Consider the following 144,179-nt stretch of genomic DNA (forward strand, 5'->3'; position numbering starts at 1 on the left):
ACAAACACGCCCTGTGGCGCGTTTTAAGTTGGGGAATTAAGTCCCCACCATGCCCCGTTTTACACCTCCCTACAATGCAACTCTGTGGCACTTACTGGATATACCTGGTGAGTTAGTTGGCTCCCAGGGACCTTCAGGATTCAAGGGGACGTTAACCCCCAACTTAAAACGGCCACAGGGCGTGTTTGCACACATGTCACCTCAGACTCCCCACTCTCTTCACCAGTGTAGAAACGCGCCCCGTGGCACGTTTTAAGAGGTAGTTTTAATCCCCCTGCCATATTATGTACTAGGGGTTTACAGAGGAGGTCATGCTAATCACAGGGGTACCTCAACGCATAGTGTTCCCTAGTGTATTTAGGTGTTTTCACTGTACTCTGAGTGCCTCTTAGCATACCACTGGCTCTAGGCTTGGTTAGTCAGAGTCAGTTACCACTAGTACCTGTTTGAAAAAGTTGTGACCACAGGATGATTTTGTAACAAGGCCTCTTTCTGCTCCTCTGCTGGTTCTTTATTCCCATGTCTTGCTTCTTCCTGAACTTTTCTAAGTCTTTGAGGACTTCTGTCGCTTCTTCTGCATTTCTTTTGCTTCTTTATGTGTGTTTTTTTCTTCTTTCTTCACATGTCCTACCTCTGTAGGCATAGTTAGAAATTAGCACTTAAAAAACCTTAGAAATTCACTGAAAAACCATAGGTTTCAGGAGCTTTATAGTTAGTTGGACATTTTCACACATAAGAAACCTTAGAAATGAGTGGATGTGTTGTGTAGATCTTGAAATTACTGAATAGGTGTGTTGTAACTGGTAATGGTATGTCCATTGTTTTGAAAATGTTAGTTTCTATTTTCATGGGAGAATTTCTAGGGTTTTGTATGAGTGAAATGTCCAACTAACAATAACGCCCCTGAAACCTATGTTTTTTTCTGTGAATTTCCAATGTTGTTTAAATGCTAATTTCTAACTATAACGTACCTGAAACCTAGGGTTTTTTTCAGTGAATATATATATATATATATATATATATATATATATATATATATATATATATATATATATATATATATCCAATTTTCCCATCCTCCAAAGATACCGGGACACTTTCGCTGCGGTGCATCACAGGGTCAGAGGTCTCCCTGTTCCTTATTATCCATAGACACAAAACGTAACCAAGTCACGTCGATGCACTCCAATCCGAGATCAATTACTACAGTAAATCAAATGTGGTCCACTCTTTAATCCAGGTTATTATCTCAGTAGAGCCAAACTTGTCATGATTCATGTTACATGTACCTTTATACTGAGAAACACCTATACAAATAGGCATCCTCAATGTGATTTTATCCATTCCATCTTAGTTCTGGACAAAAGTATGCTTTTTAGTAAAACAAATGTAGAAGAAAAATGTCAGAGCACAAACTATATAAGCAACTGACTAGATTAATGTTTATTAATTAAATGGGTATAGCAGAAATCAAGCATACATGTTTGTTTGTTCAAGTGAATAGATGGGCATGCAAGCACTCAGATCCTTAATGCTTTCCAATCACTTTTCACAGGAACATGCCTCCTCCTCGGGGTATCCATAGACCTCCACCTCACAGGGTGTAAGGAAGTCCACTCTGCCTCGGGTGTAGAGGTTCACATACCGGCCGACCATCCCATTGCACTGAAATGTCTGTGTACCACCAGAAGGGATTGACGAAATAGTTGCACACCTATAGTAATAAAAATAAGAATATGAAAATATTAATAATCATACAATGGTTTTTCCTACACTACACTCTTCAATATATAGAACATGGAAGAACTTAGTGTCTTGTCATAATTCCCAGGCTCCACTTTCTACTGCCACACAGTGGAGCTGCATATTTTGGAGTACAGTGCAGTGGTGTAAAGTTGGCTTTAGTTTGGTAGAGTGGAGTACACTCAAGTAGGGTAGTGTACAGTGGAATAAAGTGTCATAGAGAGTGGTGTGTCGCATGAGTTTGATGCTTTGTTCGGTTTCATCAGATGCCTAATAGGCAGGATCACCCACCACTACAAATATCAAACCATGTGCTCCATCATACTGCACCACAGGCATGTAGGAGTCCACCTTCGGCCCAAATTACGCTAAACTGCAAAAAGTAGAGGAAGCAGAAATCATCAACCTTGTCGAAGGCCACACACTATGGGTTTCCCCTGCTGTCCTCTAAAGTAAGCTTTAACTACCCCACAGATTGCATATACTCGCATCTAAATACAGCAATTGAGAAGGAAATCTATGTAATAGAAACAGTGGATGAACTAGAAGCTGAAGTCATAAGTGCTTGGGTAGTTTTGTTAGCTCGAGCTGAACTCAATATATCACCAACTTTCCCCACACACATCTTACAGGTACATTACGCCGTCCTCCACTTACATGTAACAAAGGAAGAATAAAGGGATACATTTTATTTTGGAATTCTGAGTACGGCAGTGGTATTTCAGGACTTTATGTTTCGATACAGGGAGATTAAAACACATCACTTTCATTCTGTTGAAATGCCATTGGCTCCCCTTCCCAGCCCACACATCTTCTAAATCAGCTACGTCCCTTTACAAATCCATCGAAACCAGCACTCCTGCTTATCTTGCAGACAAGCTCACAGTTTCTTGTAGTTCTCAGCACACCCACAGTGAGGATTCCATCAGACTACAGACCAATAAGCATAAAAAAGAAGGAACCAGGCAGCAGGCCTTTTTCATCTATCCACCCAGTCTAGAATAACATCCCCATATCATAATGCCCAAATGCAGCACCAATTTAGGAAAGTGCTGAAGACTTACTTCTTTAAAGTACACTACACCACAATGCATTAACCATCTACAATACAGTTTCCTCTCCTCTTACTCGCTGACTTTAACCTTAAACCATGTAGAGCACCCTGCTGCCTTTAGGCTAGGTTTGCACTATTAAAATAACATATACATACATAATGGAATTGGAAATAGTGCCTCAATATATTAATAAACATACCACTCTTTCAAGGATTGGAACTAATGACCTGCAGATAACACACTGCTCTCTGTAATAGAGGTAGACACATTGATCCCATGCTTGCCTCGCTCACTTTTTGTTGTGTCTCAGCCATACCTGTCTGCTAGTTTTCTAAATATATCATTCCCAGTGTCTACCATACAATTTATATAGAGGAATGTGGGTCAACACCTTGTTTCTGAATGGATTGGTTTCTTGTCCTTCTCACTTTCATTCTCCTTATTCAATGGCATTACTCTGTATTCTTGTGTGTACTGTCCCTCAGCATTTCTCTTGTACTATGTTTCTAACTAGTATTTTTATTTGTTTCTGCACTCCATTGTACTGCATCTCCTTGCTTTCCTCCCTGTCACTAACTTATGTACATATTTTTCATTTAATGAGGGCCCAGCTAGTGCAGATTCCTTGGCGGCTCAGGTCTCTACTACTTCTCAGCAGCCACATTTTTTGGGGAAATTCACCGTTCAGGGATAGCTATCTTTCTGTATCAGTAACTAAAAATGAAGTTAAAATTCAATGCCTAGATGTCTGTTGTGCATGTAGGCATGCGATGTGTAATATTCTGTGTATGTTAGATGTATTTTATGCTCATGATATTGCATTACTTTCTATGTGTTTTCCCTGTGTTCTGTTACTATGGTTCCTGTAGAATGCTGTTATGTTCACTGAGTGCATTCCATGTTGGGAGCACTCTGGTTTTGACCATGACACTACAGGATCGTTGTTTCTTATCTGCTTGAACATTAAAGAACTTCTTGATCTACAAGCCTGACTCCCTTGGATTTCTACATAATTTTACTGGCGACGATGCGTGCTCTACATCTGTGATCTCCTTGGGACCCGCTGTTCTGCCTGCCATTAAGAATTCTGGAGAGTCTCATCCGATCTACTGATCCTGTTCCTGTTCTGAGCTTCAACCCATTCGACATCCCTAACACCAGACTTAATTCCGAAGTTAGAAGACAGAAGACTGAAGAATCACAACTTCATACCATCTCTGTCTCAACCTGAACTTCGTCAAAACTGTGAGGTTTCTATGTCTGTGTGTTCCTGCGAAGGGCGACGTCTTTTTGGGTCTATTTCATTATTTTATTTATTTCGAAGCTCTTTCTCCGTTTTTTTTTCTTTACTGTGACTATTGAGGTCTCTCCGTTCACATTGGCCGTTAACTGGTTTATTTTCAACAACAACACAGAGGCCGCTCGAGCCTTACCTCTCGTGCTCCAGCTTCTCTGTTCCGTCATTTTCGTTCTTTCAGCAGCGCCGCAGCAGCGCCGCATCAGCGCGTTTCACCAGCGTCACTACAGCGTGTCTCTTCACCACGTCTGTCTCGTCATCACGCTGTGGATTATTGTTTGCGCATTCCGGATTGGTCCCTCTTGCTTTGGTTTGTGACGTTCTCAACTCCTAGCAACCAGTCTCTGCGGACCCTATCAACCTGTCTCCGCAGTGCGCACTGTCCAAGTCGTGCATCGCTGATGCACACAGCTTATTTACCGAACAGCCACCGCTTTCACACACAGTTCAAGCTGTGTATCGCTGATACACACAGCTCACCTACAAATCCACGCTGCATATCCACAATTCACGCTGCGCTTCGCTGATGCGCACAGCTCTCACCTGTCAAGCAGAGATATCCCTATCGATCTGCAAAAAGTTTGTTTGTAGTGAAGTTATTGCTAGTTTGCACTGTTTTTTTTTCCTCTCTTTTAGCAAGACTATTTCTAGACATTTTTTTTACAAGTGTGAATCTTTTCTAACGCCACGTTGTTTTCACTATTCACATTAGCTACTACCATTACTTGTTGGCTATAGTACTATACATTATCTTACATCTTCAACATTTGATCATATCTTATTTGTGTAATTTTTTTTTTGGTATAATTTCAGTATATCTCAGTTATGTCTACTCTGCAATCTGTTAATCCTCCTCCAGCCTTCTTAGAAACCCCTGGTGAACCTCCTATTAGATGGGAAGTTTGGCATGATGCCTTTGAGAATTACTTAGGAGCTATTGGTGCATCTAGATTTCGCCCTGAACGAAAAAAATGCCTTCTTCTACACTCTCTGGGTTTTGAAGGCAGGTCCGTCTTCAAACATCTCCCAGAGTTACCTGTTATCGAGGGTGCTGTGTCTGATGATTACTCTGATACTGTTCAAAAACTTAAGTCTCGTTTTGACAAACAACCTAACCTAATGGTTCGCAGGCACACTTTCTTTAAGAGAAAACAAACTGATTCTGAAGATATTGACACTTATATCTCGATCTTGCGAAGATTAGCCTCTGATTGTAAGTTTGAAAACTTTAATGACCAGCTTATCAGAGACCAATTTGTTTGTCATTGTAAGGATAAGAATATCAGACAAAAGCTATTAGCTATGAGTGATCCTTCCTTAGACGACACTATCAAGTTAGCTAAGAGTGTTGAGACGTCTATGGTTTCCCTCAAAGAACTTGAAGATAAAGTAATTGAACCCATAAATGCCTTAAGTCTAAACTCGTCCTCCAGACTTGTTAAGAGAAGACCTATCTCCAATTTTCCCAAAGGAAAGGTTTCCAATAAATCAGAGTCTTCGTCCTTCTCTCACATGTGCATTAGGTGCGGCAATCCCTCACATCAAAAAGGTTCTTCTTGTCCTGCTACTAGTGTAGTTTGCAATTACTGTAAAAAGGTTGGACACTTTGCAAAGGTTTGCTTAAAATTGAAAAACAAAAAGGTTTTCAACAAACCTGTAGTTGGTGTTGTTGACTCTGATTCTTCCTCAGAATCTGAAATAACTATTGGTGTTGTTACTGATTGCTCAGAAGAAACCATCATTGAAGGTGATCCTGATTCTTGTGTCGATCCTATCATTGATGTTGCTGTTGGTAACAAAATGTTGAAACTTCTTGTAGACTCCGGTGCTAAAATCACCATGATTGATAAAGATTTGTTTGATGTCACGTGGAATAATTCACAACCTCTTCTTCCTCCAGACCGTGCTCCGGTGTCATACGAAGGAAAGAAAATTAGTCTTCTTGGTTTTTTTGAAGACATTTTGTGTTTTCAGGGGAGGAAGATTAGAGGGAAAATTTATGTCGCAATTAAAGGGCTCAACATTTTGGGCTGGTTTCACCAAGGCCTCTTCGGTATGACACTTAAGCCTAGTGCTAAGGAACAAGTTTTTATCGCTACCTGTACTGACTATTTACAAATGTTCAAATGCAAATTTCCTTCTGTTTTCAGTTCAAAGTTGGGTAAGATAAAAGGTTTTAAACACAAGATCATTGTTAAAGAGGGCTCAACACCTGTTAAGCACAAACTTCGGGGTGTCCCTTTCAGCGTCAGAGACGACTTGAAAAAAGAACTTGAAATGCTGTGTGAGAATGGTGTGATTGAACCTGCAGAGTCCTCTCTGTGGCTTTCGCCTTTGGTCGTAGCTCGCAAAAGGGATGGCAAGCTTAGGGTCTGTGTTGACCTTCGCTCTGTCAACAAAGTTATTTGGGTTGATTCTCATCCCCTTCCCCGCATCAATGACCTGTTTGCTGCTACCAAAGGTGCTAAGTTCTTCACCAAGCTGGACTTAGCCAGTGCTTACCACCAGGTTGAGCTGCATCCCGACTCCCGTCATCTCACGGCCTTCATCTCTCCATTGGGCACCTTTCAGTATCGACGCATGCCTTTCGGCTTAGCCTCAGCTGCGTCGGTTTTTCAGCGAGTGATGAGCAATATCTTGGAGGGTGTTAAAGGAGTGACAGTTTTTCAAGATGATGTATTGATCTTTGGCAAGGATGTTTCTTCTCACGATTCTGTTCTTGATAATGTTTTGAGTTTGTTCCAAGATCATGGCGTTGTTCTGAAATTGGAAAAGTGTAAGTTTATGTGTACCGAAGTTGAATATCTGGGTCACATTTTGACACAAGATGGTATAAAACCTAGACCTGGGCTCTTGGATGCGATTGCTAAGGCTCCGATTCCGTCTGACAAGACTGGTGTAAAGTCTCTTCTTGGTATTTGTGAATACTATGCCAGGTTCATTCCCCACTATGCGACCATTGTACGTCCTATCAGCAATCTTCTGAAAAAAGGGGTTAAGTTTGTTTGGTGTGACGAATGTGTTAAAGCTTTTGAAGAAGTCAAACTATCGTTGACTTCTGATTCTGTCCTTAAGCCATTCGACCCTGCCTTGTCGTGTTGTCTGACTGTTGACGCTAGTCGTGTTGGCCTTGGTGCCACTTTAACACAAAATGAGTGTGGGATTGAAAGAACTATCAGCTTTGCTTCCAGAGTTTTAAGGCCTGCTGAAGTTCAATACTCCGTAATAGAAAAGGAGCTTTTAGCTTGTACTTGGGCTATTGAAAAATTCAGGCCGTTCATTTGGGGTAGGCGTTTCCTGCTTCAAACGGATCACAAACCTTTAGTTAACATTTTGGGTGGGGGTGTTACCAAGTGTTGCACACCCAGGATTTTGAGGATGGTAACTAGGCTTCTACAGTATAATTTTGATGTTGTGTATATTGCGGGTGGGAAAAACGTGAGAGCAGATTTTTTATCCCGTTTTCCACCTCCCGTTTGTGATGATGATGTTGATATCTCCTTCTCCAACCTTATTGAAGAAGACTGCGATGATTGTTTGGTTGCTTGTGTAGACATCCCTGAATTACATGTTTGCTCAGAAGCAGAGTGGAGGAAGGTCTTTGAAGAAGATAGTGTTCTTCAGGATGTGTGCAATTTGGTCAAGATGGGTTGGCTGCGTGAGAAAGTCTTGTCTCCCTCTATTCAACCCTTCTCTAAGGTGGAACATGAAATTTCCATTGAGGATGGCATCCTACTGCGTAATGACAAAATTATTCCTCCTTTTGCATTTAGGAAAGACATCATTGAGAAAGCCCACGAAGGTCATTTGGGTTGCTCTCTCACTAAGCGTAGGATTCGTGACGTGTTCTGGTGGCCTGCTATGGATTCTGACATCGATCATTTTGTTGCTGACTGTTGCATATGTAGGTCCTCAGATAAGTGTCTCAAAACCTGGGTTCCTCCCCTTATGCCTGTTGAGTGTCCTGATCGTCCCTGGGCCAAACTCGGGATCGATCTAATGGGACCCTATTCTGTCTTGAGTGGGAGTTCCAAATTTATTTTAGTCCTAGTTGACTATGCTTCCAAGTGGCCGGAGTTTAAATTGATAAAGGATGCTGATTCTAAGACTGTCATAGAATTCTTATGTGATGTTTGGAGTAGGGAAGGTTTTCCTGAAGAGTTGGTGTCGGACAATGGTAAGCAGTTTGTGAGTCATGAATTTGAGGATTTTCTTTCCAAATCAGGTGTTAGGCATGTTAAGAGTTCCCTTTATCATCCTCAAGGGAATGGTCTCGTTGAGAGGATGAACAGAGTTGTGGGGGACTGTGTAAAGTGGGCTAGGAGTGGGAATGTTGAAGTCGGTAAGGCTTTGAAAAGCATGATTTGGTTTTATAGGACTACTCCTCATTCCTCCACCAAGGTTTCTCCTTTCGAGTTAATGAGAGGTCGCAAGCCTAACACATCGTTCTGTCCTGGGTGGATGTCTAAGTGGATGAAGTCTACCTCTGATGTCTCGAGTCTTATGTCCATTGTTAAGGATAATGTGTTACTCGCCCAGTCCAAACAAAAGGAAAACTTTGATGTTAAGAAGGGTGCGAAAGAGAGTGTTCTAGAGGTTGGGGACTGTGTGAGAATCAGAAAGTCTGTACATGTACACAAAGGAGAAACCAAGTTTGGTCCTCCTGTGAAAGTCGTTAAGATTGTGGGCAATGCTGTACAAGTTGAGGGAGGTTTCTGGTGGAACTTAAACAAAGTTGCTAAGGTTATCTGTGACTCTTCTGCCGTGACTAAAAGAATTCCTACCTCGTCTCTCTCTGGAAAATCTTCCATCAATCTTCCTACCTCCAAGATTCCCTCCTCTGAAGTTGGTGTTAGGAAGAGTTCTCGCACTGTTATTAGACCTTTGAGGTTTAGAATTTAATATTTATTCAGAGAGTAATCTTATTTCTGTTTCCTTTCTTTTCCCTTTGTATTGTTTTCTTTCATTTCTTTTTGTTGAGAAAGGGAGGTGATGTAATATTCTGTGTATGTTAGATGTATTTTATGCTCATGATATTGCATTACTTTCTATGTGTTTTCCCTGTGTTCTGTTACTATGGTTCCTGTAGAATGCTGTTATGTTCACTGAGTGCATTCCATGTTGGGAGCACTCTGGTTTTGACCATGACACTACAGGATCGTTGTTTCTTATCTGCTTGAACATTAAAGAACTTCTTGATCTACAAGCCTGACTCCCTTGGATTTCTACACGATGCATGCACTGAGACTGCTTCCCTAATCACACACTAGCACACAAGTCCACATTGCAGTCAAACAGTATGAGTGTTAAAAATTCAACTGCAACCAGGGATCCTAGGCTGAAGGGAAATGGGCTATGATACATGGGATTCTGTAATCTCTGTATATAAACCTGTCTCTAATTTTCTTACATACTTCAGATATTGCACATCACGGTAAAGTTCCTTGACAATATGGAGGAAGGAGGTCAACGGCTGAGTTTCTTTATAAGGTTATGAAACTCCCAGGTGGCAGGCAACATCCTCATCATGTTCGGTACAGGTGACTTTATTCTTAATAATACATAGCGACATATTTGCCTTCCCATAAACCATTCAAATCCTTTGTGCATAGCTCTTTTATTTGAAAGAGAGAGCAAGTTTGCAAACCTGAAGAATACAATCTCCATTGCAAAATTAAAAACATCAAAAAAACGTGTTAGATATTTACTGCAAAATTATAATAAAAATAGTTTAATGCAAGTCAGCTGTTTAAAAGAAGGTGCAGTAGCTTGGAATGAGTACAAATATGGATAAAGATCCTAACTTTTCTGTTATTACCTAAGTTATGCAAAAAATAAACATGCTGGCATAAATGTATCCGTTCAGCTTGTCACTGTACAGAACAGCAGCAGTTTTTTTTTATTAATTCTTCAAACAGCTGCTTTTATTATGCTCTATGTTCTGACCTGCCTTTCACAACAGCTACTGGCACTGGCAGAAGGTATAATAACGTTACAACTCAACTGTAACAAGGTACTGAGGTGAAGCACTGACATTGTGGCGAGGCACTGTCATCTCCTCAATCTATACAGAGAATTACTGTCCTATCACCCTATTGCACAATGAAGCTAAATATTTTGCAACACTTGTTTTTCGAGACTTGACTGCATGGGCAGAAGCAAAACAGGTAATTCCAACAACTCAAACTGGTTTTAGAAGAGGTTCTGGCGTGTTCCCAAATATTTTGGCGATGTCAATTCTATTTGACCAAATGAAAATGCAGCATTGTATGACTTATCTCTGGTTTGTTGACTTTAAGGCGGCTTTTGACTGTGTAAATTGAGCAAAGCCCTGTGGAGGTAGCTTAAGGCCTAGAACATCGTGTCTTACCGGCTTAGAATCAAAGAGTTTTGTGATTGGGTGTGGCTCAAAGTTGGAAATGGCTCACTTCCATTAAGAAATCTCTATACACATCATGGATTAAAGCAGGGGTGTTTGCCGGCGCCATATCTCTTCAATCTCTTTGTGACTGACCTCTCTCCAGCCTTCGATGCAACTAATAAGCACGCCACTTGCCAGGGTCTGCAAAAGCTGATAAACACCTTGCAACTGCACGTGACACAAAATAATTTAGTCATGTTATGCTATAGATATTTCTAAAGCTCACAAATACATAGAGGTATCCAGGTGCTGCCATTGATAGAGGGTTTGAAGCTCAACTAGTTGTTAAAAATCCAAGTTTTTAGAACCTTTCTGAAAGACAGAAGATCAGGCATGGATTTGAGGTTCAGAGGGAGGGTGTTCAACAGTATAGAAGCAGACCACAAACCTTTCCCCATTAGGAGCGATTGAAGTTAGGGATAACAATGTTTTTGGCAGCCTTGGAGCATAGAAGCATGTTGGGATAATACCACTTGACACTATCTTTGAGATATTTCAGGCCTATAACATGCAGTGATTTGTAAGTGATACACAAAGCTATGAAGTTGATTCTTTGTTTAATAGGTAGCCAGGGAAGCTTCGGCAATGCAGGTTTAGCTAATTGAAATTAGAAACCTTTGTTGTGTTGTTCCTAGAAATCCCCAGGACCTGCATGTTTTAGATGACCTAAACTGAGGGCTTGGTGTCCAAACTGCTTTAAGACAACCCCTCAGTATACGTCGGCTGTTAGACCAGCTAGCTCTACAGTGCCACTACATACCCCCCCTGTATTCTACAGTGGTTGTAGGTAGTTACTGGCAACCGTTGAACATGACACACTGATTCCTTAGGGATCGTGGAAAACAGTACAGTTTTTTGTAGCTCAGTCACTCTTGCTTGCTTAATCTCAGAAAATACACAGGATGGCGGTTAGGACGTTTCAATAAGTATTTATTGGTCCAGCGTCAGTCTTGTGTAAAATATATCTGCTGCAACAATCTGGAGACAAAAGCATATAAAAGAAATCGCAAATACTAATATAGTAAACAGTAGATACATTTCTACCATAGTGCTAAGAAGATGAACATATATAGTTCAGACAGTAGCACTTGCATACTCCTATAGTGCGTGCCCTACATAATTTGCCAAACGTACCTAGCCTATATATGTCGGTGTGGCATGTATATGTGTGTGTATATACATATAAGTTCTTTTAAGTGTTTTATGAGATATATGAAATATGTTTTTCTAATGGAATTTCCCTTTTTATATTCCCCCTTTTTTTTCTCTTCCCTTATTTTTAGAAAAACAAATATACTGTGAAGCACTTGCGCTTTCGATAGTTTTGTACTGTATTTAAGTATTCAAGATTGTTGTAAAAAACAAATCATTTCTTGTTTACTAAAGCACTGGCACTTTATTTAGATGATATGATCATGAGAAATATGGTTTACATTGTGGGAATATTCTCTTCCTCTAATTTGCAGGGGGGAATAAGGGTTTTATATACTTTAGTGGTCACTCCAGGGTTTCTTCTAGAATCAATATGTATTGAAAACAATCATAAATGTTTTGAAAACAATCATCATTTTTTGTAAACAATGCGATCATGCACAGCAGGCCTTTTGGTCATGGATGAAAAAAGTGTTGACCCTTTTACAGAATAATGATGCAGTGCCTGAGGACATGTTTATGTACATCAGGTACAGGGATTATGATAAAATACTAAGGGGGATATTTACTACATTTTTTCACTGTGTTTGCATCACAAAAGTGACGCAAAATGACGCAAAATCTTTTTTTTGCAATTTACTTTCTGGCAAAATAACATAAAAATAATGCGAAGCAGCACATTATGCTGCTTCGCATTACTTTGCGCCATGGGGGCATACCAGGGGTGGTGCATGGGCGTTCCCATGCAACCACCCGAGGTTTTTCACGCTAAACCCAATTTACTATAAACAGTAGATTGGGTTTCGCATGAGAATACTGCACCCTTTGCAACTAGGCACAAGGAAGGAGAAATGCTTTCATTTCTCCTTCCTTTTCCGACTTTGCATGCGCGCTGCACTGTGCAGCACGTATACAAAGTAAGAAAAGATTTCTCTTGTGTCTAGCATAGTTTTTTGTATAGGAGGGGTAACCTTCCAGTACAAAACCTATGCTAGACTCATGCACACACCCTAGCGCTGCGGCACTAAGGTGTGTGCATGGCGCACAGCAGCTGTAGTCAGTGCCGGCACAAGGGAAAGGGGAGGAGATAGCCTTATCTTTGAAGATATGAATATGGTGCTCTCCTGCTCCCTCCCTGTCATGCAACTCAGTGCAGCTTCGCGGGGGCTGCTCTGCGTTGCATGCTTTCTTTGTAAATCTCCCCCTAAGAGCCTGGTGTCAGAGACAGGAGCAAACTACTAGGTAAAAGGTCCCCTATTCATAACTGCCATTGTCGTGTAATTGGGACAATGTATGTAAAAAGGGGCATACATGACAGGACTAGCCTAAAGGACATGACACCTTGCCACTGCATTTTGAAGGGAGTGGTGCTTGTTTGCAAACTGCAGTTGCATATTCAAATAGCGCCCATTGCAATAGTCAAATTGTTACAATACTAGAGTTGCCACAGCAGGTTTTAGCAGGACCAGTAGAATATAATAAAAGATTTTCTTCTATGTCTTTAGTCTGTAGAAAGAGAAAGAGATAGTGGCCTTCACTTGATCCCCAAAGGCGAGCTGTCCATTACAACCCCTAGGCTTTAACTTTCCTGGCCAGTATTGGGAGATTTCCATGTTCTTGAATCCACCAAGATGGTTACCAAAAGGAGACCTCCTTGTTGAATAGTAGGACCTTCATCTTCCCAGTTGTTAACTCCCAGCAGTTTTTATCCTTCCAATCACTCACTGCTAACATACAGTTATGGAATCTATTACTGGTGTTGTCATCATTACTTGAAAGGGAAACTACAATCTGGGTGCCATCCGCATAGGATGTAAGTGAGAAGCCAAATGATGATCAAGCTGGCCAGTGATCATACATATAAGTTACACAGTGTCGGTCTTACTAAAGACCCTGAGTGTCTCCGCAAGCCAGGGGAGTGGGTTCTGATTCAAACCTATTTTTGCTCTTTCTCCCTGAGGAAGTATCTCAGAAGGCCAGTGCAGCTGTCAACCAACAATCCATAGTTGACCATATCTAATGCAGCTGAAGGTCTCATAGGATGAGACGTGCTCTTTCACCTTTATCAAGAGTAGCCCTGATTTCCTCACTGACCACTATCAGCTCCGTTTCCAAACCCAATTGGAGAAGGATTTAGGAGCTCATGGTTCTGAATAAAGCTGGTTCAAGGCTTAGATTTTTTTAACAAAGGAAGGATTGATGCTTTTTTCCATTGTTTAGGAAAATAGCCAGATTTTATCATTTTATTAAAATTTTCATAAGATGGTTAGCGATGATATCAACGGCCATCTGAACAATGTAAACAGGATAAGGATCAATGAGGGAGCCGGATTTAGTGGATTTGATCGGCTCTATTACCTGTTCTTTATTAAGAGCAGTAAATTCTGTAAACATGTTTTTTTCTGTATTATGGGAAGCAGGCCTACTTTCCTCTGAAGTGGGTTTAGAATTACAGGAACACCTGTTAGAAATCTGTTCAACTTGGCTTTTAGCCAACGAGTTGCAAAAAGATTGACTACTTTATGTTGTGTTATTATAGGGATCAGTGGGCAGTTTCTTAACTGTCTGAAACTTTTATTTCACTGACTTTTTGGCTATTTCAATTTCCTAGGTAAAGTACAGGACTGTTCTTCCACTAAGAGGATCTTATAATATGCGACACACTGTTTGTATTTGTCTTTCTCTGCCTTATGATAGCTTTTCCTCTAATTCCGTTTTTTCCGGCATACTTGTTTCTGTCTTCTCAGCTGTCCTAAAGCTACGGCGCTGAAGGCTTACTTCATCAGTGATTAACTGGTTTAACAGGTGTCATTGCAAGAGAAGTACAATGAAGCCAGTTAGAGCATTTGGAGGATGATTGATCTAAATCTTCAATCCAATGGGGCTGTGTGGAACCTGAGCGCATATTAGCATGAGGTGCAGCGAAAGCGGAGGATCCACGTGTGTCAGTGGTGGTGCGCTGCCGTAGGGAGATTACAGCGCTACCGTGAGGCGGCAGTGTGACAAGAACATCTCCTCTGAACATCGGAAGGGCTGCGGGACGTTCATCAGTGGAAAGTGACTGCAGTGCTGGGCCTGGCGGGGTTTCAGCGGCGGCAGCAAGGGCTTCGCAGTGGCTACGGAACGACTTGGAGGAAACTCACGATCCTGAAGGAACTGTGGACAGGACTGTGACTGGAATTAATGGCGGAAAGCGGTAGGGCCTTGCTGCGATAAGGATTACCACTGCATTGAAACATCCCGAGGTCCTTCTGTAGAGGCACATATGGTGATTTTGACGGCAGCGGGAGAAAGAGAGCTCATACTTCCCCACTGCGCTGTCTCCTGTCAGTCCAAGGCGCACAGTAAAGGTTTGCCATACTTTCATTTACAGGGAAAGACTTTCAGTTATAAAATCAAATAGGAATATTTCACCACTGTATAAGCTAATGATCCTAGTCTGACAGGGCCCCAACGCTTAGATAAAACTGTTGTACTGTGCTAGAAAAGTCGCTATACAATATTCTTGGTGGGCAACCTAGGTTGTGACACTTTCAGGTTTAGAGGTTGGCTGGTTGGGGATCTGCGGGGTGTTGGGTCATCATATGTTTGCACGCAAGGTATAGCTAGGCAGATATGCAAAACGTGACGCCCCACCTTTCTTCTTAGCTAACCCTGAGGAACCTGCTATGAAATGGAATAAATGGAAGAAAGTCTTCCTCAATTACGCAAATGTATGTGGGCCAAATTTAGGTCTAGAAAGGAAAATAGCCTTGTTGGCGTACTACATAGGGGCAGAAGGCGAAGAAGTGTTAGACCATCTCCCGGATCTGGGTGCGCAGGAGGCAAGGGGTTTGAATGAATTTTAAGTTAGTCTGAAAAAAATTTGACTTGCACTACCTCCCCAAGACTAGCACCATTATGGAACAATACCACTTTGGCAAGAGAGGTCAGAAGGTAGGGGAATCTATTGAAGATTTTGTTTCAGAGTTAAGGAAATTAGCTGCCTGCCACGTGCAAGTTTGGTGGCGCGTCTGAAGAAAGGATCAGGGACCAGTTTGTATTGACATGTAGGACAGAGCGTGTGCGGGAGGAATTATGGCTGAAAGATGATCCTCCGCTAAGGGAGGTACTGATCATAGCCAAGCAGGTTGAACACATGATGCTGTGTGTGAATGAGATAAAACAAGACAGCGAGAATAAGGTCGTTGAGAATTAAGTCAAAGTGAGTTAAGTGGTGACAGAAAGCGAAGAAGTGTTAGCAGTTAAAGAACAGAAGAAGGTGCAGAGAGAACAAACAGAGAGCAAAGGGGGGTGGAACTTTAAAGGTAACTGTTATAGATGCGGCAAGCAAGGACACATGGCGAATAACAGGAATTGCCCCGCACTGAAATATACTTGCAGTAAGTGTGGTAAGAAGGGTCAATTCAGACAGTACTGCAGGAGTGGTCAAGGCTACAAGAAGCAGGGAAAAGAAAGTGCTACAAGTGTGTGTGGTGAGATTGTTTTACAAGTGCAGGACGGACAAGTTAGCTATCCGAAAGACAGCATAACAATTGAAGAGACTGGTTTAGAAGCGCTGTTCGATTCATGTTCTAAAATCACTATCATCAATGCTAAGGAATTTGAAGGGGTGAAAAAAGGTAAACTAAAGTTGAACAAAATCGATATCAGGCCAGGGGGTTATGGGAATCGTCCCATCAATATGAAGGGCTACTTTTGGGGCACGGTGGGGTACAAAGACAGTTTAACAGTCTCCAAGATATATGTATCACTAGTAGGGGATAACATACTAGGTTGACAAGCACAAAAGGATCTGGGAGTGTACCTCAACCCTAACAAAACCCCACAAATCTTAGTGCAGGAAATAGAGGTACAGTCTGGTAACATTGAAGAAGAATTTAAGGAGGTGTTCAGCGGGGAACTTGGGTGCCTTAAGAATTATTCACATAAAATAAAGTTGAAGGAGCATGCTGGCCAGTGGTGGCGAAGGTGAGAAACCTACCTATATCCATACAAGAAGCAGTCAGAGCGGAGCTTGAGAAACTGTGCAACCTAAAGGTGATTGAACCGGTGGAAGCAACGGAGTGGCTGGCGCCGATCGTCGCAGCCAGGAAAAAGGATAACTCAGTCCGTTTGTGCATAGACCTCAGGGCACTGAATAAAGAGGCCGTGGTAGACAAGTTTCCGCTACCCAACATCTCCCAAATGATGAGCAGATTGGAAGGAGCACAAGTGTTCTCGACGTTGGATTTAACCTCTGCCTACTTTCAGACCAGACTTCACGAGGATTCCCAAGAGCTTACGGCGTTTGTGACACCCATGGGGGCCTACAAATTCAAGAGGATGCTGTTCCGCCTAGTTTCAGCTGCATCGATTTTCCAAAGACTGATGAGTAACATTCTCAGTGGCGTCCCTGGTGTGTTGTGTTACCAAGATGACGTGCTCATATTTGGTGAAGACAACAGACAACACGACTACAGGTTAAGACAAGTGCTGGCGAGGTTCAGGGAACAGGGCTTAACGGTGAAGAGAGAAAAATGCAGGATTAGGTGTGAGGAGCTTGATTTGTTGGGACACAAGATAACGTTGAGAGGCATTCAGCCTAAAGCGGAGCTCCAGGACACCATAATCGGTTTGGCCCCACCAAAAAACAAGGAAGAACTCAAATCATTCATGGGCATGCTGGAGTTCTACAGCAGGTTTGTGCAGAATTTTGCAAGCAGGACGTACGCCATACACCAACTACTGAAAAGAGACGTGAAGTTCATGTGGAATGAAGAATGCCAGAAGGAGTTCGATGAGGTGAAGAAAGCCCTAGCAGGAGTCCCTAGCCTAAAACCGTTTATACCAAATAGGAAAACGGTTATAAGGACTGATGCGAGCTCTAAGGGACTAGGAGCGGTCCCGACCCAGATGGGCGTGGGCAGAGAGGAGACAATAGCCTTCGCATCGAGATCTCTCAAGAAGTCTGAGGTGAGCTACTCAGTGATTGAGAAGGAGGCCTTAGCTGTGCACTGGGCTGTGAACAAATTCCGGGACTTCCTCTGAGGTGCAAAGTTCAATCTGAGAACGTATCACAAACCCCTGGTAGAGGTCTTCAACAAAAAAGGACTGGACGCCATCTCAAGTAGAATCAGACGCTGGGTGGTTAACCTTCAGGAGTATACATTTGATGTTGAATTTGTTCCTGGGGCGAAGAATTTGGCTGCTGACTGCCTCTCGCGCCTGGTGGGCAAAATGGGGGAAGAACAAGTAGATGGAGACAATGACGAAGATCAGGATGAGACACTGGCAGAAAAGGTATGCGCGATCACCCAAGGAGCTGTAGGTGAGGTAAATTGGAAAGAAGCTCTAAGAAACGATGACCTGTTGATGAAGGTGATTGAGAAGGTAAAGGGTAACTGGAATCACCAAGACCAACAGAATGACGCCCTACGACCGTTCTGGATGGTCAGGAACGAACTATTCATCTCCGATGAGTGTCTGTTCTGTGGCACAAGGCTGATCTCTCCCAGCGTGTTAAGGGAATATCTTATCGATCTTGCCCACGATGGACACTTGGGTATCACCAAAACCAAGCAGAGAATGCGGCAAGACTACTGGTGGCCAAACATGGACAGCATGATTGAGAGAAAAGTCAGGGACTGTACACCGTGCACCACGAGTGACAAAGTCCTGAAACAATGCACACCTCCCATGCAATGCAGACCACCACCGGTGGGGCCTTGGGAAGAAGTGGCATTGGACATAATAGGGCAGCTCGCAGGTGAACTTTACACGCCCTACATCCTTGTGCTCGTGGACCTGTATTCCAAGTGGCCAGAGGTGAAGATAGTGTCTGAAATAACCACAAAAGTGGTCATTGAGTTCCTGCAAGAACTGTTTCTCTGGGAAGGTCTACCAAGTAGTCTCCTGACGGACAATGGTACAGCTTTGCTCGAAAGAGATGGGGGAATTCCTTGAGAACAATGGGATTATGCACAAACGTTGTGCACTATACCACCCCGAGACCAACGGAATGATAGAAAGAGTCAATAAAATGCTCAAAGAAGGCATCCAACAGGCAAGAACCAATGGTCTGAACTGGAAAGAGGGGATGAGAAAACGTCTAGAGGCGTATCGCCTAAATCCTCACCAAACAACGGGGATCACCCCCTTCGAACTACTCAGAGCTAGGAAGCCTAACACGAAGCTATCACCAGGTTGGATGGGGTGGCAGAAGGGGTGGACAGGGCACACTAAAGAAACTCAAGGGCTGGATAAGCAGCACAAAGCCATGATAGAGAGGAAAGAAAGGTTTGACAGGCTACACTTGGTGAAAGAGGTTGGGTTCAAGGTAGGGGACACAGTAAGAATCAGAGCACCTACAGGCAGAGCGCATTGGTCTGAATTCACTAAACCAATGAAGATTGTAAAACTGTTCAAAAATGCGGTAAAGATCCAGGAGGGTAAGATATGGAATCTAGGAAGGGTGGCTAAATGCCACCTCCCTCCCGAAGTCATCGATGAAGTGGTCATGGGTGAGGTGCCGACCCCGGGGGGGAGGGAGCCTACCCACGAGGGTGTGTTGTGGAGAACCTCATGCCTCACGCAGAAGTAGTCGGAGGGTGGTGAGGCGCCCCAAACATCTGGATCAATATGTGACTATGTAATTGCTCAAAATGTTGGTGTTTTGTTTCCGATATTGCATGTGTTAAAGTTTGTAGGGTAGGGGGATGTGTGGTATCTTCCGATCTGCTGGGACTGCCACTGCGTGGGTCACCCCTGCCCTCTGCACCACCTTGGAACGTGCTGCAGTGACATCACTTAGAATGTCACTGTAGAGAGCGTTCCAGGGCGAGCGCCGGGAGACTCTTGACGGGGCGTTTGAGGCGAGCCAGCTGTGGCTGGGGTCGATATCTGTTAAGCTATCTCATTGAATAAACCAACTTGTTTATCCTTCACCCGTGACTCAGCTTCGGTCATTTCTACACTATCCTACTACCCAAGTGGAATAACCGGCATGGCAGCATACCGGTAAAAGAGGCTGTCGTCTGTGTGATTCAAGCAAGGATGATGTTCCCCACCGTACATGCATTGTCCTGAAATGGCCACTGACAGGAGTGGTCTTCTCAAAAGCACACTGAAAAACAAAGCTTACTTTATTATTAACCCGCATAGCCTCACTCTAAGCTGTTTTATAATGATGTGGTGTCTTGCCCTATTTACATGTACATTTGCTCGATGTTCCCTTACTTTTGGTTTGCTTTGGGCAGTACTATGTTCCAGCCGATGTATACAGAGACATCTTACACTGTACTACTATTTTGTATTGTTTTAAACTGATTCTACCAACTTGAATGTTTTGCACATATTTATTGCGAGGGCTTTTATTAACTCATGTAAAAAATAAAATATACTTAATTTACTTTAATAAGTTATTACAGTTGGGCTCTAATAAAAAAAAATGTTATAGGCGGGTGATTCTGGGCAAATCACTTAATCTCCCCTTGCTTAACAAAATGAAAGTGTCCTCATGTAACGCAACTGGTGCTTTTAGGAAGCGCCCTGATACCGGGTCAAGTTCGCCCGATATAAAACAGTTAAGTTTTGATGTCACAATGAATGATGCCAGAAACTAAGGAGAAAGGCAGGTCAGGTCGTGGAGCATAATTCAAGCAACCACTTAAAGATTGAAAACAAAACATTGATTTTCTCTTTTCTGATCTGTATTTCTATGTGTACAGTGACAGGCATCAAGGAAATAGTGATGCCAACATGTATCTTAATTGTACTCTAAATACTATTATGGAATTTTGCTGCATGTTTCAACACATTACAATCACTTGTAACTAGGCCTAACCAGAAGCTAGACATTCCCAGGCCTCCTGCATCTGCTAGGGGGCAGGACTAAGGGGCTTTTGGGCTGACAGACAGAGACAATAATTCATAAAAAACATTGGCAAAGCCAAACTATGAGCAATCTGTGTCAGTCAGATAGCGCCCAGCAGAAGAGTTTGTGGACGTGACGAGAAGCACGGAGGCGACTAGGCTCCAGAGGGTGCAGAACGCTGCTGCACGGGCCATTGTCGGCCTCCCAAGACGATGTTCGGTTTCTCCTGTCTTGGCCTCTTTGCACTGGCTTCCGGTCAGACAGAGAATCAAATTTAAGGCTCTCTGTCTGACATTCAAGATTTTAAAACTGTCTTCTTCCCCGGCCTTGACAGGCCTTATCTCTTTTTATGTCCCTACACGATCTCTTAGATCAGAAGCCCAGTTTTTGGCGAACAAGCCTAGGTTTAGGCTCAGCAGGATGGGAGGCCGTTCCTTCCACGTGATGGCGGCGGATTTATGGAATTCTCTCCCTGTTCAAATCCGCGCCCTTAACAGCCTAACCCTCTTCAGACGGGCCATTAAAACTTACCTATTTACCTCTGTCAGTTAAATATCCCCCTGTTCAGCTTTGATCTGTTATGTTGCTGCATATGATCTGGCGCCAGGACGCCCCTTCGCTGGGGCAGCTGTTGCGCCTAATAAATGTTATTAACATAACATAACATAACAACACCTCCTGCAAAAACAATACATATAATAATTAGGAAATAAAGCAATCAGGTCCAGTGTGTATTTGCACTACATTAAGAAGTGTTTACATATGCAAAATCCCATGGACAACCCTGCCAGCCAATGCCAAAAGCTAGCTAAATGATAGTTGCCAATGACAAAAGGGACTCTCCTTTCTGTATATTTGTGGGTGCATGTATATGTTGTGTTTATATTGAGTGGTTAGTGCTGCATGGTGAATTGTGTGATGAGTGAAAGTAAGAGACCCAAAAAGGACATACATTTATCCTGGACCTCTTTTGGGATGAAAAGTAATGAAGGCTTAAACTGGAATTGACTTGAAATACAAAAAAGGGCTCAACCAGAGGTGGTTTAGGGGAAGCAAGGGTTGAAAAAAACCTTCTGACATAATTTCCGCTATAAAAAAGAAGAAATGAGGTTCTCATGGTGTGTGTCATTTTCTAAAATCAGGTTTAAATAAAAATGCCAGAATACATAAACTTATCTTACCAAAGCCTGTGAAATAGATTTACCTTTATGCATAACTGAAGTACCTTTTGAGTGATGATAATATCTTAAGGAAATATTGTCGTTTACCTTGGATTAGTGTTCCCATTGTTCGCTAGAGAGTTGCCAATGAGAAGTTCAACACCATTCATCCTTTCTGGGGCAGTTTCTGTGTTAGTGATGGTTATATACTGAATCCTGTGTGGTGTCAGCAAGTCAACCCTCCACCAGGGAGACATTTCACTATTTGTGTGGGCGCAGGATCCAGAAAAGACATCAGGATTTAGGTTTCCGTCAATGGCATTGATTGCATGTCCAAGGTAACCGGTTGCTGCGTGTGATCCCGCAAGGAGGCTCGACATTGCGGCACGGCCACGAAGAGCGACATTTTCAACTGAATTAAAAAAAAGACATTATCATCAGCACCATCACTCATCATCAATTTGAATTTTAAAGCTTCCATCATGTTAAGCATGTATTGGCTTACACTATGGAGTGTGGGTATAAAGATTCATTACATTGAAACATAACTGGTTTAAACCCAGGACAATCCATACCTGGGGCCCGAATTACAAAGGCAGATTTAATTTACTGATGTAAATTTCAAATCAAACTTTGCTAGATGTCATGTTCGAAAAATGCAATAACTAATGCAGAAATTGTGCTATGAAGGCCTTCACAAGTTTGGGGAAAAGGAAATTGTAGACGTTTTTGGATATAGAAAGAACTTTCTGGGCATTTGCCTACCAGTATCATGTTATTTCCCATCCTGGAATGCATGTGCATTTTAGTTAACAAAGGGATGGCATGAGTGGAGTTTTAACCTGGGGCCTGGAAGTGAACACAATGGCCCCAGTTCACAAAGGTAAACTGAGAGGAAAGTTGAACTTTACGGCTTTCGGTATTGACAATGAGCATTTACCACTCATAAATGCCCCTTGTGAATGTTAACAGTTGTAAAGTTTGACTTTCGGTATTCATAAAGGACATTTACGAGTAGTAGATGCTCTTTGTGAACATCAAAAGTTGTACAATTTGACTTTGGGTGCTGCGCTGCAGTGTGCCTTTTTTGAAAATATGACTCTGGCTTGGCTTACACACATTTTTTGGGGATGCTTGTTACATCTGTGAATATTCTCTTTGAAATGCATCCTAACGTGTGACTGATATATTTATTTGTTTAGATATTTACAAAAGACACCCCTTGCCTCGTTTCTGTCACTTCGGAGTATGTGATAGATGGGTGAAGGGGTACATAGATTGAAAGGGCGGAGTCTAGACTGATGAAGAGATAACATCTTTTAGTCATCTACTCTACTCCTTGTTGAGATCACTTGAATGCAAGCTTGAGTGTGTAATTTGTTGAAAGTTTTCTTTACTGTATGGAGCTAGATTCAGTTTGTAGGGAGTTGCCACACCTCTCGATGCTGGGAAGACACGCTGCATCCCCCCTCGGAGCCCAGCCGAGGGGTTACATAAAGGGGCAGGGACCTCTTCAAGGTGGTATGCAGACAGAACATCGAATTTGAAATGTCGACTTACACAAATATCGAGTTGGAAATATATTGACACAGAAATATCGACAGCAACACTATCGTAGTCAAGAATATTGACTTTAAGGTTAGAAATATAATTTTAAAAAATATCGAAGTCATTAATATCGTTTGCAAAAATAGTTGCTTAAAATATCGATTTTTTAATTAGTGTTAGTTCTTTGAGTATGTATTTTAAATTTATGTATATTTTTGTTTTTTAAAATGTGTTACATTTTTAGTAGTCATTCATTTTATTTTATTTATATTTTGTGATTTTTAGTTCTGTAGCGGGTTGTGGGTTCATAGAGGGATAGGGTGGGAAGTAATTTAATTATATGTATTTAAATGACATTATTTTTTTTAATTTAGTAATACTTATTTAATTTAGATGGTATTGTGCTAATTGGGGAAGTAATTTATTATCAATTAATAATGAATTGGTTGTTATTTATTATTAATTAATTGGTAGTTAATTATGTTAATGTTGTCATTTTCTTTTGGAGTGGGTGGTTGGTTTTATAGGGGAAGGGGGTGAAGTAATTTATTTTTAATTAGTTACTAAGTATTTGTTAATTAATTTTAATGACTTAATTGCCATTCAAATATGCCCCATTGTTAAGTAGTTGTTAATTGATATTAATTTAAAATTAATTATGGAAATTGTGTAATGTTTTTAGGAGTGGGTTGTGGTGTTTATTGGGGTAGAGGGTGGAAAGTACATTATGTTTAAATACTTAATAATTATTTGATCATTATTATTAATTCATCAATTGATAATTAATTAGGGTAATTGTTTATTTTTTGTGTATGGGTTTAGGTTTCATAGGGTTAACGTTTGGAAGTAAATTAATTTTATCTGTTTTATTTGTTTTTTAATTAATTATGTGAATTATAGAGGTACTTTAAAAACAAATTAGATGTGTGTTGTGAATTGAGTGGTGATAGGTAGGAAATAAAAATAGATTGCATTTATGTAATAATAAATTATTGTTGGGGTGGGCGATGTGGTGGCAAAGAAGATGCAGTAGTGGAATGGTGCAACGCGGGGGTTCATTATGTTCATGTTGTCTTGTTTTACATAACTATAATTATGATAATACATAAACTAAATGTCAATGAGAATGCTTTGCAATGTATAATATGGCATATGTGTCCTGTGTTAAGGAGTGCTGCTTTGTTCTTGACCTTTGACACAATAACATTTGTTTATAAAAAAACTAATTAAAATAGTTATCTGTTTGTAAATTATTTTTAAATGTAATATAATATTTCTGGTATTTGTTATATCTATTTAACATTATAGTATGTTTCTAACTTCTTTTGCGCTAACTGAAGTGGGAATAGGATTTTTTACCTCTCTGCTATCCAACACTTTCCTTATTGTTGCACTAACTGGAGTAAAAACTGTATTTTTTACCCCCACGTTATTCAACACTTTCGCTATTGTTGCATTAACTGGAGTGGGAATAGTATTTTTTACCCCTCCGCTATCCAACACTTTCCCTGTTGTTGCACTAATTGGAGTGCGAATAGTATTTTTTACCCCTCTACTATCCAACACTTTCCCTACTGCTGCACTCACTGGAGTTTGGAATAGTATTTTTTTTTCACCCCTCCACTATCCAACATTTTCCCTGCTGTTGCACCCACTGGACTGAGAATCGTAATTTTAACCCCTCCACTATCCAACACTTTCCTTACTGCTGCACTCACTGGAGTTTGGAATAATATTTTTTTTTCACCCCTCCACTATCCCTACTGTTGGACCGCCACCCCAGGGCTAGAATTATTTAACATTGCGGGGGGCACAGTGCCCCCCGCAGCCCTGGGGATTGCCACCCCCTGGGTCTTTCTGAAGTCAATGGCGGTGGGGTCATGGCCCCCAGCAGCCCCAGGGACTGCCACCCCGGGGTTCGATTTAATTTGGATTGCGTGCGTGGGGCACACTGCCTCCCGCAGCCCCAAGGACCGCCAACCCCCGGGGCTTTAAAAAAATATTTAGATTGGAGGGTCAGTGATGGATCCCTAGCCCCGGGAACGCATACTGGAGGTACCTGGTGGGCTAGTTGGCCCCCAGGGACCCACAGGATTCAGGAGGAATTAATTCTCTAACTTAAAACGCACCAAAGGGCGTGTTTGCATACATATCACCTCAGGCTACGCCCCTTTCCTTCACCACTGTGCAAACGCGCCCGTGGCACGTTTTAAGTTGGGGAATTAATTCTCTTTCAATACTGAGAGTGCCTGAGGGCCAAATAGCCCAACAGGTATCCCCAGTATGCGCCAGGGAGCAGCGTTGCAGACAGGTGTTACACCTCTCTGCAACTCAGTTCAGTGTCGCTTATTGGAGTTACCAAGTGGGCTAGTTTGACCCTAGGGGCCCTCAAGATTCAAGGGGACTTAATCTCCCAACTTAGAACGGCCACATGGTGCATTTACACAGTGGTGAAGGGAGGGGACGGGGCCTGAGGTGACATGTGCAAACACGCCCTGTGGCGCATTTTAAGTTGGGGAAATAATTCCCCTTCAATCGTGAGGAACCCTGTGGGCCAACTAGCCCATCAGATGCTTCCAGTAAGCTCCACTGCCCTGCATTGCAGAGAGGTGGTCTAAGCCGGGCCCCTCTGTACATCTCTCTGCTACTCAGGTCTGTGGTGCTTACTGGATGCACCTAGTGGGCCAGTTGGACCCCCAGGATTGAAGGAGAATTATTTCCCCAACTTAAAACGCGCCACAGGGTGTGTTTGCACAGTGGTGAAGGGAAGGGATGGTGTAAGAAAGTGGCGCTATATATACTGGACCGAAGTAAAATTAGCCGAACTATGAATTCCGATTTACTCATCTGTTATCAGGAGAGAACTCAGTGCTGCATCTTTGAGCCCAGTGCTGATCCTGAAAAGTAATTCTAACCGTTCTAACCAGTAAGTTGAACTTCCTTCCATAGGATATCATTGCCTGCTTTTTGCTGAAAAAGTATGTAAGTGTCGATTTTTGAAACTTACATATATTCCTCTAAACTAGGAATTCCGATTTACTCACCTGTTATCAGGAGAGACCTCAGTGCCGCATCTTTGAGCCCAGTACTGATCCTGAAAAGTAATTCTAACCGTACTTACCAGTTACTTGAATTTCCTTGCATAGGCTAACATTGGCTGGTTTCACTTGGAAATTCTTCTAAGTGTGGAGTTTTGGAACTTACAAATATTCCTCTAAAATCATCCGAAGTACGAATTCTGATTTACTCACCTGTTATCAGGAGAGACCTCAGTGCTGCATCTTTGAGCCCAGTTTCTAAGTGTCAACTTTTAAAATACAATAATACTCCTTAAAAATCACTACTGTAACCAAGTGAATTTGTAAGGTTTTTTAAATGCTAATTCCTAACTATGACATGTCTCAAACCTCTGTTTTTTTCAGTGAATATATATATATATATATGTATATATATATATATATATATATATATTTATATATATATGTATATATTTACATCTGATATGCGTATGCTTACTTTTTTTAATTACATTTATTTGTTATATTTGTTAAAATGTATATTAAATATAATTTCTTTTTTAAGTCAAATGTATTTTTTAATATTATTTTTAATATATGTATAAAAATCTATATTTTTTTCACTTACCGTTATAAATATAGGAAGTTGTTATTTTTCATTTCGATATTATAACTTGATAATTTTGTATGGGGATATTTTGGGGGTCGATATTCTATCAGTGAACTGCTCAAGGTTGCTGCCACAACAGTGGGCCACTGAGCTGTGCTTGCAAAGGGACCTGTGGCGCGCCACTGTGTTGGTGATAAGGATGGCTTTGAGGCCCACCGCTGTCGAGGCTGAATGGACCTCGGAGTGAAATTTTTACAGTTTGCACACAGTAAATTAATCAGGCATTGATTGCACAGTACACACTGGCAAGAGTATGTGGTGTAATGGCCAGAGCTTTAGACTTTTGAACTAGGAAACCAGGTTCGAGTTCCAACATTAGCAGCAGCATTCTGTGATTCTGGGCAAATCACTTAGGGGCATAATTACAAGTTTAGTGGTGCTGTACTGCCCTGAGTCAAAGGGAAAGGGCAAGAATGCACAGCAGTGGCGTAACAAAACCTGAGAGGGCCCCCTAGCAAAGTGCATGGAGGGGCCCCCTTTCAGACTTACTCATAGCTGCCACGGTTTCAAGCAATGAGGAAAGGGAAACATAAAAATGTCAGAAATGAATTAGATCGAGGAACTCTAAGATCTTAAAACTGGTGCAAACAATTGCAGTGGCAGACCCATAATTACAATGAAATTATGAAAATTACACATATTGCAATCTGAAACCTCGGCAGCTATGGGAAGACTGGCCTCTACCCTCACCTGGGAGAATGCCTGACCAAAAGTTTTTTTTTTAATATCTTTATTCAGTTTTTTCAACAGCAATTTTCACCCTTCTCCTACCCCCCCTACCGGTCAGACAAGTATGCATACATTTACATTGATTAGCGCATAACATTCGAAACCTTGTTATTCCTAGCTTCAGCTCAGACTAAGAATACATTTAACTACCGATTTGAGACTGGCAGCATTCTAATAGGGGAGTCTACATTTGTAATGCTCTTTTACGTCGACTTCTACCCTTCCATTTAAAAATAGCGATTTCAATATTTGAAATGGCAGGCAATCTGGCTAACCATTGTTGGAATGATGGAGCAGTAGCGTCCAGCCATGCTGAGGCGATACACAGCCTAAAGACAGCCATAGTTATGAAGATGAGTTCATGCCCCACTCTGGCATTGCTAGGATCTGTTAGCCCAAGAAGGATAACATCAATAGATAAAACTAGCGGGCTTTGCAAAACTGTGGATAAAAATCTCTCAATCTCTTGTTTGTTATTAATTCATCACAAGTAGAGAATATATAAGCAGAATCAGCACTATCGAGCCTGCATCTAGGACAGCACATACTCTTGCCACTTTCCTACTTGGCTATTTTATCCGGTCTATAATATAAAAAAAAGTTTTAAAAAATTGTGCTTGCAATTTGGTTGACAAGAGTATTGTTTGTGACATTAGATACGCATAATTAAACTCGTCATCTGACATTCCAGCTGTGTTCAAAACCACCTATACACAGCAAGCTACACCACAGAACCACCTATACACAGCAAGCTGCACTCTAGAAGCACTAAACACAGCAAGCTATACTCTAGAACCACTATACATAGCAAGCTGTACTCTAGAACCATCTATACACAGCACGCTACACCCTAGAATCACCTATTTACAGTAAGCTGCGCTCTAGAACCACAATACCCAGCAAGCTGCTCTCTAGAACCACATATAAACAGCAAGTTGCACTCTACACCCACCTTTACACAGCACGCTGCACTCTACACCCACCTATACACAGCAAGCTGCAGTATAGAACCACCTATACACAGCAAGCTGTACTCTAGCACCACTATACACAGCAAGCTGCACTCTAGAACCACTATACACAGCAAGCTGCACTCTACACCTACCTATACACAGAATGCTGCGCTCTACACCCACCTATGCACAGCAAGCTGCATTCTAGAACCAGTATACACATGAGGTTGTGCTCAAGAACCACCTATACCCAGCAAGCCTTGCTCTAGAACCACCATACACAGCAAGCTGCACTCTAGAACCACTATACACAGCAAGCTGCTTTCTAGAACCATTATACACAGCAAGCTGCAGTCTACACCTACCTATACACAGCAAGCTGCATTCTAGAACCAGTATACACAGGAGTTTGTGCTCAAGAACCACCTATACCCAGCAAGACCTGCTCTAGAACCATCATACACAGCAATATGCACTCTAAAACCACTATACACAGCAAGTTGCACTCTAGAATCACTATACACAGCAAGCTGCAGTCTACACCTACCTATACACAGCAAGCTGCACTCTACACCTTCCTATACACAGCAAGCTGCATTCTAGAACCACTATACACAGGAAGCTGCGCTCTAGACCCACCTATGACCACCAAGATATGCTCTAGAGCCACCTGTACACAGGAAGCTGCACGCTACACCCCCCTATACACAGCAAGCTGCGCTCTAGCACCACCTATACACAGCAAGCTGAACTCTAGAACCACTATACACAGCAAGTTGCACTCTAGAGCCATTATACACAGCAAGATGCTCTCTACACCTACCTATACACAGCAAGCTGCACTCTACACCCACCTATACACAGCAAGCTGCATTCTATAACCAGTATACACAGGAAGTTGTGCTCAAGAACCACCTATACCCTGCAAGCCTTGCTCTAGAACAGCCTATACCCAGCAAGCTGCACTCTAGAAAGACTAAATACAGCAAGCTGCACTCTATAACCACTATACACAGCAAGCTGCTGTCTACACCTACCTATATACAGCAAGCTGCATTCTAGAACAAGTACACACAGGAGGTTGTGCTCAAGAACCACTATGCACAGCAAGCCTTGCTCTAGAACTACTATACACAGCAAGCTGCAGTCTACACCCACCTATACACAGCAAGCTGCACTCTACACCTACCTATACACAACAAGCTGCATTCTAGAACCACTATACACAGTAAGCTGCGCTCTAGAACCACCTATGACCACCAAGATATGCTCTAGAGCCACCTATACACAGGAAGCTGCACTCTACACCCCCTATACACAGCAAGCTGTGCTCTAGCACCACCTATGCACAGCAAGCTGCACTCTAGAACCACTATACACAGTAAGCTGCACTCTACACCTACCTATACACAGCAAGCTGTGCTCTACACCCACCTATACACAGCAAGCTGCATTCTAGAATCAGTATACACAGGAGGTTGTGCTCAAAAACCACCTATACCCAGCAACTCTTGCTCTAGAACCACTTTACACAGCATGCTGCAGTCTACACCTACCTATACACAGCAAGCTGCATTCAAGAATCAGTATACACAGGAGCTTGTGCTCAAGAATCACCTACACCCAGCAAGCCTAGCTCTAGAACCACTATACACAGCAAGCCTTGCTCTATAACCACTATACACAGCAAGCTGCACTCTCGAACGACTATACACAGCAAGCTGCAGTCTACATCTACCTATACACAGCAAGCTGCGCTCTACACCCACCTATACACAGCAAGCTGTATTCTAGAACCACTGTACAGTGCAAGCTGCACTCTAGAACCACCTATGACCACCAAGATGTGATCTAGAACCACGTATGCACACCAAGATACGCTCTAGAGCCACCTATACACAGCAAGCTGACTGACTGATGGTATTTCTAAAGCGCACTATTGCCGAGGCGTCTTGGCTCTGTGTAAGATAACTGAGCAAGGGCTAGCCAATGTATCATTGTGGAAAAAGCCATGTCTTGATTTCCTTCCTGAAGAACCTCCGGTTGGAGATCTGTCTAAGCTGTGACGGGATTGAGTTCCATAACCTTGAGGCCAGATGGGAAAAACCCTTGCCTCCCCATCGTTGTCTTTAGAACTTAGAGACAGTGACCAGACCCTGCATAGCAGACTTCAAAAGGCACGTTGGATGATACCGAGTAAATAGATGTTGAAGGTCGGAGGCACCATCTCCGGACAGTACCTTGTGGACCAGGCATAGTGCTTTAAAGTCCATCCGCCGTTGCACTGGGAGCCGGTGTAACTGCCTAATTGAACGAGATGTGGGATGATACTTAGGCAGCTTAAGAAGCAGTCTCACTGCTACGTTTTGGACTGATTGCAGCTTCACCATTTGTGCAATGCCAGCTCCAAGATAGAGGGCATTGCCGTAGTCAATTCTGGAGAAGATAGTGGCAATTATGACAGTTTTCCTGAGGTAGAAAGGGATAAACGGCAAAATCTTTTTCAGCCCTTTAAGCGTGAAAAAGCATGCAGAGACCACTTGGTTAATCTGTGGCCTCCAGGACATGTCTTTATCGAACACTATACCAAGGTTTTTAACTTTGGCCACTGGGGCCGGACAGGCCCCTGCTGAGGTGGGCCACCAGAGCTGGTTCCAGATAGATGTTTTTTGGCCGAACTCAAGCACTTCAGTTTTTCCCGTATTTAGCTTTAAGAAATTCTGGTTCATCCACAGCATGACCTTCGACAAACAGAGGTAAACGTCGGCTGCCTTGGATTCCACAGAATAGGAGACTGACACGATCAGCTGAGTGTCATCTGCATATGACACCAGCTTAAAGCCTTGTTTTTTAATTAATTTCGCCGGGGGGGCCACATAGATATTAAACAAGGTGGGCGACAACGCAGTTCCCTGAGGTGCTCCTCCAGGGAGAGTGAATTTTTCTGATTGATAACCATTCCAGAAGATAACTTGTTCTCTATCAGACAAGAAGGAGGTCAGGAGATCAAGCGCTATGCCCTTTACACCCGAATCCCTGAGCCTTTGAATGAGAACCTCGTGGTTTACGGTGTCAAAGGCCGCAATTAGGTCCAACAGGACCAAGGTGACTCTACTTCCCTCGTCCATGCCCTTTCTTATCTCCTCTGCAGCCATTATTAGAGCTCCAGGTTCATGGCTTTCTCCAGTAATTTAGATGGCAAGGGCAGACAGGAGATAGGGCAATAGTTTTTTTCATCCGTGGGGTCTAGCTTTGTCTTTTTTAGTAGCGGCCGGATGCAGGCCATTTTCCATACTAGCGGAAAAACTCCTTAGATCAGGGCTAGATTCAAAACCGGCAATACTAGAGCACTCATCTCTGTAGGCGCCAGATGCAGTACATGGGGAGGGCATGGATCCATGGGTGAGCCAGACTTGGTTTTTAGGAGCAGATCTGCCACCGTTTTCTCATCAAGTAGAGAAAACAGAGATAGACTTCCCTGGGTGCTGCTTATAGCAGCTTGCCTATCTTGCATACTCTCTGTGTGGTTGGCTACAATTGCCAGGTCATTATAGACGAATTGTACCTTAACTTGAAAGTAGGAGGCTAACTTATCCGTAAAAGCTTGGTCTAGCATAAAGTTAGCGTCATGTGGGCAGTTAAGCAGGGTGTTAACTGTAGAAAACAATTCTCTGCCAGAATTCACAGCGTCCTGTATCTTCCCTGAGTAATAGATAGGTTTGGCTTGAATTATTAGAGTCTTGTAATCCTCAAGTGCCGCACAGTAAGTCTTCTTGTGGGCTACATCATAGTGTGCTCTCCAGGCACGCTCTTTCTGTCTACAATTGATTTTAGCCGTTTTTAATTCTGCTGAGTGCCAGTGTGAGGACACCCTTTTTTGCAGCAATTTAAATTATCTTTCTGGTGCTACTTTATTAGAAGTTCTATAAAGGCTGTCTTGCAGAGCCATGGCAGCCTGGTTTGCATCAGTCCAAGCCGTTAAACTATCCTCAAGAGCCCCAGTCAGGTCAGACCTTGTAACTGACTTCCAGGCGCTGTATTTCCTAAGGGGGGACCTAAGTCTCCTTCTGTGAGTGGTAGTACTAAGTGTAATGGAGAAATACACTGCACAGTGGTCAGACCATGCTTAGTGCAATGTTGGGATAGTTAGGGCAAATGCCATCAAGCTGCACTCTAGAACCACTATACACAGCAAGCTGCACTCTACACTAACCTATACACAGCAAGCTGCGCTCTACACCCACCTATACACCGCAAGCTGCATTCTAGAACTAGTATACACAGGAAGCTGTGCTCAAGAACCACCTATACCCAGCAAGCCTTGCTCTAGAACCATCTATACACAGCACCCTAGAACCACCTATTCACAGCAAGCTCTACCCTAGAACCTCTGCACACTGCAAGCTGCGCTCTAGAACCATCTATACACAGCAAGCTGCACTCTAGAACCACCTATACACAGCAAGCTAAACCCTAGCACCAACTATACGCAGCAAGCTGCACTCTAGAGCCACCTATAGGCAGCAAGCGGCATTCTAGAACCACTATATACAGCAAGCTGTGCTCTAGAACCACCTATACACAGCTAGCTGCACTCCAGAACCACTATACAACTCTCTTACGGATCCCCTACCTCCCCACGCCATAACAGCGCCCTTGCAGAGACCTCTGTGAATTTCATTAAACAAAGCTCTGTTACACTCAGTTTTTTGAGGAGGCAAAAAAAGCCACTTTTATTATACAAAAATGTGTTTCAGACACAATTCTTCATTAAAACACACTGCCTCAGACGTATACAGATGTAGAATGGATGCCCGTAGGAGTGGCGTAGGTTTCGTTTTTTTTCGGGGGTGGGTTGAGAGACACCTTGTCTTTTGAAATGAGCTTACTGAGCACTTTGCACTAAGATGACGAAATTATAGATGTTTCACCTATCACAGTGAACGCTCTACTGTTCTTTTGAATTTGGTGATCAAGAAATGAATTTGATTTTACGATCTGGAAATTAACTTCATCAATTTGAGTTATCAACTAACTTTTAACAATCTGGATACATTCCTGAGTACATTCCAGGATGCAGTACAGTTTACTATTGCCCTGAGGAAACCCTATTCAGGGTGAAACGCATTGGCTGTATCTACCCTGCATTACGCTTTTGTGGGTAAAGCATCCATTAAAGGATCTGATAAAACGTCATTGAAGAGTCCAGATAGATTTCTTTGCTTAGCATTTGTGCCTTTTAATACCCGTGTTGCCTCTCTGTGCTCTCTCTTTTGTAATATTTTGTAATATAGTGGTGTGGTTCATTGGCAGTGGACAGAGGAGGTGGGCAACAGTGACTTTGTGCATTCAAACATATCATACAGTCAGGTACTGTGGCATTAATTATCCCTTGCTGCCATTTTCCTTTCTCTCTAGAAGTGGTGCAAGGATCTTTAGCCCTCTAACATTTTGATATCGAAGCACTCCCTGAACTTCCCCCCCAGCATTGGTAAAGGTATTAGTCTGGTTTTCATTTGACAAACATTTTAAAGCCATGCCCAATGACATGGTATAATTTTTTGCCAAAATTCTGCAAACCGCAAGTCTTAAATCGCCTTACACAATACCTTTCAGCCTGCTCAGTCCTGGCCTATCAGGTTTCTGGGCCCTACACTCAACAGAAGCTTTGCCTTCTCTTCCCATCTTTACACAGATCATGCCCAAATACATTTCTCATTTTCAACTCCTTCTGCTCACCTCCAGGAACACATGTCTTGTGGCTGTTCCTGACTAGCTGCCTCTACAGTGCACCAGATCAAACTTTTATAAACTGAGCCGTAGGGCACCCTCAATGCACTTCTCACCCAACCCACCACTCTCTGCCAGAAATCTTGGCATCTTATTCACATGCACGTGGAACCTTCTCTCTCGCCCCTGCAGCAGCTGCCAAGACCCAAACACACCCAAGGTCCGACCATTCACGTGGTGCACAAAGCACTAATTTTTTCACTAGCACTGCACACACTGGAGTGTGTAATAGTGATCTGAGGGTCTTACACAATCCTCCTACATCAGTGTGCAAGGCCCCCAGGTCTGCTCCAAGACCTACAAAGAATCTCCCTAATTGACCACTTACTTTGTCAGCGCAGAGCCCCATTGCCGGTGAGGCCAGTTGCGATACTTTGATTGCACAGTCTCTGGCAACTCCATGGCCACAGTCCAGATCAGACACTTCTCTCCGACCGGCGTGCATGGCATTGCAGAACTGGCTGCACTAGACTCGCTGTAGGTGGCACCTGAGCTGAGGCAGTCATGCAGATGCACCACCACAGCCGAATCATAACTCCGGCCGGGACGAGTGTTGAGAGCTGCAGCGGCAGGCCAGTGTGCTGGCTGCACAACAACCGAAACTATGTCGCCGTCCGCTCACGGCGCCTATACTGATTAGGCAAATTAGATCATCGGGCAGGCTCATGATTCAAAGAATGCGCGTAAAACATTGTAGCTAGCCGGGAGCTGAGCCAGCCGCCCTAAGCCTGTCGGACGAGAAGAGACAGCAGCCAAGTTAAGAGTTTTGCAGTCAGTGGAGGTCACTCTGGAGCTCTCGGGCGATGGTACTGTGGTGAGGGCGCCCCCTGGAGCTCGGGGACCCCCGGCACTGCGGGGGCCTTTGTTACGCCCCAGATGCCCAGTATTTATCAAATGCAGACCACTTCTGTCCCTTCTGTTGGTACTGTTTTCACCAACGCAGGCACCTCCATTCACACAAAAAAACCCTGAAAGGCTTTTTCTTCTTTCTATGTGTGAGGAAAAATAAGGAGAAATATATTTCTCCTTGTTATGCTTCTCTTGGGGAGGCCTAATATTTTGGCGCTCTAGTCCTTGTGAATCTTGGCATGCCTCAAAACCAATGGGAGTTGCGTAGGAACACCCACTGAAAAGCCCATAGAATACATCCCTTGTGCATAGTAAGGCACCTCAGTGACTTGTGCTTTGTTGCGTTACTCCAGATTGTTGAAGCTATTCAAAGTCATGCAAAGTGCCTTCATAAATCTGACTTAGAGGCTTGCGTTGTGCAAGTACCACTTTGTGTAGTGCAAATGTGATGTAAGCCTCTCATAAATATGCCCCTTCATCTAACTGAATTTGAACTTGTGTAACGTGACTGGTGCTTATGTAAAGTAGGGCTGGGTGTAGTTTGCGAAGTACCACTTCGCAAAGCTACGCAAAGTGCACTTCTCACTATGCGAACTACGTGTAGCACCATGCGAACTGCGTAGTAGCCTGTTCGCACTGTGCAAGATGCCGTTTTCAATGATTGAACAGTGCAGACAAGCCACCGGCACTGTGCAATCATTGAAAACGGCATCTTGCACAGTGTGAGCTGTAGTTTTATGCCACTCGAGTAGATTTTTGCTCGAGCAGCAGCTTTCTCAACACGGACTGGTAGTTTCTCATCGCGATCGGACGCGCGCTTACGCGACCACTCGCAATGGAAAACCTGACCTCCCTGCGTTGAGACTCTCGCCTGGAGGTTTATTTTTCATCCTCGCGATCAGCAACTTGATGGTGCTGATCGCGAACGAGGAAAAAGTCCAGCCGGCATGTCATTTTGCTTGCTCGCGGTCACCAACTTGATGTTGAGGACCGCGAGTAAGCAAAAAATTACCGCTGCACAATGCTACATTATGCTACGCGTGTTTGCACTGTGCTACGTGCAGTTTGTGTAGTGCGAAGTAGCGCAAACTACACAAGCGTAGCATAGTGTTTCGCCCAGGCCTAATGTAAAGCTCTATGATGGCCCTGAGTTATGTTTGTACTATTGAAAACTGCAAAAAAATAAAAAAATAAAATACCCGTATTGACCTTCATTTCACTGACACAGGTCATCACCGAGGGTCCTGAAGCTATGCAGGACTGACATTGGTCACTACGTGGCCAGTGTTAACAGTAATCACAACTCAGAGAGGGCAAGATAGAAGCCGGAGGGTCCTCTGGTGGACCAACCCATCACCATAGGTTTTCAACAGTAAATACTTGTACGGCTACTCTAAAATAAATAAACTTCGTCCTCTAGGGCATACAAGGGTGCCACTTGCTTCGAACACCTGAAAGTCACACAGAAAGGGCATATCAAGGGCAGAAGCAAATAAGGAACAGTAAGGCTTAAAGGGGCCCAAAAAGGAAAGACCAAAAGGGCTAACTTATAATACCAAGGACACACATCCCTTTGACTAAGGGTCAGTGAAAAACATTGCTAGCACTGACTAGGGATAAAGGAGAAAATAAACTTTGCTATACTTTGCTAAAACCTTGTTCCCTGCTACATAGCAGCGTAAGGCAGTACCTCCAAAGACTGCACAACAAGGAGGAGCGATCTCACACACCTCCATGGTGGCATTACCACCCTTTAGTAAACTAGTCAATCCAGCGACTATGGCCCTATGATGGAAAACTTGGGTTGGCCGTTTCACCAACTATTTCCGAGTTACAAGAGTGACAAAACAGTAAAGAAATCCATGCTTTGGACTTTGTATGGGAGAACAAACTTTTAGAAAATCTGCCAGGGGCAGGAGCTGACCATGACTACGATGCTGCACTGACAGTTCTGAATGGGCACATTCACCCTCAGTTTAAGCTTGTTTACGAATGCTTCAAGCTGCGACAAGCTCATCGGTGGGAAGAAAAATGGGTGATGGGTTTTACACTATGCTAACAGAGTTGGTGAGCACATCCACAGATGATGACCAATAAAAAGAGGTTAGGGCACAGATCATTCAGGGAAGTCGCTCTTCAGTGATGTGGCCATGGATAGTGCGACAACCAGGCACCCGACTGGAAGACATATTCATCTTGCAAAAACCCCACAAATTGTCAAACAGCAGGACAGCATAGCACATTCAGGTCAACCTGGGTCAAGGTGGACAAGATTGAAGCCATACAAAAATTGCCATCTCTTCCCCAAGGTAGCAATGCTAAATCCATGGTTTGGACTTAAACAGCCTTGATAAGTGTCATACCCAAGGTAAAGCTTGTTCCAAGAGTGACAAAGTGAACTATTCTTCCAAGTTATGGCAGAAAGGCAAAAGAGGGTGAAAACATTGGGGGTACTCATACATCACTACAGCCTGAGGCAGTGCACATGGAGGTGAATCAGCAGGATGTATAGAGGTCCAGGTGACCTGACGAAACTGGTGCAGACGATGAAGTTGAAGAAGATGTCTTCAAGATCTTGTATGCCAGGCAAAGGAGGAATTGGAGGTGGCCTCCTCCTCTTTGTCCAGTAACTATTGCAAGCACCCATGTACCGGCCCTCACCGATATGGAGGCATAAGTCAATGTCATGCACTCTCAAATAATACCAAGTTCTGAAACCCAAGACGAACCCTCGCCACAACGCACACCAAAATCTTTGATTATGGTGGTCATCAACTGCTCCTGCTGGTATGAGTGAATGAGGAGACAGCCAAGAACCGTTCATTTTCATGTAATCAAGAAAGGCAAGAGAACAAATTTTGGTTGCCACCGGGACTGTTTTTTTCATGTGAAAGGTGCTTGATTATCAGGCAGACGAGATACTTACAGACTTTCCACAGTTATTTGAGGGACTTGTGTGCCTCAAAGTCCACATTGACCACACGAACCGGCCAACAGCCCTCAGATACTGCCAGGCGGTGTTCCATCTTCAGCTGCAAATAGGAAAGGAGCCTGAGAGGCTAGAAAAGTGGGGGTAATTGAAAAGGTGTCAGAAAATACCATATGGGTATCACTCATGGTCATTACCCTGAAGTCAAAACAATCCGACACCATCCATTTATGATATTAGGCTCCCCAAAAAATCTCCTAAGCAGAGACAGAGAGCAAGAGAGACATCTGATACCTACTTTAGATGACATCACGGTGGATTTGAACAAAGCACAGTGTTCTTCAAGTTATACCTAAACACAGGAAACCACCATGGAATGCTGGACCTGACCAGCAGTTATAATAACATTGGTGGAAGGTTTATTACCATATTCTCTATCCACCTGAGGTTGAGAAGATATCAACACATCAATTTCTGGATATCCTCATCCTCAGCTGCAAGGTATTCCAGAATGCCATCAGAGAGACACAAAGGGTGATGACAGTCTGATATAGTTAACCACGTAAGTGGTTCACTACCGCTGTCTGAAAGAAGCACTGACTAGGCTGGAGGAGCAGAGTCTCATACTCCATTAACAAAAATTCCCCTTCTTGAAGAGTCAGATTTACTTTTGTGCTTAAGTGCTTTCAAAGAACAGACTTTCTATTGACCCCTGGAATGACAGTTTCATACACAACGCTACCGAGTTTTCTGTGTACGGCAACATGATGTGGGCAGTTCAAGCCTAACCTTGCCACCATATCAGAATTCTTACGCATTCAGACAAAGGCAAACACCCATCTGAACTGGGTCAACCAACACATATGGTGGGTGTTCAGTTAGATAGAAGGTGCACTGCTCAAGGGAACAAAAATGGCATACTTTAACTCCGAGAACCATAAATAAACTTATCGTGGACCCTAGCCCAGTGGATTTTGGGGCTAAGTTGACACAAGAGTAATAGGGTGTGGATCCCTATCCCTTAGGCCAGCTGTGATGTGTCTGACTCAGAGATCCAGTGTGCACAAATAAAGCAGAAAGCTTTAGCCATCCAGACTATCTGTTCCCACTTCCACTGTTACCTTTGTGAGCAAGGGTTCCGGATGGGGACTGACCACAAGCCATAGATCCTAGTGATTGCAGCTACCTCTCTAGCCACACCACCATACTGAGAACGGTGGTAAGTCCAGCTGTAGGAGAATGACTTCACAGTAGTGTATATACCGTGGGTTGTTAACCCTGTGGTTTACCTGTCAAGATACTTCCAACTGGTGGATGATGGAGGGATCGGAAGAGACAAGGACAGCGGACTTTGTCAGATTAGTCACTCATAAGGCATGACTGAAAGGGATGACTGGGGTGAGATTCAAGCAGCATCTTGTGGGGACAGATGAACACAGAAGGCCATTAAAGCTATTTGACAAAACCAGGGCAAACATTTCCCGAATTACTCTAAGACATGAAGGCAGACAAACAGGCTGACAATAGCTCAGGTAGAGCTTAACACCACAGGTAAAGGCTGCTTCCTGCACTTGAGGCTTATAGTGGTGCGACTGCTGCTCTGGAAGCAGTTTGTTGAACTTCCGTAGTAAGCTCCCAAAGAAGTAGCCAAAACAAATATCCATGAACTATAAATGCCATAGGATATAACAGGATTTATATTTCAGCAGACAAGATATCGATCACCTTCAACAAAGATCTAAATCAGGCCATAAGTACTGATTAAGAGAAAAACGATGGTTCTGGGTGATGAATAACCCTGTGAAAGACATAACTTGCCCTTGTCATGTTAGACAAACCATTCTAAAAACCATGGATCAACTTTTTATGGACTTCAAAAAATTCCCAGATGTCTGAACGACCAATGGGCACTAAAAGTGCTCTGCCATTGACATAGTTGTGTCCATGGCATTTCCAAAGGTATTGCCTCTACTGGAAAATACGTTTGCAACATCTGGGCTGTTATCAGAGATTAAGACAGAGAATGGTCCTTGTATGTAGGGGACTAAGTTCAAGTATTATCTGGACCTCATGGGGATCAGACACAGAAAGGAATTGAGCAGTGGCTGCAATCTAACAGTAAGGTAGTGTTCTTAATGAGGACTTTGTATAAGGCTTTCTGCCTTGGCGTCAATGAAGGTGAGGACCTTTAGTACTGTTTACCCCATTTTTTGTGGGTCTGTAGAAAAACACCCATCTCACCACTCACTGCTAACCAATGATGTTAATGTTCAAGCAGCAACCTAAGGACTGCCCCAGACGAGACCTACTTTTTTCCCCAACCAGCTTTATTGCAAATATTTAAAAATACAAAAACAGGTCAGTACGGAATTGTTCAAAACGCTCTGGGACATCTTTGGTCGTCTTTAATTATATGACGTATTACACTTGAATAGCCAGAAATGCGATCACAATGAGTTTGCTGTGGCATACAAAAAGGCCTTTGATTACAAGTTGATGCAGGAAGACCGGCAAGGCTGGTATTTTCAAGGGTGTAGACCCTCCAAGAACCAACTTGTGGAAACTACCCAAACGTTAGAGCCCAATGAGACTTACTTGGCAACTGATACCTTGGTATTGATAGGGTACAGCAAAGGTGCAGGGCTCAAATGACTGTGACAGCAAAGCCATAAGGACCAAAGCTCACCAGCTTCAGATGAGCAATCACATCCTCATCAGAGACAAACCTTCTGGATTAAAGTTCCAAACACTCTTAGAGAGTAAACCATGGATCTTAAAGGAACTAAAAGGCATGATGATATGTGCATACCAGGAAAGAAAGTGGGTAGCACTGATGCAAGAATACAGAAGAGACAAAAGAAATTCTAGTAAATCCGGGATAGTCTATGAGTCCTCAAAGGCTATCAGGTGCCTTCCAGTTTTAGGATGTTTCTCCCCCAAGGAGGGGAAAGACCCTTGGGAAAGCCTGCATATATCAAGGTATCTGAGGGGAAGGAACCCCCACTAGAAAGAAGAATCTAAGCATGCTTAGAATTTAGAGGTATGACTTACGACACTCTCCCAACGAAAAGGCCTACAGGACTACTTTTGTGGTCTCTGGCAGAAAGATTGACATTGTTTCACTGTGGTTAATGCAGCCACTCCATTGGGAAGGCATGTAGGAAGCCACTAAGCCCCTACATGCTGGAGAGGCATGCAGTACTTACCCAGAGGCTGGGTGCGGCTACAGAGTTTAATACAGGGCGCCACTAAAGGCCACTTCCACAACAGTGGATCATTGAGTCATGTGGCTATTGCTGGGGCCATGAGGGGACCTGCGGCGTGCCACTTCCCCAGTTCTCAACTTCAGATTGAGAGCATACTAGGATCATGGTCCATTTACATCCATTGAACGTTTTTTTTGTCTGCAAGGTCGACAAAATCCATGCCACCTTCACAGACAATGCTGACCTCTTGATTAAACAGGTAGAAGTAAGAGATAATTATATAGTGAAATCCCATCTTACATGCTTTAAGGTACCTGAGAGGCAGGAACTATTAAACATTGCTAACAGCATACAGTCTGGCTCTCCCTGTGACGTGTGTCCCCCTGTACGCTGTAAAGGAGTCATGGAGAGCATGATCGATCAGATTACTCACATCGTCGCTCTGTCTCTCCAAGAAGGCCAGGTGCTCGATGCGTGGAAAACAGCCCAGGTGATCCCTTTAAAAGAAAAACCTAATGTCCATATCTCCCAACTCCAAAATCTTCGTCCCATCTCCCTTCTTCCCTTCTGTTCAAAAATCGTGGAAAAGGTGGTCAATGGGCAACTCATGAAATATTTGGAGGAGGAATCTCTCCTCCACCCCACTCAATCGAGATTTAGAGCCGGCTACTCCACGGAGTCAGCCGTTCTCTATTCTACTGAGTGCCTTAGACAGATGGTGGATGAAGGACAGAAAGCAGCGTTGGTTTTATTGGACCTTAGTGCAGCCGTTGACACCGTGCTGCACACAACGCTGCTGTCTCGTCTTGCAGATATGGGAGTGGAGGGATCGGCCCATGCCTGGATAAAATTCTTCCTGGCTAATAGGAGCTTTCAGATGCACTGTCCCCCCTTCATATCTTCCCCTAGGAAGTTGAGCCATGGGGTACCACAGGGCTCGAGTCTGAGCCCCACTTTGTTCAATATTTAGATGCAACCCCTGGCTCACATAGTGGAAGCGTTTGGGGTGGATATTGTCAGTTATGCTGATGACACCCAACTGATGTTCAAGCTTACGCCCGACCACAGAGAAGATGCCACTAATTTTTCCAACTGCTTGTCATCAGTGGCAACATGGATGAACAACAACTGTTTGCGCCTAAATGGCGATAAAACAGAACTGCTGGTGGTTGGGAAATCTCCCTCAGCATGGTCGCACATGTGGTGGCCCACTGAACTGGGCAATCTCCCCCTTCCCGCAGATTCTGTCAAGAATCTTGGAGTAATGCTGGACTCTGATCTCTCCTATAAATCTCACGTCAGTAAAGTGGCAGGCAAGTGCTTCGGCATACTGAAAATTCTTCAAAAGGTTCTAGATCTCCTCCCCATTGGCGCCAGAAAGACAACTGTCAATGCCCTAGTCACTCCCCACCTTGACTATGGAAATGCTCTGCTCTTAGGTTTGAGTAAAAAAGGCCTACACCAACTTCAGTGTGTCCAAAACGCTGCTGTGCGCCTAGTACTCAACCTACTTCGCAGAGCATCTGGGAAGACTGCCCTAGCAAAGCTTCACTGGCTCCCAGTCAAGGAACAAATTAAATTTAAAGCTCTCTGCTTCGCGCACCGCATTGCCCAGGGCAAAGGCCCAGGCTACCTTCAAAAACTCCTCACTGTTCACCGTCCCACCCGGAATCTGAGATCGACCGGAGCGATGCTGTTCAAACACCCTCGCATTACCAGAGCTAGGATGGGTGGCTGTTCTTTCGAGTATCTTGCCCCCAAACACTGGACTGGACTTCCGCTTGACCTCCGAATGGAACCCTCAGAAACAAGATTCCGTGGAAAACTTAAAACGCTTCTGTTTCCCCTTATCTAATGCTTTCGTTCCTCTCTGTCCCTGGCTTTTCCTCCCATCTTCTGCCTCTTGAGAATTAGCAGCATCTAGCGCGGGGACACACTGTTTTTGTGTAGCCAGGCGCTTTAAAAATGGCTTAATATTATTATTATTATTATTATTATTATTATTCTCCATGTTTCATTATTATTAACAATAACTGACTGATCCGATGAGGGGCAATGAATAAAGGTCCCTGTTAGGGGCATAGTGAGGTGCCGATTTTTGCAGTGCTGCCATTGACTGGGAGCCAAAATGTGGTCTAAGAGCAGGTGTGATATGATCTATATTGCATTATTTAAAGTGGAACATGGCAATCTGGGTTGTATGTGAATTTATAGAAACACGATTTCATAGAATACCATTACTGAGAAACCATTTCACCTAAGCAGTTTAATGGAAATCTGCAGAATTAATGTCATTTACTTTTTTAAATTGGCTTTTGCAGTTTTATTCAAGTGTTAATGTAAGAGTAGCACGTCTTATCTTCAGAAACATTTTTATCAGACATATATATTGTTTTACTGCAGGTGACATTACTTCAGATTGATATCTTTTACACTGTCAAACAATTATTATGTATGCTTTTAATTTGCTAACCCGTCATCACCTCTAAACACCTCCCATCCCTGACCCCCCTCACAACCCCAAAAAATCATCCACCTTTGCCCTCTAAAAAACCCTCACTACTCATCCAAAACCCTTAATCTCCACCTATGCCTAAAACCTCTTCATTATTTATACCTATCCCTAAACCCTAAAACTTCCTTCTACCCCTAAACTGAATCCATTACTGAACCCTAAAAAACATATCTATGCCTAAACTACACCCATACCTGACCCCCTACAAACTCTCACACCCTAAAGAGCCATGCTGGATACCTTAGAAACCCCTTTGCTATCCCCAAACCCCATTCATTTCAGACCCCAAAAAATCCCTATTCACCCTTGAACTCCAGCCACCCATGGTCCCTAAAATCTCTTTCTACCCCAAAGCTCCACACTAAAAAACCCTCACCTCCCTAAAGGAATGTAAATTCCTGAACTCTAAAACTCTTTCCGCCTATAAACTCCAGTCATCCCTGACCCCCTAAAACAAATCACCACTCCTAAACTCCATCCATTCCAGAAACCTAAAAACTTTTTACTAGCCCTACATGCTACTCATCACTAAACCTTCAAAAACCTTCATCATGTGTAAATTCAACCTGTATATGAACACTAAAAAACTCTCTAGGCCCCTACACTCACCCATCTATTAACCCTAACAAACAACACTGCGCCTCTTAAACTCCACGTATCTGTGAATCCTAAAATCTTCTTGCCACTCCTAAATTCCACCCATTCCTGATCACTAAAAAACAACCTTATATGCCAAAAGTCCCATCCCTGAATCCTATAACCCCCTTCCTGCAGCTGAACTTCACCTATCCCTAACTCCTAAAAACACCTCATTATGACTGACTATAAAAACTATACAAAAGGGGATGATGGACGGAGCGTTTGAGCAAATCAAACACTCACCCCCAGTCAACTGATCTGGGTTTAATCTATCACCATTCTTAAGCTCACTCAGCCACCCCAGTTCAGACATGGCCATATGCAAATCAGTCTGACCCTGTGCCTCATGGGAACAATCCAGCCCGAACTGCCAAGCCATGTCTTCCCTGGACCGGAAACAAGCATCCTGGGACCAGTTTCGGATTCATAATCCTCATCAGCCAGGCTATCTTGAATCCAGTGGCCAAGTGAGCAAGGGACTCACGTCTGAGCATACCCTGCCACACTTAGGGCGAACAAAGCAATACAAAAGGGGATGAAGGACGGAGCGTTTGAACAAATTAAACACTCACCCCCAGTCAACTGATCTGGGTTTAATCTATCACCATTCTTTAGCTCACTCAGCCACCCCAGTTCAGACATGGCCATATGCAAATCAGTCTGACCCTGTGCCTCATGAGAACAGTCCAGCCCGAACTGCCAAGCCATGTCTTCCCTGGACCGGAAACAAGCATCCTGGTACCAGTTTTTGATTCATAATCCTCATCAGCCAGGCTATCTTGAATGCAGTGGCCAAGTGAGCAAGGGACTCACGTCTGAGCATACCCTGCCACACTTAGGGCGAACAAAGCGATACAAAAGGGGATGATGGACGGAGCGTTTGAGCAAATCAAACACTCACCCCCAGTCAACTGATCTGGGTTTAATCTATCACCATTCTTTAGCTCACTCAGCCACCCCAGTTCAGACATGGCCATATGCAAATCAGTCTGACCCTGTGCCTCATGGGAAGAGTCCAGCCCGAACTGCCAAGCCATGTCTTCCCTGGAACGGAAACAAGCATCCTGGGACCAGTTTCGGATTCATAATCCTCATCAGCCAGGCTATCTTGAATCCAGTGGCCAAGTGAGCAAGGAACTCACGTCTGAGCATACCCTGCCACACTTAGGGCTAACAAAGCGATACAAAAGGGGATGATGGACTGAGCATTTGAGCAAATCAAACACTCATCCCCAGTCAACTGATCTGGGTTTAATCTATCATCATTCTTTAGCTCACTCAGCCACCCCAGCTCAGACATGGCCATATGTAAATCAGTCTGACCCTGTGCCTCATGGGAAGAGTCCAGCCCGAACTGCCAAGCCATGTCTTTCCTGGAACGGAAACAAGCATCCTGGGACCGGTTTCGGATTCATAATCCTCATCAGCCAGGCTATCTTGAATCCAGTGGCCAAGTGAGCAAGGGACTCACGTCTGAGCAGACACTGCCACACTTATTGCGAACAGAGTGATACAAAAGGGGATGATGGACGGAGCGTTTGAGCAAATCAAACACTCATCCCCCAGTCAACTGATCTGGGTTTAATCTATCACCTTTCTTTAGCTCACTCAGCCACCCCAGTTCAGACATGGCCATATGCAAATCAGTCTGACTTCGTGCCTCATGGGAACAGTCCAGCCCGAACTGCCAAGCGATGTCTTCCCTGGACCGGAAACAAGCATCCTGGGACCGGTTTCGGATTCATAATCCTTATCAGCCAGGCTATATTGAATCCAGTGGCCAATTGAGCAAGGGACTCATGTCTGAGCATACCCTGACACACTTAGGGCGAACAAAGCGATACAAAAGGGGATGATGGACTACCCATATACTCCACTATATTTTCATGTACTTTTGCTGTTTCCTTAAAATTATATTTCCATTCATTTTCTGTTGTATTTCCCTAAAATTGCCTTTCCTCAAACCAGTTCATTTAGTTTCTTCCAATGTGGTTTCTCAGTGTTCATTTTTCCATTAGTTCACATAGTTCAGGCAATCTGCAGTTTTTGTAGTCTAACAGTTAATTTTTGAGGAGGTTAGCCTACATGACGTTACAATAATTGAAAAATACAAGAATCAGGACTATTTTCAGTTCTGCTCAGTGTTCAATGTAAAGTAATAGAAGGATTTTTCAGATGCTAAATAGATGCATATTTGCTCCTTTAGTCAGTGCCCCAACTTAGGGACCAAATTACAGGTTTGCATTGAAGATAATCCCCAGGTTTCTAACAGTGAAGCTATGAGGTCCTAGGTTGTATAACAGTTGATGTGCTAGTGTGCTGCATAGCTAATACATATAAGGTCCCAAAGGCAAGACCGATTGAAATTCAAATGCTTGTTTTTCTAATCAAAGAAAATCTCCCTGTCTGGTGTGACAAAAGGGAGAACCACAATCAACAGCTCAGACCAAGGGAGAATCCCTGTCTCCAAGACATACTGAGCCATATGAAGGCCAACATTTATATAGTATTGAGAGGAAGGTTACTTTTATATGAGATAGTGTGGAAGAATTGAAGAGGCCAGTGGCACAAACAGAGGCATACATTGTTGGATTAGATCAGCACCCAGCGAACCGGGAGTGTCACTTGAAAGGTCATGACACAGCTTGATGCAGCAAGACAGGTTTTGTAAGATTTGAATGGAATAAAAGATGGAGGGATTGGACATTGATTCTTGGACCGCAAGATTGACACTATTGGTTGTGCTTAAAAAATCTAATAACATTAGGGCTTTGAATGTGCTGTTTCTACAAGGTAAGGTCCTGAGTCCAGAGACTCAGGCTCTACTTTTTGTTCACAAGGTGATATGCCTAAGAGAGAGGCGCTACTGGAACTGGATTCACCAGGGTAACCTGAGGCTCTTACTAAGGTTTCCTCTAAAATACGAAACTGCAACTCTGAGGTCACAAGAAATTGGTGTTCCTTGACCATAGCAAGCAAACCCTGGCCAAGAGGAAGGATCTGCAATATGTTAGAAAAGCAATACTGGTGGCAGGAGTTGAAGTGTTGTTACTTTATCCCCTGAAAGACTCCAGGCTCAATGTGAGGGAAAACTTACTTTTCATAGATTCTCAGGCGGCAAGGCACTTTCTTGAGACCAAGAAAACCGTGAAGAGGGTAAGGGTAGGATGTGAGAAGGGCCTGGAATCATTATGACACTTTCTTGAGCCAGCTGGACGAGGAACTGACTGATACCTTGACGAGTGGGGAGGAACTGCTATTCTGACCTGTTGATTGTCTTTCTACTTTCTTTGTCTCCCCTGCTTCACTCTTCTTTCATATTCTTCATTGCTGAAACCCATGGAGTGTGTTTCAGTTAGTAGTTGAGTTCAATAATTACTGGCCTTGACAAGCTTCTCTGAGCTGTTGAAGATTGTTTATAAATGGACCTTAATTGTGTTACTTATCAATAAATATTGTCTGTTATTTTTTAATAGTGACCAAAAAACAAGAACCTTTTAAAGACATAACATAATAAGGTTTTACACACCGAACAGGAGACAAGTGCAAACCAGCCATTTGTATAGTGGAAGTAGTGACTGCATTGAGACACAAATGCTTTGCTAAATGGTTTGGCGGGGTATTTATAATAATGGAAGACTGGGATCATCAAACCTTTTGAACAGGATTTAGATGGAATTAGATTTTGCTACAACCAAAAAAAGGCATGTTGCACTGCAAACATGTATCAAGAAAAGATTGGTTGCAGAGCAAGAGTCAAGATATTTGTTTCATTACGGACAAATATTCAATCCTAGCCAAGCAATAATATAACAAGAAACGTTGTTTTCAAGCATCTTGTGAACAAGTGTTATGAAAACAGCAAGCTGCAGAAGATAACTAAACAACATAGCTAAGAGTAAAGCCAAAAAGAATGTGTTGCATTTTTGATACTACATATCTGCAAGGATACACACATACACATCTGATCTGTGATGAAGAGGGTGTCGAGGAGAGGGGAGACTAATGCATGTATTTAAGGGCTTCCCTAAATACTACACATAGAAGAACATACAATGTGCAGTATAGGAAATACATGACATTGTGTACCAGAGAACCCCAGAACTTATTTTTTGTGTCTCTTGATACTTCCACCTTCAATTCACATTGCCCTTAATGGAACTAAAGCTAATTTTTCGAATACTATTAAGCCCCTCCAGCACTCTACCCACTGGCACTGTTTTCACACACGCTTCACCAGTGCTTGTGTTTGCCACTTTTAAATTATTATTTGTTTCTCTTATGCAATCCCAAGCCCATGTTGCTTTCAACACCGGTGCTTTACTGGCACTCCGCTAATTTTGCAGGTTTTTCACCACTCTTCAAGCTCTCTACTGTATTGCGCGTTCTATCACCGCACGCGTATGACTATGATTTTTAGCAACCATTGCTCGTTATTGCGTAATTACTCTTGCTTAGCAATTTTATACGTTCTGCTCACTTCTCCAGTATCATTGTACTCACGTGTGATCCTCTTACGTTGGTCTAATTTTCAAACTTGTTTTCCACCGAGCTAACTTTCATATGCCTCTTTATCTTTTTTATCCTTTATTCCCTCCAATGGTTTTATTTATTACAGGCAAAATGTATACAGGCATACCATTGTTAATGTTCGGATGATGATCCTATATCTTTTGTAAGGATTGAAACGCAGTCGACTTGTTGTACGCCATATACAAAAAACAATTTACTCTGCCTGAGCTTTTTTATTTCATGTTGTAGGTCCTTCTCACTATGTTGGATACAGGCTTGTGTCCCACTTTATTTGTTTCTTGCTGAATTGTGTGTATATTTAAGCAACTATTTATTAAAAACATCTGTCCGGCTGGACAGCTGTAAAATATAGTACTGATTGGGTCGATATTTATTGTTTGCTCTCCTTAATCCTTGTCTAGGGACCACTGTCTTTAAAAATAATTGATTACCAAAGGTCCCTGACTAACTTTATTTGGGTTCCCTTGTTCTTCATAACACACTGTTCTTGTTCAGGTCAGGCAGCGAGGAGCTAGACATGCGTTTAATGTGCAAGTTCTTGGCCTCCTGAGTGGAACTTTGCCAGCCGAAGATTTCACAGCCCTGTGTAAGTGACCTCCTCAGCATGGCAAAAGTGCCGCAATGCTCTCCCCCTCATGATGAGGGGCAGCATCCTCGATTGCCTTCGACCTGGGTGCTTCTATTTTAATCCCTGAAGTGCTTAGGGCCGAGTGACAATGCGTGGCACCTCATCACAGAATGCAGTGGGGTCACCAAGTCTCACTGACCCCTCCCCACTCTGTGACGAGAGAGGGAATGCTCCTCCCCTCATTAGAAGGCTGAAGTCCTGACCCTCCAAGGAAATTTGAGGCTTTCCTCTTTAGGAGCTGCAGGGAAGGTAAGTTTTGTGTTTTTGAATGTTTGGGCCATGCATGCAAGTATGTACAAATGTATGAATTTGTTGAGATTAAGCGTTGTGAATTGTTGTAGTATGTATGTCCGAGTTTGTGAATCCATGGGTGTGAGTGAGTGTTTATGTGTGTGTTTGTGGCCTATGCCCAACCCCACCCTGACAAAGCTACTGGCTACCCACTGTCACAATTTCAATATCAAGTGATAATTCATTCCTGTTGTGATAACCATGTCCCATTATCTCTCATGGCTGGTCATCTAACCTGCTATTAATCTTTGCAGTGGGAACTCAAAGAGAGCGATTTGTCTGTCTTTCTGCCTCCCCTGCTTCCATATAAACAGCCAGCTATATGCAAACCTCTCAAATATTGCCTCAGGTTCCCTTGTGGCTGATCACCTAACACCGCTGAGGCTTACAAACCAATACGAACCATTGCTTCATGCTCAGGCCTTCACAGCCTCCACCAGTTCCTCTTTGGTGGGATATCTTTTGCTTGGATGTCCTCAGCACCACATACAGGTGCAATTTTTGTTTGGGAGTGTTGTAGCATGAAGGAGCTAGTGCTAGAGCCTCTACCTTTCAATAAGCCACACACACCACGTGCATCCCACATTAAGATCATCATAAATGGATAGAACCACACCCTAATCACCCATGCGGATACCAATGCTTCATTGAAAATATAATTTTCCTAACCTAAACCCTCTGCACCTTTGGATTCCTAAGGGCCCATAGAAAATAAGTACACTAATTTGCAAATAAGAAAAGAAATGAAGGGAGGAAAAAACATAAATGTCCTTGTTATGTTATGTTATGTTATGTTATGTTATGCTGGTATTTTTATAGCGCACGGCTACTCAGAGAGTGTCCCGGCGCCTTGTACAACTCTTGTTCCTGTCAGGTAAATTTGCTGGGGATATCACAGTGGATTAATGAACCTCATCTCTGTATCACTACTGGTATGTACACGTGTGTACACATAGGTAGAAATAGCGTGCTCTTTGGACTGCTGCTGCCAGAGTTAGCTCCTTTCACATCATTAAATAGGATGCTGATGAGGTGCTACAAATACCCCTGAGAGAGAAACCTAAGTCAAATATATTGATAGAAATCCTCCAAACAGTTTTGGCATCCTTGGACCCTCTACTACTTTTCAACAAGGCACTTTAGAATCTATTAACCCCTTGGGCGTGGCCGCGATTCTGCGCCTGTGCTGCGCTTTTCGAAGTGGGCGGGTTTATGACGGCCCCCAGCCGTCATCAGCACACGCCCACCGCATTGCATGACGGCTGGGGGCCGTCATCAGCATCGAAGGATTTAAGGTGTGGGATAAGCCCACGGCTCCTCCAGCAAACAGAAAGCAGAGAACCCAGAGCTCCTATCCACCTATGCATCACTGAAAGATTGGCAGACAAGGTCATGTCTTTCTCAAAACAAAATCCAGAAGCCTTAACCAAGACATCTCCCAACAGGGAGTCAAAGAATTTGGAAATTATGTGTTCAGGAAAAGTTGTTGTTGAAGTAGTCCCCGGACTTTATGCCTGGTATTTGATGCAACTTTGACTGAAGTGCAGTGGGTTCCTACTAACCAGGTGCCCAGTGCCAATGTTTTTTCCCCAAAACAAGACAACTGGTCACTTGATCCCCAAGTGGCCAATCCTTTTTCACCTCTGTAAGTCCCTAGTAAGTGGGACCCCTGGTACCTAGGGCATAGCCACTAAAGAGGGTCCCTAAGAGCTGCATCATATCTTGTGTCACTCTGAGGGACCCAGCAACAAACTCACAGGCTGCCACTGCAGGCTGCCTGACGAGGTGCTCTAAAAAGTGAAAACAGGACATAGCATACACTTGTATAATATTCAGCAGTTACCCCTACATCAGGCCTTACAGCCCTAAGACAAGGTGCATCATATTACATGTGAGGACATATCTGCGTGAGAAAATAAGCCCCTGTGCTGGTCAGTTCCATTACTACCCATATAAGTGATCGGGCAAGCCATTTTAAAACATGTGCTGGACATTGCTAAGAAGGAGTTCCCCAGCTATATGACAGCTTAACTGAAACCAGGGATGTTTGTTATCAAACCTCAGAGGGGCCTCCTGAAATCCTACCAACTACTGCTGTGCTGACTGACTGTTCCTAGCCAGCATATGACCACATATGAGATTCTGACCCCCAGGGGTGAGGAGCTTTGCTCTCAGAAGGTAAGGAACAAAGCCTGCCTGGGCAGAGAGTGTTTACACCTCATGCTATAGGATGACGTACAAATTAGCATTTGAGGGCAGGGGATTCAAAGGGCCTGCTGCCTTTGGCATGCAAATCTGGCTTCTATCACCAGAGAGGACGCAGTCCCCCAGTGCCCAGAGCCCTTTGGCACCTAAATAGGAGGGAAAATTAGTAGTCAGAAAGGCATGCAACTTCCACACCTGGATGCACCAAATAGTTGCGGTTAACTCTGAACCCAAAAACAACCAAGGAAAGGGACCCAAGAAAACAAAACCCAATGCCCCATGGTACACTAAGACCCTGGCAGATAGCCACCTCCAATGCCGGAGACTTGAAAGACACTGGAGACAAACATATGACACGGCCTCCAAAACTCGCTATGTTCAACAGAGAAAAGTATATCTCTCTGACATCAAAGCAGCTAAAAAGAACTATTTCACTAATCTCATAATGGAAGCGCACCAAAACCAAAAAACCATCTTCACCATAGTCCAGTCCTTCACCCACCCAAAAGCTCTTACCGTTGACATACCTCCGTCAGAGAGTCTCTGCAACCAAATTGCAGACTACTTTGTTGACAAAATTGTCAACATTCAGAAAGACTTTCCTCTACCCCCGACGACCACCACACAAGTCACAGTCAATCACCTTCCTCTCTCCAGTTTTAAACCAGTATCCTTGCAACAGACAAGCAAGGCAATCCGCGCCTGTAAATCAGGAGCACCTACGGACTCCTGTCCTCCTATCATCCTTCATCACCTGATTGATACAGTCAATCCCCACATCAATGGAATCATTAATGAATCCCTTGCATCCGGAATTGTACCTGCCGAATGGAAGAAGGCCACTGTCAAACCTCTGTTGAAAAAACAGAATAAACCACCTACAGACCTGACTAATATGCGGCCTATCTCCCTACTTCCTTTCCTAGGCAAAGTCACGGAGCATTTAGTGCACGAGGAGCTTAAAACCTTCACAGAAGCCCATAACATCCTGCATCCACAGCAATCGGGCTTCCGCTCCGGTCACTCGACCGAAACAGCTTTGATCGAGCTTACTGACTCCATTAAATTCCTACAGGATGAGGGCAAGCAAGCTGTCCTCATCCTGTTGGATCTCACAGCGGCATTCGACACCATCTCGCACGTTATTCTAATCAATCGAATGCGAGAGATCGGCGTGACAGACTCAGCCCTGGCTTGGATCTCATCATTCCTATCAAACAGGTCCCAGACCGTAGCACTTGGACCATATCTTTCCAGCGAAAAGCCAATTACATCTGGAGTGCCCCAGGGGTCCATATTGAGCCCCCTATTTTTTAATATCTACATGGCACCCCTCTTAGCTGTGATAGAGTCACATGGTATCCTGGTTACGTCCTACGCTGACGACACGCAATTGGTCGTCACCATCGACAAACAGCGTACGGACGCAGAGCTCCGCTTTAAAAACTGCCTCTCCGATGTCTTTGTATGGCTAAACACTAATCATCTTAGATGCAATAGCGCAAAGACAGAGATCATCCCAATAGGCAAGAATATTTCTTTCTCCCCTAAAGATTGGTGGCCCACAGGCTCCGAGGCTCCTCCTAGTGCAGTTACAGCAGCCAGAAATCTGGGCGTACAATTTGACTCCTCCCTTACTTTTGACGACCACGTCAAGATCACTGCCGGTCGATGTTTTGGACTAATAAAATCCCTGAGGAAATTCTTTGATTTCCTCCCAATTGCAGCCAGAAAGTCAGTCGCGGTAGCTCTCCTACTCTCCCGACTTGACTACTGCAACGGCCTTATGGCTGGGGTGAAAAAATCTACCCTCAGGAAGCTGCAGAGTCTACAACATGCTGCAGCTCGACTGGTTCTACAACTCCCCAGAAGGTCATCTGCATCTGCAGCCCTGAATTCACTTCATTGGATGCCACTGCACAAAAGAATCTTTTTCAAACTGCTTCTCACAGTCCACAAAACCATGCAAAATACAGGACCCCGCTATTTTGTAAACCGCTTCAAGCGCTACAATCCTTCGCGCTGCCTGAGATCTTCTGGGACTAACCTTGTCCAAATCCCCAGATTTAAATATAAGACCAGAGGAGGAAAATCCTTTAATGTTCTGGCAGCTAAAGCCTGGAACACCTTACCCATTGACCTCAGAGTCATCAACAATGAGAACAACTTCAGGAAACTTCTTAAGACATGGGTCTACAAACTATCAGACTCCTCTGTCCTGGCTGCCATCTAGCTCTATCTTTTATTCACCACTTTTCTCAGTTATTCCTCCGTAACTCGCCCAGCGCCATGATGCTCCCCTGGGAGCGAACGCTCGCGCTTTACAAATACCCACAAAATATCAAATATCAAATGCCCAATCCAAGGCTATACCACCCCTAAGTTGGGCCACATAAATTTGATATGACTTTTCAAAGTCCGCTATCTATGAGATGAATACTTGGCAGCTCTGCGACAGGGCTATGCCAACTTCCAACAGGAAGTGGTCATATAGGGGGAATAGTGACCCCAGGTGTAAGTAGCCCATTGGCTATTACCCTACATTCCTCTATACCTCTAACTTTAAGGTTGGACCATCATCAGTTCCCCTGTGGCTGAAAGTGACTGGGACATCCGGGCAGCGCTGCTGAATGTACTCGCTCCGATGTGGTCCTGACGAAAACAAGCGGACCTCACGATTAGCTAACGCATCTGGAGGAGCCATCAAACGGACATAAGAATAATACACCGACTGTTTGGAAAGCCCCGGATGTCCCAGTCACTTTCAGCCACAGAGGAACTGATGATGGTCCAACCTTAAAGGCCACTGGACGGCCCAACAATAAGCGCTCCTGCACCTTTAAGTCCTGAAGAAGACCCCAGCATGAGGCTTCAATCAACCCTTAATCCAGGGGTCGAAACGTAGACCACATTGCACTTACCCTCTTAACATAGGAAGCAACCCATGGATAAATACAGATCCTATGTTAAAGAGTCATTCAGAACTAATGAACAAAATTAGTCTGTAAAGGTTGCATTGAATACCACTGTGATTGTAATATTGTCACAACATCCTTTACCCAGTCCTCACCTTTACCCAACCACACCCATCCCACCTAACTGTCTCTTTTTCTTGTCACTTTGAGCGCGTTGAAATGTTATTATGTAGACAATATATGTGAATCTACAAGGAAGTTTTCATACCAATATCACTGAGACTCATGTCCTTCAGTATGTCCTTGACCCAATGAAGTGATTGGTCTTTTGCATATTTTATTACTTGTGGTACTTCTTTGAATGATACTAAGTACGCCAATCACTAAAATGTTTGAATAAATGGTTTTGTACTGCACATAAGGAATCTTAAATAATTCATTAATGCAAAAGTTTTCTATGATATATTCTTTGTTATAATCAAAAGATAGATAAGCATGGGCTGAAAATTCGTTCCGCTCACGGAATTTGTGGATTTTCCGCGATTTTGTGATCTGCGATTCTCATGAAATCGCAGTAAAATCCTCGAATCAGCGGGGACGAATTTTCAGCCAAGCACTAACAGGGTTACAGCAGCAGGTGCAAAAGTTGAAGCTAATTTTTTGTAACCTTTACAAAAGGGTTACAAAGAAATTAACCTCAACTTGGGCACCTGCTGCTGTAAACCTGTAAGTGCTTCCTGGCGCCTTGTTGCCTACTTGCAACTATTCTCTGACCCTGCTCTGACCATTGAAGCAGGGTCTGAGAATAGTTACAAGTAGGCAATGAGGCGCCTGTCACGAAAATTAAACCTCAACAGGAAGCACTGACAGATATAAAAACAAGCATTTGCAATGCAATAGGTTTCGCATTAGGAAAGTTTGAGCTATTGGTCTTGTAAATGACAATTTTTTTTATTTATGTGTTGGTTTTGAAAATAGCTAAATTAATAGCTTTGTCATTTACAATGCCAATAGTTATAACTTTGTATTTACGTGACTTAGATATATTGATATTACAAATTACAATGGCTTTTAATTTTTTAAAATATTGAATACTTAAATAAAAGTGATTTTAATTTATAATGGCAATATCTTAAACTTTTGTAAATAACTTTTGTGAAGATTATGTTCAGTGTATTTTATTGTGACGAAAATCCAAGAACAGAAGTGAAATATTAACATCTTTTTGTGACATTTGTAATAAAGTTTGAAACATTGAGAGAACATATTTGAACCAGTTGTTGTTGAATGGTTGCGCAGATTGATGCTGTGGTGATGCTGAGTGGTGCTGTGGTGGTGCTGAGTGATACTGGGATGGTGCTGAGTGATGCTGGGGTAGTGCTGAGTGGTGCTGTGGTGGTGCTGAGTGATGATGTGGTGGTGCTGAGTGATGCTGTGGTGGTGCTGAGCGGTGCTGTGGTGGTGCTGAGTGATAATGTGGTGGTGCTGAGTGATGCTGTGGTGGTGCTGAGTGGTGCTGTGGTGGTGCTGATTGGTGCTATGGTGGTGCTGAGTGATGCTGTGGTGCTGCTGAGGGATGCTGTGGTGGTGCTGAGTGGTGCTGAGTGATAATGTGGTGGTGCTGAGTGATGCTGTGGTGGTGCTGAGTGATGCTGGGGTAGCGCTGAGTGATGATGTGGTGATGCAGAGGGCAGAAAGCCACAAAAAGCAGTCTAACAAAGGGCAGAAGGGCAGAAAAACAAGGGAATAACGAGTCTAACAGAGGGCAGAAGGGCACAAAAAAACAGTCTAACAGAGGACAGAAGGGCAGAAAAACAAGGGAAAACGTGTCTAACAGAGGGCAGAAGGGCACAAAAAATGAGTCTAATTGGGCAGAAAGGCACAAAAACGAGTCTAACAGAGGGCAGAAGGGCACAAAAACAAGGAATACCAGAGGGCAGAAGGGCACAAAAAACGAGTCTAACAGAGGGCAGTAGGGCAGAAAAACAAGGGATAAATGAGTCTAACAGAGGGCAGAAGTGCACAAAAAACGAGTCTAACAGGGGGCAGTAGGGCAGAAAAACAAGGGATATATGAGTCTAACATAGGGCAGAAGGGCACAAAAAACGAGTCTAACAGGGGGCAGAATGAATCCCGCCCTGCGTGTTTGTCCACGAAGATGCCACCTTTTTGTGCAATACCTCTACTCAACTGGAGTACTTTCTACTGTCTAATCAGTAAGTGCTCCCTCGTTGGCTAAATGTATAGGGGCAGATTTACAATAACTGGCGCATCCCCAGGGATGCGCCAGTTATTGTGCGCCGCAGCTCTGCCACCCATGTGCACCATGTGGCAAAAATGGCACAGATGCGTCACGCATCTGTGCCGTAAAAGCAGCGCATTGCTGGAGCTGCGTCGCGCTTGCGACGCAGCTCCAGCAATGCTCTGGGGGGCCCTATTTCCCCAATGCTGCATCAAGCCTTGCACCTGTTTCAAGCAGGCGCAGGTTTTTGATGCAGCATTGGCCTAAAAGTGACTGAGTGAAATCTTATAGATATCACTCAGCCACTTTTAGGAGGCGTTCCTGCGCAGGAACGCCCTCCCCTGTGCCGGAACGCCTCCTGATGGCGCAGGGCTTTACAACGTGACGCATCTCTCAGATGCGTCACATTGTTAATACCCAGCACCATGGCGCATCTTTTGTGCTGCCGCTGCGTCACAAAAGGTCTCGTAGAGGGTGGCAGTGGTGAACCAGAGGGCGGCAGTGATGAACCAAAGGGTGACAGTGATGAACCAGAGGGTGACAGGGGTAAACCAGAGGGTGACAGTGCTGAACCAGAGGGTGGCAGTGCTGAACCAGAGGGTGGCAGGGGTGAACCAGAGGGTGGCAGTGATGAACAAGATGGTGGCAGGGGTGAACCAGAGGGTGGCAGTGGTGAACTAGAGGGTGGCATGGGTGAACCAGAGGGTGGCAGTGGTGAACCAGAGAGTGGCAGTGGTGAACCAGAGGGTGACAGTGGTTAACCAGAGGGTGGCACTAGTGAACCAGAGGTGCTGTGATGAACCAGAGGGTGGCAGTCGTGAACCAGAGGGTGGCAGTCGTGAACCAGAGGGTGACAGTGCTGAACCAGAGGGTGGCTGGGGTGAATCAGAGGGTGCTGTGATGAACCAGAGGGTGGCAGTGATGAACCAGGGGGTGGCAGTGGTGAACCAGAGGGTGGCAGGGGTGTACCAGAGGGTGGTACTGGTGAACCAAAGGGTGGCAGTGCTGAACCAAGGGGTGACATTGCTGAACCATAGGGTTGCAGGGGTGAACCAGAGAGTTGCACTGCTGAACCAGAGGGTGGCAGTGGTGAACCAGAGGGTGGCAGGGATAAACCAGAGGGTGGCAGGGACTGAACCAGAGGGTGGCAGTGGTGAACCAGTGGGTGGCAGTGATGAACCAGAGGGTGGCAGTGGTGAACCAAAGGGTGCTGTGCCCATACACGACCGCATGGGTAACTTCGCCATGCAAGCGCCCAGCAAACACGCAAAAAAAAACAGCGAACATGCAAAAAAAAACAGCCAACACGCAAAAAAACAAAAATCCACAAATTCGCAGATTTCGCGGATTGCGAATTCAATTTCGCGCGAATTCATGGAACGCAAATTCACAAATTTCACCCATACTTACTGATAGATCAAATAGGAGGAGGGCTGTGGAGTGGCCTTGGTCCAGGAGGTTATGTATATTGTCTGGCAGCAAGTAGGGTGGTCTCGGTTCTGTGGTTGCTTCAGAATCCAGATTGGGATGGTTCGAGGATGCCGTTCTGTTTCATGTATGGTTTCAGTTCCCTGTTGACCATCTTCTCTGCGACCTTGGCTGCGAAGGAAGGAGCGAGATGGGACGGTAGTTCTTGAGGTCAGTGAGGTCGGCTGTGGGCTACTTTAGCAGGGGTCTGACTTCTACGTGCTTTCTGTCATCTGGGAAGGAGCCTGTTTTAAAGGTGGTGTTGATGGTGTGATGTAGTTCGGGTGCGATGACGGCTGCGGCCCTGTGGTAGATGGGAAGAGGGCAGGGATCAGTGGGGCCCCCTAGTGGATGTCTTTAATTGTCGAGACAGTATCTTCGGTTGTGATCAGTGTCCAGTTTGAGATGGTGGGATGGATGGTGTCTCTAGGGGGCTGGGGTTCGTTTGCAGCGTCTAGAGGGTGGTCTATGAAGTTGTCATAGAGATTTTTGGTAGTTGGAAGTAAGTTCCAAGTTTGTCGCAGAGGTCCTGTGAAGGGTGATGTCTGCTGTTCCGCTGCTTGGGTTGGTGAATTCCTGGATCGCTCTGAAGAGTTCTTTGGAGTTGGTGGAGTTGGTGGGATCTTGTTGTGAAACTTTTGTTGGTTCTGATTTGGTTGTGGTAGTCTGTCATGGCGTCCTTATAGGTGGAGTAGTTTTCGGGTGTCTGGGTGTTCCTCCGGTTCTTCTCCAGGCATCTGCAGGTCCGTCTGGCTTTTTGGAGGTCGGATGTGAACCAGGCGGCTTTCCTGGGGCACTGTTTGCCGGGGTTGTGTAGCAGGGTGAGCTCGTCTGCACAGTTGGAGATCCAGGTGTGGAGTCCTCTGGCTGTGCTGTTTGCGTTCGATGTCCTGGTGTGGGTGTCACAGGCGAGGGTGAAGTTAAGTTGCTCATCTGTGACTTTGCTCCAGTTTCTTTGTGGTGGGTGTGGGGCGGGTTTGGGTGCCTTTGGTTTGTTGACGGTGAAGTGAAAGCAGCGGTGGACGGTCCATGGTGGTTTTGTTGTGTGGTTGAAGTGAGCGTTGTTTCCTGCGACAAAGATGGGGTTGAGGGTGTGTCCTGCTCTGTGGGTTGGTGTATTGATGAGATGTTTGAGTCTGATGTCGGTGTGGTTGTTCTGGAGGGTGGTGGAGTGGTGGTCTCTGGGGTTTTTGAGGTGGAAGTTCAGATCACTGATGAGTATGTAGTTCGTTAAGGCGATGGCGTGGGGTGAAGGTGGTGGCGAAGGGTGCTCGGGGGCCGGGTGCCCTGTAGACGAGGGTCCCTCAGAGAGTGGTTTTGGGGCTGGTCTGGATCTGAAAGTGCAGGTGTTCGACGGCGATTAAGGTTTCGCTGGAGGTGGTGAGTCATAGGGTGCTCTTGTGGGCGATGCCAAGTCCCCCTCCTGGGTGGTTTGGGCGGTCGTTCCTCCGGATTTTATATCTGTCTGGGATGGTGTTGTTGATGTCGGGGGCAGAGGAGGCGCTGGTCCAGGTTTCTGTGAAGAAGGCAATGTCGGGTGAGAGGGAGTCAAGGTTCCAGATTTCCAGGGCGTGTCAGTTTATTGAGCGTACGTTGAGGAGGATGCATCTTAGGGTGTCGGGGTGTTGTGGGCCGGGTTGGAGGTGAATGTCTTGCATCAGTGGAGGCAAGATAACTGGCTGTGGCTTGTGTTGAGCTAGGCCTGTTGGCTGTCTCTGAGTCTTCTGGGGTTGAGTGTGAGGAGGGTGGTAGACGGGCGCAGAACCTTGCCTTTGAAACGCCGGTTTCGTGTGACCGCGCAGCGGCCGCCATTAAGTAGGGGAGGGGGAGGGACGTGCAGCTGGGAGGTGGGAGCGGAGCAATGAAGGCGAACGGGTATTGGTAGGAAAAGAGGGCACAGACAACGGGCACACCGTGTAGGAGCAATGGATGCAATACAAATGAATACAGAATAAGAGGGCTGCAAAACGGATACAAAAATGACGAAGTCACAACATGGGCACAAGCAGGGAAAAATGAATAGTGATTAGGAATACCAATAAACTTTACCGGCGCAAGCAGGTGAGAGCAGCACCAAAAACAGGGCACAGCAGGGAGAATGTACAGTGACCAGGAATGCCAATAAAACTATACTGGCGTGAGCAGGTTCAGAGCAGCAATGGGTACAGCGGAGCGGACCAGCGGGTCACAGCACAATCTTAAAACCTGACAGGGAGGGTTCAGACGCAGAGCAAGGCACAGCGGAGCTGCTGGGGAAGAGCAGACCGAGGGTCAGTGGTCTTGCTCGCGCTCCCCCCGCAGCGGCCACCATTAAGCAGGGGAGTGGGGAGGGACATGCAGCTGGGAGGCGAAATCGGGGCATTCAGGGAAAAGCGGTATAGGTAAGAAAGGAGAGGGGAGGGAACAGACAACAGGTATATTGTGGCGGAGCAAGGGATACAATACAAATGAATACAGAATGAGAGGGATACAAAACGGATACAAAAATTAAAAAGTCACAACACGGGCAGAAGCAGGGAGAGATGAACAGTAATTAGGAATAACAATAAACTATACCGGCGCAAGCAGGGTGAGAGCAGCACAAAAAACAGGGCACAGCAGAGAGAATGTACAGTGACCAGGAATGCCAATAAAACAATACCGGCGTGAGCAGGTTGAGAGCAGCAACAGGCACAGCGGAGCAGACCAGTGGGTCACAGCGCAATCTCGAACCCTGCCAGGGAGGGTTCTGAGGCGAGCAAGGCACAGGGGAACTGCTGGGGTAGAGCAGACCTGAGACCAAGATCTCGCTCAAGGAGAAGTATCTACATCCCAAGACTTCCACAGGTAGAGCTGTCGATTGGTACCAGAGAGAGATGTCATATTTAGACTCCGAATAATTGTAATTTAGAATCATCTACAATGGTAAATTCGGACTAAAAGTTAGAATTCTGAAAATGCCACTTTCATAAAGTTCAGATAGAACTAAATTTACCTTAACTGACGCTAATTACCAAACCATTTGATTCATTATTGTGGTCATAAAAATTAATTAGAGTGGTCACATTTTAATATATATTAACTTTTCAACAATTTTTTCAATATGTTTTTGGTCTTTTTTAGTGATAGCTTACTATGCAATAAACTATACAAGCAATGAATTATTCAACATCGTCAAGGAATTTACCAACCCCTCAGCCAACTCCAACGACATCACCCCATCTCAAGCCCTCTGCGACTCCCTTGCCTCATTCTTCCACAACAAAATTGCAGACATCCACAACAGCTTCGACAACCGACCCGAAGACCAACCCACCAACCCCCCGCAGGACCCCCTCCCCCCCTGAACATCCTCAATGACTGGAAGACAATCTCCACTGAGGACACCATCCGTCTGATGAACTCTATCCACTCAGGATCCCCCACAGACCCATGCCCTCACCACATCTTTAACAAAGCAGACTCCATCATAGCACCGCACCTCCGAGACGTCATCAACTGCTCCCTCAACTCCGCAACCTTCCCAGAAAGCTGGAAACATGCCGAACTCAGCGCCCTCCTGAAGAAACCCACAGCTGACCCCACCGAACTCAAAAACTACCGCCCTATCTCACTCCTTCCTTTCCCGGCCAAAGTCATCGAGAAAGCGGTCAACAACCAGCTCGCCGTATTCCTCGAAACCAACAAATCCCTCGACTCCTCACAGTCCGGCTTCCGAGCCAAGCACAGCACTGAGACCGCACTCATCGCAGCAACAGACGACATTCGAACTCTATTGGACAATGGAGACACTGTCGCCCTCGTCCTCCTCGACCTCTCCGCTGCCTTCGACACGGTCTGCCATAGCACTCTTTTACAACGCCTCAAAAACGTCGGAATCCAAGGAAAAGCACTGGAATGGATCACCTCGTTCCTCACCGGAAGAACCCAAAGAGTCTGCCTTCCACCATTCAAGTCAGAAGCCACTGAAGTCATCTGCGGCGTCCCACAAGGATCTTCACTCAGCCCCACCCTCTTCAACGTATACATGAGCCCCCTCGCGGCCATCGCACGCCAACACAACCTCAACATCATCTCCTACGCCGTAGACACCCAACTGATCCTATCACTCACCAGAGACCCTAACACTGCCAAAACCAACTTACATGAAGGAATGAAAGAAGTAGCAGAATGGATGAAGCACAGCCGTCTGAAACTGAACTCGGACAAAACAGAAGTCCTCATCCTAGGCACCTCCCCCTCCGCCTGGGATGACTCTTGGTGGCCAGAAGCCCTGGGAAAAGCACCCATCCCGACGGACCACGCACGGAACCTGGGCGTCATCCTGGATTCCTCACTCTCGATGAACAGACAAGTCAACGCCGTTTCTTCATCTTGCTACAACATTCTTCGCATGCTCAAAAAAACATTTCGCTGGATCCCCACCGAAACTAGAAAAACGGTCACCCGCGCACTGGTCACGAGCCGACTGGACTACGGAAACACCCTCTACGCCGGTACCACTGCAAAACTCCAGAAAAAACTCCCAACGCATCCAGAACGCATCAGCCAGGCTCGTATTAGACATCCCGCGTAGAGAACACATCTCTGGTCACCTGAGAAACCTCCACTGGCTCCCCGTCAATAAGAGAATTACTTTCCGGCTCCTTACCCACGCACACAAAGCACTCTACAAAATCGGACCGGAATGCCTCAACACACGACTGTCCTTCTACTCCCCCCCTCGCCAGCTACGATCCTCCAACCAAGCCCTCGCCACTGTACCTCGCATCAACAAAACCACCATGGGAGGTAGATCCTTCTCCTACCTTGCAGCTAAAACCTGGAACGCACTTCCCACTCACCTTCGCCTGACTCAGAACCACCCAGCATTCAGAAAGCAACTTAAAACGTGGTTATTTGACAAGTAACCCCCATCCTTCTTCAAGCGCCTTGAGACCCTCTGGGTATGTAGCGCGCTATATAAATTCACTGACTTGACTTGACTTGACAAAACAATTTTTATATGAAATACATCTATACAATAATAGCTAGAAAAATAAAAGTTCCAGGAATCATCAGATAAAAGAAGTGTAATCAATACAAAAGGAACTCTCATTCAAGGACACTCCAATATTCAGTCAATAAAACACATCAATAGGAAAAATGGAGAACTAATAGTGAATTGAAAAATAACTTGTCATTCAGTTCTTGGTCCTGAGAAGAACCCTAAATTTTGGGGTTCGAAACGCATCAAAATTTTCAAACTAGGGGGCTAGTATAAAGCCTTGGGGAAATAGGTAACCCGAAGACAAAAGAAAAAAAGTTTAGGTCCTTGTTGTAAGCCCGGTAAAATACATTGTTCCTACCCCTATCTATGGTTTTTTTTAGGAGTATAGAGAAATGTGACAGATCTAAAATTACTCAATGAATATTTAAGTTGATAATTGGAACATCACAAAGTTACTATTAATGTACAGATGTTTTTCATATGGAAATTGTTTTGGATGGTTTATTGAATAATAAGCTATCGCTAAACAAGTACTGACGATCCTAATGTTGTGGTACATTTTTTTGTTATGTTTTCACAATTGGAGTTGTGTTCCAAAGTTTATGACATGTTGTGACTATATTAAAAATTAGAAAAATTGATGAAGAAGTTACAATATAATAAAATGCGGTTATACAAATTCAGTTTCATGACTACAATAAGAAACCAAATGATTTGATAATTGGCGTCAACAAAGGTAAATTTAGTTTCATCTGATGTTACAGTGGCCCTACCTTACTGACAAAAAATAGGCCCAATCACTTGCTTATTACTTTTAGAAAGTTGGCATTGTCCTGTCCTTACCATTTATGCCTTCTGCCAGTTTGCTGGGCCACATGACTGAGAATGCTCTGTTGTTTGTGTATTCCTACAAGACAGTGAAGCAAAAGGGGACTAGCTATCGGCAGGATGGGCTATCTTGCCAGGATTGCTGGAAGCAAAGCAGTTACACATAAATGGACATGACACAATTCTTTCATCACCCCAGACTTCCTGAAGCTTGGGCAGGGGAAGGGCAAAACGTTCTACAACCAGATGTGAAGGTAGTATAGGAAATCCCCACCTTCAAAGGCTGGAACTAGGTATAAATATTGGAGTTTCTGAGCCACTCAACAGTACATGCCTGGATCTGTGGGTATCACATAAGAAGTACTGCTTTGCTCCCCAGAGGACTAACCTGCTGTTTGAGGCTTACCTTGCTCCTGAGAGAACTAGCCTGCTGCTACCGGAGGACTGCCTTTCTGCTTGAGGAATAACTTGACACCCTAAGGGCTGCCCTGCTCCTTGAGGACTGCCCTGCTTTCTGGAAAGGAGCGGGGCTCCCTAACCCCTCAACCAATACCTTAATTTCTAACACTTGCATTTTACTCAGAGCTCAAAGGTAGAGAGCAAAGGTGGTTCTGGGTTGTCCATTTTGGCCATACAGATAATGGTTTCCTCTCTTGATGGAAATGTCCCCTCGGGCTTTGTGAGGCTTTTGTTTCGCAAATGACAACATTCTGCCCTCTGGGGGCAAAATGTTCTTATAGCCTTATAGCCCTCCGTAGCGGGCTCTCCCACCAATTAAAGTCCTGCTCCCTTGTTGAAGACCTGAGGCGAATGCTGGAGTGGGCCCGGTAGCGGAGGGCTCTACGACTAAATTATTATATGAAGATGGCTTTATTTACACATGCTTCTGTATGCCTGCATAGAGGTAGTAAGGGGACAATGAATGGATGAGGAGTTAATATCTTGAATACTTACCACTAACCTTCATTACTCCGATTCCTTATTCCTAGTACAATTACTTAAATCCCCTACCTCCCTCTCTTCCTAATGTTTGGGAGTGTTTGTGGCATCTTGGTATTAATAACAAATGGAGACATCTTGTTCCCCCTTAATATATGGAGCAGTGAGCTTGTTTTTATTAAAAGGTGCTTGATAGGGGGTAAGTGTAGTGAGAAGTCTCATCCCTATCTTGAGAGTAAGTAATGAGATGAGGAATAAACAATCAGAGTAATAAAGATTAACAGTAAGTAATCCAGACATTCCTGCTGCACTGAGACAGGATATTAAGATTGAATTGGACACAGCATCAGAAGCCACCTTGAGGATCAACAAGATCGCAGCAGCAGCACCCTAATCAAAGATGCTGCATAAGTGGTCTGAACTGGCTTGACATCAAATTAAGTTCCAAGGACAGCATGAGTTGTAGAAAGAGCTGTTTTCTGTGATACATGCACAACGATTTTTGCTATTGCTATTCTGCTACTTTGACCACATAAGGTGGCAACAATGATCAGATTTTACATGCAACAGGAGTAGGTCAGTTGATGATAATGTGATTGCAAATATTGATTAGAACAGAAGTGAACTTTGTCAGGAGCAAAGTGAAATATAAGTGGCTTGAGGTCGGTCAGAACTGGATTTTGCAGCATATTTTTCTGTACCTCCATCAAAGGTAGTGGAGCAAATTAAGGGGGAATTTTTTTAAACCATCAAGTTAGGTGAGGGCTAAAAGAATTTTAGAATGAATTTACTTTTGTCTTGAAAGAAGTCTGCCTTATAACCACATTAGGTAGCCCAGTGAGTGGTAGTTGAAGAACAGCGGTGTGTCTAAAAAAAGTTATTTGACCAACCAGAAGATCTGTTTACAGGAGTGGCCAGCTGTAACGTATCCGGAGCAGACATTTATTTAAGAGCTGTGAAGAAGTTTGTTTATCCTAAGGTAAATAATTTGTTCTCGAGTCCAATACTCCCATATAGTTTTCACATTCAGAGCATTTAAATTGGATATTGTAATACGGCACCGAGGGCCAAATAATGTGCTTATTTGGGACAGCGTCATTAAAGGTGTAACCCAGAGGTTAAAGATGGCAGCTGCAGTATCATCAGGGTTGTTGGGGAGCAAATCAGTTGCAAATTTCTGGTATTAATTTTGGACAGACAGTGCTGATAATGTGTAATGCGAACCCAGTGTCAGTGCTGTTCTTGGGAACAACTTCATGTTGAAGTCCTGCTTGATGTGTAGGGAAAAAACATCTAAGGTGAGCAGCCAATAGAACCAATGTAATAAAAAAGAACCTATTCAGCAGGAAGATTGGAATCGACATAGAGGACAACCTTGGAAACAGAAGCTCCCCAGCCAAAGAATGTAAAGAGTATCATACAAGTTATTTAGGGTAATGCCATGGCAGCAGCAAATGTGTTGTCTGCACCTCAGAAGCAGTGTAGAATGATAACTTAGGACTAATATGATGCAGTGCAATATCGTGGAATAACGCCCTTAAAAAACAATGATGGATAAGTGTCCAAAATATTGCAATGGAGTTCTGAAATAAACCACTTTTTAAATTAAAGTGCTAAGTAAAAATATATATTTTCATAACAGGGACACTTACAGTTCTAATCAAGATTATTACTCATGGTTGGCTTGATAAAAGTCAAATAAGAGGCCAACTGGTATAAGGTGCGTTATGGTCACAACATTTCTTAATTACAGGCTGTAATAAATGATAAACTGATGCAAAATTACTGTCCAGTAATATACCTCAAGGATAAGTCCAAAGTGTGTGCAAAATAGTGGTGGGACCTGTTTAAACCTAAAGCATGGGTGTAAGATGTAGGAAGTGTTACTTCTTTAAGGACAGATAAACTGCATGCTTTTTGGTAATGTGGAACATGTCATATGCATCCTGCACAGTGATGCCACCTTGGGATTGATATATTAAAGATTAGGAAACCTACAGAGCTGCGTCCATGAACTCAATTGTTTCCATAGTGAAGCTAAGTTATTGTGTGACTTGTAACCATCTGCTGCTTGTTGGGGTTTTCTAAAGGGTGAAGGAGATACCAACATGATATGAAAGTAAGCTGTTAGGTCATTCATTGGCTGATACGTATCCAGGCTGCTTGTCCTCCTGGTTCAAGAGGAGTCAGATGCAATATAACATAAGGTCAGTGTATCCAATAAAGTATTAATTACCTCTGGATCCTGTAGCAGCACCCAACAATACAACATTAACAAACAGCACTGCAAGGAAGCTGTCCATTCTGTGGAAATTAAAATAAATAGACTCAGAGATCAATTCGTAAGTCATATATAAGTATACACATGCACACATAACAAACCATATTCAAATTGACTCACAACTGCAGTCAAACATAAGTATTTATCTATAATGCCAAAGAAACGTATATGCAGACTGACATACATGTGTGGATACACCACTCATCAACATTCATACATGAATATTCAGACTAAAACTAAACAACAAAAGACCAACTAAAAAACCTAAACCAAAGGCATACACATACAAAACCTCACTTGAACATGCATGCGTGCACACACTCTGTAATACTCAATGTACAGGTTGGAATATGTAAATACACTTTAACATATGGAGATAGAGAAAAGGAATCACAAAAAGTGTCACATTACCAAATAATGGTGGAATAGATCTAGTACATGGATATCTTACCTGTGCTGTAGGGCCTGGGCCATCTCTTGCACTAGTTCAGTCAGGATTGTGTATCTTCATGTTCTTCAGCTGGTGAGACCAGGTATATATACACCAATGAGGATCCTAATTATAGGATTACCTCAAATGTTCCCATAGCACACTATTTATCAAATTTTATTTCCTTCTCGGAAAAGAACAGCCAAGAACTGTGAGGGTGTGTAACCAACAAAAAACGTCCTCCTTACAATTCCAAGAACGTTTCCTGAAACAAAGCCAGTTTCTTTGACATTTTGAAATTTAACCACCATATCTTAAGTCCTGGATCAAGGTTGTGTAAGCCATACTCAATACACAATTCATGCTGACATGGGGTGGCTGTATTTCTACATGTGAAACCTGCTCAAATTGAGCGAAATGGTGTGAAAATGCATTTAAGTTCCCTCTATGCAGCCACGCTCCATTTAGAAAACCTAATTAGGCAGACTAATCCCACACTAAATAATTGTCTTGTTTAAAGAGTGAACCCTGTGGTGGGGGCCAACTCTTGGAGCCATGATACTATAAAATCTTTGAGCAGCATGTTATAGTTCTACAGAACTCCACTACATTTGTCCCCCAAAGTTTTGCCATTCGAGCTTCGAGAGGAAGAAAAGGGAACACTAATTTTAGACCTGGATGGATAAGCAAGTGGCTCAAATCAGACTGTAATGAAACTCATGGCTTCTGTAAAAGATAATATGGCTCAGACACAAGTAAAACAGAAACTTTGGTATGATACTAAAAAATGTGCTAAAATGGTTGCTTTTTGTGGTCGGGTGATTGGTCCAGATATAGTTTCCTGTACACGTTAAATAGAGGAAAACAGGCCAGGCACCAGCGAAGATGGCTGCCTGAGACCCGAGCTCTGCCGGGACCGAGGCTGCCCTGTTCAAATCCGCACAAAATCCTGGCCTGGGCGCCTATGCAGTAGCGCCCTGACTCCCTGCTGGTTAGCACCATCGAGCGGTGCGGGAACCGGAGTTCCGTGACCTGGCGCGGCCGAATCGTGGCCGTTTTTCGGACGGAGGCGGACCCGGGGCTGTCACCTGGAGCCTCGGGCCGGGCGAAGCTGAACTCGAGGCCCCGGCTTGGGGCCTACCCAGAACACGAGGGCCGGAGGAGGGCTGCTGACCTGTTGAAAGGCCTGAGGACGCTGTGCCCGGCCCACGCCATCTCTCCAACACCCGGTGAGGACTGACGGCTGCAGAGCCTGTGGGCCAAAGGGCTGGGCGGAGCAACACTCAAGGTGCCGACTTGGGGCCTTCTCACGCCGCGAGGGCTGGAGGAGGGCCGCCGGCTTGTGGGAGAGGCCTGTGGGCGCGGCGCCCGGGCCGTGCCGTACTGCCAATACCCGGTGAGGCCTAAGTACTGCGGCACAACAGGGGGGGACACGGAGGCCCCCCGGGTACATCGAACCACACCCTGCTGGAGCAAGTGTGTGGCCACAGTGTGAGAAGGGCCCAGGGGCACGGAAAGAGGGGAGTGCCCGGTGAGCTGTGCGGGGCCCCTACAAGCCCCTCCCCCAGGACGAGGTGCGGGCTCCGGACTCGGAGGCAAGGCAGCTGACAGCCTGTGTCGGACCGGCATAGCTGGGTACCATCGGACAGGTCAGACGGGAGAGCCCCGGGTGGGCGTGTCCTCCTGTTGTGCTGGGCAAAGGGTGGATGAGCCCTTCTTGAGGATTTCGCACCAGCAGAAGTAATGAGTACTGGAGGCAGTGGGGTGGCCAGTGATAGAGCCGTTCAAGGGTAGGTGCAGTGGCGTGGAGCTGATCCCCTGGCTGCACTACCTCCAAATGGGTAGCACACTGGACCTGTGGGCGGCTTGATTGGACCTGTGGGTACCGTGAGAGGACGCCCTTGGCCGGGGTCAGCGACCGGGGGCCGGAGGTGGTGCACCTTCTGTCGCCGGATGATTTGAGGAGTCGAGTTGGGGCTCCCCCGGTTACGGGACGACAATCAACACACAAACTCAGAGGCGGAGATGTCGGGGCTCCCCGCGGCCGCCCATCGCCCGCACGGCCCTGACGGCTGGACCGCTGGGGCACTACCTGCTCGCCATGAGGCAAAAGGGAGGTACGTCCACTCAGACGAATAAACTGGTACACGGTGCCGCTGGGCCAGAGACCAACGGGAGCGGCTGAAGGGGACCAGATGGGCCAAGCCGAACCATCCCTGATGTCAATAATGGCCGCGATTCAATCACTAGGCACCAACCTCGAAACCAAAATGGACAAAATCTCCATCAAGGTAAATCGGCTTTGCACAGACCTGAGTAAGACCACGGACAGATCGAAAGCGAATGAGACAGACATCAAAGCGCTGCAAACCTCTGAAATACAGCTTGAAGGCCGGATCAATGAACTAGTGCACCAACATCACCAAATGGCCCTCCGCCTCGAGGACCAGGAAGGGCGGGCCCGCAGAAGTAACATCCGCGTGGTGAGTGTGCCGGAGGGAGCGGAAGAGCCAAGTGTAGAACTGTTGCTCGAAGACCTGATCCTCCAACATTTAAAGCCCAAACACTTGTCAAAAATGTTCACGATTGAACGGGCCCACCGCGCACAGGTCCCCAAACCCAAGCCGCCCAGAACGATAATTGCCAAGATATTGAACTATAGAGACCGGGACGCTACCCTCAAGGCGGCAAGGCAGCAGGGCGACCTGCAATATGAGGGGGCAATCATCCGTTTCTTTCCTGACTTTACCCTGCAGGTCCAGCAGGAGCGGTGCTCAGTCTTTGGGGTAAAGGCGGCACTACGGGACCGGGGCATAAAATACATGATGTTCTTCCCAGCCAAGCTAAAGATCATCGTGGGAGGCAAATCACTCTTTTTCACCACTCCGGAGGCGGTCCAAGAATGGCTTGACACGGCGGCGCCGACGGCCCAGGAGCGTCAGGATCGGGGCACGTGGAGAGAGGTTCGGGGCCCATCCCCCGGGTCGGGCTGCGGACAAATCGGAAGGGGACACACGAAGCCAACACTCGTGGCGCTCCAGATCTGCTAGCCCCCGGGGGGGGGACTCGGGCCAGGATTCGGCTGCACGCCGAGGACCTTGATTGCGAACCCTACCCTGCTGAACTGTAACGTATACCGTAATTGTGATTTTATTGACATTTGAGTTAAGGTGGGTAAGGTCATTATCCTGCTGAGTGGCTCCGGGAATCCGCTAGTGGTTGGTGGTGCTACATTCCTTAAGGGACACTATAGTCTGGGGGCAGCGGAGACACGGTGGCCGGAGTCGGGTCTGGCACACGTTCTCCCTAACAGAGTTTCCTGGGGAGGGGAGTTTCCTCACTCCTGGGTTAGGTTGGGCGAAAGGCGCTCTGCTAATTGGTGCAGTGGGTAGTTTTAAACCTACAGAGCCTGGAGCAGGGAGGGGGGGTTGTTTTGAAGGGGATCCATGAGTCCAGTTGGGCAAGGATGGGACGGGGGTGTGAGGATGAGTGGGGGTCGGGGAGGGAGGGGGTGCAGGTGGAGGGGGGGACATGGGGGGAGGGCGGGGGGTGGGAAGTGGTGGGGAGTCAGAGAAGGGGGGGTATGTTTGTTTGGTCGCAAATGAGAGGTTATCAGCAGATCTGGTGGACAGGGGTTCGAAGATCCACGCGGGTGTGAGCGATGGCTATGGCTAAGAAATGGGACAAAAGCCTCAACATACTAATTTGGAATGTGAATGGGCTCGGGGATAAACTCTCTGCTAATTGGTGTAGTGGGTAGTTTTGAACCTACAGAGCAGGGAGTGGGGGTTGTTTTGAAGGGGATCCATGAGTCCATTTGGGCAAGGATGGGACGGGGGTGTGAGGATGAGTGGGGGTCGGGGAGGGAGGGGGGTGGAGATGGAGGGGGGACCAAGGGGGAGGGCGGGGGTGGGAAGTGGTGGGGAGTCAGAGAAGGGGAGGTATGTTTGTTTGGTCGCAAATGAGAGGTTATCAGCAGATCTGGTGGAAGATACTAAGTTGGAATGTGAATGGGCTCGGGATAATTAGTAAAATCTTTATTCGGTTTCAATGTTACCAAAAAAACATAAAAGTGTTCAAACATTTCATACATTTTAACATTACTAATACATATTCAATTCATTAAAAATTTATATCACCGTTACTTTATCAAGAAGATAGGAGATTATTATTTTGAAGATTTAACCTGTGCTTAAAGATGCATTTTAGGAAAGTGCTAACAACTTTGCATACATGTTCAGAATTTAAAAATTGCAGCCACAGCATAGCAGGACGACACCTTCTGAGATCTAAGGATCGGAGCAATGGGGTTAGCCAAAGTTTGCGGTGCACAGAATAAAATTTGCAAAACAGTACGGTATGAATTGTTGACTGCTCTGATAGTTCATCGCATGGGCAGACCGTTAAACATTCTTCCCAACTGTTTCTATTGGGGAATGCTACAACCCTATGGAAAATGTTCATCCTAAATCTCGCTAATAGGAATCGTTCGAACTGCAAGTCTACGTAGGTTAAGTATGGTTCCATTTCCAGGGTGGTCATGACCGCTAGGGAGTGCTGTACAGATGGTTTCTTAATCTCCGCAGTAATACGTAACTCTTCAAAATGGCTCAGCGCCTTTGCCTTTAGTTCTTTTTTTGAAATTTCAGCAATGGTTTCAGGATTGTGATAATAGTCCGCCATTCCTAGGTCTGTAAAAAGTTTTTTTACGTATATTAACCAGTCTATTTTTTTAACACAGTCTAGGGACTTACAGTCCATAATAATGTCTTTGGTAAGGGTGTTTTTTATTGACACCCATATTCGGCGCCAAAGGAGTACAGGTTCAATTTTGGCCAAGTCCTCGATGTGTGGCAATCCCAATTCTGCGTGGCAGGTGAAGGTGGAGACTCTTTTTGGCACCGCAAGTAGGAATCTCGTAAAGATGTTCTCTGCTACCTGGAGGGCTTTTGTGTTTTTATAACCCCACAGGCCCGCCCCGTAAAGTGCGATGGAATGGCTCTTGGCTCTGTAGATCTGAAGTAGTTCAACCGGGGGCTTTTTCCCTAATTTTTGGGCAAATTTCATAAGGGCGGCGATAGAGCGCAGAAGTTGATGATAACGCGCTTCTATGGCTGCTCTCCAGTTGAGCTTCTCATCTATAATAATATCTAAATAGGGGTACTGGGGGGTGGTTTCTAGTTTTTCGTTGTTGAGGAAGATACTTTTTCCGCGTTTCCTAACTTGGCCAGCTACCATAACATAGGTTTTTTTATGTTTATATGAAGATCTAGGTCGCTCATGAATTTTGCGTAGCTGTTCAGGGACTTTTGTAGCTCACGTGGGGTGCGTGCTATGATCACCGCGTCATCCGCGTCCAAGAGCGTGGGCACCAGTCTATTTTTCACACGGGGCAAGTCCAAGCCCCCCCTCAGCATCTCTACCTTAAGACCGTTGGTATAGAGGGAGAAGAGGAAGGGGGAAAGGACGCACCCCTGCCTGACCCCACGCTCTATGGAAAAGGATTCCGACAGTTCACCCCGTACTCCAAAACGCACCCTGGAAGAGGCGTTAGAGTAAAGTTCTCTGAGAAAGGTCACGAGAGCCTTATCTATTCCCATATTGGACAGCACCGACCATAATTTTGCATGGGAAACGCAGTCGAAAGCCGCGGAAAGGTCGACATATACCATGTGGATCTTCCGCGATTTGCCGACACATATTTTCCCATCAGGAGGGCCAAGTTCAAGGCTTGTTCCGTTGTTCCGAGGCCCTCTCGGAAGCCGTACTGGATGTCCGAGAGGGTCCCGGTATCGTCCGCCCACTCCTGTAAACGCTGGAGTACCACTCTACCCAGTACTTTCCCCAATGAGTCCAGGAGGGAAATCGGTCGATAACAAGTCACCTCCTCTCTATTTCCGTTTTTAAAAATGGGTACCAGTATTGATTGGGTCCAGGAAGTGAGTAGGCCACACTTCATTGTTGCATCGAACACCCTGGTTATAATGGGGGCCCACAGATCTAATTTAAATTTGAAAAAATCAACTGGTACCCCATCCGGGCCTGGGGCTTTTCCACTCTTGCTGGCAATAACTGCGGCTGTTACCTCGTGTAATTCGACTGCCAATGGGATTGGGAATGGATTATCCTGATTTAGGCTATTGCTTCTTTCTGTGGGGGCTACTACTGGGAATTGACCAAAGATCTTTGCAAAGTGATTTACCCAGGTTTGTCCCTCGATAGCCACTTCTATGCTTGGGCGATCTTCTGTGTCCGTCAAGAAAGGTGCTTTTACCACCTTCCAAAATAGATTGCTATCTTTATTAAGTGAGCTTTCGTGCAACTGATCCCATAGTGCTTTTTTGAGCTCTTCTTTTCGCACTTTGCACGCAAGCCTATATTTTTTCCTCAAATTCCTAATCTCCTCTTGATTTCTTATTGTTTTGGTTAGTGCTCTCTTTAGGTTTTTATGGGCAGCTGTGCAGTCAGGGTTGAACCAGCCTTTTTTTCTTTCCTTAGTCCCTTTCTGGTTCACAGTAAGACATTTGTTTACTTTTTCTAAAACTAACTTGAAATGGAATAAAACTTCCTCTTCACTAGCCTCCTTGTCTAAACACTTCATTATTGCAGATTTTGCTCCAATTTCCACCTTATTCGTCAGCTCATTCGGGTCAATTTTTCCCCACCCCAAGGTGTAGCCATTTGTTTTTGTAAGCTGTATATTATTCTGGATGAGGGTGGACATTATAGTCTGAGCTAATGGCTGGCCTTGGTCCAAAGTTAATTCAAAGGCTAGGGCTGAGTGATCACTCAACGTGTTAATTTTAACTTTGAAGTTTGTAGTCCTATTTACTAGGGTCGCTGTGGTAAGAATATAATCAATAGTTGTTTCACATCCCCTGCCGAGGTAGTTGGGGTCCAATTTCCCAGATAAAGGGTTTATTTGGTTTAATATAACTAGGTCCAAACTGGACATAGTTTCATTTAAGAAATCTCCCACCACTGAATGGCTAAAGTGGGTTATTTGCTCATCTGTTTCACACCCCATCCCACAAACATTACTGTTAAGCTTCACACAGGGATGATGGTTAAAATCACCTCCCCAACGATGCTTGGGGGTTCCAGCCCTTGTGTTAGTCTCATGCCGCTAATCAGTTTCTTACGAAGGGCCCCCAGTATTTTTATTCTCTCGTTTTCCACTAAATTATCGTATAGGTTAACGAGAAGAATTGTCCTCTTGGTCTTAAATGCCAATCTTAGGATTTGATAGTACGGTTCTAGACTAAGTGCAGTAACTTCCAGGCCTGGTATAGTGTTTGAGATATAGATTGTCAGCCCACCTTTGCCTCTCCCATGGATTCCTGCAATTCCTGGTGAGAAGTAAGTTTTATACCCTGTCAGATGCATTTCTTTCGTGAGCCAGGTCTCCTGAAGGGCCAAAACTTGACATTCTTTAGCAAACTCTTGGATACTTCCGTCCAAGAATATTTCTCAGAGACCCGCAACATTCCATAACATTATTTGGATTTTTTCTACTCTCCTGGTAGGGACCTGTCTTTTGTTTGTCCTATTTTCCATGTCTCTTGCAAATATCTCCAAATCTAAGTTATGTTCCTTGTGGGTTAAGGTGGGGGCCATATTTGTTTTACTCCGTCTGATGGGATTTTCCCCCTCCCTCGGACATAGTCGATTCAATTGAATCAACTGGGTTTGACCTTCATTGCTGCAGATTTCAGCTAGAATGCCCGGGGTGATATCGTCCAAAGGAATATCTTCTTTTATCATGGGGGGTTCTTGCAACGGGGGGTGGTTACTGTCAAGTCAATTTATTCCTTCTAGACCACACAACGTTGAGAAAGGGTTGAATGTTGGTATGTTATAATCTGGGAATGTCGATTGATAGTTATTATTCAAGTTACTCCGGTATATCTGAGGGTAAAGTGGTTGCGGGGGTTGGTTAGAGAAATGATTCTGGGTAAATTGATAGCCTACTTCTCTCCACTCTGGGCGTTGCCTTCTAATATGATGGTGTATGGGATTATTTATTAGTTCCCGTGGGTAGAAGTAGCTAACATAGTGTGTGGAAATATTATCCGCCCTATGGCCTCATACCAGTCTCCTATAGTTCTCACCACCCTGTGATCCTTAAAATTGATGATTATCACGTCCCCCCTTTTGTCTTTCGGCCTTGAGCCCACCCAGACAGCACGCCTTACTGACAGGATTTCTCCGTAGACATATGCAGGGAGGGGTCTATTCTGCTTCAACCAATGAATTGTTTTATTTTTTAGAGCATGATAATTTTCTCTGACCCCTTCAGCTAGTTCTGGTACTCCTGCCATAATGATTGTATATGGAGGTGATTCAGGAGGTAAATCAACTATCCTGCGTCTGGATCTTTTTGGGCGCTGTGGTGACTGCTCGCCCGACTCTCTAGTTAGTGTGGTGTTCGTAGGAGGATTAGGATTAGTGTTTAGTAAGGGGGGAATTCTTTCTGCAGGATTCTTCTCTGCTGTGTTTTTCCCCTTACAGTTACTTTAGCCCCATCTTTTGCCTGAATGTTATTGGGTGGTTTGGGATTTTCATTATTAGTTGTTTCTTTTGAAGATTTAGCCACTGCTGTTTTCCCTTGCGTGGTTCCAGGTTTCAGAGGTGCACCACTGGTAGATGGTTGTTCCAGTGGTAAAACGTTTGGGCCAATAGGATTTTGTGTGGGATGTTTATGAAATTGTGGCGATAGTTTGGTAATAGCCATAGTGTTATCTTCTATTTGTTTGCCCAAGTTTTCTAAATGGGTGCTTATTAGTCTTGTTCTCTCCAGAAGAGGAAGCATGAGTGCCTTCACTATTACCTCTATTCTGGAGAGAAGTTCAGCCTCCATTTCAGGAAGTAGTCCTGTCGTGTTGTACGTTTTCTGCACCATACTAGGCTTAAGGGGTAATGTAGGAGGGGGGGTTGTGTTCAAGATGGTAATTGTATTTAGAGAAGAGGGGGAAGGTTGTCTCTTTCTTTTCTTCGGGTGATTGTTTGTTTGTTCTGAAGGTGGTGGAGGGGAAACAGATAAGTTGGGGGAACTAGATAGTCTAGATGTATTGGGGCTAGCTAGGAGGATTTTGGGGGCTGGATCAGGTTCAATGCTGACTATCTGGTTTTTCCCTCTCTCACCTCATTTCCCAAGGGAGTGAGTGAATCAATGTCAGTAGGAGGAATGGTGGAAGTCGGGGAATCTGAGACGATCACATTAGGTGAAGTAGCTTTCCCAATCAAACCTAGGGAGGAGCGCTTACCAGTTAGCAAGTCCATGGATAAGCGCTTTTCAGTGTCCGCTATTTCTTTTTCTAAGACGATCGTCACCCGTTTAAAAAATTGGTTGATGGTCCCTGTTACTGGCCCCTTTGATGTGTTAACGGTTATATTCCTGGGTTTTCCAGGGTCCGAGTGCATGGTTATACGTGGGTATATGTTCTGATATATGAAACAGGATGATCAAGGAACGATGTACAATGTCTCGTACTGCGTGAGTTAGTGAGAGATTCCTGACGGATGGCAACAAAAAAGGTTGACTCTTACCGGGAAGTAGACGTTAAGGGGGTGGCCCGTCCCGTCCTTGGTCGACCTTGGACGGCCTTAGACGGCCCGCCCTTTGCCCGGGCTTCGCCCCGTGCGCTCCCGCGCAGCGGTGCTTTAATACAATAATAAAGGCGAGGTAAGGTGAGGGGCGGGGCAGGCAGAGAGGGAGACCCAGGTGTTGCGGGTCTCGACCTCACGCAGGGACTCCTAGTAGATCGAGTCCCTGCGGGTCAGCTCGCAGCCCTGCGGTTCCCACACACAGGCAAACAACGTAGCGGGACCCGCGCAGCGGGTCCAGCACGGAGCTGATGGAAATCCGACGTTATCCCCGCACTGAAGCTAGGGCAGGCTCAGTCTGTGGCTCCCAAAATGGCAAAACAGCTTACAGAAGATCCCAGCGTTGAACGTTGCAGCAGGTCCTTATCTGCTGAGGCGAGGGCGGGGCAGGCAGGGAGAGCGACCCAGGTGTTGCGGGTCTCGACCTCACGCATGGACTCCTGGTAGATCGAGTCCCTGCGGGTCAGCTCGCAGCCCTGCGGTTCCCACACACAGGCAAACAATGTAGCGGGACCCGCACAGCGGGTCCGGCAAGGAGCTGATGGAAATCCGACGTTATCCCCGCACTGAAGCAAGGGCAGGCTCAGTCTGTGGCTCCCAAAACGGCAAAACAGCTTACAGAAGATCCCAGCGTTGAACATTGCAGCAGGTCCTTATCTGCTGAGGGGAGGGCGGGGCAGGCAGGGAGAGCGACCCAGGTGTTGCGGGTCTCGACCTCACGCAGGGACTCCTGGTAGATCGAGTCCCTGCGGGTCAGCTCGCAGCCCTGCGGTTCCCACACACAGGCAAACAACATAGCGGGACCCGCGCAGCGGGTCCGGCAAGGAGCTGATGGAAATCCGACGTTATCCCCGCACTGAAGCAAGGGCAGGCTCAGTCTGTGGCTCCCCAAACGGCAAAACAGCTTACAGAAGATAAACTAAAGCGCACCATGGTACTTCAGTTCTTAAAGCGCAACCAGCCTGACGCTGTGCTATTACAAGAGACCCACTTGCTGGGTAATGCTTGTCACGCCTTAAACAGATATGGCTATGCTTTGGTGACCCACTCCGGCTTCACCACGGGGTCCCTGGGAGTGGGCATACTTCTTCGGCGCACCTTTCCCTTCCTCCCCGACCACACTGAAACCGACTTGCAGGGCCGCTTCGCCACAATCTCGGGTAAATGGGAGGGGCGCAGGCTGACTTTGATATCCACATATGTCCCTCCAGGACTCCAGTCGCAAGCATATACTGACCTTGGTAAACTCCTCTTATCCCTCCCAGACGGGCAGTTGTTCATAGGGGGGGACTTCAACGCTGTGGTTTCCGGCATGCTGGACAGACACCGACCCAGGGAAATACCCAGAGGACAGAGATGGTTAGGAGATTTCCTAGATACGTTTGGCCTCACTGATATATGGCATCTGGCACATTCCGCCGACACTCAATACACTTACTTTTCGGGGCTGCACCACTCCTTCTCCTGACTAGATTACATCCTAACTCCTCTACACCAAGATACGACAGTGTGCACAGCCACGCATCTTGTGAGAGGTATCTCTGACCACTCGCCGGTTATGGCCCACTTAACTATACCGAAAAGGGGGTGGTGATGAACAGAGTGTCTGAATCAAGCAGACCACTCTTACTCAGTCCAAAGATCAGGGCTTGATCCATCACCGTTATTTATCTCACTGCACCATCCCAGCTCAGAACCTGGCTATATGCAAATCAGTTTGTCCCTGGCCCAGTGCATCATGGGAACAGGGCAGACTAAACTACCAAGCCAATTCTTCACCAGAAAGGAGACAAGCTATCGGGGACTGGTTTCTGGCATTTCAGCCTTCTTCGGCCCGGCTTGCTTGAATCCTGATGGTGCAGTGAGAAAGGGACTCATGTCTGAGTATACCCTGCCACACCTATAGTGGCCAAAAACGATTCAGAAAAGGGGGTGGTGATGAACAGAGTGTCTGAATCAAGCAGACCACTCTTACCCAGTCCAAAGATCAGGGCTTGATCCATCACCATTATTTATCTCACTGCACCATCCCAGCTCAGAACCTGGCTATATGCAAATCAGTCTGTCCCTGGCCCAGTGCATCATGGGAACAGGGCAGACTAAACTACCAAGCCAATTCTTCACCAGAAAGGAGACAAGCTATCGGGGACTGGTTTCTGGCATTTCAGCCTTCTTCGGCCCGGCTTGCTTGAATCCTGATGGTGCAGTGAGAAAGGGACTCATGTCTGAGTATACCCTGCCACACCTATAGTGGCCAAAAACGATTCAGAAAAGGGGGTGATGATGAACAGAGTGTCTGAATCAAGCAGACCACTCTTACCCAGTCCAAAGATCAGGGCTTGATCCATCACCGTTATTTATCTCACTGCACCATCCCAGCTCAGAACCTGGCTATATGCAAATCAGTCTGTCCCTGGCCCAGTGCATCATGGGAACAGGGCAGACTAAACTACCAAGCCAATTCTTCACCAGAAAGGAGACAAGCTATCGGGGACCGGTTTCTGGCATTTCAGCCTTCTTCGGCCCGGCTTGCTTGAATCCTGATGGTGCAGTGAGAAAGGGACTCATGTCTGAGTATACCCTGCCACACCTATAGTGGCCAAAAACGATTCAGAAAAGGGGGTGGTGATGAACAGAGTGTCTGAATCAAGCAGACCACTCTTACCCAGTCCAAAGATCAGGGCTTGATCCATCACCGTTATTTATCTCACTGCACCATCCCAGCTCAGAACCTGGCTATATGCAAATCAGTCTGTCCCTGGCCCAGTGCATCATGGGAACAGGGCAGACTAAACTACCAAGCCAATTCTTCACCAGAAAGGAGACAAGCTATCGGGGACCGGTTTCTGGCATTTCAGCCTTCTTCGGCCCGGCTTGCTTGAATCCTGATGGTGCAGTGAGAAAGGGACTCATGTCTGAGTATACCCTGCCACACCTATAGTGGCCAAAAACGATTCAGAAAAGGGGGTGGTGATGAACAGAGTGTCTGAATCAAGCAGACCACTCTGTTAATCACCACCCCCTTTTCTGAATCATTTTTGTCCACCATAAGCGTGGAAGGGTATACTCAGATGTGAGTCCCGAGCTCATTGCACCATCAGGATTCAAGCAAGCCGGGCCGAAGACGGCTGACATGCCAGAAACCGGTCCCAGGTAGCTTGTTTCCTTCCCAGTACAAGAATTGGCTTGGTAGTTTGGTCTGCCCTGTTCCCATGATGCACTGGGGCAGGGTCAGACTAATTGGCATATAGCCAAGTTCTGAGCTGGGATGGTGCAGTGAGCTAAAAAAAGGTGATGGATCAAGCCCTGATCCTTGGACTGGGTAAGAGTGGTCTGCTTAATTCAGACACTCTGTTCATCACCACCCCCTTTTCTGAACCACTTAACTATAGGCACCAGACGAGAGGGGTGCGTGGCACCTATTAATGCCTGGTACCTCCGTAATGAAGACCTACGTAAGGCATTGACCCTGTCAAAAAAAAACTACTTTGATAATAACGACGGTTCAGTGGAGTCGGTGGTTATACTGTGGGAGGCCTTTAAAACGGTTCTCAGAGGGGAGGCCCTGTCGGCCATAGCGGGCCGGCGGAAGGAACGTGAGGCACAACTCGTGGCAATTGAGGCAGACCTGGAGGCCCTGGAGACGGTGACGAGTACTCACGACACGCCCGGGGCGCGGCATCAGCTGTCCCTCAAAAAAGCAGAATACCAGGTGTTGGTGTTGGAATCAGCGAAGAAGATGGCTACCACCAGGGAGGGCAGGATATACGACCAGGGAGACAAGGCGGGCAAGCTCCTAGCATGGCTCGATAAAAAACAACAGGCGAGCAAGGTAGTGGCTGAAATCCATACAATGGATGGCTCTGTGGTAACAGAACCACATGACATAGTTGCAGAATTTGCCCGTCACTTTTGGACAGTCTATAGCAGGGGGTCTGACCGTCCAGAAGAAGACTCTGACTCACTGCTGGCAGATCCAAGGATGCCAGCCCTCTCTGACGTGGAGCACGAGCTCCTGGAGGCGCCGCTTACTGCAGAAGAGGTGGAACGCGCCATCGGGGATCTCCATCCTGGAAAGGCGCTTGGGCCTAATGGCCTCCCGATTGAGCTTTACAAGCTCAAGCCGGATGGCATTAGCTCCTATCTCAAGCGTATGTTTGACGGAAGCAATTCCAAGGGGATATTGCCCCGCGACCAAAGGCTAGCAACCATCGTGGCGATTCCTAAAGAAGGGAGGCCAAGGGAGCTGTGTGCCTCATACAGGCCCATCTCCCTGCTAAATGCGGCACCAAAAATACTGGCAAAAGTTCTTGCTAATAGGCTCCAGCCGGTTCTCAGTACCCTGGTACATCCGGATCAATCCGGATTCATGCCCCATCGCAACACGGCGCTTAATCTCCGTCGGCTGAATGGGGTGCTGGGGAGAAGCCATACGATAGGGGAAGATGCAGTGGTGGTATCGCTTGATGAAACAATGGCCTTCGATACCCTCGAATGGCCTTACATGATGGCGGTCCTTCGCAAGATGGGTTTTGGTCCCAGTTTTATCTCTTGGGTGTGGCTCCTTTATTCTAAACTGCTGGCCCAGGTAGTTGTGAACAACAAGGTCTTAGAGGCCTTCACTCTTGACAGAGGAACCCGCCAGGGGTGCCCTCTCTCACCCCTCCTGTTTGCCCTTTCCCTTGAGCCGCTGGCCACCTGGATCAGGCAAGATGTCTCCCTTAGAGGTCTGCATTGGGCTGACGGCTGGGAGGACAGAATCTCCCTGTATGCAGACGACATACTCCTCTACCTCTCCAGGCCCCGAAAATCTCTGATTGTGGCTCTCGACTTTTTTACGAACTTTGGGAAGAACTCCGGTTACAGCATCAACTGGAGTAAATCCCTGTTGTACGTCCTTTGGGGAGCCACCCCTGTACTCCCTCGTGAATGTCCCATAAAGGTGGTCACAGACGGGTTCATTTATTTGGGCATTTTCGTATCGACGGACAAGACCGCCATGTATGATAAAAATCTGCTCCCTCCCCTTATGCGTATATTAATAGGGGGTTTATCCAACTATAGTTACTGGGACCTGGGCTAGCTAAGTACTCAATGGAAGGGGTCCCAGCATAAATAGGACAAAAATAATGAATAATAATAAATAATATAAATCACAAAGAAAGTGAATCCATCCCCATTGTTTTATTCACAATGGGGACGTATATTGAATATACCGAATATTAGAACAATATTAGAACAATAAATAAGTGGTTGAACAGTGCCCCAAGAAGGAAGAGGGGGTGGGGGGGTACGTGATCGTGTAAGGATGTGGTGAAAGAGGAGAAAGATAATTGTTAAAGTGACAGTACAATCAACCAATAGAGACCATTTGGTTGGCAGAGTTACATATTATGTACAAAACACAGGACCATAAGTTCAGTTGAATTTACAAGACAGAGCATACTCCACATAATTCAATTAATGAAACATTTGGGCGTGAAGTTGACGTTCAAAGACAGGCGGTTGTCGACGTTTCGACCCTCATGAATACGCAGGTACTAGTGCTATCCTTGCAGTGGGGTCTTCATCAGGACAGGAAAACGGGGCAGGCAACCAATTAGTTGCGCAGGAGGGCGGTTCACCACTCAGGGATCAAAGGCTGATTGTGGTCCAACAGAACGACGATTATGAAGAATCAATTAACTAAGTTAACCACACGTTCACCATACGGGGATCGCAAGATTTGAAGATCCGGTGGCAATGCGGTTTCGAAGGGTCAGGCACGGAATGAATCTCGCACTGAGTTACGCTCAAGTTCTCAAACCCTCCCCTTATGAGGCTTAAGCGCGACTCTGCTGTCTGGCAGAAGCTCCCGGTCTCCCTGTTGGGCCGAGCAGCACTTTTTAAAATGATGGCGCTACCACGCTTTCTCTACGCCCTGCAGAACTCCCCAGACCTGATTCCCTCCTCCTATTTCACAGCTGTTGAGGCGGCACATACACCTCCTGTGGTTCGGCGCAGCCAGAATAGCTCTACAGAAGCTGACGCTGGGGTCGTACGATGGAGGGATCGCCCTGCCTGACATTCATAGATACTACCGCACACTTATCGGCCATAAATCAGGGCACCTATTGTGACGGAAGCGACCCCGGATACAGCATGGACAGGTGGCTTTTGCCGGGGGGAATTATGAAGCAGCGCTGTACTCACGTCCAGGCAAACATCCCTCTGGGTTTCGGAACGACTTGGCCTCTTGGGCCATACGAAGGGGTTCCGGAACTGGGACCTCATTGGTATCTCCCGGGTAGGGGATTTATGGGACTCTAACGGGGTCAAATCCTTTCCTTCCCTACAGACTAAATATGAGCTAGCGGACACTGCATACTTTCAATACCTCCAAGTCCGTCACTCACTGCAGAAAAACATTCCATAGGGCACGTGCCCCCGCAGGCATCCCCCCTTGAAGATAGGCTGTTAGATGGGCACATTCAGAAACACGCAATCTCACTCGTCTATAAGAAGTTGATAAAATAATCTTCCCGATCTGCTCCATAACCTTAAGGGATGGTGGGAGGCTGATGGGCTGGAAATTGATGAGGAAGAGTGGAAATCTGCACTAGCCTCCCCGAAGGAGGTGGCTATCTCATCTAGGCTGCGGCTCATCCAGCTTAAGATTCTACACAGAGTGTATATATCGAACACGCGGCTAAACAGGATGGACAGATGTGAAGGGGATGAGTGCAGGAGAGGGTGCGGAATGACTGGCTTTCTTTCATATGCTATGGGAGTGGCCTCTAATACAGGCCTATTGGGTGAAAGTAGTGTGCTGTATGTAGGTTTTTTGGGGGAAGGAGTTGTGCCCGGAGGCGAAGCGATGTATTCTAAACATATGGGAGCCAACAAACTTACCAGCTAGAGGCAGGCACTGGGTAACGCTCGGCCAAATGGTGGCTAAGCGTAATATTGCAAGACTCTGGGGGGCTGCTGCATCTACACATCTCTCTGAATGGAAACAGGACATGGACTGGTGCATGCTGCAAGAGAAGACGGTGTATGTAGCCCGAGGGTGCCCCCGTAAATGGGAGGAAATATGGAACAATTGGAACGAATACAGAGGTAACATCTGCGAACCCCCCCTAACTAGAAGACAGGTACTTGAGGTTGAGGATTAATGTAATGACTGTTTGTTAACTTTTGCCATGATGAAGGTGGAGCACTGGACCCTCTGTAAGATCTGCTGTATACATGTATAGCCCTTAAATGTGACCTTGTTGGCTGCTGTTTGGTCTTAATGTCAATAAAAAGATTAAATTGAAAAAAGAAATATAAAAAAGAAGAAAACAATGATTGTGAGCGGATCAGAGTGGTGATGATTGGTAGTGACATGGTTCAAGTTGAAGGGGGACATTAGTGGAACCTTGCAGAGTTCTCAAGGTGATAGTTAGTTCAGGTGATTGTGAGAGGGATGAAATAGGGAAGAAACATTTGTCCACAAAGAACTGTGAGATCTCTAGGTCACCTAAGAATGAGACTTCTAGCATTAAATGATTGTATGTGTTTGCCTGTAGGCTTCACTGTTTGTGGATTATAGGTGAACATTCTCTGCCAATGTTCTTAGGTTGCTATGTGTGTCCACATAATGCTAGTTCTAAGAAAGTTATATTTCAAAATGGACTGGTGTTAGTATCAATGTTTCTTGTGGAGTTAACACTGGATGTGCGCCTCCATAACCGTGTAGTCAGAACAATAAATGTTACTTGACTTTTTTCTGTGGGTCACGCGTCTTCACTACACAAAACATATATTTTTGTTCTTCTGCACTGTACTTCTAGGTGTACAATGACAAACAGAAAGGAGATATTTATGGTAACATGTTTATTATTTGCTCTCTATAGATAATTATAGAATTTCGCAGTATGTTTAGACAGCTTTTTGAAGTGTTTCATTTTGTACTATAAATTCAATTTTTTTTTCTTCACAAAAGACTTAAATTTACATGCTGGTTTTGACAAGCCTCGGGAACTTCAGTAGTGTTTACACTGACGGACCAGCATGGGTTCCGTAATGCTGGATTGCCTTGGCTGTTGCCCAGGCCTACCACACAGCTCTACTGACTGCACTGGGTTTTGTCAGGATCTCTTCCACTAATTGTTGGCTTTTGCAAGGGGGTTAGAAGAGGCCAGGTGTTAGCACCCTCTGGCTGCGATGATCAGCCTCCTCAGGGCCTGCTTCTCTTCACTTCACATTATTTAGTAAATGTTATGAAGTCCTCGAAAAACTTTTATTTCCCGATTTTATAGAGGATGAATTTATCACAGGCCTGTCCAGCTCCTACTTATTTACAATTGTTGCATGATGAATACATTTTTGTTTGTTTTCAGTTACCTGAAATCTGCTATGAATTGTTGGTCAAGGATACAGGTAGCTAATTTTGTACCCTATGTACTGACGCAAACAAGAACTCTCGTGGATTGTGATTTAACTGTGATGAATTGTGTTATCTTTTTATGATATTTTAGGAATCGATAACTTTTAATAGTGATGAATTGTGTTAGCTTTTCATGATATTTTTATGTACTGATAACTTTTATGGTTTTATATACTGAAGCCAAACAACGTTGGTTGATTGACTGCACTGTTCTATCAGTGGAACAAGATAGCAGACACCTGTGGCTATCTCTTGACACTCTAAACACAAGACGGTTGTTTCACTATGGGCTGATGCCTGGGCTGTGTGGACCCAAAAAGTTAGATAATAGAAGGTATCCTACCTCTGCTGGGGAGCAGGACTAAGTAATTCGTTATGGCTGCCTTACAGACACAATAATTAAAAAAACGAATTGCCATAGCCAATCTATTAACAAGCTGTGTCAGTCAGATACCACCCAGCAGAGGAGTTTGAGGACGTGGCGAGGAGCACCTCCTGAAAAAACAATATATATATATATATATATATATATATATATATATATATATATATATATATATATATATATATATATATATATATATATTAAGAAGGAAATTAAGAAATCAAATCTAAGGTGTGTGAGGAAAACCTTAAGTAGTGTTTACTTCTGCAAAATACCATGGACAACCCTGCCAGCCAGTGCCAAAAGCCAGTAAAATGATAGTTGCCAATGACTAAAGGGGCTCTCCAATGCCTCTTTGGTGGTGGTGAAAAACATGCCTCTTTCTATTTATAACTTTCCTCTATAAAAAAAGAGGGCATTTTGTTTTGATGGCGTGTGACGTTTTCTCAAAAAGTCCAGTTTAAATAAAGATTTCAGGATACATGAACTTATCTTACCAAAGAATGTTTTTTAGATTTACTTTGATGCATCACAGCAGTAGCTTTTTAGTAATAATATCTTAAGGAAATAGTTAGTTGAGCTTACCTTGGATTAGTGTCCCCATTGTTCGCGAGAGAGTTGCCAATGAGAAGTTCAACACCATTCATCCTTTCTGGGGCAGTTTCTGCATTAGTGATGGTTATATACTGAATCCTGTGCGGTGTCAGCAAGTCAAGCCTCCACCAGGGAGACATTTCACTATTTGTATGGGCGCAGGATCCAGAAAAGGCATCAGGATTTAGGTTCCCATCGATGGCATTGATTGCATTTGTATTTCTATGTGTACAGTGACAGGCATCAAGGAAATAGTGATGCCAACATGTATCTTAATTGTACTCTAAATACTATTATGGAATTTTGCTGCATGTTTCAACACATTACAATCACTTGTAACTAGGCCTAACCAGAAGCTAGACATTCCCAGGCCTCCTGCATCTGCTAGGGGGCAGGACTAAGGGTCTTTAGGGCTGACAGACAGAGACAATAATTCATAAAAAACATTGGCAAACCCAAACTATGAGCAAGCTGTGTCAGTCAGATAGCGCCCAGCAGAAGAGTTTGTGGACGTGGCGAGAAGCATCTCCTGCGAAAACAATACATATAATAATTAAGAAATAAAGCAATCAGGTCCAGTGTGTATTTGCACTACATTAAGACGTGTTTACATATGCAAAATCCCATGGACAACCCTGCCAGCCAATGCCAAAAGCAAGCTAAATGATAGTTGCCAATAACAAAAGGGGACTCTCCTTTCTGTATATTTGTGAGTGCATGTATATGTTGTGTTTATATTGAGTGGTTAGTGCTGCATGGTGAATTGTTTGATGGTGTGATGAGTGAAAGTAAGAGACCGAAAAAGGACATACATTTATCCTGGACCTCTTTTGGGATGAACAGTAATGAAGGCTTAAACTGGAATTGACTTGAAATACAAAAAAGGGCTCAGACAGAGATGGTTTAGGGGAGGCATGGGTTGAAAAAAACCTTCTGACATAACTTTCCGCTATAAAAAAGAAGAAATGAGGTTCTCATGGTGTGTGTCATTTTCTAAAATCAGGTTTAAATAAAAATGTCAGAATACATAAACCTATCTTACCAAAGCCTGTGAAATAGATTTACCTTTATGCATAACTGAAGTACCTTTTGAGTGATGATAATATCTTTAGGAAATAGTGTCCGTTTACCTTGGATTAGTGTTCCCATTGTTCGCTAGAGAGTTGCCAATGAGAAGTTCAACACCATTCATCCTTTCTGGGGCAGTTTCTGTGTTAGTGATGGTTATATACTGAATCCTGTGCGGTGTCAGCAAGTCAACCCTCCACCAGGGAGACATTTCACTATTTGTGTGGGAGCAGGATCCAGAATAGAAATTAGGATGCAGATTTCCATCAATGTCATTGATTGCATGTCCAAGGTAACCTACGTTTGCGCTCGATCCTGCAAGAACGCTCGACATTGAGGCACGGCCACGCAGAGCGACATTTTCAACTGAACAAAAAAGAAACCATCATCAGCATCGGACTATGCACTGAATTAAAAGATGTCATCATATTAAACATGTATGTGAGGGTGGCTATAATGATTCATTACATTGAACCATAAGTGGTTTGAACTCAGGATATTCCATACCTGGGGCCAAATTTACAAAGGCAGATTCAATTTACTGATGTCTATTTCTAATAAATGTCATTTCTGAAAAATGAAATTACTAAAACAGAAATTGTGCTAATAGGGCCATCATAAGTTTGGACAAAAAGGCTGAATATTGGATATTTTTGGATGTAGAAACAACTTTCTAAGCATCTTATTTCAAAAAGCAAGGGTTGAGGCAAAACAAATCAGCACCTGCTTACACCTGTGGCTTGAAAGTTATGGCGATGGTGCTTGTGAATCCAAGGAACACAACAACGTCTGTTCCTTGAAGGGCAAAGCCCAAAAAATGCAGTAGACAATATGGAATCAGCACCCATCTAAGAAATGTTCTTTGGCAGTCTCTATTGTTCTGAATATATGTAAAGTGCAAGATCTTGTAATAAATAGGTCCGGACTGTTTCAAAGTTTCTGATTCAAATTCTTTATTGTGGTAATTCAAGACAGGCAAAAATCCAAGAACATATGTGGATTTCCCTTCTTAGCCGACGCGTTTCGTCTCAAACACTTGTCACGGTCTAATCTAGGACCCTGATCAATATTGTGACCTTATGCCCCATATGGCTATAATGCCTTTGTACCCCTATATTGGCATAACCGATCAAATGCAATATTCAGAAACTCGTCTCTGGCCTCACACGATCAGAGCCACATTTCAGAATCACTTCCTCTGCAGCTTCCTTTGCAGCTCATTAGTGCAAATGACTCAGCAGAAGCCACTATCTAAGATTCCTAGATTACACTCCGAGTTCTTCAACAAGATAAAAACTCTGCAACCTGGGAAATCCCCGCTTGCTATGTTTTGATTAGTAATAGAACTCTAATGAGCACTGAGAGACGATCACTTCCTAGTGAAATCTTTATTGACGTCTTATGTCCAAAAACTTACGTCAAACAAGGCACCTTTTAGGTATAAATATTACCAACGTTGCCTTAAGCAAATGCTGAAGTTAACGCTGCCTCGATACTATCGTTGCTTCGCTGATACTGAAGCTATCGCTGCCTCAACGGCATCAGCGAACGATGGTGTGGTGAACATAGGAGCAGAACAGCAGTCCCCTTCAGAGCCCAGCAGATGCAAGCTGCCCGCGGACGCTGCCCCTCCTCTTCCTCGACGCGCTGAGAGAGACGCTGTCTTTTCTCCTGCTGAGAAATCCAGCTCCGGCGTTTTCAGCCTACTCTTGCGAGTGACTGGGATATCGAGTCCCTGGAAGGAGATACCAGACCTCCAACATTCTATTAAAGAGGTATGGTGTTGACTAAACCCTTAGAGAGAATTGTTGAAGCAAACCTTGGCAAAACCAACTTAACCAAAACTGCTACTTACTTACTCCCTCTTAAGTATTAGGCTTAGGTCAGGTACACTGGGGTAGGCATAGTTAGAAGCACCAGTTGAGTACGTTAGCCTAATGTATATATGAATGTATATATGTTTTATTCATTTTAAACCATTGTATGGCTAAGAAACCATATCAATGCTTTTACAGTATTATTTCGCAATACTCATTTTACTGTACGCACTTTTCATAATAACTAGTCTTGCAATTGTGGCAATTCATTTCTCTTGTACGAGAAGAAAGACTGTTCAATAAATAATACTTTTCATTGAAAACGCCCGTCTCTCTATTCTCTGCATATTGGTGAAAGTAATCTGCACAAAACTGACTGAGTAAAATAACTGTCTATTGTTTCACACAACTCTAGAAATTGACTCTTATTCTAAGGAGCAAAGTTGTCATGTTTATGCGGTTGTTGGAAAACTGAATCCCTTCTTGTCTGTACCAGGGAAGCTGATCACTTCCTATTCAGTCAAGAAAGTTTCCAGTGACCTCTGAACTAGTTGGTAACAAACCCAATTAAGTTTAGCATAGTCAGTGGAGACCTGGAAGATCCGCACTTCTACGTCCATACTACTGTTTATGTTATTCCAATGCGCAGGGCCTATTGGGAAAATAGGCACTACACACTGAGACTTCTTCAGGGCTCCGACATCAGTATTAGTCAAAAATCAATACAGCAAAGTGAAATTCCTTGGGAATGGCAGGTTATAGTATCACTGGTCAAACAGCATCTAGATGCTGTTCGTCCGGTGATACGTGATTCTCCTTTGGCCACCATGTAAAAAATTGTAAATTGATACTTGTATAGCGCACTACTCACCCGCAAGGGTCTCAAGGCGCTTGTACGAATCCTGGCTTTCCCTGTGAGGCGTCCACTCCTGGGCACCCCCAGGGTGAAGGCCAGGCATCCTTAGCGTTGTGGGGGCCGTTGTGGAGATTAAGCAAGCTATTGCCCTGAGTTGCAGAGTGGGACTCTATGATTAGAATAGGCACCGAGGCGAGAATTATCAGGTCCGTGGAATTTTTGAGCCCAAGACCCGCCGAGGCGGGAAATTCGACCCTGGTCCCGGGCTAGACCTCTGAATGAGTGTCTGCCGCTCTAACCCTTGAGCCACACTTCTCCACCATGCCTATCTCTGCATAACAAGACAAAGTACGATGTAAACAGTCTAACCAGAATATGAACGATACACACAGTTATTTTTTAACGTGTGTAAGCTATCCAAATATATGCTTCCAAGATCTAGAGAAATCACTATAACCTGCCATTCCCAAGGAATGGCAGGTTATAAGGAATACAGAATCTGTAAATTACAGAATCCTTAAAACCTATGTAGGTAGCACTTAAGTGAGTGCATTTTTGCATTAAGGATTCGTTATTTACCACCAACTACAAGTTGGTAGTAAATACTGAATACCTTTATTTATTTATTTATTTGCTTTTTTCAAAGTGCCATGTGGCAGACAACAGGGTGTCAATGTGACAACCTGCAAACCTCCAGACCCATAGGAATGAATGTAAGGTATTTCCAATTACCAAATCGGTATTACCGAATTGGTAATGAGGAATATTACAGAATCAGTACATTTTACAGATGTTTTACCAACATCATATTTACCGATTCCTAAATACCGAATGGGTAAAATTTGGTATTTAAGAATCAGTAAATTGAGATTACCTACACTGGGCCCATAGTTCCTAGATAGGGAGGGTGTATAACTAGGCTCTATAAGACCTGTTTTCATCATCATTGTATTTTAATTTCACCTTTTGTGTTTTATGGAATTGTAACAATGCTGACCATATTATTTCTAATCATTCGTCTGCTTTTGTTCTCAAAGATATCGCACCTGAGAGCACGTCGGTAAAATAAATATTTTAACCTTTCCTGTGTCTCCTATTTACTCCTGTTGTGGACTGGTATTAGAGTATGACGAAAGAGTGTTCTCACTTCCCACCATTCCTGAGTATATCCTAAGTCCCATGTTCTGGGTTGTCCAATCATTGGTTACTTTGCTATAGGACGAAAAGCAAATGTGACACTGATGCTAGCTGGTTGGGGTTTTCTAGGTACTAAGGTGCGTTTTTGGTACACCACAATTCACTGCGGTCCTGGGTCTCTGTGCATAGTTCTGTGTAGGTGCAGAATCCTTGCAACATGGCGCACCTAATGTAGTGGTCTTAATTTGAGACTCTCGACTAGTGCTTTTATCAGTCCACGACCCCCTCACTATTGTTTCTGGATGACAGTGGAGAAGTGTGGCTTAGTGGTTAGAGGCGGCAGACCCGGAAGCGGAGATCGGCCGTGGACCAGGGTTCGATTCCCCGCCTCGGCGGGTCTTGGGCTCAAAATTCCACGGACTCAACAATTCTCGCTCCGGTGCCTACTCGAATCACAGGGTCACACTCTGCGACTCTAGGCAATAGCTTGCTTAATCTCCACTACGGCCCCTCGCGGCGGGATGCCTGGCTTTCACCTTGTGGATACCCTGCCGGGGTTATCTCACAGGGGAATACCAGGACGGGTTCCCCTAGCAAGCGCTTAGATACCGAGTCGGTGATTTGCGCTATATAAATACATGTACATTTACATTTTACATGGATAAACCTACCCATAGTTAAATAGGTCCTTTGAAGCTTGATATTTAAAACGGTTTTTATTGAATTACTGCCCAGTTGTGCTTTATTTCTTTACATTGTACCTATCTCTTTCTGTGTCAGTAGGCTGCCGTTGATATCCCACAGCACAGTTGTTTGGCTGTACGTAATCATTTTCAGGATTTCAATGCCTCCTTGGAGGGCATGGCAGTAGTTTTTGTTGTATCTGCTGACGCAGGTTACCTGTTTAATCTGTTTTACTCATGGGTTACATTTCCTGCGGTCAATGCTAATACTAATGTGTTTCATACTTAGACACCCTCTGCCGTGCCCAGGGAGTACACTCCTTATAGGACACAGGAGGTTCGGATTTCTGCTTGGCAGCACAGCATTTGGTTTAATGGCGCCCTCCCCCACACTCTAACAGGAGTTAGATTAGGACTGATGTCCATTGCAGGAGCTTCTTGCCCTGTTTTGGCTGGTTTTACCCTGCACCCGGATGTACAGCTGTTGAGTTGAGGTCCATTTATGCTTCTGCTGTAGCGGTGTACAGGCCTTAGTTCATTACATTTCCCGCAACCTCCTTGGTGAGGCACCGGGAGGTACGGCGCATCCAGTTGGACCGAATGGGCTGAAGCTTAGTCCTGTTATGGTTAATGCGGTTATGGGCAAGCGTCCCCAGGATATGGATGAGATGCCTTTCTGGCTTGCCGAGAAATTTGACCAACTGGAGGCGGTGTTTCCCAACACCACTCCTGTGGAGAAACACAGGATCCTTACAATTAGTTTGCAGAAAAACTAAGTGCCAGAATTGACTGACTGTACCACATGGGGTATGATTTTTGCGGTGGTCTATACGAGGTGCTTCGGCACACCGTCTATGACTGTCCTACCCTCTGTCATTAAACGTGTTCAGGATGAACACGGGCCGGATGCGGCTGTTGAATTGGGAATGAGACTCGTGGGAGTGTTTGACGTAGTTTCCGATCCAGTCCTTGCAAATGTTAAGGGAGATGCGGTAAGTTTCCAAGCCCCATCAGTTACCGAAAATTGTTACGGTGGCTTATAAAACCATTTGGCGTAATAGTTTGTGTGTTAAGCCTTTTGCTAAGGAAACAAACACAGCAGAAAACTCAGGTGGCGATTTCTGATAAAGATGAATGCCAGAAAGTTCATTGGAGTAAGAATAAGAAACAGGGGAAGCAGCAACAGAAACAGGGATCCCGTTCTGCTTCGCCAATACCTGTTCCTACTGAGCGTACATATGAGTTGCGCGACCACACTACGATTAAGTCACATGACAGGTTTCAGTTTACTGATCAACGTTCTCCTCGCTCTTTGTAGGAAACATCGGTCTCACCAACCGGTGGAGGAGGCAGCGGCAGAGGACAGGGTGCACAACAGAGACGTAAGCAGCCTCTCAAGGCTGACGGAAAAGGCAAGCAGGACAACTCACAGCGTCATAGGCCTCAGTTTCAAAAGAAGAAAAGCGAGATATGCCAAAGATAGTGAGAACGCAGCTTTGGAATCTGACATGGGCGCTGGCGCTCTTGGACATCACGGCAGAGTTTACCATAGTGTGAGAGGCGCTGTGTCCACTACTGAAGTTGACAGCGACTGACACGTTTTTGTAGTTGAGACGGCTAACACTAGAGTGGCTCCTCCTGACAGGCTTTTTGAAATTGACCTTTTAATTGAAGGTGACATACAACATACCATAAAAGGGGTATTTTGGGAAAATCTGACTACTACCTATGACATTTTGTTGGTGGAGGTCGACTGGGACCCACCCTTTGTCTTAGCTACTCTGCAAGGGGAGGAGGTAATCCTCCCTAGTTTCGCGCACACTGTGCCGAAAGATCAGGCCCTGCATTTTGCAGAAGATTGAGCTAAGGCGCATGCGCCGGCTTTGCACCTTACTCACTGTTGGTGGGACAAATTTTCCCCCAGACATGAGATACCTTTTCGGTCTATGCCACAGCCTCAACCCCAATACCTCATGCGACGTGAAGTGAAAGCTCCGGTCGCAAAAATCCTTGAGCAATTGGAATATCAAGGTGTAATTGAAACATATGTGTCTCTGATGAATAACCCTCTTTTTACTGTGACTAAGCCTGATGGCTCGTACCATTTGGTATTGGATTACTTGCACTTAAATTACCATTGTTGTACGTGCGCGGTACAAAACACTCATAGTCTTGTACGTAAAAGGTTTAAAACTACACTTGACATATCCAATGTTTTTTTCGCCCACATTCTGTCCTCTATTAGTAGTCAGTGTACGGCATTTACCAGTGGTGGCAAACAACACCAATTCTGACGTTTAGCTATGGGCTATAAGAAGAGTCCTTGCGTCTTTGCCGTCCGCATAGTCTCTCTTTTGGAGGGGCTCGACCCAGATGCATGTTCGTATGTAGATGACATTTATCTCACAGACGATGAATTGTGGCCGCATCTGTTGACCGCATAATTTGTCGGTTTGCGGACTTCGGTTCCAAATTTAACTTTGCAAAATCTCACATTGCAGAGTTTACAGTGTTGTTCCTGGGCTATGAGCTCAACAATGAATGTCGAGGTTTGGCTCCTCACTTTCTGGAAAAGTACTCATGGCTACGCACACCTACATTGCTGAAGAAACTACAGTCTTTTCTGGGCTTTTTGAACTTTGGACGTTCTTACATTCCCGAATATGCTCAGTGTTTCGAGCCTCTTTACGCTTTGGTACAATCTACTTTCTCCAAATCATGCTGCCCGCCTGCTCATTCAGCCATTTTGAAATCTTTGCAGGCTGATCTTGTAGAATCTAAATTCTTGTTGACACATGATAACTACACCAACCCAGTGAATAGAATCATCCCTGGGGCGGTGGGTTACACTTACCTGACTTTTAATGCGGGTGACACAGTTCCTATCGCTTACAAATCACACCTGTACACATCAGCTGAGTTGCGGTTTACACTGTGGAAAATGTTTTGACAGCAGTGCAAATGGCGTTTCTGAAGGAACATGCACTGTCGCAGGGAAAACACATTTTGGTTGTTACCTCGTTTCCTGCCCTAGAGGCTGTGACAAAGGCCAGTGTACCCAATTCTAACGCTTTGCACCCACGCTGGATACAATGGGCTACGTCCTTGACGTCTCCTGATGTCACGTTCATTTTTGATGCCTCTTTACAGACACAAGGAGTTTTTACAGTATGAATTTGTTCATCCTGCTCCTCTGACAATGCGCCCGCTCGAGGATTTCCATTGTTTCGTTTATACTGACGGGTCAGCGCAGCCCGCGACGCGTTTGAAGCACGCATTTTCAGTGGCCTGCGCAATTGTGGTGGGTACTATGGTGAACGGTGAGTTCAAGTCCGATGTCCTGCATACACAGACATTAAGCAACTGTACCACCCAGTTAGCAGAGCTCCGCGCTCTGATGCTTGCCGTAGAGTACGCAGATCCTAGTGTGACTACTATTGGCGTAAGTGACTCTTACTACTGTGTTCAATCATACAATGACAATCTGTACTTTTGGACTCAAAATTACTATTGTGATTCCAAAGGACGCACAATAAAGCATAAAATGGTCTGGGTTTAAGTGGCTGAGCTTAAGGAACAGCTCCTACTGGTGTTAGTAATTTATACTCCTGGTCACTAGCGTTTCGGAGTTCACGTTGTTGGCAACAGTCTTGCCGATAAAGCCGTCAAGACCGCAGTTGCAACATATACAGTAGCAGCAGTTACACGTTCCAAAAATAAGATTGATGATGACATCTTGGCACCTATTGCCGCAACAGAGAAGGGAGGTAATTACCCTTAAGGTTTCCCTTCTAAATACTCTTATCATTTAAGTCCTGATAAAGTTCCCTACGTGAGAATTAACGTTGTTGGTGACAGGTTAATTCCCAATGCGGACCGCAGGCAGACTTTGATTACCACAGCTCACGAAGCGAAGGCCTCAGCTCATGCCGGCGTGTCAGCTAATGTAACTCTCCTTCAACAGCGTTACTGGTGGCGCGGTTTGTACAAACAAAAACATGATTATGTCCTTCATTGTGACATTTGCAAGCAGATTAAACCTTCTACTGCTGCACGCCCACCCCAGACACAATTGTACATATCTAATAGACCACTTGGTTGTGTTTACTTAGATCACTGCGGTCTTTTCTCCTCTGATACTGCGTATAAGTACATCTTAGTTGCAGTTGATTCTTACACGCGCTTTGTCTGAGTGTGGCCACAACGCAGTGCTGATCGTAAGGGATTTGCGTGTCTTTGTGGGAATTTTTGCATGTTGTACCTTCCATTTGGACCAGGGTCTGGCATTTGCCTCTAAGGCATACAAGGATGCCATGAGTTCTTTTCATCTCCATATCGGCCTGAGGGCAATAGTGTTGTGGAACGGATGAACCGTAACTTAAAGCAATCCTTGACATCTAGGGTATTAGGTACAGGTCAGAACTGGCTAGCCCACCTCAGTAGCGTACAGCGTGCACTGAAAGTCACTGGGTGGGTGGACCCAATACGAAATGCTCTTGGTATCAAAATGTTTGTTCCAGACCTTGAGGGTCTAGACCAAGCGGCGTCGGTCGCTCCCTTTGAAGTAGATGAACACTGTACGGTTTTCCAGAATCTACAAAAGACCAGAGACAGTCATGCAAAGGAACATTTGCCCTCCACATCTCATGCTGAGTTGCAGATTCCGGTAGTCGGCTGGCTACCCCAAGTTAGAGAACTGGCCAGAGAGAAGGTCGAGAACAAGAAGGAATTTGGCCCCTCCTATCGAGCTCCAGTTACTGTGCTTGGCGTGCAAGGTACAAGAACAGTCATTTTACCTCCTTTCCTGGACAAAAAATGGGAACAGGTATATCTCCATTGACAATGTCAAAGTACACAGAGTTGGTGATTCTTCTTATTATGACACCTGCGGCTTTTTGCCCAGCCATGCTGCGAATCTCTGTTCAAGTCCCGGAACCTACCACCAGGCCTGATATGGCCATTGAGATGGATACAGTTACAGTTAATAGAATCAAGCGGCTGGGGATCCTCATAATGATACTGAATATACTTACCCCACTGACTTATCTATGCCTGATTTGGAGACTTGTGTGGCCACTAAATCAAGTTTTTATTTGACACTGAATCTACCATATCGAAGTCCCCTGCTTTGTTTAAAAAACATTTTTTAATTCCCCCCTGGACTTATATTTTGGCTAGTGCTTTTTTCAATTTTTTTGTTTATGTTCATTAGATTTAAGGTGTATTTTTTCCGTCTTGTCAACTGTCACTATGTTAAAGAAAGAACTAAAATTAGACTAATTGATGGAACTTTGGCACCCCACCACTCCTCTTCACACAGAATTAAAAGGGACCAGACTTTCGTGAATATCACTGCTTGGCCTGACCTAGATGGGATGGTATGGGATGCTGTTAAATTTCAAATCCATGGTCCCACAGAGGTTAGTAATGTCCCTAATGTTCTTCGGATTTCTATGGGGGATGTGGTTAAACAAAATATTCGCTCTGATGATTGGGACGTCCAAGCCATTGAGACATTGTTTTCTGATTTGAAATATTATGCTGCCTTTGATGCTGAAGATTTGTATTTAGACTCGGCTAATTATGGTGATTTATTTTGTTATCAACACTATGGAAATCACTTCCTGCACAAAGCAGACACCTTTAGGAATGTGGTTAATTACAGACATTAGGAGCATTGCCCTGCTCCTGTTGAAGGAAGCTCCAAAATTCTTTTGAAAATGTTTTCCTATTTTACTGATTTTAATCAGTCAACCCCTGATGCATTTTATTTTAGAATGACTGAGAAGTCCTCTTCCAAGGTTAGACTTACCCAGACTTACCCTTTATTGACCAGTTTGCTGTAGGGGGCTATGAGCTGTGGAAGGATACCATTGATCTTAAATATGGTTTGGGGTTCTAAAAGTTGGAAAGTGCAAGGCACCGAGGCTTTGGATTGTGCATGTCTCATCCCAAACCATATGTTGTTTCTGAATGCTACTATTTCACAAACCACCTGCTATGGATTGGCTACGTCTAAAAAAGTAAATGTTCATTCATTTCCTGATTTGGTGAATACCCACAATGGAATAATAACGATGTGAGGAAGAATTCACCGTTGTAGCTCCATGGGCAGTTACGCCTCGTAGTTCATCAACGGATTACTCGGACACAGAGAGTCCCACTCCCAAATCTGAAACTCCATGCCGTCTTTCCGTGTTCCTACAGAGAGCCAACGATAGTCAGGACCCGGAAGGGGTTGGACATGACTCCGGAGGTACACCTAGAGAACCAATGAAAAGGCGAGTTTACAGGGACGAAGGCGCGTCGGGTTGGAAGAGGAAATCAGCGGAGGAGACGCCAGCCGAGGAGACGCCAGCGGAGGAGACACCAGCGGAGAAGACGGAACCTTTGCAACGGAATCGGACCAGCGGACCAGGACTCCGGAACGACAACGGCGCCGAAGAGGAATCGGACGAACCGTGGTGCGAGGACTGGTGGAGTCCCCCGGAGGATGCTGGAGAGCGGCCGTGAATCTGGAGAGTTACGGCAGGGCCGGTGAGTGAGGTGTTACAAGGGACTGAGGGTAGAATACGAAACAGTGATGTTAGATAAACTGGTATTCTGAATTAACGACCGTGTAACTCAGTTGTCCTGACATAACGTTTTTGGTAAACGGAGAAGTTTGGTTTGACTAGTGAAACCGTGGGGTTATTTTGAGAGAGAGTTGAACAACTCTTTAAAGTTCATTTATTGCTGCAGGTTATGCATCCCAATAGGATGTGGTGACCGATATTCCTTATTTGTTTCTTGATTAATTGACGGTGTCAGTTTATGACCATTGCAACTCAATTCATTTCAACCTTAGCTTAGCACATGTTACGCTTTCCGTTAGTTGTTTTTCCTTAATCTACACGGAACGTATTGGAAGCAAGACACGTGGTGTGGTGACGGTATCCTCCTATACCTGTTATATAGAATCAGTAGTCTGACGGCCCCTTTCTTTTTCCGCTTCTTTTATGAGCCTCCGGGGAAATCCTGAAGACTCCGAAGACGAGGAGCCGGGAAACATCTCTAACACAGCCCCTCTACCAGCGGAAGAAACGGACGAGGACATTCACGTTGATTCACGAACCTTTACTCATCCATCTGTTATTAATAAACAACCCATTCGAAACTATCTTCTGCCTCCACGCCTGTTTATCCGACCTGCGCTCCCACAAGTGGTGTCAGAAGTGGGATCCGAAGGCGCGACGGAGGCCGCACTCGCCAAAATGGCCGAAAATCAAGAACACCTGGGAAAGGTGATGGAACGGTTCTTGACTGTGGTGGAGGAAGACCGAGCGAAAATACAACAAGTAATAACTGGTCAAGGACAAACGCAAGAGACAGCACTGGGAAAACTGACAGAGGCCTTGGGACAACAGAGAGGTCCTACAACGTTGCCCTCCGTCGTGTTACAGCGATATGTAAGTGGAGAAGACCCCGATTTTTTCTTTACTAACTTTGAGAGAATGGCGACCGCAGCATCGTGGCCTGCAGATAAGTGGGGCCAGTATCTAGGACCCTTACTATCAGGCGACCTACAAGCAGCTTATCAGGCGGCAACGGTACAAGGGGGTGTCGCCTACACAGATATAAAAAAATGTATCATGGAACGATTAGGAATTGACGATGAATCGTATAGACAAAAGTCTCGTCAAATGAAAGAAGGTCCCCAGGAGACACCATGAGCTTTGTATTTCAGAGTAAAAGACTTGGCCGATAGATGGTTAAAACCCACTACCACCGACAAAAACGGCATCATGGCAAAAATTTATTTAGAGCAATACTTGACTTCCCTCCATCCTCCTATCCAAAAATGGGTTCGACAACAGGCCAATCTTACGCTTGAGACAGCAGTAGAGATTGCAAGTGCTTACAGTAGGGCACAAGAACTCCAAAAAGGCACTGACTATACAGGGAAGACAAGTGGTCCCGTACTCCACCGACCCCCTCGCCCACCTCCACAGAAAAAACCCGAAGCTATAGCCATTGTACCCGGATCACCCATAATTCGGGCCCCGATGGGACCTCAGTGCTACCAATGCGGAGGTATGGGCCACATAGCACGATTTTGTCCGCAAAAAGAGAAGGAGGAACCCATGGAAATAGGTGTGGTTCGTAATTATTATTGTTCTTCCTCAGAAAGAAAACAACCACCATACCATTGTACTGTATCCGTGAACGGACAGAAAGTAACAGCCTTAGCCAATACGGGTTGTCTACACAGTGTGGTACGGCCCCAAGACTTAGGTGCACACATTGGTCCCGTGGATGGAGCAGTAGCAATCAGATGTGTGCACGGTGACACAAAACCCTATCCAACTGCACAAGTAAGAATACGACACCCGAAAGATGAAGACACTACTCTGACTGTCGGGTTAATTCCTCAGTTACCCGAACAAGCAATCCTTGGGACTGATTACCCAAAGTTAGACCAATTGTTACAGGATAAGCCACCCCAGGAAGAGGAGTGGTTATCAACTGCCCCGTTTTCACAAGACGAAGAGAAAGAATGGCCAGAAGCGAAAGCACGGAAAAGCAAAAGACAAAGACGTGCGGAGAAAAACAAAAATCATGTCGCCTTGCCTATAACTGTGGACGAAAATCCCTGGGAAACAGATAGAAGTTTCCATGCAGCTCAACAGGAAGATCCGGCATTGCAGGGAGCATGGAGTCAAGCACTCAACAAAGAGGACCCCCAACATGTATGTCCTTACTTCTTTAAGAAACAGGGTTTGCTATATAGAAAGGGAAATCCAACACAGAGAGCTCAACTGCTAGTCCCTGAACCATTTAGAGAAAAGGTGTTATATTTGGCTCATAGTCATTTACTTGGGGGACATTTTGGAGCCGAGAAAACCGAAAAACAAATCTTAGACCTTTTTATTGGCCTGGGATATATCAACAAGTGAAACGATATTGTAGAGAGTGTCCCATTTGTCAGCGTAACAGCAGGTACCATCCACCCAGAGCCCCCTTGCAGCCCCTCCCAATAATCAGCGAACCTTTTAGTAGAGTTGGCATGGATATCATAGGGCCCTTGTTACCCTCACGTAGTGGATGTAGGTATGTCCTAGTGATTGTAGATTATGCCACTCGGTTTCCCGAAGCTTTACCCCTACGGAAACCGGATACCACTAATGTGGCGAAGGCCATGATTACTGTCTTTACCAGAGTAGGGTTTCCGAAGGAAGTCATAACCGATCAGGGAACCCCGTTTGTATCCCGACTAATGAAAGAGGTGTGTTCGCAGCTAGGTATCAAGCAGATACGTACATCAGCCTATCATCCCCAAACGGATGGTCTGGTCGAAAGGTACAACTCCACTATCAAAGCGACCTTAAAAAAACTCCTAGCGTTAGAAACAAGAAGGTGGGAGGATATGCTGCCCTTGGCTTTATTTGCCATTCGTTGCAAGGAGCAGAAAAGTACGGGCTATTCTCCCTTTGAGTTATTGTATGGTCACAAACCCCGGACCCTACTCGAGATGGCACAAGAAAGGTGGGAGACAGAACCACACAATTCGAAACCCATCACTGAATATGTGTCAAATCTCCGAACTCATTTGAGTCAGATAAGGACAATTGTTAGAAACAATTTGGAGGAGGCACAAACAGCACAAAAACGTCAGTATGATAAAGGTGCTAAAGCGAGGTCATTTCAAGTAGGAGATCCTGTATTATTGATGATGTCGTCCTCTGACCACAAATTATTGGGACAGTGGCAGGGACCATATATTGTAGTAGAGAAAGTGACTCCAGTGACTTATCGCATCGAGTTAGACTCAATTCGACATGTGACCCAAGTGTACCATGTCAATTTACTTAAAAAATGGGAAGGGCCTATCCCTGACATTGTGAACCTGGCAGAGACAGAAACCACATCTTTTGATCAGTGTATAGATCCAGATTTGGATATAACCTTACGAGAAAGATTGACACAGGTATTGCAACCGTTACAAGAGACATTTTCCACTACTCCAGGCAGGACAGGCTTTATAGAACATGCAATCAGAACGCCACCTGGGAAACGGGTTCGGTTACGACCTTATAGAATTCCTGAAGCACATAGACAGACTATAAGGGAAGAAATACAGAAAATGCTACAAATGGACATTATCGAACCATCCATGAGTGAATGGAATTCACCAATAGTTCTCGTTCCCAAACCGGATGGGTCAGTGCGCTTTTGTATTGACTTTAGAGAGGTGAACAAAATATCCGAGTTTGATACTTATCCCTTACCAAGAGTCGATGAGATGGTGGAGAGAATCGGTCAAGCAAAATATATCAGTACTCTTGACCTCTGTAAGGGATACTGGCAAATTCCACTTCGCAGAGAAGACCGTGAGAAAACTGCTTTTTCTACACCCGATGGGTTATATCAATTTAAGGTTCTACCCTTTGGATTACATGGAGCACCAGCTACTTTCCAGAGGGTCATGAATGTGATATTGCGACCACATGAACGATATGCTGGCGCTTATATTGATGATATAATCATCTACAGTGACACATGGGAACAGCATTTGAGTCATCTTTGCAATGTAGTTCAGTCTCTAGGAAAATATGGGTTACGGATCAATCCTGCCAAAAGCCATCTTGCATCCCAAACAGTAAGGTATTTAGGATACTTGTTAGGTGAGGGAGTAATTAGACCACAGACGTCCAAACTCACTGCAATTTCTCAAGTTCCTTTACCTCAGACAAAGAAAGACTTAAGAGCCTTTCTGGGACTGTTGGGATACTATCGGAGATTCATTCCTCAGTTTTCGCAGAGGGCAGCCCCTTTGACCAATTTGTTGCAAAAAAATTGTAAGACTGAGGAAATCCTGCGACATCCCTCTCCTGAAATCAGACAAGCGTTTGAATCTCTTAAAAACACCTTGACATCGGAAACCGTTTTAATCAGTCCAAACTATTCCCTTCCTTTTATCCTACAGACGGATGCCTCCGACTTGGGTATTGGGGCAGTCCTATCGCAAGATACCCCACAAGGCGAAAAACCCATCTTATACATAAGTCGTAAGTTGTTTCCAAGAGAACAGAACTATGCTACCATAGAGAAAGAAGCCTTGGTAATTAAGTGGGCCATAGAATCGCTGAGATACTATTTGGAAGGTAGGGAGTTCACACTATACACAGACCACGCTCCCTTGGAATGGTTAGCTAGAAACAAGGGACATAATGAAAGAGTGCTCAGATGGTTTCTTGCTCTTCAACCTTTTCGGTTTTGTACCAAACACAGGAAAGGTAGGGACCAAGGCAATGCAGACTTTTTGTTTCGTTTCCCTCAAGAATCATCCCCAAGTAGTAGGACAGCAAGGGAAAGGGGATGTGAGGAAGAACTCACCGTTGTAGCTCCATGGGCAGTTACGCCTCGTAGTTCATCAACGGATTACTCGGACACAGAGAGTCCCACTCCCAAATCTGAAACTCCATGCCGTCTTTCCGTGTTCCTACAGAGAGCCAACGATAGTCAGGACCCGGAAGGGGTTGGACATGACTCCGGAGGTACACCTAGAGAACCAATGAAAAGGCGAGTTTACAGGGACGAAGGCGCGTCGGGTTGGAAGAGGAAATCAGCGGAGGAGACGCCAGCCGAGGAGACGCCAGCGGAGGAGACGCCAGCGGAGAAGACGGAACCTTTGCAACGGAATCGGACCAGCGGACCAGGACTCCGGAACGACGACGGCGCCGAAGAGGAATCGGACGAACCGTGGTGCGAGGACTGGTGGAGTCCCCCGGAGGATGCTGGAGAGCGGCCGTGACTCTGGAGAGTTACGGCAGGGCCGGTGAGTGAGGTGTTAGAAGGGACTGAGGGTAGAATACGAAACAGTGATGTTAGATAAACTGGTATTCTGAATTAACGACCGTGTAACTCAGTTGTCCTGACATAACGTTTTTGGTAAACGGAGAAGTTTGGTTTGACTAGTGAAACCGTGGGGTTATTTTGAGAGAGAGTTGAACAACTCTTTAAAGTTCATTTATTGCTGCAGGTTATGCATCCCAATAGGATGTGGTGACCGATATTCCTTATTTGTTTCTTGAATAATTGACGGTGTCAGTTTATGACCATTGCAACTCAATTCATTTCAACCTTAGCTTAGCACATGTTACGCTTTCCGTTAGTTGTTTTTCCTTAATCTACACGGAACGTATTGGAAGCAAGACACGTGGTGTGGTGACGGTATCCTCCTATACCTGTTATATAGAATCAGTAGTCTGACGGCCCCTTTCTTTTTCCGCTTCTTTTATGAGCCTCCGGGGAAATCCTGAAGACTCCGAAGACGAGGAGCCGGGAAACATCTCTAACACAGCCCCTCTACCAGCGGAAGAAACGGACGAGAACATTCACGTTGATTCACAAACCTTTACTCATCCATCTGTTATTAATAAACAACCCATTCGAAACTATCTTCTGCCTCCACGCCTGTTTATCCGACCTGCGCTCCCACAAACACCAATACTTCCCTTAGTGATTTACGGACCCTGTTGCAAACTCATCTTTTAATGTTTCCAGTCTGAATTCCGAAGGCAGGCTGCTTTGGTAAAAAAAGTGCCGATTCCTGCCAGCACCATTTTCTAGGTCTGACCGATGGCTATACAGAGGTTAGAGTAGATTCCCGATTTGAGAGTCAACATTTTTAAAATGATGGCGCTACCACGCTTTCTCTACGCCCTGCAGAACTACCCAGACCTGATTCCCTCCTCCTATTTCACAGCTGTTGAGGCGGCACAGACACCTCCTGTGGTTCGGCGCACCCAGAATAGCTCTACAGAAGCTGACGCTGGGGTCGTACGATGGAGGGATCGCCCTGCCTGACATTCGTAGATACTACTGGGCCGCACACTTATCGGCCTTCAATCAGGGCACCTATTGTGACGGAAGCGACCCCGGATACAGCATGGACAGGTGGCTTTTGTCGGGGGGAATTATGAAGCAGCGCTGTACTCACGTCCAGGCAAACATGCGCTTACTGGGCCGACTCTCCATACAATGCAATTGTGGCACATTGTTCAACGAAATATGGGCTGGCACAACAGGCTCACCCTGGCCACTCCCCTCTGGGTTTCGGAACGACTTGGCCTCTTGGGCCATACGAAGGGGTTCCGGAACTGGGACCTCATCGGTATCTCCCAGGTAGGGGATTTATGGGACTCTAACGGGGTCAAATCCTTTCCTTCCCTACAGACTAAATATGAGCTAGCGGACACTGCATACTTTCAATACCTCCAGGTTCGTCACTCACTGCAGAAAAACATTCCACAGGGCACGTTGCCCCCGCAGGCATCCCCCCTTGAAGATAGGCTGTTAGATGGGCACATTCAGAAACACGCAATCTCACTTGTCTATAAGAAGTTGATAAAATAATCTTCCCGATCTGCTCCATAACCTTAAGGGATGGTGGGAGGCTGATGGGCTGGAAATTGATGAGGAAGAGTGGAAATCTGCACTAGCCTCCCCGAAGGAGGTGGCTATCTCATCTAGGCTGCGGCTCATCCAGCTTAGGATTCTACACAGAGTGTATATATCAAACACGCGGCTAAAAAGGATGGACAGATGTGAAGGGGATGAGTGCAGGAGAGGGTGCGGAATGACTGGCTCTTTCTTTCATATGCTATGGGAGTGGCCTCCACTACAGGCCTATTGGGTGAAAGTAGTGTGCTGTATGTAGGTTTTTTGGGGGAAGGAGTTGTGCCCGGAGGCGAAGCGATGTATTCTAAACATATGGGAGCCAACGAACTTACCAGCTAGAGGCAGGCACTGGGTAACGCTCGGCCAAATGGTGGCTAAGCGTAATATTGCAAGACTCTGGGGGGCTGCTGCATCTACACGTCTCTCTGAGTGGAAACAGGACATGGACTGGTGCATGCTGCAAGAGAAGACGGTGTATGTAGCCCGAGGGTGCCCCCGTAAATGGGAGGAAATATGGAACAATTGGAACGAATACAGAGGTAACATCTGCGAACCCCCCCTAACTAGAAGACAGGTACTTGAGGTTGAGGATTAATGTAATGACTGTTTCTTAACTTTTGCCATGACGAAGGTGGAGCACTGGACCCTCTGTAAGATCTGCTGTATACATGTATAGCCCTTAAATGTGACCTTGTTGGCCGCTGTTTGGTCTTAATGTCAATAAAAAGATTAAATTAAAAAAAGAAATATAAAAAAGAAGAAAACAATGATTGTGAGCGGATCAGAGTGGTGATGATTGGTAGTGACATGGTTCAAGTTGTCTTATCTTATCACCTGTCCATGTGGGCTTAGATATGTGGGGATGACCACCCGTAAGATCAAGGTGAGGCTATCTGAACACAGAAGTACCATCAACTGTAAGAGACAGGCCACCAGATACACTACCCACTTTATCATTCAAAATCACTCACCCACGTCATTGAAATGGACAGTCTTGGAGAAACCGTTCATTCCTTCTCACGTCACCAATGTGAGTGATTTCCTTCATAAGAAAGAACAGAAATGGGTGTTGAAACTTGGCACCGACCGAACAGGGCTAAATGATGACATTCCCTGGTCTTCGTTCTGATGTCATCATATTTACTCCTCCTGAAAGTTCTATGAAAGATATATGTTGTCATGGGAATCTTTACAAAACCCTACCTAGCACAAAGATCTAGCCGACAACTTTCTATTAACTGTGATTAAAATATTGATTTTAACGCTAGTTTTTGGGCTCAGTCTAACGACATATATCACATTATTATTCAATTAGGCATTGATATAAGTCTCCTTCGCTAAAGCCAGATCAGCAATTCTGCCGAGCGTCTAGCGCATGTTGTTTACATTTCACCATGACAACACCGAGCTAGCGCGGCATTGGGCAACCCACTCGTAGGCTTAGCCATTCATATTGCCTGAGACATTACGGACGCATGACGCACATCTTTGGCGTGTCACATGATTGTTCTAACCAATTGGAGAGAGGATGATAAAACCAAGGCAAAACAAACCGCCGGTACCTCCCCAGACGGCACAGATGCCACGTAGGAGTACCGACGGTTAGGTGAGTGAGTCTCTTCGTTTGTGGTGCCTGTCTTTCAAAGCAATGCGATCACAGCACGCAATCCTCTGCAGAGCATACTTCTTTGAGTCTTGCGCGCATTGTCAGTTTACCGCGAGGCATGCGATGCATAATTACTTTAACGGAAATAGGTTCGGAAGTGGGGCTCTTTAGAACTCCCAGTTCGACATGCTCTTTGAATTGAAATATAACGATCTCAGACTATGGGCTCATTGGAACGATATTTGTACACCAATGTGCGCTTTCAACAGTACAATGACAGCAGTTGATTTATAATCAAGAACCCATTAACCCATCATGTAAAGCGGATATAACATCTTAGATACCGCCCCTCTTGCTATGCTTGAATGTGTGCACGCCCTAGTTATATACTAAGGACAGTATTCTACAGCTGAAATAGATCTGTTGCTGGCACTTCTCGGTGGGTGATTCTAGAGTTTGAATTTATTCACCTTTACAGAGCGGTGCTTCACCAATGTCCTGAGCCGCAGCCAGGTGGGTTGAGGTCTGTACTTCTCACTAATCAGGTAAGAAGTAGTGTGTGAAACTTGAAAAGTTTCAATTTCTACAATAAACGTTATACACTAGTTCATACAGTGTGGTTGTTCGTATTCTTTAGATATGAACCTCACCAATGTTGATAATTACAACAGGTGTAAAAGAAGGCTTATTTTGGACAGGTATTGAGGGATGTGCTCATGCCATGCATTTTTATTTCAGTCCATCGCTGACTGTGTGAGAAGACTTGGAACAAGCACACCTAGAGGTCCAGGTGACATTTAAATATCAATGTTGTTCCAGTACTATTTTTTTCTCTCACTTTTAAACACTTCTGTCACATTTGGTTTTTTTTTTCTGTTTGCAGTAGCGATATATTTTAGGTCCTGAAGAAAGCAAGGCTATTGGCCGTATTTGCTGAAACATGTCGACCACGTTCCATCACTAGACAGTTTATACGTTTTCCCTGTCTTGGCTATTTTTAACATTGGTGTTAGGAGCTATACTCTATTAAAATGTTATTTTTATTTTTTTGTTTTTTTTTGCTGCTCCTTAAACCAATTTTATTCACCTTCTTTATTTTCTTGGTATTTCCTTGCACTGCACACTCTTTTTTACCCCGTCAGTTACTTTACCAACACATGTGTTTCTAACTCTAACTCTACTAACAGGAAGGCTAATTTCTTTCTGTTGGAAAAACAAGATCAAGTACAGTGTTGGTCCTCGGAGCCCCAAATGATGAAGGGCGGTTCCGAGTGGTGACTGATGGGTGCCAGAGACCAGACACCTATCTTGACCTGGCACCTTTAATACCATTACCTTTCCAGTTATAGGGCTAGAGGGAGCATTTCACCTTCACTGTCCTCAATACTTGCCTGTCGTACTTTTGACCCTCTGATACTTCTTTGTGGTATATGTCAAGTTGAAGGGGGACATTAGTGGAACCTTGCAGAGTTCTCATGGTGATAGTTAGTTCAGGTGATTGTGAGAGGGATGAAATAGGGAAGAAACATTTGTCCACAAAGAACTGTGAGATCTCTAGGTCACCTAAGAATGAGACTTCTAGCATTAAATGATTGTATGTGTTTGCCTGTAGGCTTCACTGTTTGTGGATTATAGGTGAACATTCTCTGCCAATGTTCTTAGGTTGCTATGTGTGTCCACATAATGCTAGTTCTAAGAAAGTTATATTTCAAAATGGACTGTTGTTAGTATCAATGTTTCTTGTGGAGTTAACACTGGATGTGCGCCTCCATAACCGTGTAGTCAGAACAATAAATGTTACTTGACTTTTTTCTGTGGGTCACGCGTCTTCACTACGCAAAACATATATTTTTGTTCTTCTAGGTGTACAATGACAAACAGAAAGGAGATATTTATGGTAACATGTTTATTATTTGCTCTCTATAGATAATTATAGAATTTCGCTGTATGTTTAGACAGCTTTTTGAAGTATTTCATTTTGTACCATAAATTCAATTTTTTTTTCTTCACTAAAGACTTAAATTTACATGCTGGTTTTGACCTCGGGAACTTCAGTAGTGTTTACACTGACGGACCAGCATGGGTTCCGTAATGCTGGATTGCCTTGGCTGTTGCCCAGGCCTACCACACAGCTCTACTGACTGCACTGGGTGTTGTCAGGATCTCTTCCACTAATTGTTGGCTTTTGCAAGGGGGTTAGAAGAGGCCAGGTGTTAGCACCCTCTAGCTGCGATGATGAGCCTCCTCAGGGCCTGCTTCTCTTCACTTCACATTATTTAGTAAATGTTATGAAGTCCTCGAAAAACTTTTATTTCCCGATTTTGTAGAGGATGAATTTATCACAGGCCTGTCCAGCTCCTACTTATTTACAATTGTTGCATGATGAATACATTTTTGTTTGTTTTCAGTTACCTGAAATCTGCTATGAATTGTTGGTCAAGGATACAGGTAGCTAATTTTGTACCCTATGTACTGACGCAAACAAGAACTCTCGTGGATTGTGATTTAACTGTGATGAATTGTGTTATCTTTTTATGATATTTTAGGAATCGATAACTTTTAATAGTGATGAATTGTGTTAGCTTTTCATGATATTTTTATGTACTGATAACTTTTATGGTTTTATATACTGAAACCAAACAACGTTGGTTGATTGACTGCACTGTTCTATCAGGGGAACAAGATAGCAGACACCTGTGGCTATCACTTGACACTCTAAACACAAGACGGTTGTTTCACTATGGGCTGATGCCTGGGCTGTATGGCAATGTCACTGGTTCTAACCAGAAAGTTAGATAATAGAAGGTATCCTACCTCTGCTGGGGAGCAGGACTAAGTAATTCTTTATGGCTGCCTTACAGACACAATAATTAAAAAAACTAATTGCCAAAGCCAATCTATTAACAAGCTGTGTCAGTTAGATACCACCCAGCAGAGGAATTTGAGGACGTGGCGAGGAGCACCTCCTGAAAAAACAATATATATATATATATATATATATATATATATATATATATATATATATATATATATATATATATATATATATATATATATATATATATATATATATATATATATATATATATATATATATATTCACTGAAAAAACCATAGGTTTCACACCAGTTATAGTTAGCTGGAAATTTTACTGATATAAAACCATTGAAATTCCCACGTTATAGTTAGTCGGACTCACTATAACTTGCGCGTGCAATGCACTGCTGATGACATCACATATTACATCACTCATGACATGGTCAGTGACATCACTCATGACATCACTGATGACACCATCCAGTGAATATGTGTCTTTCTGAAAAATAAATATTAGTGAGTTATGTTTAAATATTTAAATACATTTATTAGTGTTTCACTTTATGTATAAGTGGCTACATGTGTTGGTAAGTAGCTACATGCGTATGTATATGGGTTATTTGATATTTTTATTAGTATCAGTATGAGTGTCTATATAGTTTGGTGGAGGTATTACTTAGCACATAGATGCATGAGTGACTGACTCTTTGTTTGTATGTGTTTTGAAGACAGCATATGTACAGGACTGTATGGGTGGATGAGTGTCTATATGTGTTTGTTAGTGAGTGAATGACTGTCTCACTAGTGTCTTTATCAGTAACTACATATGTTTTAATCTAGTATATATGAATATTGATCTATATAAGTGAGTATATGTGAGAGTAAGAGATTGTAAGATTTCCTGTTTAAATAAGTATGTGTTTCTATAAGTGATTGTTTAAGAGAATAAATATGTGTAATTTTCAATAGAAGTAAGGTGGAAGTGTGTGTATAACTCTATATTCAAATAAATCGTTGTTCAATAGTTTATTTGCACGTGTGAATATGTGTGTGAGTAACTTTTGGATGAATGTCGGTGTGTAACAGGATGTATAGGTGTATCACTTCATATGATGAGTGAGTATATGTATGAGTGACTATATAGAACTGTTGGTGAATGAGTGAATGTGTATATAGATAGTGGAATTACTGAATTGCTTGTTGTAACTGATATAGGTATCTCCTTTTTTTATTTAAATTTCAGTTTCTATTTTTGAATATGTGTCTCAAGGGTTACATTATAGTGAAAGGAGGTCTGTCAATATGTCACAAGGATGGTGTCATGAGTGATGTCACTGACCATGTCATGAGTGATGTAATATGTGATGTCATCAGCAGTGCATTGCACGCGCAAGTTATAGTGAGTCCGACTAACTATAACGTGGGAATTTCAATGGTTTTATATCAGTAAAATTTCCAGCTAACTATAACTGGTGTGAAACCTATGGTTTTTTCAGTGAATTTAATAGGTTTTTTAAATGCTAATTCCTAACTATAACTGGTGTGAAACCTATGGTTTTTTCAGTGAATTTCAAAGGTTTTTTTAATGCTAATTCCTAACTATAAGTTTCACTTTATAAATAAGACTGTTAGCACTCTAGTTGTTCTTTTTAACACTCTGGTACATTCTCTCATTGGGCTACAGTTGGGCTACATCTAGTTGAATTTTGGGCTACATTTTCAATTTTTGATCTCTGGTGGCCATCTTTAGGCTACATTGGGCTACTTTGGGCTACATTTGGGCTACATTTTGGCTCTAGCATATATTAAGCCCAATGTAGCACAATACATATTTTTCTAAAGTTAATGTTTTTTACAAACCACTTCAGAATAGGGCTACCTGTCCCTACAATTATCCCATTTTTTTTTTTTTTTATTATTTTGGGGAGCGCTCCCGGAGCGCGCCCCGGGGAGCGCCCCGAAAAGCGTATTTTTACAAAGCGCCCCGGGGCGCGCTCCGGGGAGCGCCCCGTGAGCGCCAATATCGCAAACGAAAACATGATCGTGACGTATCGCGTAGCCGCGACTGCGTGATACGCACGGCGTAAGCGCACCCGGAAGTACTCGAGCGAATACGATCGCACAACGTAAACTTCCGACGCGCTTACGCTGCGCGACCCGGGGCGCGCCCCCGGGCGCGCCCCGGGCGCGTAGCGTAAGAGCGTCGGGTCATGTGAGCAGAAAATAACACTTTTCATTGGTTCATAACAGTTTTGGTTTCATAATGATGAAGCCCCTGGTCTTGTGACCTGAAAATAACACTTCTCATTGGTTCAGGACAGTTTTTTTTTCTAAATGATGAAAGACCCCACCTTTTTTCCTTATTCTGACTTTGTCCTTTGACTGAGGAAGACCTGTTTGTTGCTCTGTCTACTTTTTTGCTCTAAATAATGGCTTCATTAGTAGCATCAGCTGGTGCATCTGCCCCACCACCACCACCACAACAACCAAGAGGACCAGCTCCAAATTATATTGGTGGTCAAGAACAGGAGGAGGAAGAGGAAGAGGAAGAGGAGGAGGGGAGAAGAAGATGGCTGCCTGAAGAAAACACACCTTATAAACCCAAACCACACTTCATTTGGCAGTTTTTTTCAATTCCAGAGGGGAAAAAAAAGGTGAATGCGCCCAAAGTCACTTGCCTCATCTGCAATGATGAACTTTCACGGGGCAACCCAAATAAGAAATATTCTTTTGGTAACTATACCATGATTCGGCACATGACAAGAAAGCATCCAAACAACTACTCTCGTGCAGAGTTCCGGGAACTGGCCAGTAACCTCCCCCATTCATCAAGGACCCCCTCCCAAAGAAACCAACCCACTTCCTCGGAACCAGAAACATCCGAGGTGATGCCTTGCATTCAGCCGAGATTTGCTGATTTTAAAATTACTTGCACTGCTTGTGGCAAGCTTATCTCCTATGGGGAACAAAGTGTGAAACTCATCGTCCTTGCAGGTGATAATCACAAGTGCCCCAAAAAGAAGTAATTTTTTGGGTTTTTTGTTTTTTTGCTCCAGTTGAGCCAGTTTCAATTCCCTTTTTTTGTTTCTCCCCCCCAAAAAATACAAAAAAATATATAAAACTGTTTTGAAAAGCCAAAAAAAGTTCAAAAAGTTCAAAAAAGACAAAAAAAATATAAACCAACAAAAAGAAGAAAAAAAAAAGTTCTTTTTAGAACTACCTCCAATTTCTAAATCAAAACTTCATTTTTTAAACACTCTGTCACCTTTTTTCATCATAGTGCGCTCCCAGGGCCGCTCCCCGGTGCGCGCACCGGGCGCTTCCCCCGCGCAAAACGAAAAAAAAAAAAATATTTTAAATGCCCCGCGGGGCCCTTTTATAGCCCCCACATCAAACCTAGGGGGTCAAAGGGGTCTATCCCTGACGCCTTATGGTCAGTTCCCACTTTGTTTTAGCCACCTCTTATGTCTCGATTTTACCGAGACACAAGATGGCGACCGCTCTGGACTGTTTCGAATGTTTACAGACACCCGAGAGCCAATCAGCTTTCCATGCGCACCTCGCGTGGCGCGCCTGGAGCGCTCTCCGGTGCGCGCACCGGTGCGCTGCTATAGATATATATATTTTTTTGAACCTAAATTACTCAAAATCCACTGGAGCACATATCTTGAGACATAGCAAAGGCACATCGGGCTACCAGTCCCTACAATTTTGCCAAGTTTGGTGTAAATCCATTCAGCCGTTCGGGCTAAAAGTGAAATCGACCGCCCTATGGAAATTAACATGGGGAAAACGCGTTTTGGGACCCCCCTTTTATCTCGGCCCCCGCTTGACGAATCCCCCCCAAACTTTCAAGGAAGGACCGGAGCTCGACGAGGCCATTTTCAGGAAATTTTCAGGCAGATTCGTCAACCGGTGCCAAAGTTATTCCAAATAGAATTTTGAGATTTAACATTGAAAAAAATCCTAACTATAACTACCTACTGGCGACCGCCAGTAGGTAATATATATATATATATATATATATATATATATATATATATATATATATATATATATATATATATATATATATATATATATATATAAAAATATATATATATTAAGAAAGAAATTTAGAAATCAAATCTAAGGTGTGTGAGGAAAACCTTAAGTAGTGTTCACTTCTGCAAAATACCATGGACAACCCTGCTAGCCAGTGCCAAAAGCCAGTAAAATGATAGTTGCCAATGACTAAAGGGGCTCTCCAATGCCTCTTTGGTGGTGCTGAAAAACATGCCTCTTTCTATTTATAACTTTCCTCTATAAAAAAAGAGGGCATTTTGTTTTGATGGCGTGTGACGTTTTCTCAAAAAGTCCAGTTTAAATAAAGATTTCAGGATACATGAACTTATCTTACCAAAGCCTGTTTTTTAGATTTACTTTGATGCATCACAGCAGTAGCTTTTTAGTAATAATATCTTAAGGAAATAGTTAGTTGAGCTTACCTTGAATTAGTGTTCCCATTGTTCGCTAGAGAGTTGCCAATGAGAAGTTCAACACCATTCATGCTTTCTGGGGCAGTTTCTGTGTTAGTGATGCTTATATACTGAATCCTGTGCGGTGTCAGCAAGTCAACCCTCCACCAGGGAGACATTTCACTATTTGTATGGGCGCAGGATCCAGAAAAGGCATCAGGATTTAGGTTCCCATAGATGGCATTGATTGCATGTGTATTTCTATGTGTACAGTGACAGGCATCAAGGAAATAGTGATGCCAACATGTATCTTAATTGTACTCTAAAGACTATTATGGAATTTTGCTGCATGTTTCAACACATTACAATCACTTGTAACTAGGCCTAACCAGAAGCTAGACGTTCCCAGGCCTCCTGCATCTGCTAGGGGGCAGGACTAAGGGTCTTTAGGGCTGACAGACAGAGACAATAATTCATAAAAAACATTGGCAAACCCAAACTATGAGCAAGCTGTGTCAGTCAGATAGCACCCAGCAGAAGAGTTTGTGGACGTGGCGAGAAGCACCTCCTGCGAAAACAATACATATAATAATTAGGAAATAAAGCAATCAGGTCCAGTGTGTATTTGCACTACATTAAGACGTGTTTACATATGCAAAATCCCATGGACAACCCTGCCAGCCAATGCCAAAAGCTAGCTAAATGATAGTTGCCAATAACAAAAGGGGGCTCTCCTTTCTGTATATTTGTGGGTGCATGTATATGTTGTGTTTATATTGAGTGGTTAGTACTGCATGGTGAATTGTGTGATGGTGTGATGAGTGATAGTAAGAGACCGAAAAAGGACATACATTTATCCTGGACCTCTTATGGGATGAACAGTAATGAAGGCTTAAACTGGAATTGACTTGAAATACAAAAAAGGGCTCAACCAGAGGTGGTTTAGGGGAGGCATGGGTTAAAAAAACCTTCTGACATAACTTTCCGCTATAAAAAAGAAGAAATGAGGTTCTCATGGTGTGTGTCATTTTCTAAAATCAGGTTTAAATAAAAATGTCAGAATACATAAACTTATCTTACCAAAGCCTGTGAAATAGATTTACCTTTATACATAACTGAAGTACCTTTTGAGTGATGATAATATCTTTAGGAAATAGTGGCCGTTTACCTTGAATTAGTGTTCCCATTGTTCGCTAGAGAGTTGCCAATGAGAAGTTCAACACCATTCATCCTTTCTGGGGCAGTTTCTGTGTTAGTGATGGTTATATACTGAATCCTGTGCGGTGTCAGCAAGTCAACCCTCCACCAGGGAGACATTTCACTATTTGTGTGGGCGCAGGATCCAGGATAGAAATTAGGATGCAGATTTCCATCAATGTCATTGATTGCATGTCCAGGGTAACCTACGTTTGCGCTCGATCCTGCAAGAAGGCTCGACATTGAGGCACGGCCACGCAGAGCGACATTTTCAACTGAACAAAAAAGAAACCATCATCAGCGTCGTACTATGAACTGAATTAAAAGATGTCATCATATTAAACATGTATTTGAGGGTGCCTATAAAGATTCATTACATTGAACCATAAGTGGTTTGAACTCAGGACATTCCATACCTGGGGCCAAATTTACAAAGGCAGATTCAATTTACTGATGTCTATTTCTAATAAACGTAATTTCTGAAAAATGCAATTACTAAAACAGAAATTGTGCTAATAAGGCCATCATAAGTTTGGACAAAAAGGCTAAATATTGGATATTTTTGGATGTAGAAACAACTTTCTAAGCATCTTATTTCAAAAAGCAAGGGTTGAGGCAAAACAAATCAGCACCTGCTTACACCTGTGGCTTGAAAGTTATGGCGATGGTGCTTGTGAATTCAAGGAACACAACAACGTCTGTTCCTTGAACGGCAAAGCCCAAAAAATGCAGTAGACAATATGGAATCAGCACCCATCTCAGAAATGTTCTTTGGCAGTCTCTATTGTTCTCAATATATGTAAAAGTGCAAGATCTTGTAATAAATAGGTCCGGACTGTTTCAAAGTTTCTGATTCAAATTCTTTATTGTGGTAATCCAAGACAGGCAAAAATCTAAGAACATATGTGGATTTCCCTTCTTAGTCGACGCGTTTCGTCTCAAACACTGAGACTTCTTCAGGGCTCCGACATCAGTATTAGTGAAAAATCAATACAGCAAAGTGAAATTCCTTGTGAATGGCAGGTTATAGTATCACCGGTCGAACAGCATCTAGATGCTGTTCGACCGGTTATACGGGATTCTCCTTTGGCCACCATGCCTATCTCTGCATAACAAGACAAAGTACGATGTAAACAGTCTAACCAGATTATGCACGATACACACAGTTATTTTTTAACGTTTGTAAGCTATCCAAACATACTCTTCCAAGATCTAGAGAAATCACTATAACCTGCCATTCCCAAGGAATCCTTGCAACATGGCACACCTAACGTAGTGGTCTTAATTTTAGACTCTCGAGTAGTGCTTTTATCAGTCCACGCCCCCCTCACTATTGTTTCTGGATGACAGTGGTGATGGATAAACCTACCCATAGTTAAATAGGTCCTTAGAAGCTTGATATTTAAAATGGTTTCTATTGAATTACTGCCCAGTTGTGCTTTATTTCTTTACATTGTACTTATCTCTTTCTGTGTCAGTAGGCTGCCGTTGATATCCCACAGCACAGTTGTTTGGCTGTACGTAATCATTTGCAGGATTTCAACGCCTCCTTGGAGGGCATGGCGGTAGTTTTTGTTGTATCTGCTGACGCAGGTTACCCGTTTGAGCTGTTTTACTCATGGGTTACATTTCCTGCGGTCAATGCTAATACTAATGTGTTTCATACTTAGACACCCTCTGCCGTGCCCAGGGAGTACACTCCTTATAGGACACAGGAGGTTCAGATTTCTGCTTGGCAGCACAGCATTTGGTTTAATGGCACCCTCCCCCACACTCTATTAGGAGTTAGATTAGGACTGTTGTCCATTGCAGGAGCCTCTTGCCCTGTTTTGGCTGGTTTTACCCTGCACCCGGATGTACAGCTGTTGAGTTGAGGTCCCTTTATGCTTCTGCTGTAGCGCTGTACAGGCCTTGGTGAGGCACCGGGAGGTACGGCGCATCCAGTTGGACCGAATGGGCTGAAGCTTAGTCATGTTTTGGTTAATGCGGTTATGGGCAAGCGTCCCCAGGATAAGGATGAGATGCCTTTCTGGCTTGCCGAGAAATTTGACCAACTGGAGGCGGTGTTTCCCAACACCACTCCTGTGGAGAAACACAGGATCCTTACAATTAGTTTGCAGAAAAACTAAGTGCCAGAATTCACTGACTGTACCACATGGGGTATGATTTTTGCGGTGGTCTATATGAGGTGCTTCGGCACACCGTCTATGACTGTCCTACCCTCCGTCATTAAACGTGTTCAGGATGAACACGGGCCGGATGCGGCTGTTGAATTGGGAATGAGACTCGTGGGAGTGTTTGGGAGTGTTTGACGTAGTTTCCGATCCAGTCCTTGCAAATGTTAAGGGAGATGCGGTAAGTTTCCAAGCCCCATCAGTTACCGAAAATTGTTACGGTGGCTTATAAAACCATTTGGCGTAATAGTTTGTGTGTTAAGCCTTTTGCTAAGGAAACAAACACAGCAGAAAACTCAGGTGGCGATTTCTGATAAAGATGAATGCCAGAAAGTTCATTGGAGTAAGAATAAGAAACAGAGGAAGCAGCAACAGAAACAGGGGTCCCGTTCTGCTTCGCCAATACCTGTTCCTACTGAGCGTACATATGAGTTGCGCGACCACAATACGATTAAGTCACATGACAGGTTTCAGTTTACAGATTAACGTTCTCCTCGCTCTTTGTAGGAAACATCGGTCTCACAAACCGGTGGAGGAGGCGGCGCCCAACAGAGACGTGAGCAGCCTCTCAAGGCTGACGGAAAAGGCAAGCAGGACGACTCACAGCGTCATAGGCCTCTGTTTCAAAAGAAGAAAAGCGAGATATGCCAAAGATAGTGAGAACGCAGCTTTGGAATCTGACATGGGCGCTGGCGCTCTTGGACAGCACGGCGGAGTTTACCATAGTGCGAGAGGCGCTTTGTCCACTACTGAAGGTAACAGCGACTGTCACGTTTTTGTAGTTGAGACGGCTAACACTAGAGTGGCTCCTCCTGACAGGCTTTTTGAAATTGACCTTTTAATTGAAGGTGACATACAACATACTATAAAAGGGGTATTTTGGGAAAATCTGACTACTACCTATGACATTTTGTTGGTGGAGGTCGACTGGGACCCACCCTTTGTCTTAGCTACTCTGCAAGGGGAGGAGGTAATCCTCCCTAGTTTCGCGCACACTGTGCCGAAAGATCAGGCCCTGCATTTTGCAGAAGATTGAGCTAAGGCGCATGCGACGGCTTTGCACCTTACTCACTGTTGGTGGGACAAATTTTCCCCCAGACATGAGATACCTTTTCGGTCTATGCCACAGCCTCAACCCCAATATCTCATGCGACGTGAATCGAAAGCTCCCGTAGCAAAAATCCTTGAGCAATTGGAATATCAAGGTGTAATTGAAACATATGTGTCTCTGATGAATAACCCTCTTTTTACTGTGACTAAGCCTGATGGCTCGTACCATTTGGTATTGGATTACTTGCACTTAAATTACCATTGTTGTACGTGCGTGGTACAAAACACTCATAGTCTTGTACGTAAAAGGTTTAAAACTACACTTGACATATCCAATGTTTTTTTCGCCCACAATCTGTCCTCTATTAGTAGTCAGTGGAGGGCATTTACCAGTGGTGGCAAACAACACCAATTCTGACGTTTAACTATGGGTTATAAGAACAGTCCTTGCGTCTTTGCCGCCCGCATAGTCTCTCTTTTGTTCGTATGTAGATGACATTTATCTCACAGACGATGAATTGTGGCCGCATCTGTTGACCGCATAATTTGTCGGTTTGCGGACTTCGGTTCCAAATTTAACTTTTCAAAATCTCACATTGCAGAGTTTACAGTGTTGTTCCTGGGCTATGAGCTCAACAATGAAGGTCGAGGTTTGGCACCTCACTTTCTGGAAAAGTGCGCATGGCTACGCACACCTCTTTTCTGGGCTTTTTGAACTTTGGACGTTCTTACATTCCCGAATATGCCCAGTGTATCGAGCCTCTTTTCGCTTTGGTACAACCTACTTTCTCCAAATCATTCTGCCCGCCTGCTCATTCAGCCATTTTGAAATCTTTGCAGGCTGATTCATCAGAGGTGTCAGCCCATCATTAGGTTCATGCTACTAATTGCTCTTCATGAAAGTGGAACAACTGATTTCTGCTACTGTGATGTGTGGCAGTGAATTTGTCATGGGTTCTCCCAGCATGCCTTTTGCTCATGTGCATCCTCTCTCTTCCAATTTTGTCAGAGTACGGCCTGATCTGTATTCACCTGGATGCTTGGAAATTGAGCAGGTAGATTTACAGATGAAAGAGTGTTCTTGAGAGGTGGTCTTAGGCATTCTTCAATCTTGTTGACCCATAACTGTGCAGGACTACATGTTATCCAACTTCTCTGTGTCGTGTGATCCAGTCTGTATTTTGTTTTTTTATGGGATGGATTGCATTTGGGAATATATCCTTCATTTTTAGGTCCATCGGCAGCCATCCACACATTCAGAAAAATCGCGTTGGACGTTTCTCAGTTGCAGCCCTTCAACAATCACCTCCTGCAGAATTATCAACGCTAACAACTGTAAGCCAGTGGTTCTGAACCTTTTGACTTTTGAGTACCCCTTCTTCATCTTTACTGGAAACGAGGGTCCCCCCTGAATTATTATTGGAATCAGGGACCCCACTAGAGTTATTAATGGAAGTCGGAGAAGCTGGGGAACCTGGCCTTAGTAATTTTTGATCATTTGAACCGCTAAATGATACACACCCAATACAGAAACAAACACACAAATGATGAAATCATTTACTTAATTCACAATCAAATTTAACAAAAATCTAAATTGGAATTTTAATAGGCGGATTTGAGTGTTTATGAATTAAATAGAGGCCAATCATCGTCCATACTCCATTGCGTATGATGCACTTGTACTGCTCTCACAAATCAATCTGAGGATACTAACTGAGAGACCTATTTAAAAGACCCTTGTACCACGAGTACGTCACTTTTTCCCATAATAAAAGTGACACACCAGCAGCACAAGGGGCTTGTAAATACGTTTTAGCTTCAAATTTCACATTTACTCACATTTCCAGACTATTTTTTACTTTGAAATTATATATTTAGCTTATTTATTTATATAAACTTTATTAATCTGTTATTATTATTTAATTTGTTAACATGGGCCCTCTCGGTAGGCTTTGTGGACCCTCAGGGGTCTCCGGACAACAGATTGGGAACAACTGACTGTAAGTGATCCTCTCATCCCATCTTGAGATTGACCACTGGTGTAGCCTACTCTTTAGCAGGCTCCCTTTGCACCTTTACAGTAGCCATCTTCTTATATCTGGTTCCTGGTGACCATAACATCACCCCTGGGTCAATGATTCGGGCTCTGCATATTTTTCTGGACCGTGTTTGTTCAATTTATTTCAGTTTATTTCGTTTTTTTAGTCCAGATCCTTAACCTACGTTTTGTTCTCAGTTTAATTTGCAACAGGGCCCACGTTGTGTATTTCTGGATTCAGTCTCAGCAGATGAGGTGACACTCCAGTTTTTAGACTCTCGTCAGTAACTCTATTTATCTGTGCCTGCCATGCTCATTTCAAGTGTCTGAGTTTCTTTTGATGCTTTAGAGCCTGCTTCAATAGGCAAAGACATGTTTTTGGGAAATTTGTAAGTAGGTGGATGCAAGTGACGATTTATGCCGATTGCTCAAAGGTCCAGGCTCAGCAACCCGCCGGAATCCAAGGAAACTCTGCTAAAGCCAGGTCTAGGGGAGAGGACCTCTAAAACACATTTAAGGGACAGCTACTTTTGGATCACCTCATAATTTTGTATGCCACCATTCCCTGGAGGTGGAGGGGGTTCTTCCTTGGCCTTTCAGTTTAGTGTTTTATTGGCAGTCCTTCTTCAATGTCTAGGATTAGCAATACATCAATTCTATTTGACATTCTGTCTTGAGCTCTGTCTCTGCCCTCTGGGGATGTGGTCTGCATGGCATAGCTTCAAACATTTGAAGTTGTGATGAATAGGCGGACAATTACTTACTGGCAATCTCCATTACGCACAATCCTGTGTTCCCTTCCTTGTAAGCCCTTGAAGTAGGGTCACTAATGCTCACTGACGTAGAGAAGGTGCATGGGGTGAGAGGCCGCTCATTTGAAGTGTCAAGGAAGAGGAGGCTTTAAAACGTGCTGTCTAAATCATGAGTAATTATTATTTTTAATTGTAGGCAATCATGAATGCCTGTTTCGTGCAATGGGTTAGCTCAGATGGTTAGGGACTTTGACAAGGAGAAATGCATATTACCAGCATTTATTTGGGTATCTATCATAGATGTTTTGCAGCACTTCCGGATCTTTTTTGAATCACAGGAACATGGCACTGCACTTACAAGCATTCACTGAACAAACAATTTAATGAGGAAGTTAAGATTGACCTCAATGGCCGAAGACACCAGACCCGGGGTATCTACCTAAACCTCCAGACACCCTAACTGATCAGGCCTCAAGGTCCTTCAGAGAACTCTGCAGCCCCATTTTCAAACAGCACTCTCGCCCGTAGTCATGGTCGCAGTGCCAGAAAGTGGGAACCATGCCAGGACATCGAGGCATCACATTCGGCTTTGAGTCTGACTAGCACTGCCTTCATAAAGTTTTGTTGGCTGTCCAAATCAAGTATGTGTCACTTGTTTTTGTGGTCATTAGAAATAATTAAATTTCTTTTTAGCTATATTATGATGTTTGCAGGTGATTGTCTTAGGGTGAACTGTTGTTGCTGCCAGTTCACCTATACCAAAGGTAAGTAGCTTGTTGTTTGTGGCCTTTATGGGTATGAGGTATATATCAGCGAAGCTGACTTTGGTGCTGCGTTGTATAGTATGCTTTGAATAACCTCTAATGTGACACTAATGAGCGTGGAGTTGTAGTTACTGTTGGGGCTGCCAGGGCACATTGGGGTAGATTTACACACATTTTGCTCTGGGTTACAGTCATTTTAACCAGCAAAAAAATGTTTTTTCTTTTTCTAATTTACTTTCCAGTGCAAAACTTGTTCTGTGCTGTAAAGTAACCTGGAGGTAACGCAAAGCAGTGCAAGGAACTGCTTTGCATGACTTTGAGCCAAGGGGGCATTATATAGGTGATACATGGGCGTTAACATGCAACCAGACTTGCTTTTTGACACAAAGCCCAACCTACAAACAACAGTAGACAGAGTTTAGCACCAAAAGTTAACGCCACTTTAAAGGAGTTCTTAAAAAGAGAAATGCTTTTATTTCTCCTTTCTTATCTGACTTTGCATGTGTGCTATATTTTACAGCACAAACACAAAGTGGGAAAAGCATTTAAACTTGTCTAGCTATAGCATTTTATGGAGGAAGGGTACCCTTCCAGTACAAAACCTGTGGTAGACTCGGGCACGCACCCTATCAATATGGCATTATGGTATGTACGTGGCACACGCCAGCAGAAATCAACGCCGGCGCTAGGGAGAGGGAAGAAGAGAGCCATATCTCTGTAGATATGGCGCTCTCCTGCATCCTCCCTGTCATGCAACATAGCGCTTCCTCTTTGGGTGCTGCAATGCAGCGTATCTTTTTGAAAAATCTGGCTCTGGCTTTGCTAACACTAACTTTTTTTGTGAAAAATCTGGCTCTGGCTTTGCTAACACTAACTTTTTTTGTGATGCTTGTTACATCTGTTAATTTTGAAAAACATCTTAACTTGTGACTGATATATTTATTTATTTATTTCGATTTTATTTTACAAAACACTACTTACCTCGTTTCAGTCACTTCAGAGTATTTGATAGATGGGTGAATGGATACACATCTTTTAGTCATCATATTCTATGGTCAGATCACTTGAATACAAGCTTGAGTATTTAATTTGTTGAAAGTTTTCTTTACTGCATGTAGCTAGATTCAGTTTGTATGGAGGTGCAACACCCTCTGTGCTGGAGACACACGCTGCATGTCCCCTCGGAGCACAGCAAATGGGCTAAATAAAAGACAGCGACCTGCTCATGGTCAGTGCAATGACAGTAGGCCACTGAGCTGTGCTTGCCAGGGGATCTGTGGCGAGTGATTGTGTTGGCAATAGGTATGGTGTTGAGGCCCACCGTTGTCATGGCTGAATGGACCTCGGAGTGAAATGTTGACAGTTTGTGCACAGTAAATAATGTGGCTAAGTGGGCGTTGATTGCACAGTACACTTGGGCAAGAGCCTTTGGGGTAATGACCAGAGCTTCAGGCTTTTAAACTGAGGAACCAGGTTCGAGTCCCCATATTAGCAGCAGCATTCTGTGATTTTGGGCAAATCGCTTAGGGGCATATTTGCAAGTTTAGTGGTGCTGCGCTGCTCTGTGTCAAAGAGAAAGACAGTATTTATCCAATACAGCCCATTTCTGTCCTTTTCGCTGCTGCCGTTTGAAGGCACCTTTGCACCATGATGCGTCCTTTGCATGTAAGAAGGGGCCTCTTCCTGCACAATAACAAACCTGAAAGGCTTTTCCCTCTTTCTGCGTGCTGCAGAATGCTTCTCTTGGGGAGGCCTAAGATTTTGGAGAATTCCCATGTTTACAAGTCCTTGTAAATCTGGGAATGCCTCATAACCCATGGGAGTTGTGTGAAAACACCCACTAAAAAGCCCATAGAAATATTCCCTTGCGCAGAGTAAGGCACTGCAGTGACTTGTGCTTTGTTGCTGTGCTTCAGATTGTTGAAGCTATTCAAAGCCATACAAAGTGGCTTTATAAATCTGACTTAGAGGCTTGCGTTGTGCATGTAACACCGGTGCTCATGTAAAGCACTATGATGCCCCTGAGTTAAGTTTGTACTATTGAAAACTGCAATTACAAAATAAAATAATAAATACCTGCATTAGGCTTCATTTCACTGACCTGGGTCGCCACTGAGGGTCCTGAAGTAGTGCAGGACTGATATTGGTCATTATGTGGCCAGGATTATAGTGATCACAGCACAGAGAGGGCAAGATGGAAGTCAGCGGGATACAGTGGATAGGCTCATTACCATATGCCTTCAACTGTACGGCTACTCTAAAAGAAATTATCTTTCTCCTCAAAGAAAGGTCATGTCGAGGACAGAAGTCAACAAGGAGCGGTAAGGAGTGAAGGGACCTAGAAAGGAAACGTCAAAAGGACTAATGTTGTACATGATCAGTTATCATTTGTATGTTAAGCCTTTTTTTATGTTCTCTTTTCCCATTGCTTCTAGAATACCTGCATGTATTCTAGCCTGTTTTGATTCCATACCTGTCAGTTGCTTGTCTGGTCAGCTTGTGAAGTGTTCGCTTATCTGCTGTAACACTTCGGACCATTTCTACGATAGTGGTCTATAAATTTGATGTACGCTATCATCAAATTAGATGTTTTGGTAAGTCTTTCCCGTTTGGGAAGAATGTGAGTCTTACGTTCCTGTGACGTCATTTAAAAAAACTGTGAGTTGCCTTTGCCAGTATTCAAGCCTGTGAGTGCGCACGTCATCACAGCACACAGCTCAGTCATCTTAAGACAATCATTTTTTTTTCGAGTCAGCGCTGCAGTCCACAAGAATGTACATCATCACGTTACATGTTTCAGCCAATTTCAAGTGTCAAAATCTTCAAGTCTTCGGTGCAGTCTATTACAGTGACGCGAAGACATCCACATCACAGCTGGAAAGCACTGTGTGAGTACTCTGGTGACACGCACACCACTAGCGTACTCCGGTGACACGCACACTACTAGTGTGTTCATTCGAATTGTTTGTGTAAATTACATGCTCAGCGTCAGCGCAGTCACTGTTACGCGCAGGTCTGTAGCCTACACAATCCCAGTGAGTAATACATTATTCATTTATCTATTTATATTCTGCATGGAATAGCAGTCAACGCAAAGTGACATGTACATCACAGCTATTTGCGACCTTTTTTTCAAATGTATTTTACACAGTGATGTGCACACCTATAAGATAAATGAAACCTTGTGTTGCACATTTCACATTTTCATCATATAGCTTTAATTCTTTTGATTTATGTATAACATTTACAGTCATGTCTACCCAGCGTATTGCTGGTGCTTTCCCTCTTCAATTTTTAAGTGAGCCTAGAACCCCTTCTATACCTTGGGAAGACTGTATGGTTATTTTTGATAACTATGTGGATGCTTTGGATGGGAAGGAATTTTCTGCAAAACGAAGGAATGATTTGTTATTGAGCTCATAGGGAACAGAAGGTCAAGGTCTGTTCAGGTTTTTACAACAAGCCTTCCAAGCAAATGGATAACCAATGCCAGAGAATATAAGGAGGCAATATGTAGACTTGAAGTGAGATATGCAAAGGAGGAGAATCTGGTGATGAATCGCTATACATTTTATACTCACCGACAACATAGTGAAGAGTCTATTGACAAATTTGTATCAAGCATGAGGGAACTCTCAGTTAAATGCAATTTAGGAGCTATGATGGACGAATTAATAAGGGACCAGTTAATTGTACAATGTAAGAATAAGAAAATTCAAAAAGGTTGTGGGAAGCTAAGAATCCCGCATTGAATGTAGCCATTGATTTAGCACAGGTTTTAGAGCAATCTGAGTGTTGCATGAAACAGTTACAGAAACACAGCATTAAACAAGAGGTGGCTGAAGTGTTGAAAAAGAATGTGTGAGAAGTGAGTGACCAATGTGAGGATGATTCCATAGCTTAACTAAGGAATAAAAATAGGTTTCTTAACGACAACTAATTATACAAAGGGACCGAACACATTGTGTTGAAGATGTGGTAGCAATGGTCACACATCTGAATCAAAATGTTGTTTCGCTTCCTACAAAGAATGTTTAAAGTGTGGCCACCTTGGCAATTTCTCTAAAATGCGTAAAATGAAGGCTCGCCCCAAAGCAGCAATAGTCCAGGAAAGTTCAACAGAGAACAAAAAGGAGAAGGATAGACTTCTGGAATTTGTTGATGGAGATGTTTGTTCTGAAAACCAAAAGCGAGAGAACAGACCCAAAGCGTTATTGTTAATCGATGGGCAGCAAGTATCTCTTATGTTAGATACGGGGTCTAGATACACTATTATTCCTAAAACAATGTTTGATCAAGAGTGGGCTGAGAAACCTTTACAGCACAGCTATATTTCACCTGCAGGATACCAAGGAGAGTTCATAGACATATTAAGTTTCTTCGAAGCACAAATTGTTTTCTCAAACAGGTCCACCAAAAGGAAAATGTATTTTGCTGTGGATGGTCCCCACATTTTAGGGTGAAATCACCAATATGATTTTCATATTATTGCTAACCCTAGAGCTCCTTCACAAGTTATGGTTGTTGATGATGTAACCCTTGATGACATATTTCAGGAGGCTAGTACTGTATTCAGGAATGAGTTAGGAGAACTAAAAGGTTATGTTCACAAGATTTTGTTAAAAAAAAGATGCATTACCAGTTCAATACAAATTTAGGAGAGTCCCTCTAGTGGTTAGGGATGAGGTAAAGTCTCTATAGACAAAATGTTACAAGATGGTGTGATTGAACCTGATGAGGTATCTCCAGTAGTAATCACTAAAAAAGCTAATGGCAAAATTAGGTTCTGTGTGGACTTAGGGTCCCTGAATAAAGGTGATGTTGCAGATACCTTCTCCTTACCCCAAATATTGCAGAGTTAGTTCCACGTTAAAAGATGTGACATCTTTTTCAAAACTTGATCTTAAAAGCGTATTCCACCAGATAAGATTACACAACAGATCAAAACATCTTACATCTTTTAATATGACTGAAGGAACCTTTCAATTTACATGGCTACCCTTTGGGCTGTCATCGGCTGTCAGTGTATTCCAACATATGGTCAATGAGATTTTTAAAGGTATTGACAAAACAATATTTTTTCAGGATGATATCTTCGTTTTTGGAGATTCCATCAGTGACCACAGCAAGGTCCTTAAATCAGTCCTTCAAATAATTGTGGATGTGGGTCTCACCCTTCGTAAAAAAAAGTGTTCTTTTCTGGTCAAACATATTGAATATCTTGGTTTGAAATCTCTGCTCTAGGAATAAAACCTAAAAAAAAGTATTGGCAGCCATTCAGTTAGCCTCATATTCTTCTGATAAAGACCAATTAAGGTCTTTCATGGGACTTATAGAATACTATTCTAAATGTGTTCAAAATTCTCTGATAAAACTTTGTGTTTAAGGCAGTTACTGAAAAAAGGTGTAACATTTGTTTAGGGGAACAACAGATCACATGTTTTAATTAAATACAAAAAGAATGTGTGAGGCAAATATTTTGGCACCTTTTGACATCAAACATCAAACATATGTCTATTCTCATGGTCGATGCTAGGGCTACAGGTTTAGGTGTAATGCTATGACAGAAACATTCTGAGGGTGACAAAAACGTTGCTTTTGCCTCTAGAACACTCACGTCATCGGAACAGAACTAGTCAGTCATTAAAAGGGAAACACTTGCGGCGGCATGGGGTGTTCCATATTTCTGCACTTACCTTTGGGGTTCAAGATTCATGCTTAAAACTGATCACAAACCGTTGGTGAAACTTTTGTCACCTGGTAGTGCAGGTAAGAGTTCAGTGAGGTTGGTGAGACTAGCTGCCAAATTACAATAATATTAATATGATGTTTTTCATATTCAGGGTTGACAGACTCTCCAATCAGATTGTCTTTCAAGACTTTCTATTAAAAGTCTTTTACTGTAGCCTAAGAAGATGGAGCTGTTGCTTCTGCTCATGATGTGGTTGTTGTTAGTGGAGGAACCTTTTTCTTGGGATGAATGGTGCAGAGAGATGGATTCTGATCATGTCCTTAAAGCAGTAATGGATCTGATTAGGTTAGGTTCCAGGAAAGTTGTGTTCTAGTTTTAGTGCAGCCTTTTCTTAAAATCTTGGACAAATTGTCTATTGTGGTTCAAATGTCCTCCTGAGGGGAGATAGATGTGTTCCTCCTTTTAGTTTAAGGTCCAAACACCTTAATTTGGCTCATGAGGGGCACTTGGATCAAATGTTGACTCAACAAAGATCAAAAACGGATTTTTGGTGGCTTGGCATGGACGAGCAGGTGTCTTCTTGGGTTGAGAAATGTTCCGTGTGCAAAGAGGGGGAGAAAAGACTTAAGGTAGGTGTCAAATCAGCTACGGGTCATATCACCAACCCATGTAGTGCTTGGCATAGCATTTGTCTGTATTTTATTGGACCTATGGATGAATTACCACTTAGTCAGCGTTTTTGCTATTGTATTATCGATGTATTTTTTAAGTGGTTAAATGTGAGCTTTGTTAGAGACATCACTACAGAGAGCACCATTGTTTTCATGAAGGATTTATTTTAGGAGGAAGGCTTTCCTTCTGTTATTATTACTGATAATGGCACTCAATTTCTTTCTCGTAACATGTGTACATTTCTTGCTGAGTGTGGTGTGGTACATCATCATATTCTTTTTACAACCCGCAGAGAAATGGTTTGTGCGAGAGAGCTAATCAGGTTGTTAAGGGCATTATTCAGATGGCAAGTGTGAGTGGAAGGTTTGCCCAGGATATGGTTCAAGAAACGGTTTGGGCTTATCGTGCTATGAAACTCAATCAGGGTGATAAATCTCTGTTTGAACTCATGGGTGGTAGGCTTCCTGTAACTAAACTTACTCCTGCTTGGATTAAGGAGTGTATTGCTTTAGCTGGTGCTTCGGGATGTGTACCTGTTGATGTTTCCCAAGGTAGAAAAGTTCACATTTCTAAAGGCGATTTGGTCAAAGTAAAACCAGGTAGGTTTAGTAAGGTCTTACTAAATTCAGAGGTCCATTTATAGTTAAGGATGTATTTCCACATTATGTGGTTTTGACAAATGGTGAAAAATGGAATCTTCGCCGTGTGACTTTATATGAAAAAAAAGGTTTAACTTTCTCTTGACTTTGCTGACTCTAATCTTGATGACGTGCAGAGAACTAGTGGTTACATGTTGCCTGAAGTGTATGATCCGTGGATTGGCAGTCGAAGGGAAGTGGGTGGTGGCGATGCCTGTGACTTTGGTAACAATTCCCAAAACACACACAAGTCTCTCAAGACCAGAAGTTTAATATGTTGCAGACCACCTGCCAATTTAATGATTACTGTTGTTTTTTTTTTTTTTAACTTTATTGTGCATTTAAATATGGTTACACTTACGGGCCTACAACCACAGGGGCCGGCCGCTAAGCAAATTAGTAGTAATCAACGTTCACCACATTTCCATCGCCGACATCCTAGAGGTCCGGCAGCAGTACAGGATGATGTTCGTAGCAATTCAGGATGAAGCCAGGATACAATAGTATTTTGGTTTTTTTAAAAAGGAAGAACAAAGACAAGAAACAAACAAGTCTCAAGGCCTAAGACATTGAACCTGGAGTTGCGCTCATACGGGGGGAGCCACAATTTCAAGATGAACAAATTTGTAAACGGTGGAGTTGGTCGGGGGGGGTCAGTGGGGAGAGTTAGTAATTAGTAACAAGTATGGATTAAACAAGGAATGCCAGATCAGGGGGAGAAGATGTCCGGAGTATCCTCGAACGGGGGTGTACATATATTCCCTCGATAGGTGTTCCACTGATTCCAGATTGTAGTCCATGCCCCTGGCTTGCCCCTAGCCAAATACACAGTCTTCTCTCTGAACATACACCAATCCATATTTTCCTTCCATACTGACACGGTGGGCGGCCACCGGGAACCCCACAACTGCGCAATGTCTCTCTTTGCGATCATGTTCCCATGGGCCACCCACCGAGTCAGGGCGACGTTGTAATCATTTGGCTCCCACACATTCAACAAACATCTCCGGGCCTCAGGCAGCAAAGCAACCCCGGTGACACACTCCATCACAGCATGCACTCGATTCCAAAATGCTGCCACCTCCCGGCATTCCCAAATGATATGGAGGAAAGTAGCACTCAATCCATAGCCACGCTTACATAACCCATCCGCAGAAAAACCCATGGAGACCAACCGAGGACCAGTGACATACACAGGATGAAGGATCTTAATCTGGACGAGACGGAGACGGCCGGGAATGGCCACCTCCTTAGGGGAAGATAGTGCGGACTGCCAGTCTTCATCATCCAGTTCCAGCCCGTCCCCAGTCCAGGCCTCCCTGAGACGTACGAGGAGATCTGCCCGATTGTTGATCAACTTTTTATATATTAGTGAAATCGTACTATCAGACAGACGACCATCGAGTACATGATCTTCCAGCGGGGAGGACTCAGGAATATTGGGATCGGAGGTGAAGACCGAGGTCAAGGCATGACAGATCTGCGCATATCTAAAAAACTCCCTGTCACTCAATTCATATTCATTCTTTAATGTCTCAAAAGTCTTGACGGCACCCTTAGCCCAAAGGTCACCCACTCTGCTAATTCCAATCATGTCCCAAAACCTTTCGTTGTCCAGAGGCATCCCAATCTCTCCGATGCATACAATGGAGTTGCACGTGTCAATCGATCCTTCCAACCCAAGGCAGCAGTTGCATCACACCAGACTCGCACGGCAATCTTAGTAGGTCCTGTTAAATTCCTCCCTGCTACCTTAGAGTAGAGAGCCCTGTTGTGATTCCCACCCGGCAACTGATACTTGTCCATCTCAAATGCCGGGTTTGGGCTGGGTGCATACGTCGCGTGATTAATCGCGCTCAACTGGGAGGCCCAATAGTACCGCATGATATCTGGGAGCGCCATGCCCCCGTCATACCAGGGGAGGGTTAGCTTAGCGAGAGCGATTCGTGCACGCCCGTCCTAGATAAGCCGCCTCTGTAAGCTTTCTACCTTCCGGAAGTAAGTCGCCGGGATGGTGTCGAGTGAGTTCTGAAGTGCATACAGAAAACGTGGCAGGGACATAATTTTAAAGAGCCATGTCAAGCTTCAACCTCTGGAGAGGGGGGAGCAAATTGCGCTCATAGCGAGCAACAGGGTCCAATGATATGAAGATCCCCAGGTATTTGAATCCCATTTGCAAAACCTGAATGGGAAATCTACGCGGCAAGGGGGGAAGACCACCCGAGATCACATAGACACAGGATTTAGTCCAATTGATAACTAGACCTGAATTCTTGCCAAATGAGGTGAGAACATCGAACAGGACGTTAAGCGATTTTCGGGGGGAGGTGAGATATAAGAGGATATCATCCACATAAAGCGAGATCCGGTCTTCAAAATCGGGAGTCCACTGAATACCCTTTATCGAAGGCTCCCAGCGGAGCCAAGCTGCGAGGGGCTCTAAGGCAAGCGCAAAAAGCAAGGAAGACAGCGGGCACCCCTGTCTCGTGCCCCTCCCAAGAGTGAAGTAATTTGATACCCTGCCGTTAACAACCACCTGAGCCAGCGATTCCTTGTATAGCAGTTTCACCCATCCGATAAACTCCAAATCGAAACCAAATTTCGCGAGGGCGGCCCAGAGATACGGCCATTCGATAGTATCAAAGGCCATCGTGGCGTCCAAGGACGCCAAGATGGCCGACTCTTGAAGTGACCCCGCCCTAGCGATAACACCATGCAAGCGCCGCAAGTTGAGTGCAGTGTTACGATACGGGATAAAACCAGATTGGTCCGGATGGATCAAGTCAGCAATCACCGTAATCAACCGGTTAGCCAGAACTTTAGCTAGGATTTTTGGTTCAGCGTTCAACAGAGAGATGGGCCTGTACGAAGAGGAGCGATCCCGAGGCTTGCCCTCCTTAGGAATTACCACAATTGTAGCTAAACGCTGATCACAAGGGAGGGCGCCAAGGTCTCGCGACTCCAAGAACATATCTCGGAGATATGGTGTGACTTTTTTCAGGGCGCAATTTATATAATTCGATGGGTAGACCGTTCGGGCCAATGGCCTTGCCGGAGCGAACAGAACGAATAGCGATCGCAATCTCATCCACAGAAAATGGAGCTTCCATCAGGTCTCTGTCCACCTCCGATAAGCATGGCAACATTATATCGCGAAGCAACAAATGGGAGTATTCCTCATCTCTACGAGACACCGGGGAATGCACAGTACGAAAATAGTCCGCAAAACACTCCACAATCTCACTCGGGTCAGTCACACACTCTTCATTCAAATTCCGAATCACGGGGACCACACGATTTGCCCATTCTTTCTTATCAAGCCACGCAATCAATTTACCCGCCTTGTCCCCGACATCATACAACCTGCCCTGTTGCTCCTTGTTTTGGCAGCATCCGTGATGAGGGACTTATAGTCCAGCTGCTTTAAACCAAGGGCGTGGAGTCTATCATGGGTAACACCTAATTCTAAGTCACTCTGCAGTTCAAATATTTCGGCCTCAAGACGCACAACCTCTTGATTCTTGGTTTTCTTGGCTTCAGAAATCAAGGATAAGGCATGCCAACGAATGGCAGTCTTGAAGGCCTCCCATAGTGACACAGATGAGGACACAGACCCCTCGATTTCAAGGAAGTATTGATCTAGGGACTTTATCAAACTGGCGCGGGTTTTGGGATTACGCAGATACCAGGGATTTATGGGAGCGACTCGCCCCGCACTACACACTCCAGTATCCATACAAAGCCACACTTGGGAATGGTCTGAAATGCCCTGGGCGAGGTGTCTAATCTCTCTAATAGAAGGGGACTGAGCAGCAGGCATGAGGACGTAATCGAGTCTAGAAAGACTTCCATGAGCCCCAGAGTGAAAGGTGAACTGACTCTGCGTTGGATGCATCAACCTCCAGCCGTCTACCAAACCAAAAGTGTCCAAAAATCCACTAAGCCATGACTGGGATTTAGGAAGATCCCTGGGGGGGATGACGATCTACGGTACCAGAGACAACAGAGTTAAAGTCCCCGCCCATAACCAAAATACCATCAGGAAGTCCCAGCACAGCTCGCCCAATATCTAAAAAAGTGGAGGTCTGGAGACCCGGAGGAACATATATAGTGAGCAAAGAAATAGTCCTACCCTCCCATCTGCCAGTGAGGGCGGCGTAGCGCCCCCTGTCGTCGAGGATTACATCGTCTATCTCCAGGGGGAGAGAGGACCGAACAAGAATGCCCACCCTCCTAGAGCCAGTGGTGAAACCAGAGTGTGCAACAAGGCGATAACCCCACCTATTCATGGCATGACACGTGTTGCCCACCAGATGCGTCTCCTGTAAAAGAACCACATCGGGGGACAGGCGCCGCAAAAATTGAAGCACCACACCCCGTTTTATCCTATCACCCAACCCATTAACATTCCAGGATATTAACCTCAACCCACTACCCCCCCATCCCAACAAGTGATGCAGAACTAACCCCACAAAGAGCACAACATTCGAATCATAGAGAAAAACAATACGTTGCCTTGAGGAAGAAAAACAAACTTACAAACACCCCCCCCAACCGATTCCCGTTACAACTCCCCCCTCCCTGCACCCCTGCATTGGACTAGAAAGCCACCCCAACTTGCAGTGTGCCTGTCGCCCTACCATTACCCAATCTACAAAAAGACCCTGGAGGAGAAAGAGCCCCACCACCCCGCCACCCTCGGGCACACAACAATGAAATACAAAAATAAGGAGATTATAGAACCAAGTTGCACAAAGTCAAGTGTTCGGAAATCAGGGGCCGAGTCATTGTTTCTGCTCCGGCTAACCACCCTCGGCACCACCAGGGTGCTCAGTTCTGTTGTTCCGGGCAGGCAGAGAATCCAGCAAGTCACTCACATACTCCGGTCGGTCAAAGAAAAATGTCCGGTCCTCGTATTCCACACGAAGTCTGGTAGGAAACAGCATCGCGTATTTCAGGCCCAAGTCACGGAGACGTTGCTTCACACCCTGAAAACCCATCCTTTACCTCTGGATGAGTTGAGTGAAATCCGGGTAGAAGTTAACTGTAGAGTATTCGAATTTTACCGGGGCGCTCACCCTCGAAGCCTGCAGGATAACATCCCGGTCTCTGAAGTGAAAGAGCTTGGAAATGATAGGCCTCGGAGGGGCGCCCGGTTTCGGCTTTCCACCCGGAACGCAATGGGCACGCTCCACTGCAAAGAACTTGCTCAGTCCTGTAGGGGCAAGATGGTTCAAGACAAGGTCTTCCACCAGGAGGTCCGTCGAATGGTTCTCGGGGTTTTCCGGGACACCTATGACGCGGATGTTGTTGCGTCTTGCCCTATTCTCGAAATCCTCCAGTCGATGAGACATGAGATCGTTAGTTGATTTCAGGCTGCCAATCTCAGTCTGAGGCTCTGACACATCGGACGTGAGGCTAGAAGTCTTCAAATCCAACAATTTCACCTTCTCGTTGGTTTTGGACAAATCGGCTCTGATCAAGGTGACATCGATAGCAACCGTGTCGATTTTGTGAGCCAGAGCCTCATACTGCTGTCTGATGGTCTCCTTCATGCTAGCAATGGCGCTCATGACATCTTGAAGAGACGGATCAGTAGGCACGGTTGAATCTTCCTTGGTGTCCTCCGGGGTACGGCTGGCACCACCAGGGGATCCTTTAGGTTGTGTATACCGATCCATGACATTGGTTTGGACCGATCCCCCGCGAAGGAGCACCTTAGTTTTCCGTTTCTCAATGTCGGCCCTCGCCGCCATACTGGGCAATAAGCCCCGGAGGGGCCCGTGAGACCTGGTGAATATGGTCGCCGACTGGCAAGTCACCAAAAGTCTACAAAAGCAGGCTTGTGCAGCCGAGGTAAAGATATAGTTCGACACAACTGCGTAGAGGAGAGAAGGCACACTCTGAGACAACAGAGCCTGGGTAAATCTCCAACAGATCGGAACTGTCGGGCAGTCAGACAATGCCAGGACCCAAAAGTGAAACCGAAAGCTGATGTAGGGCTACTGGGGGAAGACCCCTCAGCCGCTGTTGTTCAACTTCGTCCAGGCATGCGAACTTGCCAAGTCCCCGGCTTACCGCAAGGTGGGCCTCAAAAGTTCGGATAAACGTAACTTCGGTTCCCAAAGTCCAAATCCAAATTTTTAAAGAGCAAAGGGATCAGCGAGGGTTCATCCTCAAAAGCCCATCTGAAAATTCAGGATAACGTCAGGATAAATTATAAATAAAGAGTGGCGAGGGTCCCGGGAGCTCTGTGCTCACGCGGCCATCTCGGACGCTCGCGTAGCTCCTCCCTCCATGATTACTGTTGTTGAATATTCTTTCTCAATTTGTTTATTCATTTTTCCAGGTTATTACTTTTATTTTTATTTTCTTTATATAATGGAGGAAGATGTGTTGTACATGATCAGTTATCTTAATATAGTATTTTTTGTATGTAAAGTCTTTCTTAGTGTTCTCCTTTCCAATTCCTTCTACAACACTTGCTTGCATTCTAGCGTGTTTTGATTACGCATTCCAAAATTGTCAGTTGCTTCTCTGGTCAGCTTGTGAAGTGTTCGCTTAGCTTCTGTCTTAAATAAAACTTCATTAATTTACCTGAAGATGTCTTCAAGCCGCCCGTTATTGCTTACAACAACTAATTAACTCATATTACCAATGACACACATCCCTTTGGCTAAGGGCCAGTGAAAAACATTGCTAGCACCGAGTGGAATTAAAGGAAGAAAGAAACTTTGTTAAACTTTGCTAAATGCTTGTTACGTGTCAAATAGCGTGGTCAGGAGTCAATGAGCTTGGCCAATGACCCACCAACACTGTAGGCCCAGCTACAAGCAATACCCCCAAAGACTGCACAACCAGGAGGAGCAATCTCACACACCTCCATGATGGCATTACCTCCCTTCAGTGAACTGGTCCATCCAGCCACCATGGCCCAATGATGGAAAACTTGGATTGGCCTTTTGACGAACTATTTCTGAGTTATGAGAGTGACAAAACAGTAAAGAGATCCATGTTTTGCACTTTGGATGGGAAGAGGAGTACAAACTCTTTGAAAATCTGCCAGGGACAGGAGCTAAAATAGTTGGGTCCATGAGAGTCTCAAAGGTACAACCTCTACTGGAAAATACATTTGCAACATCTGGGCTGCTGATTAAGAAAGGCATTAGGCCTTGTTTTCAGCAGACAGAGTTCAGGTATTATCTGGACCGTCTCTGAATCAGGTACAGAAAGATAATACAGCAGTGTTTGCAAGCTAACGGTAAGGTAGTGTGCTTTATGAGGACTCTGAACAAGGCTATCTACATTGAGGGGGATGAAAGAAGTAGTGTTTACCCCATTTCCTGTGGGTCTATAGAAAAACTCCCATCTCACTGCTCGTAAGTGGTGTTAATGTTCAAGCAGCAAACTCAGGACACCCTTCAGACAGGACCTGCTTTTTTCCTCAACCAACTTTATTGCAAATATTAAAAAATACAAAGAAGGGTCAGTATAGAATTGATCAAAATGCTCTGTGTCATCTGTGTTCATCTGAAATTATATGACACATTACATTTGCCTAGCCAGAAATGCGATCACAAGTTTGTGGTGGCATACAAAAAGAGCTTTAATTACAGGTTGATGCAGGAAAACCGGCAGGGCTAGTATTTTTAAGGGTGTGGATTCTCCAAGATCCAACGTGGGGAAACTACCCAAAAATTAGAGCCTGATAAGATCTACTTGCCAGGAGGGCTGAAGCTCACTAGCTGGGAAAACCTGCAGAAATAAAGATATCTCGGGAGGAGCCCCCTACTGGAAAAAAGAATACAAGTATGCCGCAAAGTTAGATGTATGACTTACGATCGAACACTCTCCCAGAAAAAGGCCGGCAGGACTACTTCCGTGGTCTCTGGCAAAAGGATTGACATTGTTCAGCTGTGGTTAATGCAACCAGTCAACTGGGAAGGCATGTAGGTAGCCACTAAGCCACTATATGCTGGATAGACATGCATCACTCACCCCAGAGGCTGGGTGTGGCTACAGAGTTTAATAACGTGACAGTGAACCACTTAAGGTCACTTCCAATACACTGGGTCACTGAGTCATGTGGCTATTGTTGGAGCCATGCGGGGACCTGTGGTGTGCCACTACCCAGTTCTCAACATCAGACTGAGAGCATTCTAGGATCTTGGTCCATTCTCATCCATTGAATCACCCCATGTTTCATCATTTTTAAGAATTGTTGAGTGATCCAAGAGAGACAATGCATTAAGGTGCCTGTTCGGGGCATAGTGAGGTGCTGATTTCTGCAGATATGCTCAACTCTTGTCCCAGTGTGCTTCATAGATGTGGTACAATTCCTTGAAATTAGTACTGCCATTGACTAGGAGCCAATGATGTGGTCTAAGAGCAGGTCTGATATCATCTATCTTGTATAATTTAAAGTAGAGCCTGGTAATCTGGGCTTTATGTGAATTTCTAGAAACCCAATTTCTATAGAATACCATTACTGAGAAACCATTTCACCTAAGCAGTTTAATGGAAATCTGCAGAATGAATGGGATTTACCATTTTTTAGAGTCACTTTTTATCAGAGATATTTAGTGCTTTTCTTCATGCGTTATTACTTCAGATTTCTGTCTTTTACATTGTCAAACAAATTATTTCTTATGCTTTTAATTCCCTAACCCGTCATCACCCCTTAACATCATCCATCCCTGACCCCCTCACAACCCCTAAAAATGATCCACCTGTAGTCTCTAAAAAACTCTCAACATGCCTAAACTCCACTCATCTGAGATCCTTAAATGCCCTTCATCATGCCTAAATTATACCCATCCCCATACCCAAATCCTAAACCTACATTCTAGCCCTAAACTCCATGCATTACTGAACCCTAAAAAACGTATCTATACCTAAACTCCACCCATCAATGACCCCTAAAAACTCTCACACCCTAAACAGACATGCCAGATACCTTAGAAACCCCTTACTACCCTAAACCCCATCCATTTCAGACCCCTAAAAATCCCTCATCATTCATAAACTCCACCCTTCCCTGATCTCTAAAAGTCCTTTCTACCCCTCACCACCCTGAAACAATGTCAATTGCTGAACTCTAAAACGGTTTCCACCCGTAAACTCCAGCCACCCCTGACCCCAAAAACAACTCATTACCCCTAAACTCCACCCATTCTTGAACCCTAAAAACTCGTCACTAGCACTGCAGGCTACCAATCACTAAATCTTCAAAACCCTTCACCAGGCCTAAATTCCACCATATATGAACTCTCAAAACCCCTTGAAGCCTTTACACTCCACTCATCTGTGAATCCTAAAAACTACTTGCCACTCCTAAATTCCACACATTCCCGATCACAAAAAACCTCTTAAAATCCAAAAGTCCAGTGATCCCTGAATCCTAAAACCCCCTTCCTACGGCTGAACTTCACCCATCCCTAACTTCTAAAAACACCTCATTATGACTGACTATGACAAGCATTGGCATAGCCAACAGGTCTCGCTTTTGTGACCTTATAAGTATTTAGTTATGCAGCACAATATCCTTGGTGCAACAACATAAACTGTTGCATGGCTAAACACTTATAAGGGCCCAAAGGCGAGACTTATTGGCTATGCTAATGCTTGTTTTCCAATTGTGCTTGACGCACTGTTTCTCTGAAACTACCAAATAAGAGGTGCGTATTCCACAAAATTATCAGGTGGAGAAGCTGTCATTATGGGGAGAGGTGGCGATGCACCCCAGAATGAAAGTGAGCTGAATGTCTAATGTTACAGATGACAGTTTTTGCATGGTCTGTGGTATTTGAGAGTGTTGGGAAGATACAGTGAGGGTTTATTTTGTTTTCAGAGGCCAACTGTTGTTTCTTTTAGTGTGGGAGAGGTTAGTTGGTATTTGACAAGGTGCTGGTCTTTGGAACGTGTAACATTCAATGCTCCCATTATCGCATGCTATGTACTGCATAGGGGATCAGAGCAGTGCAAATGTCACTGTGCGTGACTCAATTGTGTCTGCATCGTGTTCTTGAAGGTCCGGCGATGGGGCCCTAAAATGTTCTCTGCTGGTAATTATTAAAGAGCTCATCCCCCCACTGCCTTCTTGTTGGTACCCAGTTTCACCCTTGTTTGTTACTAACTTTAAAGGTTCTCAAAAGACAACAAAGAAAGAACCAATGAAGACGTAACATGAGTATGAAAAAATGATAAGCCTCGTTGTTCATTAAGGAAACAATCATTCCTTCACGTTTTACTGTTTTGCAAGAGAAGGCATGAAAACTCATTAAGAGAAAGGAAGCAAGTTAACACATTCATCTTTTAGCAGTTTCCATATAGTCACAAAGTCTGCTTGACCTATTAGTCACGGGCAATTGAGTGTACTGTGATGTCCCCATGACAGTCATGTGCTCCCATCATGTGTCCTTTTTGGTATAGTTCATAACTATGTTAGGGAGTTCATTCCATGCACAGACAAAACCATTGTCTCCCTCTAAGCCAATCATGCTCCCTGGTCTTCTGACAGTACAACCCACACAATTAATGGTGCCTAGAGGGAAGCACTTCTGGGATGGTCATATTAGTTAATGTCTCTCGTTGTCCATCTGTCAAGCAAGACATCTGAAACTGGGCCACCAAGAGCGGTGCACAAAAACACTGGGGATCAATGGTCATGTTTTGTTGTTAGCACTTGTAAAATACATCCACTAATAATAATTCACCTTTGGAAGGGATTGTCATTTTGTCAGAATTTAAATGAAGACGTGTAATCAGTGGGTTACTGAGGGTATACAAATTACTAGCAATAGGGTTAAAGCCCAAACTCTAGTATCTAATGGCCAAATGCTTTATGTGATAGGAGCAGTGGCTTAATTTGTTTTTCATTGCTCTATTTAATCATCATATAAGTGCTTAAAACACAACATGCCTTTTATGTGTTCTCGTCATGCAGGATGTGTACCTATGAGGCCAAGTGAAAGTCCATTCATGCCCTCCTTCCCTTTAACAAGAGTAACGATGGATGCATAGGCAAAGAATTCCGTTCATCGAAGAGGAAAGTACAATATAAATGAACCATAGACAACTGATCACTCTGTCGAGGAACGTGTATAAAATGCACACATCAACAGTAATCTTCTACGGTAGCACCCTAGAGGGTACTCAGATTCACAAATGCAAGGCTTTTCCATGCTCAGCGCATGATATGCCAAGATAACTCCACTTGTAAACCAAGATTGCAATCCACTGAGTTCTCTGTCATTTGATGCATTGTTTCAAATGATTTGTTTTATGCTCTGGACTGGTTAGTACCACATATTCCCTGAAATGTTACACAACGCGCAGTCATGGATATTCGGCACATAAATCACCACTCTGCTATTACATGCACCTAGAGCTGGAATAGCAGTTGAGCGTTATAACCTTTGGTGAGTTACATTCATCAAGTCACCGTCAACACCGTTCAAGTGCCATTCAACTAATGCTTACCGTTATTCAAATTGCATCACGTCCAGATTTACATTAGAAAATGTGCACTCAAAAGAACAAACTGATTAGATGGTTATTATAGGATGCAGTTTCTTTTCTAATGAAGGAATGCTCACTTAGTCACATTTGAGCCCATAAAACTACATGAAGTGTGGCAGCTTGAGGTGAATGACGGGAATTAAGACTTAATGGTTGCCTTAAATAAAATAAAAATATGAAATTAACTATTCCAATCACTACGCATGGTTTAACTTCTTTCAATACTTGGCCTTGACTACCCGTCCTACATCAGGCGCATAGTGGCAGATGGTCAGCAGCGTGAATCTACATTATGTAGAATCTTCAGACCCCCTATACAATGACAACACAGCCGCAATATTTAAGTCTGTAAAGTAAAGAAAATATTCAAGCAGAGTACAAAGTCCTCGGTGAAAGGCGGGAGCTTGCTTTCTGTCAGCTGCGCACTCACTACTACACTTTCTTCAGTTGTAAACCAACTTCACTAGACCACAATTAAAAGCCTTTCGGAAAAAGAAAAAGGAGAGCGGCAGGTCCTCACCAGGCTCTGAAACTCCCTCCATGATGTCAGCGGCTGCCTGCCATCTGCAGGTACAAGCTCCGACAACAAAGACCCTGGCTCCTTCTCCACCACTGCCGCTCTTATTATTCCACGTTAGCACCTCCGCCGCATGGACACAGGGCTCCTGTCTTTCCAGTGCAGCGCAGAGATGCCTGTGGAAACCTATTGGACTGGCAAGCAGCAACATTGGCAGCCAATAAGAGGTAGGCTCCTGCAGAATCCAGCACATGCTCTCTGAGGCGTGGATACTGTCACTGCCGCCGCTTTGCGGATCTGGGCTAATCATAGCTGTTTCCGAGCATAGGGCTGTGGAGGCACGCACCACCTGCACATCGCAGTTTAAGAAAAGGAAATATTTCTACGGAAGTCAAGACGCCACCACGACTTTCACTCCAACACCACCGTTTAACAAGAACAAGCGTGCGCCTCAATCAGCAGCAGGGCGAAGGGGCCAGAGCAATTCCCTTGCGGGAGCGTGCAGCAAGGCGCGATTATTTGCACCATATGGCGCCGCACGCTCACGAAAGGAAATCACCAGACGTGCACGCGTTGCCATTGCAAGCAACGCAACGCATGCACGTTTTTGCCCCCAAAGCTGTGCCGATGGCATTAGGTCTCTCTCCTATGCAGCGCATGCACGCTGCGCAGGTGAGACCTAAAAACTACCCATATCCTCTACCCAATCTAAATGTAGTTTGGATGTTTCCTTAAAATTATATTTCTTTTCATTTTAATTTTCTGTTGTATTTCCTTAAAACTGCATTTGCTTCAAACTGGTTCTACGTTATTTTGCTTTCTTTCAATGTGGTTTCTCAGTTTTCATTTTTCCATGAATTCACATAGTTCAGGCAATATACAGTCTTTGTAGTCTAACTGTGAATTTTTGGAGGAGGCCAGGCTATATGGCATTACAAAAGTTGAGAAATTCAAGAATCAGGACTCTTCTCAGTTCTCATCAGTGTTCAATGTAAAATAATAGAAGGATTTTTCATATGCCAAATAGATGCATATTAGCTCCTTTTGTCAGTGCCCTGACTGGGGGACCAAATCACAGGTCTGCATTGAAGATGATTCTCAGGTTTCTCACAGTGAAGATCTGAGCTCCCAGGCATGAGAGCCAAACAGAGATCAATCAAGATCAGTGTCTCTGGTCCCTGTGATCTAGGTCTTGGTGCCATTTATGGAAGGTTAGTTCTCGTGCATCCAGTGGAATATTTGAGGTAGGCAAGGAAGAATATTGGTTGAGTTTTCTGGCTCAGAATCCAGAGAGGAGAGTCAGCATACAGTCTGAAAGTCACATGAGTCTGCTTGATCCATGCAGCATCCTGGCTATTTATTTATTTATTTATGGGATTTTTAATGCGCAGCTACTACCCTGAGGTGTCTAGGCGCAGTGAGATACTCTAAGATACAATAGTCAGGACACGATCTTATTGATTAAGAGCCAGGTCTTCAAAGCCTTGCGGAAGCCAATGAGGGTTGGCGCAGTTTTAATGTCTAAGGGGAGTGAGTTCCACAATATGGGAGTTGCTACCAAAAATCGTCTGTCGCCCCATGTAGCCGTTCTTGTACGGGGTACAGACAGTAGACAGCTTGCTGCTGATCTTAAATTCTTTTTAGGAATATACACCTGAAATGCCTCCTTTAAGAACTTCGGTCCAGTCTGATGGATAGCCTTATAGGCGATGCAAAGAGCTTTGAATTTGATCCTGCTCTCCACTCTTAGCCAGTGGAGATTGCGTATGGCTGCCGAAGTGGAGTGGCGCATGGGAATGTTGAGCAGGATCCGTGCTGCCATATTTTGGACAGATTGAAGCTTATTCAGGATGCATTTATGCGTGTTGAAAAAGAGAGCATTTCCATAGTCAAGCTTGGAAAACACTAAGGTGGTAATCAGTGTTTTTCCTGCTGATGCTGGTAAATACGGCAGGAGTTTTTTTTATCTTTTTCAGCATGAAGAATACAGCAGAAACCACCTTGTTGACATGATATCCAAACGATAGCTTA

General features: G+C 44.3%; 1 protein-coding gene across 1 annotated transcript; it reads right to left on the minus strand.

Annotated features, from left to right (window-relative positions):
* Positions 1-1,420: 1,420 nt before the first annotated feature.
* On the minus strand, positions 1,421-67,847 carry LOC147709696 (fucolectin-like). Its single transcript, XM_086925537.1, has 3 exons — positions 67,781-67,847; positions 21,791-22,094; positions 1,421-1,714 (listed from the first exon to the last, which is right to left on the minus strand). The coding sequence occupies exons 1-3, from the start codon at positions 67,845-67,847 to the stop codon at positions 1,543-1,545; spliced, it is 543 nt and encodes a 180-aa protein (XP_086781663.1). The 3' UTR covers positions 1,421-1,542.
* Positions 67,848-144,179: the final 76,332 nt, after the last annotated feature.

Source organism: Lissotriton vulgaris, chromosome 6 (assembly GCF_964263255.1).
Source record: "Lissotriton vulgaris chromosome 6, aLisVul1.2, whole genome shotgun sequence".
In the NCBI taxonomy this organism is placed as follows: Eukaryota; Metazoa; Chordata; class Amphibia; order Caudata; family Salamandridae; genus Lissotriton; species Lissotriton vulgaris.

What these genes read in the sequence shown, in the direction of transcription:
- LOC147709696 (XM_086925537.1), bottom strand. Translation starts at nt 67,847, where the DNA reads ATGGACAGCTTCCTTGCAGTGCTGTTTGTTAATGTTGTATTGTTGGGT. An exon ending in TGCTGCTACAGGATCCAGAG is followed by an intron (nt 22,095 to 67,780) that starts GTAATTAATACT and finishes TTTTTAATTCAG; the next exon opens with TTGAAAATGTCGCTCTTCGT. An exon ending in AATGGGAACACTAATCCAAG is followed by an intron (nt 1,715 to 21,790) that starts GTAAACGACAAT and finishes TTATTACTATAG; the next exon opens with GTGTGCAACTATTTCGTCAA.